Source organism: Lontra canadensis, unplaced genomic scaffold (assembly GCF_010015895.1).
Source record: "Lontra canadensis isolate GAN:19392208 unplaced genomic scaffold, GSC_riverotter_1.0 scaffold91, whole genome shotgun sequence".
NCBI classification, from domain to species: domain Eukaryota; kingdom Metazoa; phylum Chordata; class Mammalia; order Carnivora; family Mustelidae; genus Lontra; species Lontra canadensis.
Window position 1 is genome coordinate 5,410,821 of NW_022631085.1, and position 143,352 is coordinate 5,554,172.

The 143,352-nt window shown below is 47.8% G+C and overlaps 1 protein-coding gene across 3 annotated transcripts; it reads left to right on the forward strand.

Annotated features, from left to right (window-relative positions):
- The first annotated feature begins 8,134 nt into the window (after nucleotides 1-8,134).
- On the forward strand, nucleotides 8,135-108,568 carry CPPED1 (calcineurin like phosphoesterase domain containing 1). Of its 3 annotated transcripts, none has more exons than XM_032836279.1 (4): nucleotides 8,135-8,340; nucleotides 26,640-26,858; nucleotides 76,270-76,692; nucleotides 108,305-108,568. In XM_032836279.1, exons 1-4 carry the CDS (start codon nucleotides 8,271-8,273, stop codon nucleotides 108,532-108,534), a joined length of 942 nt encoding a protein of 313 aa, XP_032692170.1. In that variant the 5' UTR covers nucleotides 8,135-8,270; the 3' UTR covers nucleotides 108,535-108,568. The 3 variants fall into 3 exon arrangements, with proteins under 3 accessions (XP_032692170.1, XP_032692172.1, XP_032692171.1); XM_032836280.1 differs by having other exon boundaries at nucleotides 8,136-8,340; nucleotides 26,645-26,858; XM_032836281.1 differs by lacking the exon at nucleotides 26,640-26,858.
- The last annotated feature ends 34,784 nt before the right edge of the window (nucleotides 108,569-143,352 follow it).

A 143,352-nucleotide genomic window follows, 5' to 3' on the forward strand; every position in this document is an offset into this window, starting at 1 on the left:
TACAGAAACTCTCATCTTCTCTTCATTGCTTTGCCGTTTTGTAAAGACCATAGATCTATTAGGTAGTTGGACTTTTCCTGGGAAATTAAAGAGGGGCCTTAAATCTCACAGCTTACCATCTCCGTCTTCCATAACACTGGTCTATCCAGGGAACAGACAAAACATGTGAATAGAACAGCAGCCAAAAAGGGTCACCATAGGAGAAAAAATTCCCTCAATTTCTACTTGTTCGAAAACTAATTCATTATCTCCCCACTGCCCGCGAAATTGGCTCTCGCCTCCAACTAACCTGTTTTTGAAAGCAGAATCACTTTTTTTCCTATTTGCTCAGGCTAGAAACCCAAACCTTTGATTTCTGCCTTAGAGTCCCTGTGCTCAACCTGTCGCTGGGTTCTTTCTTTCACAGGATCTCTGTCCTACATTTTTTTTTTCCTTTTCCATTCTGCCTGCCAGAACTTTCTGCCTAGCCATTTCCAATTTATAGTGCTCTCTTCACATCCAGTTCCTTCCAACCAAAACCATAGTCTGACCGTCTGTCTTAAAGCAACTCCTCTGCCTCGTGTTCAAGGTTCTCCCCAATTTGCTTCTACCTGACCAGTCTTTCTCCAAACTGCCCTTTCCACAGATGTATCCCCTCCCTCTCCTTCCTCCCCTCCCATGGTTTGTAACCCACGCTCACCTCTAGGGGGAGCCCAAGACTCTCCCCGCTTACCTCCCTTTGATTTTGTTGCCCAAAGCCAATAAGGCCACCTTAAAGGGTGAAGCTTTAAGCTTTAGCACAAAATCAGAATTAAATTCTGATTCCTTCTCCTCTCAGAAGCATCCTGGCCAACTTGAATCACTATGAATACTGACAACATGGACAGTCATGACAGATACCATTTCTTGGAGAGCCAGTCCCATAACAGTTGGGGTGTTTTTCCTGCAGTGCCTCATTTAATCCTCCCCCAAACTCTATGAAGTATTCCATTTTCAAAATGAGGACGCTGTGGCTCCGTGGACCCTAGGGGACTTGCCTGAGGTCAGATGGCAAAAGTCAGTGATGGAGCTGAGATGCTAATCAGGCCTGTCTCCTCCTAGGCCCGAGCTCTCAACCTGCACACGGCGCTTTCCTATAGCCCCTGGGATAGATGATGGTGACTGGGCCCAGGTCTAACTTCTCTGTGTCTTTCCGACTTCTTCTGTCTTCTCATTGCCAAATGGCAGTAGTGCAAATCTGTATTCGTTTTCTAGGGCTGCCATAACAAATTACTACCAACTGGGTAGCTTAAAACAACAGAAATAGAGGGGCATCTGGGCGGCTCGGTGGTTGGGCATCTGACTCTTGATTTATTTGAGAGAGAGAGAGTGTGTGAGCATGAGCTTGGCAGCGGGGTGGGAGGTGTCAGAAGGACAAGCAGATCCCCCACGGCATTGCAGAGCCCAACATGGGGCTCGATCCCAGGACCCCAAGATCATGACTGGAGCCAAAATCAAGAGTCAGACACTTAACTGACTGAGCCACCCAGGCTTTCCCCTGCGACACTTTTAAGACCAATTCTCAGGCTTCAACCAAGACTTATCCAATCAGACACTCCAGGGCAAGTCTGGGAATGTGTGCTTAAAAAGCCCCCCAGGGCACCGACGCCATCAGATTCAGACTCCTGTATCGTCAGTGGGAAACAGAGCATTGTTACGACAGACATTAGCACACACAGGATTCCATTCACTCCAACAGTGCCCGGCAGGATAAAGGTGGAAAAACAAAATGAGAGCAAAGGATGGGACCGGTGTCGACAACATTTTCCGATGACTTTCCATTTGGTCCTGAGCCTCCAGTGGCAGAAATGTTATCCGGACAGGGCCAGGAACCACCTTGCAGTGACATTGCATGGACACATTATAAATTAAAGACAAGCAGCAGGGGGAGAGGCAGAGGTTGAAGTAGGTAGAACTGTGTTGTTGTTGTCATCACTCCCTGCCAACCAACCCAATACGAAGACACATGGATCAATAACAGAATTTGAAATCTGCCTTCAGGACTGTCAACGTTCGTAAGTTTAATTGAGAAGCAAGTTTGATTCAGTTCAACACGCATCGGTTGAAGGCTTCCTGTGTGTTCGGTCCTGTTCTGGATACTTGGTTTATCCCACTGAAGATACATACGCACCTTGGGGAGTTTACAGCTCTGTGTTCGTTCCCAATCCTCTTGCGAGCCTCCTGGGTGTAATCTGAAACTGGCAGCTGTTCTCAGAGGGCAGGGAGAGACGGGAAAATAAGGCAGGCTGGTCCAGGTTGGTATGTGGAAATTTTCATCAGCAGAGGGAACTTACATTCAAGGCTTGTTTTGAGTGGCAAGATGAGTGGGTCTCTGCACCCACTTGCCAAATTTTGAAGGTTTATAAACAAACCCTAACTGGGGTCACGTATACAGTGCAGGTGTTCTCAACACCACATCACTATCTCAAGGCTGTGCTCTCGGAGCAGCCTCTGAGAGCAGGAAAGGCAAGCAGAACCCGCATTCCAAGGACAGGGAGCAAGTGAGAAGTCTCCAAGTGCCCAGGTCTAGCTCATGGGTCAACTAGCAGTCACATTGTTTTGATGACATCTGCCAATAATTCAAGGAGATCAGATTGTATGCACACTATATCATTGAGTTGCAAGGTTTGGAGCTTTCAGGAGAACACTAATTCTTTTTTTTTTTTTTTAAGATTTTATTTATTTATTTGAGAGAGAGAGGGATTTAGATAATGAGTGGGCGGAAGGGCAGAGGGAGAAGGAGACTCCTCGCAGGGCAGGGAGCCTAATGCAAGACTCCATCCTAGGACCTTGGACCATAACGTGAGCCAAAGGCAGATGGTTAACCCACTGAACCATTCAGACACCTGGGAGAATGCTAATTCTTGTTGAGAAAGGGAAAAAAGGATCTTTCATGGCACCGAGTAATTGTGAAATATTTAAATGGTTCAGGAGGCTGAGTTCATGATAGAGTTGAATAAAATGAAGATTGGAAAGGAAGAGTAAGCCCCTACAATCAGGCCAGAAGATTATTTTCAAGGGATGTGAAGCAATGTAGGGGAGATTTAAAAAAAAAAAGGAAGAAAGAAAGAAAGATAGAAAGAAAGAAAGAAAGAAAGAAAGAAAGAAAGAAAGAAAGAAAAGAAAAGAAAAGAAAATGGAGGAACAAAAGCTTAAATGAGGAAATTAAATTCAAGCGTTCGGGTAAAAAAAAAAAAACTGGAGTAATTAGTATTAGCTGCTTCAAAGGCCAAGAATTTTATTATACTAGTTTGGGACACTTCTGGCTGTTCATGTCCTGCATGCACATCATGGCAGGTGGGCAGAAAAACACAAGGAATGGGGTAGGGTTCATCAGCTTAGAGTTCCTCCTGAAGGTTCTGAAGCAGTGCTGTCTGTTAGAAATTTCTACAATGATGGAAATGCTCCTGTGCTCTCCTAGACCTAGCCAGATATGATGCCCAGTTCAATGTAAATTCAGAGAGACAACATATGACTTTTTTCTTGTAAGGATGCTGGGACAGGGGCACCTGGGTGGCTCAGCGGGTTAAAGCCTCTGCCTTCAGCTCAGGTCATGATCTCAGGGTCCTGGGATCAAGTCCCGCATCGGGCTCTCTGCTCAGCAGGAAGCCTGCTTCCTCCTCTCTCTCTGCCTGCTTCTCTGCCTACTTGTGATCTCTGTCTGTCAAATAAATAAATAAAATCTTTAAAAAAAAAAAAAGGATGCTGGGACATACTTTATCAGAAATTCAGATTGAACAGTGTGTCTTGCTCACATGTGACTACTGAGCAATTGAAATATGCCTCGTGTACCTGCAGAACTGTCATGGAAATATTATTTAATTTTGATTAATGGATGTAGTTACGTGTGGCTAGCGGCCAGCTCAATTTGAAAAAATAGGGTACGTGAGAGGAACTTTACCAGCATGAGATTTCCCTGGGGATGGCATTTGTACTCAAATTCCTCATTCTGGGTTCTATATGTCAGGAAGTCCCATTTCTGTGTCCAAGAAGCACCCCCAAGGGTCCTGTCATGCTGGGAAATCTTGAGGAGCATGTCTGAAAGAGTAATGACCATAATAAGAACAAACTATTTATTGAGCAATTATTATGTGTCACGAGACATAGTTTAAATATGCTATGTCCCTGATTCCTACCAACAACTCTGCAGGTGAACACGATTACATTTACTGCACAGGTGAGGAACATGTATGTGGCTCAGAGAGGTTAAGTGACTTGCCTAAGATCAGAGCTGCTAGTAGAATGAGCTTACATTCAGGTTACATGACTGAATAGGGTAAAAGATTGCATCCAACAGAGACTCGTTAAACCAAACGGTAGACAGCAAGGAGGATGGGCACCAAAAGGACATGGAAATTGACCATGACTGGCAGGGAAGAGGGGTGTAGGCTTTGGTATTTTGGTAAACGGTGAGATGACACTGGGCGTGTTACATGGCTTCCTTGAAGTTACATTGTCTCATTTTTAAAATGAGGTGAAACTTTATTTTATTTGAGGGATAACAGCAGAGATTATGTGTAAAGATCTGGCAGGCACTCATAAATGATCAGTATACATGGTAACATAGATAACAGTTATATTTTCTTTCTGATAACGAAAACATGATCTACGAGCTATGTGGCTCACCCAAAAGAGTTTGATGATGTCTAAAAGGTCTCAAGGACACGATTTTATTTTTATGCTGGAGAACACAGGTACACCTGCAACATTTCAGAAATTCTCTAACACCTTGAAAATCGAGAAATTGTGCAAGTTCTGTTAATACCAAGCCTGTGACAATCGTGAGGTCAATAAATTAAAAACAACAACAACACACTGACTCTGGGGTTCTAAAGGACACGTGGTATGTTGACCAGGTCCAAGCTATTTATTCTCAGTTTTTAAAAAATGATCAGGTGTGTAAAATTGACATCCTCATGGATTACCCTGCACCTTGACCCCATTTCTTAGTCTATCACTCCTGAGTCCCGCCTGAAGAAGTTTAGGTCAGGAGTGGGTAAAGGTGAGGGGTACCTGGTGCTCACGTTGCTGAGTCATTATATTGTGTCTCACATTTCCACGTATCTCAAATGTGCTGCACTAGGATACTCTCCATCCTTCCAGAATGATGATACCAGCCTGAATTAAAGCCTCACTCTGGGACTTTAACACTTCCCAAAAAGACCTCTGACAATCTGTGTGAGTCAGGGTTCTCCAGAGGAACAGAAGCAAAAATGTGTAGATGTAGAGAAAGAGATTTATTTTAAGTCATTGGCTCACACAGTTATGGGAGCTGGCAAGTCCAAAATCTGGAAGGTGAGCCAGCAGGCTGCAGAACTAGGAAGAGCCGGTGCTACAGTTGAAACCCAAAGGCCATCCGCTGGCTGAATACCCTCATGCTTGAGGAATCACTCTTTTGTTCTATTCAGATCTTCAACTGATTTGATGAGGCCCACCCACATTGCAGAGGTTCATGGGCTCTCTTCAAAGTCCACCAATCTAAAGAATGCTCTCACAGAAACACACAGAATAATGTTTGACCAAATATCTTGACACCGGGGGCAAGCCAATTGGACATAAAACTTCACATCACACAGTCCAACCAGAAATGACTACATCAAGCCCAGGCACTTTCCTCCTAATGAGGTATTGAGCCCTTATGCCAAGCCTACTGGCTCAAATCCGTAAACCAACCTGGCTCCTAATCCCAACAACCCTTGTCATCTGGTTTCCCAAACGTGGGCAAACAAGAAACAAGAGAAGGAGGTAGAGTGAAGACTTGCCACAGGCACATTCTAGAAACAGGGAGAAGTGAAAGCACACAGCCTGACAGTGAGGAGGCAATGGAAGATCTCTAAAAAGTAGATGGAGGAACGATAAAAGCTCAGCGGCACAGGGCCTTTGAGCGTTAAGACAAATTGTTCTACTTGCTTCATGGAGTGAAGCTACAATAACAGCCTATGAGCAGCTTGATCAAACCTTACCTGAAGCTGTCAGGTTTTTAATTTATATACGCCAATGGATTCCTTTTTTGATTGAGCCAATTTGAATCGATTTTGAGTTATTTACTAGTACATAATACCTGACCGATAGAACACCTGGTCTTGAGAAAAGAGAATTTTGACTAGAAAAGAATGAGTTGAAGGGATGGTCTGACAATAATAATAGCAATATCGACTCAGAAAAAAATGTACCAGGCATCTCGTATGTTCCAGAAACTGCCCAGAACTTCACTGACTTCTCACAAAAGCAAATGAGGTTGGTGCTATGATAATCTCATTTTAAATGAAGATGTTAAAGCTCAGAAAGATTACGTGACTTGCTCAAGGTTTGCACAGAAGGGAAATGGACTGAACAGGTCCAGCAGAACACGTCCTACTGTCTAAAAATATGCTCTTCTCATACTGCCAGGCAGAGAGCTGCACGAAAGAGGGTATGAGCTGCAAGAGCACGGTCAGAGGAGAATGGAACCACCAATCTGTACAGTGAGTGATAGGGGAAGATGGGACAGGTAATGAGGCTAAGAGGCTGCTGGGACCCAGTGCAGGTCTGGTTCCTGCCATTATTATCATTCAGTGATTCCCATGTAGTTCTGAAGTTACTCATCATCATTACCAACAGAGCTATGCCCAACCACTGCCCAGGTTCAAATCAGGGTTATATTGTCAGGATAGCCATAATCCATTTATTCATGCAGCAGCCACAGGGGTGTCTCTGCCTTAAGCACACTGCCTGGTGAGCAAGACAGTCGGGAAAGACATCAGGAAATAAATAATGACACCTGAAACAAACAAGTACACCTGTAAATAATCACCATGTGTGGTGATAGCACCAACTGTGCAAAGGGCTACCTATAAGAGACAAGAACAGAGTGTTATAAAAAGAACGAGGATACCTGGTTTAAATAGGAAGAGTCTGTGCAAGTGTGGGGGGTAAAGCCTCTCCTTGGAAATGTGATTAAATAGAGGCTTTGATGTTTAAATGGGCACATGCATCCTAAGCAGAAAGAACCATTTGTGCAAAAAGGGAACTTGATTTGCATGTTTAAGGAATCAAAAGAGGACAGTTACTGGGCAGGCGGGTGTCTTGCAGGGTCTTGAGGCCCCCACTGACACTTTTAATTCTTACTTTGTCTATCCCTCTTCTCTGTTTCCTGAGAATCCTCCCCTGGCCAGATAATATGCAGGGAATAGGGATATGGTGATTAATAGTGATGATGATAATAACGCCTAATGCTCATTGAGGACTGACCATTCGTTATTAGAACTCTTGTCCAAGATTGGAGGCAGAGTCTTCTGGATGTAGGCAGCTAGTTGATAATTTCCCAAACTTGGCAGATCAAAAGAACTCCTTAAGGAGTTAAAAGCAGACCCTTCTCCTGGAGATTTGGATTAAATAGGTGCAACTCCTCCTGGAATTTGTGTTTTTAACAACTTTGACAAACACTGGCCTAAAGCAGTGTAACACAATGGCTTTATTTTTTTATTTTTATTTTCTTCCTTTATCCTGGACAGATCCCACTTGGGTTCAGTAGCAACTTCACTCCTTGGCAGTCGCCTTGCGCAAACGGCTCCACGTCTCTGAGCATCATCAGTCTCCCCTTCTGACGAATGCGGCCAATGACAGCACCATCTCCTGGCGCTGGTATGAAGATCAGGTGAGCTAAGATCCCTCGTGAACGATGACGACACTAACAGGATGATGATGAAATGCCGCGTCATCAGTTGTCCTAGATCATGGTTGGTGGCTTGGAGGACTGCCCTGAGGCAGGGCCCAGTTCTTCTGACCTCAAGCGAGGGTTGTCGGATGACATACAGGAGCCCTGTTACACTGGAATTTCAGATAACAAGGCAAAAATTTGAGTGTAAGTATCTCCCAAATATTGCATGGGCTATACTTATACTAAACAATCATTCATCAGAATCGTTCATCAGAAATTCCAACCTAACGGGGTGTCCTGTATTTTCACCTGTGGGATCTCATAAGGCCACCCTAGCCTGAGCCCCAGAGCACCCCTCCTGCGGATGCACGTGGGCTCCAGTCTAGGCGCCTCCACTGGCCAGGCGTCCCCAATCGATCCCAGAGGGGCCGCTCACGCTTCCGCCCCGCTCAGGCAGCACCAGCGGCGCCCCGAGCGGCCAAGCCCCACGCGCCGGCCCTGCCGCCCCGCCCTGAGCAGAGGGCGCCGCCCCGAGGGGGGCAGGACAGGCCCGGCGGTTGGGCTGTGTGGCGTCCAGCCGCTGCGTCCCACGGGAGGCAGAAACTCGCTCGCCATGTCGGCTGCGGAGGCGGGGGCTGTTTTCCGCCGAGCCAGGGGCAGGACCCTAGACGCGTTTCTCTCAGGTACTGCCGGCCTGTCGCTCGGGGAGGGGATGACTTCAAGGCTGCGGAACCTTCCGCAGGGGGAACCGTCGGTCTGGGGGCGCGCGCGCCTCCAGCCGGACCGCTTCGGGGGCTGCACCCGGGGCGGGGGTGGGGATGGGGAACCTGGGGACCGCAATAGCGGCCTCAGCGCCCGCGCTTAGGGCTTCGAGGGGCGCTGTTGCGAGTTGGCGGAGGGGCCTCGCTGGCCGTGACCTAACTTGTCTGAGAGAGGAGTCAGGCAGCAAACCGTGCTTCAGAGGAGCCTGGGCTGCGCAGTTAGACTTGCTTTCAGCCCTGCCTTGGGCACGTGACTCAGGAGGGCCCGGCCTCAGTTTCCCCACCTGCCCGCGGGGGACACAAACCGTGATCTTGTGTGCGGCGCTCGTCCGCGCTCGCTGCGTGTGAGATGCGGCTGTTTTTATGGCGATGGTTCCCCGGGATGTGTTTTCTACTCCTCAGGCCCGCTTACTTCCAGCGAGTGGGGTCATCCCCCGGAATGTGCCCTGTGCCCATCGGGACAGCGGGGCGGGAGGGCAGCCAGGCCCGGCTCAGAGTTCAGTGCTTGGGGTTTCGCTTTAGTCCGCCTCGTGGTAAAAGTGTTTGGGGTTTTTGTTTTGTTTTGTTTTGTTTTTTGTTTTCCTCCGGGGGAAGCGTGAACAGCTTAAAAGGATTTTTCTGACCCAGTGCCCGGCATGGGCTAAATGAAGGTTAGCCGCCGAGCCCTAAGTCAAGAGGGAGGCACGTTCCTGGTTTCTGGGTCCTCCCTGGCTTTTTGCTGCTGCCTGGAGTAAAGATTCCCTCGCAGGCACTCACCCGTTTTGTGAGCCCCCGGGGACATCACCCAGATGCCCTGCACGATCTGGCTCCTGCTCACCTTTCTTGCTTCATACCTGCCATCCTGCCCTTTGCCCTGTTTTCCTGCCGCGCGGGTTTTCTCCAAGGCCTTTCTTTTTCCTCAGCTCCCATAGCTGATCGCTGGGCTGATAGGGCCCTGCCCTGTCTCGACCTTCCAACCCTAGTTAAAGTTCGGTGGTCCCTTCCCGGGTCGTCTTTTTCCGTGGCTAGCCCAATGTAAGAAGCAGGTTCCTCCTCAAGGTCTCTGTCCTAAAACCTCCTTCTTTTTCTCTCTCTGCAGCTCTTGTGGGGAGTGGCAAGGCTCTGGAAGAGTCTGTGGGAGCCCAGAAATATAGCTGTGGCAGATTTTGGAAAATACAGTCTGCAGTTGTGCCCATTTTCTAAATATTTTAATAGGACTTCCCCCCCCCCCCCACCCCAGCATGAGGTTTTTGAGATTTAATCTGTGTCGATGTAAGTAGCTCTAGTTCTCCTGGGCGATATTCTCCTGTATACCTTCTGTTGCTGGATTTGCCGAGCAGCTTCCCCGAGGAAGGGGTGTGTTATCTGATGGTGAAGGATGAGTGTGAGGTCAGCAGGCCCTGAAGGGAGGAAAGAGCGCTGTGGACGGTGGGTGGGTGGAACAGGTGTCAAAGTCTGCAGCTGGGCGGGTTGGGAAAGGGAAGGATGGGAGGTTGGTGGGGAGAGTAATTGAGGAGTTTTGTCTCTAAAGAGTATGGAAGAGTTTTAAGGTGCATGCGTGAGGAAACCAGGACCCAGATCAGATTTCCATTTTGGAAGGAATCATCTAGCGGTGGCAGTGACCGCAAAAGCATTTCTACATCGGAGGAATTCAGGGTGCAATCCGATTGCCAGCTAGAGCCCAAGAACTTGTCTTGAAGCAACATTACCATGCCCCGCGTTGTTCACTTCGGGTGTATTTATTCATGGTAGCCAGAGGTGCGGGTGATTGTGGGAAGGGCTTCTGATGGAGATTATAGGGAGGGATACGGGGGGTGTCAAAACTTCTGAACCCCCTGGAGTTGCCACAGGTCTGCCAGGGGGTCCAGAGAAAAGGAGAGTCACTCCCCTGGACAAGAACAGGGAGGTGGGGAGAGAGACTGGGAAGATAAAAGGACTGGAGGCTTACCCTGCTGAGCTAGGAAGAGGGAAGGTGACCTTGGACTTCCCATAGCAGTGGGGCCCACACCGGGTCTCCTTTCTGGGCCGAGCGTCCCCAGCAGGAATGCGTGGTGTGGACCATTTAGCGCAGGGCAAAATTTTAGAGGCCCTGCCTTGGCGGGTCGGGTTTAGAACACCCAGTCTGGAGGGTTCATGTCCCTGGGTGCTGAAGCCCTAGTCCACTGCCAAGGTGCCTCCATTGCCCTCACCTGGTCTTCGTCGAGGGCGCGTCTCCTGTGGGCATCGCTGGCAGCTTTGAGAGCTGCTTGTAGGGGGTCCACTGCCAGGCCCGGCCCTGTGGGAAGATGAACCCGCTGGAGCTGGGAGGGAGGCTCTAGAGGCCGGGCGGGGAGAGAAAGGGAAGCCACTGGCCTTTCCTGGTCTCTCGCTAAAATACACGCTGCCTGTCGGCTTTGGTTAACTCGAGCAGCATTGCCCAGAATGACAGCCGTGATAACCCTCATACACTCGCTCCTCGAAGCCCCTTCCTGAAGTTGCGGAAGTTTGTTCCTCAAGCGAAGCCTGGCAAGTGAAGGGAAGAGCGCTGTCTTAGTCTGTTCCGGCTGCCATAACCCAGCACCACACCCCGGGTGGGTTATAGACAGACCCTTCTCACAGTTCTGGAGGCTGGACGTCCAAGGTCAAGGCGCCTGTGGAAGGCATGTGTGGTGCAGAGCTGCCTGGTTCACAGACGACCATCTGCTTGCTCTGCCCTCCCACGGTGGGAGCGGGGAGGGAGCACTCTGGGGTCTCTTTCACAAGGCATTAATTCTTCTCACCACGAAGCCCTCCTGGCTTCACCAACACCGCATATCACATTGGGGTCTAGGTTTCAACGTAAGAATTCTGGGGGCACACAGACATCCAGTGGGTGGTATGAACGCCCTAAGACCATTTCACCCCGGGGACGGATGGCAGTGGCAGGACTGCGTTGTATTTCTCCAGTATCCTTAGTCATCTGTTCCCTGTTAACACTGTCCATGAGGATCCATCTGCACATGTTTATACAGAGTAAGTTGTACTTGTCTCATTTGAGAGGGTTCACATTCCTCAGGCGTGTTCAGATATTCATTTTAATTAGGCAAATTGATAATTATATTTCCTTGACACATACCCTAATCACGACTACTTTCTCCCAGCAAATAATTGTTTTTCTAAAAAGTTGGCAACATCTGTTTCGAAGAAATTCTGAAAAAGGAGAAATATCAAGGTAAAATAGGCATCAAAAATTAACCTTTTTAAAATTTGTTTTTGGATCCTAAACTGTTCTTTTTTCTAGTTTCATTTTAGTACCAGAATATTTCCCCCCTTGAGGAATAGGGCTCTTCGGTGGTTTTCTGAAAAAGATGATTTCCCCAGATGTTTTAAATCTCTGAAGCTGTCTCAGAGATTTCGCCAAACCTGAATATTTCTCAGTCCCCTCTGGAAACCCTCTCACGTGGCAGAAAATAATTGGAGTCTCCAAAAAAACAACAACAACAACAACAAAACTTGCCCTATCTCTTCCAGGTTTCACCTAAGAACTCTTCTAGACATAGTAGACCTGGAAATGTGTATCCAGGTCTGAACGGGGTTGAAAATACTATAGTTTGAAAAATTGCAACAGATCAGTGAAGAAAATGAAAATGAAATAAATGCTATTCATTATGCTGTATATTTAGGCCAAACCAATCATCTCTGATTTGAGAAGGGCTTCTGTGACCAAAACAAGAATTTTGATTACTTATCCCCACCTCATTATCACCATCATCGTCGGTCAAAATTAGCATGTAAAACGTTCCTGTCCTAACATTTCTAAGAGACAACTTTTTATTTTTGAGTGCCCTTTTTTTTTTTTTTTGCCTTTCTCTATTTTATAACTTTATGGAGGTACCATAACATTCACTCATTTTCAGTTCACAGTTCAGTGATTTTTAATCAGTTTGCAGAGTCGTACGGTGCTGGGATTTTAGAACCTTTCTGTCTCCCCCCCCAAAAAAAGAAACCTTGTGCCCATTTGCAGTCTGTTCTGTCTCTCCTCCCTACACAGGCAACTGCTAGTTTACCTCCATGGCTTTGCCTTTTCTGGACATTTCGTATAAACGGAATCCCATAATCTGTGGTCTTTTGTGCCTGGCTTCTTTCCCAGAGCATCATCTTTTCAAGAGTCTCTCTCGTCGTAGTGGATGATCGCACTCTGTTCCTTTTTACTGAACGGTATTCCGTGGAACAGGAAACCACATCTTGTTCATCCGTTCACCCAGTGATGCACTTTTGGACTTTGGCAGACGTTCCCCAATTGGGACACTGGCTGTTAAGAATCAAGCTGTTAGGGACATCCACATGCAGATCTTTGCGCGGACATACGTATCATTTCTCTTGGGTAGACACCTGACGTTGGAGTTGCTGGGTCGTATAAGTAACTACGTTTGACATTTTGAGGAACTTCCAAACTGTTTTCCGAAGCAGCTGCACCATTTTACCACCACTCGGATACGTGGGTCCACGTTTCTCTCTGTCCCCGCCAACACTTAACCACTTATCATCTGTCTTTTTGATTATAGCCAACCATATGCGTGTGAATTGGTATCTCATTGTAGTATTGATTTGCATTTTCTTAAAGGCTAATGAAGTTGAACATCTTTTCATGTGCCCACTGGCCCTTTGTATGTCTTTAAAGAAATATCTTTTCAGGTCCTTTGCCCCATTTCTAACTGGGTCGTGTTTTTATTGAGTTGTTAAGAGTTTTTTATATATACTGGACACAGATCCCTTATCAAACCCATGGTTTGCAAATATTTTCTCCTGTTCTGTGGATTCTTCTTTCCTTTGCTTGATAATATCCTGTGCAGCACCAGAATTTTAAATTTTGATGAAGACCAGATTACCACATTTTTCTTTTATCACTTGCACTTTTAATGTCCTAAGAGACCTTTGCCTAACCTTCACAAATTGTGAAGATTGACTTCTGCGTTTCTTCGAAGAGTGTTCTAGTTTAAGCTGATAACATTTAGGTCTAGGTCCATATTGAATTAATTTTTATGTATGGTATGGGGTAAGGGTCTCATTATTAGAAAAAACATTCTTTTTTTATATTACAGTAGAAACCTGTAGTTGGTCAATGACTAGAAAAAAATCAGCCAAAGAAGGGAATTAAAAAAAAATTACACATTCTTTTCACATTTCCTTTTAATGTAAACGATAAATGTACATTCATTTACCATTCTTTTGAGGTCGGGCCAAGGGCTTGTCTTGGAGTGTTGGGTTTACAGATGGGCCTGCCATGGAGCCTTTCTTGCATAAACAACACCCATAATGAATCCTTTCCAGTTTGGGTTTTTTCCAATGGAGTAGTCAGTTAAAAATCACTTGGAAAGCACTCCCGGGTGAAGAATTTTAGGTTTATACTTGCTTTTCCCTCTAATCTTTTACGCTTGTCTCCATAACACCTAATTCAATAGTACTTTATTTTCACGAGCTTGCCTTTTATTGAGTGTTCCCGAAGCATCTGTCTTAGTTTTATCAGAAGCAGCCCTTTTTACAATTCATATTTCCCTGGTTTACATGTTCAATTGATTGATTTAAAAATAAGCGCTGGCATGAATAGGTTCGGGGACAACTTCTGATGGATGTGCAGAACAACCCCTGAGGGACCTCGGGTGACGGTGTACGCCTTTGCAGAGGGCGTGGAGAGCGTTGGTGGATCTGGAGGTTTGTTAAGAGAATGTCTCTTTCACAGAGAGGACTAACTGGTAGCTTTTTATAATTGTGAAGCATAGGATTTTTCACTTTGCCAAGCCCTCCCAATTAGTTACAGGCGATAGCACGGGGTCCTGGCAACTGGAGCCTCCGGGAGCCCGAGAACCACTCTCGGCCTCTCTCAGGACCAGGTCTGATATGTAGCCAGACAGTCAGGAGATATTTGTTGAGTGAAAGAATGCCCAAAGTCCCCTTGTACCCTTGTTTAAAAGAAAAAGGAAAAAAAAAAAACCTAGTCCCGCTAATGCTGGAGGTCCTTCCTCCTCTGTAAAATGAAGGCAGAGTGTTGGCTCGAGTTGTCTAAGGTGCAGCCGTGGTTTGACTTATTTCACTGGGCATCGTCTCCTCCAGTTCCATCCGCGTTGATGCAGATGGTGGGTTTTCATCCTTTCTGCTGGCTGAGTAATACTCCATTGTATACATGGAACGTATCTTCATCCATTCGTCTGTCAAAGGGCATCTCGGCTTTTTCCACAGTTTGGCTATCATGGACATTGCTGATACGAACATTGGGGGTGCATGTGTCCCTCCTTTTCACTACATCTGTATCTTTGGGGTAAATACAATGGACTATCACTCAGCCGTCAGGAAGGACAAATACTCAACTTTTGCATCATCACGGATGGGACTGGAGGAGATGATGCTGAGTGAAATAAGTCAAGCAGAGAGAGTCCATTATCATATGGTTTCACTTACTTGTGGAACATAAAGAATAGCACAGAGGACATTAGGAGAAAGAAGGGAAAAATGAAGCAGGAGAAATCGGAGGGGGAGACGAACCATAAGAGACTGTGGACTCCAAGAAACAAACTGAGGGTTTTAGAGGGGAGAAAGATAGGGAGATGGGTGAGCCCGGTGATGGGTATCAAGGAGGGCACGGATTACATGGAGCACTGGGTGCTATATGCAAACAGTGAATCATGGAACGCTACCTCAGAAACCAATGATGTACTACTGCAAGGCGACTAACATAATACAATAAAAAAATTACAAAAAAAAGATGCCGCCATGGTGATGATGGTGGCTTCATTTACATGAGGGCGTCTAGACAGTTGGTAACACTTGGGTGGGAGGCAAGAAGGGAGCGCAGCTCTTCTGGCTCGTGGCCATTTGGCCTTGCCACCGGAACATACTGGAATAGGACAGAACTCTTCATCTTCTTCCCAGTCTGCTCCTTTTCCTACCTTCCCCCAACTCCTGTTCAGCCAGAAGCCCGAGTCAACCCAGACCTCTCCTCCCCCCCTTCTTCCCACAGCCACCTCCTTTCAACCTCCATAGCTCACCTTGGTTTTGTCCATCTGTTCCCTTCCCAGCCCCCACCTCTCTGACCCCCCAGCCACCTGCATCTCTCACCTGGACAGTCCCAGCAGCCTTCTGCATCCACTGTTGCCACTGGTTTGTTCCCAGGACAGCATTCAGAGCCATCTCTTTGAGACAAAAGTTGCGCCCATCATTCCTTCGACGTGGCTTTTCCCTGTCTCTCTCTTTCTCTCTCTCTAGTCTCTCATTCTTCAGGGAGCATTTTCGAAGAAACCCCTGCTCATTTTCCCATTCACAATTAGGGCCCTGTTACTTACTCCCTTCACTCATTCTTTCCTTTACGACACTTACTATAGTTTATAGTTGTGTATTTATTCCTGTGACTTTTATGCCTTTTCGTGACTCCAGACTATAAATTCCTGGAGGGCAGGAAGCCCACCCCTAGGACGGTGTCTGGCAGTGGTTGTCACTCAGTGGCCATTTGTTACAGAAAGAAATGAGTAAATGGGATCACATTTCGGTATCTGCCTAACACATTGCTTACACCATGAAGCCTCTGGACAAAACAAAGCAGAAACCAAGGTATTGAATCAATCCGTAGGATCCCTTGCAAACTACCCTGGGGTTCATGCACTGCTCAGAAGTGTCTGTGAAAGGAGGTTCTTGTTACCAGGTGGGTACCCTCTCCGGGCCGCATCTGCCCTGGGAAGGGGGTGCCTTCTCCTTGCATGCAGGGCCTCTGTTAGCCCAGCCTAGTACCTGCAGGGCACCTCTGCCCAGAGACAGCACCTTCTTCCACTTCTCCCCAAAGCACCATCTGGGCCAGCAGCCATCTGCTGTCTTGGCAGGGGAGCATGGCTGATGGTGGGAAACAAGTCATAGCAAGCATCCACCCCAAAAAGGCAGACCCCAAATGGAGTTCTGCTTTAGAAAAGCAAGAGAGAGTTTCAGGAAATGTGTCCCCCACCCCACCCCCCGCTGCTGTTATCTAGAATAGCATCTGGCAAAGCTGGTGATGCTGAAAGCCGCCTGGCCAAGGAGCCCTGGCCTGTCTGCCTTGCTCCTTCTTTGAAGGGTTGCAGATAACGATTTTGGCAGGTCCTTTATCTCCGAATGGCCAGCGTGGCCGCCAAGCTATGACTCAGAACTTTTGTGCGTCTCACAAACCACCTTTGGATGCGTTTAGGCAAAGAAAAGAGAGGTTGGATGAATTCAGTTTGCTACTTAGGGAAAGCAGTATGGAGACGCTGAGGCTCTTGCTGTCGAAGTTAATTATTTGGGGGGAGGAGGGGACCCCGAAGGGCACTATTTTTTTTTTTTAAACAGTTGCACACACCATACAATTCACCCTTTTACGGGGTACAATTCAGTGGCGCTTTGTCTGTTCACAGAATTGGGCAACCGTCACCACAGTCGCTTTTAGGACATTTTCGTTACCCCAGAAAGAAGCCTGGCACCCCTTCGCTGTCATCACTGCCCTCCCCACCCCACCCCCCACCCCCACCACTCCAGCCCTGGGCAGCCGCTCAGGAATGACACTATTAAATGGGGCATAAGATCTGGCAGCTTTAGGGTCAGGACTTTTGGATGGTTGGACCAGAAAGAGTCCCAGAGTGGTGAGGATTGCTTTCCTACTGTTGTTGTTGTTTTTAACCCCTAAAATAAGATTAGTCCCCGGAGGAGATGAGGGGTAGTGCTGAAGACACTTAGATCGTGATTCACTGTGCAGATGGCTCCTGGGAGAAACCGCAAAAAATTGCATTTCGTTGGCATTTGCCCTTTAGCCGGGAAGCCTCCCAGCAGCTGAAAGTCTCCTTGTCTTTGCCGTTCTCTGTCCAAAGCAGTAGCCCCCGTATGTGAACGGAAGGGTGTCAGGACAAAAGCCTGTAATTGTGTGTTTGTGTGCGTATATCTGCATCATCCAGTATTTTCTGCACGCCCTATGAGCGGTGCAGATTAAATAAATGGGAAAGGTTTCGGGGGCTTTGTCTCTGCTCAGACAGGGGTAGAAGTTACCGTAAGTGAGAGTTCTGATCCTAGAAGCTCAGGCTTGACTGCTTACTGTGTGCTTACAGTGTGTAAATGCTTTATGTGTATGCGCTCAGTCATTGTTCACAGCAGCCCTTCTTGGGGTAGCTGTGTTCCTCTTACTTTACGGGTGAGGACACTGATACCCCGAAAGGTTAAGAATCTGGTTCTTAACCTGGTCGTGTCACGTGGTTCATAAAAGGGGGCATACATGGGATTGGAGCCTGGCATGCAAGCCTCAGAGTCGAGGCTGTCCTGGGACCAGGTGAGGGCTTTGGGAGATGGAGACTTTAAGGCTTCCTCAAGCCCACATGTGCCAGCCTGATCTCTCCTCTGCCCTCCATTCACGCTTGCCTCTGGTGGCAGGGTCCTGTCCTTGCCGTGCGCTCTGCCTGGGGTACGTCCCCACAGCTACTTTGTGCCTGGCTCTCATGTCACCTCTCGGCTCTGTCCAGTACCAGCTCCCACCCCCCTGTCACCCCGTCTGTGACGGCTGTGATTGCTACTGCGGTGGTAACGAGCATAGCGTGCGGCCAGCTTAGGGGTTGACCTGTTCATCATCCATCTCCCCACTGTTGTGTGAGTTCTTAAGGAATGGGACCTGTGGCTTTGCTCACTGTCAAATGTCCAGTGACTAGGGCGGCACCTGTCACGGGGTGGGTACTCAGAACAAGCTCGCTGAATGAGGGAAGAAGGGACCACTGCTGGAGTTTCGGTTGTTTCTGTACCCTTCTAGTCACATGGAGGCATGTGGACCCGCCAGTCCCAATTCCTGCCTGATTTTGAGTCAAGAGAAGTTAACAGGAACCCAAACACTGAACTTTTAAATAGTGTAGCGATGTGCGGTTGTAGTGATGGGGCCTGGTTCAGCAGACTGCCTGCTCCTCCGACTTCGTAACCAGTATCTTCCAGAGAGCAGATGAGATTTAGGAAATGAGACTTCGCCTTTTAAGAATTAAGCTGAGAACCATTTATCATTGTTTCGCACCTTGAACCTTTTGAGGTATCCTGTGCAGGAACCGGTTTGGCACACCAGGAGAGCACACGTCCCAGTATTGGGTGGTGATTAATGGCATGACGGACTCGCGTAGGCCTTTTCCTGGTTGCGTAATGAAAACAGGGACTCATTTGCTTGTGGGGGGTGCATTGATTATAATTAGCCATCGATTAACTGGTAATAGCGAAAGGATCGATGAAATTTCCAATTCTTGGTCTACGGTAAGAAGTCAGCTTTCATTGAGGGGGACGGATATGCTTGAAAGGTGTAAGAAAAATGAGAGAGAGGCAATGTATTGACAGAGACAGATTTCCAAAAACAGGTAGTTCCCGATGTGAACTGCAAAGAACAGTTGTCATCCGAACCTCTGTCTTTCGGGCAGGATATTAGCACGTAAACAGTCTCGCAGGAAGGATTAGTAGTAAGGCGTTGTGTGAGTTTTTAAAGGTTTTTAAGATTCTTCTCTGTGTATAGTTGCTTTGTACCCAGTAAATGCTGAAAGAAGACTCACTGGCCTTTACTGTCTGTGGTTTAATACCACCCAAATCCACTGTCTTTTTATTCCTCAGTGTTGAAAGATGGTTTCTATGACAGTCTCTCTCAGTTAGCAGAAATCTGCGAGTGACCAGATCCCCATACTCTCTATACAAGGGCTGAATCAGATTTCTTTCTTTTTTCTTTTTCTTTTTCTTTTCTTTTTTTTTTTGTTTTAAGATTTTATTTATTTATTTGACAGAGAGAGAAATCACAAGTAGGTAGAGAGGCAGACAGAGAGAGAGGGGGAAGCAGACTCCCCACGGAGCAGAGAGCTGATGCGGGGCTTGATCCCAGGACCCTGAAACCATGACCTGAGCCAAAGACAGAGGCCTAACCCACTGGTCCAACCAGGTGCCCCCTGAATCAGATTTCTTTCTTTCTTTTTTTTTTTTTTTAAGATTTTATGTATCTATTTGACAGATTACAAGGCAGAGAGAGAGGAGAAGCAGGCTCCCTGCCAAACAGGGAGCCTAATGTGGGGCTCAATCCCGGGACCCTGGGATCATCACCTGAGCTGAAGGCAGAGGTTTTAACCCGCTGAGCCACCCAGGCGCCCCCTGAATCAGATTTCCAAGGCCAATTTTTCTTCTATAAAAATATTTTAAAATTGGTTTAAATTTTTATTTTTATTTAAACAAATTTTTTAAAGATTTTATTTATTGAGAGGGAGAGAAGAGAGAGAGCACAAGCTAGCGAGTGCGAGCACAAAAGCAGGGGAAGGGAGAAGCAGACTCCCCGCTGAGCAGGGAGATGTGGGGCTCAGCAGGGCTGGAGGCTTGCATGGGGCTCCATCCCAGGACACTGGGATCATGCACTGATGCGCATCATGACCTGATGGGATCATGACTGAAGGCAGATGCTTAACTGAGCCACCCAGGGGCTCCTGATTTACATTTTTAAATTTTTAAAAGCTAAATTTTAAAATTTGATTCAGGCTATGGTACCATAATAAATTACTGTAATTTAATATATATGATAATATAATAAATAATATATATAATAAATATAGATAGACTATATATATTATAATATATATCTGACATCATTTGGACAGTCCTCGCTAGATAGGTCTTCTCTACAGTTTCACCTGTGGGACCACCTGCCCTGAGGTCAGGGCTCTGGGGAATAATAGGCCTGGTTCTGCCCTTCAGGCCTTCTTAGACCTCGAGCAGGATATTTAACCTTGACCTTGCTGAGTTTCTTCTGCACCTCTAAGCAAAATGGAAGTGCTACCATAGGTATTGCTTGTCACCACACATGTCCACAGGGTCCCATGGTGCATGGGACCAGTCGCGGACCATGGTGAATTTGAGACCACATGCCCCCTTCGAGGAGCAGCTGCTGCTCGGCACAGCCAATCAGCATACTCCAACTGGGCCTGGTTTGGCTGGATTCTTCAGGAGAATCTAGAAAACCAGGTATCTGTATGAAACTCATGAATTTAAAATGTTGGCAACAAATTCAAAATTTTTTAACTATTATGTGGGCCAAACAAAACACCCCTGCTGTCCAGACCTCTGCCAGAGGCCTGGAATGTGAAATTTCTGGAGAAGATCACTAGTTGGCATCCCATAGAAGACGGGTGTTCTGGGCTCTCGCCTGTCCCCTGAGTCAGCCCGGTGCTGTTGGCAGGGACTGGGAGCATCACAGCCTTCTGGGGAAAAGCTCTGGGCCTTGCCAGCATTATCTTTGTGTACAATCTTCTTATTTACCAAGATGTTCCATTCGAAGGACACCTTTTGGAGATAAAAATGTCTTTATGGCGGTGGACAACTTGCAGGCGGGCCTGAGGCACATTCTGTCTCCTTTATGGCTCTCTCCCCTCCAGGCCAGCCCAGCAGCATGGAGATTCTGAACAGTAGAAGCCGCTGCTCATTAACTGTGTGATCTTGAACTTGAGTATAACTAAGATCCCTAGCCAGGCCTCAGTATCCCCTTTTGGTTAAATAAGGCGGTTAGTCATTCTGCAAATCCCTCCCACACTGAAAATTTCCAGTGGTTTAGTGGGAAAAGGCTGGCTTCCATAAGGTAAGCCTTCAGCCTCCCTGGGACGGGCAGTAATAAATGGGCTCGCTCGGCTCAGTCCGGGAGGGTCAGTTGTAAGTGGTGTGGTTAAGGACGAGACGCTAAGCCTTGTTTCATAGCACCCTCCGTGGCAGACAGACTCCCAGATGGTCCCGGTGATCCCCGCCTACTAGTATCCATGGCGTGGGTGATCTGCTGCTGTTTTGAGCGTGCGTTGGCCTACCAGCACCATGTTACATGAGATGAGAACTTCAGTTTGCTAGTGGACACTCTCCCTTGCTGGCTTTGATGAAGCAGGTTCCCATGTTACGAGCTGCCCTGTTGGAGAGGCCCACATGGCAAGGAACGGAGGGTAGCTTCTGGTCCACAGCTAGCGAGGAACCTAGTCAGCAGCCCTGTTAAGTGAGCTTGGAAGCAGATCCTGCCCCCGGGGAGTTTTCCTGTGCAACCTCAGCGCTGGTGGACACTTTCCTTGGGGCTTGGGAGAGACCATGAGCAGAGAACCTGGCTGAGTCATGCTCACATCCCCAACCCTCAGACACTGAGATAGTAAACGTGTATTGTTTCAAGCTACTACATTTGTGTTCATTTGTTGTATAGTGATAGATTGCTAACACACCGTCCTGGGAATTTGTTACAAAAATTAACATAGAAAAAATTCAGTTCACTGTGGACATTCTTATTTATAGAAGACTGAAGGTGTTTTCGTGAAATACCTGCATGCTTTATGATGTATTAATGAGGTATTGACAGTATGTACTCTGTAGACATTAGGAAGTTTGTGTTAAATGTTTCAAAAGATCGCAGTCTTGTTCCATGTAGGTCAGAAATGAGGTCTTCATTTCGTCAACCTCACTTTATGCTTTAATGCATTCATTCTGCAAGTACTTGGTTTATCTCAAAATTTGACCTTGGCCTTATCATATCACCAGTTAGGGTCCCTGACTCTGTTCATTTATCAGTTTTGCAAATTACGGGGCTGGACACAGACAGGGACCTAAAAATGAAATGAACATACACAAAACAAAAATAAAACCGAACCCCCCCCCAAAAAAAAACACATCAGTAGGAACATATGCAAAACAACGAGTCCTCCAAGCCATTATTTTAATTTAGGGAAACAAGAATCACTTTGCACCTGTTTCTGATCAAACCCGTTTAAGCAGTTCCTTGATTATTTATAGGTCAGTGCTTTTCAAACTTGGATTTGCATACCGTTCACGTGGGCATCTGTTAGAATGCAGACTGTGCCCCAGTAGGTCTGGGCTGGGCTTGAGATGCTGCCTCTCGAGCGAGCTCGCAGGTGGTGATGCTGATGCTGGTGCAGAGGCCACACCTTGAGGCCTGAGGTGTAGACCTAGCCCCGTTCCTCCCAGTGCATCAGGCTTCACTGATGCCCTCCTGTCATATGCAGCTTCTTTCTCCCTCAGCCTCCGCTTCCAGCAATTCCGCTCTTTTCTGGGGGGTTATCAGGCCTTTGCCATTCAACCAAGCAATCCCATAGTTAAGTTCTTTGACTAGGAAGATAAAAACAAACAAAAAAGCTTGCTGGATGCCCAGGTGTCTTTCTGATTTTCCATAATAAAAAATGCTGTGATTGTGTATTGGGGTGCTTCAGGAGTGACCTCAGCATTCTGAACTTCTGTGACTCCAAGGGCCAGAACCATGTTCTCAGGGAGCCTAAAGAAAGCAGCTGGCTTGTGCCAGGATCAGACGCGTGCTCCGTCCTGCAGGGGAAGGCACAGCAAGGTCTCCCTGGCTCTCACAGGTGTCACCTAATGCCTGTGACCTACCCTGGCTGTGACTCTGGACTTCGGCAAAATAGTGTAAGGCAAGCATGGTTAAGCATTCGCTTTCATAATATTTTGAGGGATGGGGGAGGTGTACTTTTACAGAAGATTCCTCCCTCTGCAGCTCAGCACCAGAAGTCTCAGATACCCGTAATTCAGCCTTGATTAATACTAAGATGAGACTGACGACCATGAGCTTCTGTAGCAGAATTTTAAGAGGACCCAGGTGCTCTTGAGAAGGCTGAGCTCCAAGTCAGCAACTTGCTCTTACGACATGGATAGGGCAGGCGGAATAGTAATATGTGAGCTGGCATTTATTTCAGGTCAAATCTATTTATTTTCTACCCTGTCATCATAAAATTGAGATTCTGTCTAAGATTTTACTAAGTGAACAAATAATAAGGAAAGGTTTATTTTAATACCCCCAAGGACTATTGACTTTTTGAGACGATGACTGTTTGTTGTAGGGAGCTATATTCGTTAAAATGTTTGCCATGGAAAACGATTCATAAATTCTGTTGGTCATAGAAGATTGGTTTACGCGCCAGCCTTGGGGTGACGATCACCTCCCTGATCTGGTTCTGATTAATTTACCTGGTTTAAGCAGCTCTGCACACTGCCTCGGAAATAGGAAAGTCGCTAAAAGCCTTCAGTGTAAAAAGGTCATTATGCAAGTAAAATAAATGAATAATGCTAACAATTAAATGTAAAACACAAATTGGAATTCTGTTTTTGTTTTTGTTTTTCATGACATTGGCCTTCAACTCTTGCAGAAGTCTTGCTGACTATCTTTAATGCCCGATCTCTGAGTATCAGTTATTACTTTGTAGCAGAGTTCCCTGAAACTTGACAGCTGGAAACGGCTATCTCACAGGTTCTGTACAGATCTGAGTGCTGCCTGGCAGGATCCTTTTGCTGTAGGGTCTCCCACTGGGTTCAGGCACAGTGTCAGCTGGGGCTGTGGTCTCATCTGACGACCCAACTAAGGGAGAGCCCTTTCCCAAGCCTGCTCACGAGGTTGTTAGCAGGATTCCACTCCTTTTTGGTTGTCGTGTGGAGTATCTCTGCTCTTCACGGGCTGTTGCCTCCATTCCTTACCATGTTGGCCTCTCCAGTAGGTGAGTCACACCACGGCAGCCTTGACCTCCAGAGGGAGGGCTCAGAGAGAGAGAGAGAGAGAGCGCGCGCACAAGATGAAAGGCATGGTCTTTTTCTAGCCTAATCTCTCTATCTCTCTTTTTAACCATTTTATTAAAGCATTATTGACATGTAAAATGCTGTAATATTTAATGTGTATATCCCCGTGAGTTTGGGGATAAGTAAACACCTGTGAAACCATTACTGCCGTCAAGGTCATAAACAGACCTGTCTCTTCCCAAAGTTTTCAGCAACCCCTTGATAATAATAATAATAATAATATATTATAATGATAATTATAATAATTATAATTCGTGTGTGTGCTAAGAGCACTTAACATAGATTCTACCTTCTTAGCAAATTTCAAGTATACAGTACAGTATTGTTAGCTGTGGACGTTATGTGGACAGGAAGTCTCCAGAACTTCTCTATCTTGTAGAAATAAAACTTTGTATCCTTTGACCATCACCTCTGCCATTTCCCCCTCCTCCCAGCCCCTGGCAACCACCACTCCACCCTCTGCTTCTAGGAGTTTAAGTATTTTAGAACCCACATGGGGGTGAGACCAGCCCTTTTCTGGGGCTGGCTTCTGTGGCTCAGCCCTCTTGAGTTCACCCATGTTATTTCAAATGGCAGGTTTTCCTTCTTTTTAAGCCTGAATAATATTACATTGTCCAGATGCACCACATTGTCTTTGTCCACGCATCCATCGAAGTATGTTTTGGTTGTTTCCATGTCATGATGTGGCCTAGTCCCTGAAGGGACATCCCATCACTGTATCCTGCTTATGAGAACCAAGTCTGTAGGTACAGGCCATGCTCAAGGGGAGGGGATAGCACAAGGACATAAATACCACAATGCAGGGCTCTCTGGGGTCTTCTCAGAATCTTTCTGCCGCATGTAGCGAGGGTTCCATAATTACGAGTTCACATCTGTCATCGCGCTCGATCCCCGTCCTTAAGATGTGTCCTCCAGGACGTCATGCACTCCTGGTCCGTGTTGAGTTCAAATTAGTTGTGCCTTGAGCAGCTAACAGTCTGAGCTGCGGGCCCAGAGCAGGTGGCTTAACTTGCATTACAGTTTGTTCTGTAGAGGATGTACAGGGAGTTTGCACGCTTGCATTTTTAGGTTCTGAAAAAGGAATTGAGAAGGAAGGGAGGCCTAAAGCCAGAGAGCCCCTCTAAGATGACAGCAAGCGAGGCATGGTGGGTGGGAGGGTGGTGATGAAATGTAGAAAGGTTAGACTGGCTCCTTGCCAGTGAGATCTCAGTGTAGGTGACATGTCCCAGGGAGAGGCTTTCCCTGTGCGTCCCGTTGAAATTAGCTGTCTGTTCTCCCTTCCCCCTTCTAGAGCTGGTGCTCTGGCACCATTCCCTGCTCTTTTGTTGTTCACGGTCTCTCTCCCCCGTGAGGACTAAGCCCCAGGAGACCAGGGGCCTCGTCTGTCTAGGTCCAGCCATGTGTACCGTCAGCACCACGTATGGGCCCTGGCAGACGGTAGGCTCTTAGTAAATACTTCCCGAATCAATGAGCACACAGACGTGAAATGACTCCAAGGAGCTTTTTGGAAATCGTAATATCTTCATGACTTCCAAAGGAAATGCCGCTGATTCAGTTAACATGCAAAATATACTAATTTGTTAAAGAGAAGAAAACAGTCTCAGAATTGTGGGGTAGTTTTGTCCCTGCCACTGATGACTCGTGGCCGTCGGGCCAGTCGTGTGCCCTCTCTAGGCCTCCATTTTCTCAGTGGATACATGCAGGGGCTATAGGCTGGGTCTTCAGAGGGCTCTGTCCTCAGATCCAGCTCAGGCCAAAAGGATGCTATCCCCGGGGGTGGGGGGGCTGGGTGGTTGACACCCATAGGGCTTCCATGCCCACCAGTGGCCATTCCAGTTCTGCAAAAGCATTCCTGGTTGCAGTCCTTTTGGCTATGAGGGGTAGAGACCTGAGGCCCACAGAATTTAGGATTAGCAGAACCAATGGGAAGGTCCATAGGAAGGCTAATAATTTTGGTGCAAGTGATCTAGCGCCCTTTCCAAGAACATAAAAGATCGCCTCTCTCTTCCTTCCCTCCCGCTTCCTCCCACCCCCTTGCCTCACACCTCGCTTAAGCCCACATCATGCTGCCTTTGAAATGTTAGCATCGATTTTTTTTTTTTTTCCCCTCGTTGACTAACTCATTTCAAGATTTCATTTCTGGCACTGCCTTTCCTACCAGATAGCCAGAGCTTCCAAGCTCCAAGTTTTATAATTAAAATTCTGTCACATCCCCCGAAACGGTGCAAATTGTGCCATTACGCCTGGCATAAAAGATTTGAAAGCACTTCACCTAGTAATTTAAATATAATACTTCTGGTAGCTTTCAATTTCTGGTATTTTTAATTCTAATTAAAAACCTATCATTGAGCATTACTATCCTCCGTACAGCGTTGCTGGTGTGCCTCCGCGCTCCACTTTGGCCGGCTAGTTTTAAACAAACAGCTTGGCTGCATGGCTGCTGCGGCCCACGTGGTCTTTCCTGGCCTTTGGGAATCACCAGGTCCCAGGCATAATTAGTATAAATCACAATCCTCTAGACTATGACAGGAAAATGGTATGTTTGAAGAGCAGCTTATTAAAATGACCTACTTAATTTAAGAAAAATATTGTATCCACTTGCACAATAACCTGGATGCTTTCCCTGACAGATTTTATAATATTTCTTCCCTCTCCTTTTTTTTCCCCCCTTCCCTCTTTGTTTTTATAAGAAAAGGAAAGGGAATGGAAAGGCCCGTTCTACTTCATCCAAGGTGCAGACCCACAGTTTGGACTAATGAAGGCGTGGTCCACTGGGGACAGTGACAGTGGTGGTGACGAGTGGGGGCAGGAGATCCGTCTCACTGAGCAAGCTGTTGAGGCCATCAACAAGTTGAAGCCCAAACCCAAGTTCTTTGTTCTCTGTGGGGACCTCATCCATGCCATGCCAGGTAAGACTCATGCTGTTGATGTCACCTTCTCTCCTTCCAGTCATGACTGCATTTGGGCGGGGGGGGGCCAAAAACATTTCTCTTAAGAGATGTCTTTGTTCAGTAATGGCCCATTCCTTCTCTCCGTGGCCGCTGGAGTATCCTTGGACATCAGAAAATGCACCCTCATTTTTACATTTAGACTTTGGCGAGATTAATCACAGTAATTAGGCGCAGCTACAGTTCTGATGATATGAACTTATTCTGAAAAGTGGAACCGACTCCCACAAGTCACCTTTATTTCCAGGGAACAAACTTCAACTTCTTTCAGATACCATATCCACAAGTGTAATGTTCTCTTATTTCCTCTCATCTTATACTTCAGTATTACCTGTATTTGTGCTTTTTCACTTGCAAGTCACAGAAATCTAACTTAAACTGAATTATTATTATTATTATTATTATTATTTTAAAATTAAAGGTACATGTTCCTTTATGGGACTGTAAAATCCAGGGGCAAATGTGGGCTTCAGGTATGGCTGGATCCAGAGGCTCAGAGGTTGTTAACAGGACTTGGTCTCTCTTGCTCAGCCCAGCTTTTCTCTGGGTTGAATTCCTTCTTACACAGGCTCTCTCTAGATGGTGGTTCCTGGGAGCTCCAGGTTTACATCCCTCTCACAGAAACCACAACAGAAAGAAAGTACCTTATTCTTGGTGGTCCATTCAAAGTCCCAGACTGACAGTTATGTGGCACATGTGTCCCCTTAAAGCCAGGATGTGGGTGGGGTCTATAGCAGTGTGGTCTAAAGAGCAGGATGATTTCCCACAAGGGACATAGAATGTAAAGATAACAGATTCCTTCTAGAACTCTCTTGCATTTTTGTTTCCTCCTCTGATACATTCTCCCCCAGGCAAGAGTAACGCCCAGTGACCACGTATACACAGGTAGAACTGTGCCAGCCCATCAGAAAGGTAGAGTAGACCAGTAGACCCCCATGGCCACACTTAGTGGACCAGTGGTCTCTTCCTTTGGAGCAGTAGTGGGCCTGAAGACCATTGCCGAAAACACCACGGTGGCCATGCATGTTTTCTTTGGCTAACGCTGTCCTGTATGCCTGCGCTCTGAGTCCTGTGATTTCCAGTGCCTTTAGAAGCTGAGGCACTCTATGGTAAGCTGGGGTGCATTCATTCTTCCCCATGACTTCACTTGTCTGGCAGCCTACCTCTCCAGAAGAATCCCAAAATGAAGATGTGAGAGTGGGAAAGGGGCTGCCCAGAATCACAGTCCCCAAGGTCCTGACTGTAACGAGCAAGAGGAACCCTCAGACCTGTTCTCATTCTCTGTTTATACATATTTAATGCAAAGTCCTGAATGTGGACGTGCCCATGTCATTCATTGAGTACCACTGGAGAGAACCCATGGTGGTCATCCCTGGAGACCTTCTCCTGCTCTTGGGCTTGTGCCAAAGTGGCAAGGTGGGGAAGAAGGAAAATAAGGCAGTGGACAGAGACCTCCACACCTGCCACTGATGTGCTGGGTGAACTTGGACATACCCCTTCCCTTCTCAGAGCCTTCATTTCTGAGCCAGGAGCCCACTGATGCAGTAAGCATTCAAAACCTTGATCACAGTGAAGAAGGGTCAGACAGCCCTGTCTCTCTGTGCAGGTGGTGCACGTCTCAGCAGCTTAGTACAGAAGCACATGTCACAGCGTGGTGCTGAGTTTTGTTTTGTAGCGAGGTAAAATCTTAGCTGCCTATGAACTGGGCCATCCTTGGTGACCCTCAGCCGAGGGTTTCCTGGTGCTGGTATTGCACACTGCTAAAGGGAGCACAGAATGCCCCAGTTTCTAAAGGAGTTAGAAACCATAGGAGGACTCGGAGTCTTGGTTTACCTGGTAAAGCCAAGGTAATCTGCTAGTTGACCAGGTTAATGCTGCTTCCAAATGGTCTGATCTGCTGTTAGCTAGGTTCTTTTGGATCTTTTGGCCCAATACGCACTGTAGCATCAGCTAGATCTCTCACTCTGGACCGTCCAGTGAGCAAACTTCTGCTTTTATTGGACACTTGAAGGCCAGATTCCAGTTTCATGATTTTTATGTCCAGTGGCTTCTTTTCTTTGAAAACAGAAAGATAGGGGCACCTGGGTGGCTCAGTTGGTTTAATGTCTGCCTTCAGCACAGGTCATGTTCCCAGGGTCCTGGAATCAAGCCTCTCCTTGGGCTCCCTGCTCAGCAGGGAGCCTGCTTGTCCCTCTTCCGCTCTGCCTGCTTGTGCACTCTCTCCCTCTGTCAAATAAATAGATAAAAATCTAAAAAAAAAAAAAAAGGCAGAAATGTTATAGGACTCACTAAAATTATATAACATGTTTTTGTAGCTGTTTACCGACTCATTCTGAATTATGTTAATGTATTCAGTCATATTTCAAAAGAAGATTTAAAATGAAAGCTTTCTATGCAGTTTCATTGCTTCTTGAATAAAAGATAGTGAGCATAGTAAATGAAAAGATACGGTTTTTATGATCAGCTTTTTCCACTGGTCAGAAGACCTTGTAAATGTGAACCGGCAGTCTTTTGAACACATAATTTTATATTCAGTGTGACCCGAGCAGAATTCACATCTGTTCTGAAGAGTTGGACTGTTTGGTGGGGTTGTAACTGAGCCAGTGGAAGGACTGTAACTATTTTGAATATTGTGGTCTGAGATTAAACAGACTGTTTTAAAGCTAGTTACCATTTTTTAATATGCAATTAGTGGCTTCCTCCTCATTTAGCTCATAACGCAGGGGCAGACACTAGAAAAGTAATTATTTGCTTTGACTGCTTAGCACATTGTTAATTATCAGATGCATGTATTAATAGGCAAATAAAATCAGAAGCATACTTTTAATTCTACCATAAATAATATCCTGGGCCAAGTAGTTTTAAGTTCAAACTGGAGGAAAAAAAAAAACAACTTCATGAATAATGCTCTTTCTAATGGAAGTCATAATGGCACTTTTCCATTATACATATTTATCACAAAATTTGTTCATTTACAAATGCCTACCGTGTGCCCACTGAGTGCCAGTTAAAGCCCTAGGCGCTGTGGGTATGATGGTTGGAAATGAAAGGGCGGCCCATCCGTGGAGCTTAGAGTCTGGTAGGGAAGTGTGAAACCAGGGATGGCGAGGGGCCCTTCTGGTACCACTCCCTGCAGGGATGGTGCCAGAAATGCAGGACAAAGTCTAGTTAGTTTTGAAACAATGTGTTTTCATTCTGCAGTTGTCTTTTTGGTTACCTTTTTTTTTTTTTTCTTATTTTATAAAGCTTCTCTATGGGCTAAAACACATAAAGAGAAAATGGAGATTTGTGCAAATATCGAGCCCACCGATTTTCACTCCTTCACACTGAAGCCCAGGGTGACTGGTCGGTCGCTCTGAGGAGGCATTGACCCATTTCTGAGTCTTCAGCAGGTCACGTGAGAACTTGACAGATCAGAATGTGGTGATGCAGTCCAAGTACAAGAATTCCTTTTACACCATAGGATTTGGTTTGCTATTCATGTGCACGTCTGGCCTGTTGATGAAAAATTGCCACAAGCACACAAAACAAAGAGTGCAAAACCAATTCCTCCCTGGGTATAAAGGCTCCTTGAAGAGCTCTTTGTGTGTTGACTTCCGCTTGGGCAGAATCACGGTTACGTGATTTCGTTTCAGTTCGTGATTCAGCCTCTAGAAGTCCTCTGTTACGCTAACCGAGGCAAGCCCGCGTTAGCATTATTCCAGTGGATGCTGTATGAGTACCCCACGGCTGCTGTGACAAACGACTGTGAACCTCGTGGCTTAAAACAAACACAGATTTGTTCTCCTGCAGTCCTGGAGGTTAGAAGGCTAGAGTGGGTCTGTCCTTCTAGAAGTTCCAGCTTCTGGAGGCTGCCCATGTTCCTTGGGCCATGGCCTCTTCCTCCCATCCTTTTCTTTTTTTTTTTAAAGATTTTATTTATTTATTTATTTATTTATTTATTTGACAGAGAGGGAGACACAGCGTGAGAGGGAACACAAGCAGGGGGAACTAGAGAGGGAGAAGCAGGCTTCCCGCTGAGCAGGGAGCCCGGTGCAGGACTCCATCCCAGGATCCTGGGATCATGACTTGAGCCAAAGGCAGAGGCTTAATGACTGAGCCACCCAGGCACCCTCTTCTCCCATCTTCGAAGCCAACAGCGCAGCATCTTCTCTCTCCTCTGACCTTTGATTCATCTTCTCATATTCTATTAAACCTACCCTCCAGCTTCTCTCTTACAAACACCCTTGCGATTATTGGCCCATGCAGATAACCCAGGATAAACTCTCCATCTCAGTATCTATAATTTTATCACATCTGCACATTCCCCTTTTACTGTGTAAGATAACATGGTCACTGGTTTGGGGGTTGGGGTGAGGACATCTTTGGGGGGCATTTTCAGCCTGTCACAGATGGCATGGGGTGCGGTCAAAGGTGTGTGTCTGCCAGGACTGGTGCTCCTCTATGGGCTTCCAGCTCACCTACCCTGGAGAGTCCTTTGTTATTTCCCTTTTAACCGATGGTGTAAACTAGGTCAGAGCAGTTAAGTACTTTTCCCGGCTTGTAAGTGTTGGAGTCAGGATCTTAACATGGATCCTGCTGTTTTCACACTTCTCGTACACCTCACACCCTACTCTAAGGGTTGGCCCCAGAGCAACCGTCAAGGGCCTGTTGATCTGATGACACGGAATCAGCATTTTGATGAGATCCCCAGGTAAACTTATGGACGATCAAGTCTGAGAAGCTCTTGCTAGACAAGAATGTGCCAGGCCCTGTGTTTTTTGCATTAGGTGCACTTTTTGTATGTACACTAGTAGTTTGTGGACATTTCCTTCAACTGTTAATAACAATGGTGTTTAACAAGGAAACTATTACTACTTTAGACTTACCATGCTCAACTGTCAAAGGGAAATGTTTTTATGGCTTTTATTTTGCTTTTTTTTTTTTTTTTAAGATTTTATCTATTCATTTTAGGCAGTGGGGAGAGAGTTTGAGAGAGAGAGAGCACGAGCAGCTGGGAGAGGCAGAGGGAGAAGCAGAGTTTCCGTCAACCCGGGAGCCCGATGTGGGGCTCAGTCCCAGGACATGAAGGCCATGACCCAAGCCGGAGTTAGGCGCTTAACCATCTGAGCCACCCAGGTGCCCCTTATTTTGCTTTCCAAACAATAGTTTGAACAACGAGAGTGGAGTGACCTGTGCCACGCAGGGTCAAAACAGAACTTGTCCAGAATATTCAGGAAAACAATCACACATGCATGCTTTTATGTGGAATGGTCAAGAGAGGCAGGACAGGTTCCTTTGACTTGGGTCATGTCCATGTCCCTCCCTTATCTGCTATTCCAAAATCCAGAAAGCTCTGAAAGCTAAGAGTTTTTTCAAGTTTGAAAACTGACTCAGTTGGCAGCAGAGCTGACCTGAACAGACACGATTTATAATCTCCCTTTATTCCTACTTAGAATACTCATCTGTTTCGCTAGTGAGGTACTACTGTGTTCCAAAATGGGATGTCACCTGAGACCCAGCTCCCGGTGTCCTTTAACAGGTGCCCCATGCCCAGTACTGCTCCTTTCAAATTTGCAAACCTCCCAATTTCCAAGGAGGCCTGGCCCCTCGGATTTGGGATAAGAACATATGGATCTGCAGTACTGATACTTTAGGATTTATGGACGAAGAAGCCCTTTATCACTAGAAGCAGAAGGCTCTCTCCTCCTTCCTGTGTAACTTTCTCTCGAGATAACATGCGCACACCATTGCATAGGAACCACATTTTAGTTTCACCGTTAAAATGATCCCAGCCAGGGCGCCTGGGTGGCTCAGTGGGTTAAAGCCTCTGCTTTCGGCTCAGGTCATGATTCCAGGGTCCTGGGATCCAGCCACACATCAAGCTCTCTGCTCAGCAGGGAGCCTGCTTCCCCTCCTCTCTCTCTGCCTGCCTCTCTGCCTACTTGTGATCCCTGTCTGTCAAATAAATAAATAAAATTTAAAAAAAAATGACCCCAGCCATCTTGTATTTGAATTTTGGGCACCGTTGTTGTTGGGACCAAAGGGACTGAATATGACCGTGGACTTGAATTCAGAAATGACTCTGACAAATTGAAGGAGAGGATCTATGCACCACGACGATGTTTGCGGCAGGTAAGTGCGGCATCATCCACTAAGAAAAGTCTTAACTTGCAGCAGAAAAGGGCCGGGCGTCTGCAGATGGGGCTGGCAAGGTCTGGAAAGTAAAGGAATCAGCAGAGGGATTGGGGGATGCTAGGGGACCATAAAGTAGAATTACTAGTAAACGGGGATGGTGGCTTTTTGAAAATCATTTCATCTAGTTTGGTAGCACTTTCCCTTAAATGAGATGTTAATGGCTGGACCAGGGTCCACATAGGAGTTGCCATGACCAAATGACCATCGAGATGCCTTCCCCACTTGGAGATTTCTCATTCCAGGATGAAGGGATGGAACTGGGAAATGAAGCCGTATTGAGCAAAGTTGGAGGGTTTTGGTGCGCTGGGCTTCAGGCAAAGAATAAGCCATTTGTCCTCCCAGCGTTAATGGAATCCAGGAGGGCTGGTGTTCATTTTTCCCCAGCTGGGTAGGCACCAAACACAGGAACATAATTCTGGTACAAGACAGACTAGGATAAGCAAAGCCTCGGAGGCATTGAAAAACAAAGCCAGGATTAAGGCTCGGGCCAGGAAAACGCCTTATCTCATCCCTGCAAGCTCGACAAGTTCACCTTCCTTGGAGCTTAATTCAAGTTCCTGCCGGCAGTGGGGGCTGTGCTTGGATCCGTGCGTCTTTTTCATCCCTTGCGCGACGCCGTTGGGTAAGGTGTTCCCTGAGTGCAGGTCAGATGGGTCGCTCCCGTGTTTCCCATGATGCATAGCAAGTGGCCATGGGAGGCACCCGCACAAATTTCTGGATTCAGTGAACAACAGTCAGTTCAGTTCTTTACCAGCGCTCTACTGAGTAGCTTACTTTGTGCCAGACCATGTTCTGGGTGCTTGCTACCTCAGTGGGTAAAACAGACAAAAGTCCTTGCTTGACCTAGAAAAAAGAAGCAGGGACACATGGAAACGTGCCATTCTTTTTTGTGTATGTGTTTGTGTCATTCTGATCTTTTGTGGTAGTCAAACCTCGGGTGGGTAGGGATTGATTTTATTATTCTTATTAGATTTTTTATTTTCTTATTATTCTTACTAGATTTTCAAATTACATAATACGTCAATATGTTTCCTTTGCAAAGATTTAGAATCTACATCTAGAATAAACTGTGTGACCTTGCCCAAGTCTCCTCCCTTGGGGTCACTCCATATGTGAGCACCTGTGTCTTACGTAAATGTCATTCTGTGCACATTGTTCTGGGCCTTACTTTTTCCCCTTCCACGTACCTAGAAAATCCTTTAGTACAGGGAGGTTTCTGCCAGGCTTTTAATAAGTGCATTGCATTCCGTGGGTTAGATATCGTAATTGGTTAATCACAACCCCCTCCCCCCCAGCCAAAAGGAGGAGTAGTAATCTCCTCAGGTTGGAGCTAATGTAAACAGTGCTGTTACCAGATGTTCTTAGGTGCACCAGTCAGTTTTTCTCGAAATCAGATGCGTTGTCTGGGTTTGGGATCTGCTCCAGTCAGTTTGCTGTGTGGTTCCCCAGAGGACATCTCTCAGGGATCAACTTCCATATTACCTCTTTTGTGCCACCAGCGTCTCAGTCCCTGTCATACATGTGTAAGTGTCTGCATTGCCCACTGCACTGTAGCTACTCAGAAGGTATCCATTGAACAGAAACCCTCTTGTTCCTATCACAGTAGGGTTTGTTGTTGTTGGTTTTTTTTTTTTTTTTTTTAAAAAGCTCAGTTAACGTATGTTCATTTCCTCACCTGTGTGATTTGTTAGCCTTGAGTTTTTAGTTTTAAGTGCTTACTCCAGGCTTCAAGAAATGCCAAGATTTGAAGACGCTTTACCATACACAGCTTAACTATGAGTGTGGGAAGTGACGTGCTTGGGTGCCGGTATCACCAGGCCCTGGGGATGGGCGGGGGCTTCCAGCTGGCTGTCTGTGGCTGTGCGCGGGTCGGTGGTGACCCGTAGCAATCAGCCGGGCCCCACGGCTCCGAGATCCTTTACATCCATTAGAAGCCTATTAAGGCTTCCAGGCAATCAGCAACAATACCTTCCTTCTGCTGCGGCTGATTGAAAGTGGTTTGAACTAATTTACCTAATATTACTAATTTGGGAGCTTGGAGCATTACCTGAAAAGTTGTTTCTGATTAGGTGTGTGATCATCCCCGCCGTACACCCCCCCCCCCCGCCCAAGCCCCCCAGCACTTGCTGCGGCATGGTGTCTTGGCGGAGGGGCTGTGCTCGCTGCCGGCTGTGTCCGCTGATTGTCCCCACTCAAGGCGTCTTAACCTGTTCTGTGCCGTGTTGGCAATTGGCAGACCACCTCTGTCCGCCTCTCAATAATGTTTTTAAACACCTAAAATAAAAGACCTAGGATTTCAGAGGAAACCAAGCGTGTTGGAATACACTTATCAAAATATCTTTTCAATTATTTGATAGAGTAAAATACATACTTCTTTGTTGATGTGTTATACAACCCAGTGTCCCAACAGGGCTAATCACTACTGTAATTTCAAAGTGGTGCTGAGCTTAAACGGTTTCACGAGGGATCGCTCACAACCGTAACAGGATATGAAAAGTCCTTGTGGTTTCTGGTGGTGACACCGTCGTCACAAGAGGCTTAATAATACCTCTGTGATTTTCCGCTTAATAGTAGGAGGAAATACTCAGTGACAGAGGTGAGTGAAATTGTAGGGTTTCCCCATGTAGGCTCACAGGCTCACAGGCTCATGGGCCCCAGAGGAAGAGCCCTTTTCCGTGCACAGGTATGGATGCACTCTTGTTTGCCCTTCGGAGCTATCCCGTCGTAGTCGACATGTGGGTATTATCATTCACCAAAGAGTTTATACATTTAATTAGAGGCTAAAAGGCTGGTTAATTGTGGCTAGGAAAATGTGAATGTTTGATTATTTGGTGAAACGAAATGGCTGGAGCTGAATAACAAGAGCCAGCAAACAATTGCCTCTTTATTAAGGGGGAAAAATAAAAGAAACCAACCCTTCTGTAGTCTTTCTCCTTGGTTTCCAGTGTTTGGATCAAAAAGTAAAAATTGAGAGCCTTGTCATATTGGTTCATTTGTTCCAGAAGCGTTTGAGGAGACTTAAACAGAATCACACAATTTAAAAAAAAAAAAAAAATTAAAGTAAGAAATGACCAATCAGGACCAAAGAAAATCTAAGTTCATTGACGGAAGTAATGCCCCGAGGGAGGGGCAGAAACAAATAGGCAGGAGTCTGGGACCACTGTGGTGATAAGATGGTAGATTAGCCAGAGAAAAAAAGACAGTTGTCAGAGAAACAAAACCAAACCTATCTCTGAGAGGGGTACAGCTTTTTCTAGAATGTCTTGGATTTGAAAGAAAAATTTTTTGAGGATTTCTTTCTGGGGCGCTAAGTAATATCGTGTCCGACAGGGGTACGTCTGGACCCTAACCCTGGGAGTGAGGCCTGGGAAAAGGCTTTGTCCAGGCGGTGAGCCCCCTCAAACTGGGCGAGAGCCAGTGTGTTTGCCTGGGTGCCTTGGGGAGCAGAGTGGGGAGAAGGTCTAGTAGCTTTCATCAGATCCTTCAGAGGGCTCCGTGACTCAGGGGTAAGGAACCTAGGACTTGGCGTGCTCCTGCCTTCAGCTTCCACCTGAGGACACGTTCTCTCCTGATCCGCCGAGGTCATAGACGCCATTAGGCCAAGAACCTGTGGCGGTCTGCTCTGGGGCCCTCTTCTGCCCTCTGCCTCATGCTGGGGGCTTTCTGGGATGGTGGAGGGATGCTGCAGAAACGGGCAGAATTCCCTGGCAGACTGGTATCGTAGAGGCCAAACCAGTGTCTTTCTAGCTCGTGTTTTGCTGATTGGAATATTTATATCTTTCCTTTCATTGTTTTTTGCTCTAAACACTCATTTCTTGGAATTGGGACATTTCACCTCTCGGATGGGCCTATTTTCTGCCACTAAATGAAATACTAAAAAGGAGCATGATCCCAGAGGCGTTCAATTATCAGCTAATTGGTCAAGTGATTAGAACGTGAGATGCAGAAAAATAACGAGAGCCTGGAAACGTGGCGCGTTTAAGTGCCAGGCTGCTGAGGGGGCACCTGTTCTGTAACCCTCAGAATTTAGAAACTCACCTGCATGGTTGGAATTCTAGATTGTTGAACATTTATATTCAGCACTAGTTCCTGAATAGCTTATTGGAAAACCATGGTAAGTTCTTTTCAACACGTATTATTTGGGTTGTATAAAAAATTTACTATTCCTTCCTTCCTTTATGTGTTATTTGGGTGAAATACTGCTGCCATAATCCATAAATATTCTTGGGAAGAAATTTTGTATTGATCAGTAAGGTAGCAGCCTCAGAAATTTCACGTAGATAATATACCTTCCTTCATCTTTTTTTTTTCCTTTCCCAAAACACCGTAAGGCATATTCCATATTGTACCAAAGCTGCCAGTTACGTCAGACGTTTTATTAATTATATCCCAAGTTGGCTTATAGTACATATTCAGCAGTGAGTTGCAGTAAATGGAAGCAGCCAGTGTAATAAGCTGTAGCTGTTAGATGCAAAATTAAATGAATTTTGTCTAATAACATGTATAATTTAAAAAGCGGTAGAACCTGATTAAGCTTGATCTGTTGGCAATATAACGCTGGTTCACTACATGAGTAATGCCTAGGCTTGCAAAGTTTTAGATCAATGAATTTATGCACCTCAATTAATTAGCAAAAGATAATGGAAAGGATTCGAGATGGAAAGGATTATGTCTCTATAAATTCTCTGGCACTAGATGAAACTAAATGTTTTTAATTGAAGGAATAAATCATTTTCTTTTTCTTTTTTTTTTTAAGATTTTATTTATTTATTTGACAGACAGAGATCACAAGCAGGCAGAGAGGCAGGCAGAGAGAGAGAGAGGGAAGCAGGCTCCCTGCTGAGCAGAGAGCCTGATGCGGGGCTCGATCCCAGGACCCTGAGATCATGACCTGAGCCGAAGGCAGCTGCTTAACCCACTGAGCCACCCAGGCGCCCCGGAATAAATCATTTTCTTAAGCCCCACGCAAGGCAGCCTGTGCCACGGAGTCCCCAGTTCTGGGGCGTCCCAGAGCAGCGTCCACCTGCTCGCCTTGTCTGTTCCAGCCTTGACTGTCGGCTGTCGGAAGTCTGGTCCGACTGTAGTTCATTTACTCATCTGTCTGATCAGTCCCGGCAGCGAGCATGGAGGCCCCTGGTTGTGCACAGTTCCTTAGCAAGGAGCAGGCTCAGTGCCCGGCCTCGGGAGGCGTCCAGGCGGGTCGAGGAGAGAGGCTGCACTGGTGGTCTTAGGGAGGTTGTTCCGTCAGGGAACACGGCATGCAGCCCTGGTCTGGCGTGCTGGCTTACAGCGGCCTTCACGGAGCTGCAGTGGTCCCCGGTGACCCTCCGTGCACATGGTTTCACCAAGCAGATCCCATCCAGCAGGGTCAGAAGGTACACAGAAAAAGTCTGTCCTCCTGCCACCACAGATGGCCTTCTCCTCAGAGAACACGTCAGTAGTTTTCATGAAAATGAGAGAGCATCGTCAAGCTTATGTACGCTTTCACACATAGCATTTTGTAAAAAAGCAGAAGGGGAGCCACAAAGACACAGCGTTTATGTGTGTCATTTTTGTTGTCTTTCTTGGCAGCACATAGGAGCTCCTCCTATCCTGGTGTTTAATGCACGAGATACTAGAGTGCACACCCTTGGTCAACTGTCCCCAGCTGGGGGACATTATGTGGTGTCCCCCGTTCCGTCACGACCAGTACTTAGGGCCCGTGTGGGACCCCGCGCCTTGGTGCATGTGCGGTTAGGGATGTGGCTGTGAAGTCGGGCCGAAACGCAAGCCCCAGATCCCTCGTGCACCTGGGTTTTTTAAATGAGAGCTTTTTTTTTTTTTTTTTAAGATTTTATTTATTTATTTGACAGATCACAAGTAGGCAGAGAGGCGGGCAGAGAGAGAGGGAAGCAGACTCCCCGCAGAGCAGAGACCCCCGATGCGGGGCTCGATCCCAGGACCCTGAGATCATGACCTGAGCCGAAGGCAGAGGCTTTAACCCACTGAGCCACCCAGGCGCCCCAAAATGAGAGCTTTTTGTTGAGATGAAATCCGTATACATTCCTTCCGTGTAACTGTATTCAATCCGAGTCGTTCCATATGACTGAGCCACTAGAAGTGGACAGATCGGTGGTTTCATGACCTTCACAGAGCTGTGCAGCCATTACCACTGTCTATCTCAGAGCGTTTTTGTCACCCCCCAGAGAAGCTTTGTACCCAATAGCAGTCATTTCCTGATTCCCTCCAACCCCTCCTCGCCCCCAGCCCTGCACAGCCACCAGTGCACCTTGTGTCTCTGTGGGTTTGCATGTTCTGGACCTTTCCTCTGAATGGTGGCTGTCACTGAGCATCGTGCTTCCAAGGTTCCCTCACATCATAGCAGGTGTCCGTGCCACGTTCCTTTTCACGGCCGAGTAATATTCCACGGCGTGTCTCTACCACATTTTATTGATCTGCTTTTTGTTGTTCATCTGTGAGGTAAATTCCTAGAAGTAGATTGTTGAACCAAATGGTGATACTCAGAAGGAAATTGGGCCTTTGTCCTAATAATATGATACAAACTAGTCCATTTTGGTATTTTTTATCCTGTTACTGAATAGTAACCCTAGCGGCCCAAAAGATCAAATTTACTGTCGTCTGTGTCTGAGCCTCACCCTGCCTCCCAGAAAAGTAAAAATAAAAGAGAGGGTGTTTGTAATGTGGAAATGAAAGTCCAGGGCACTCCGTGCAAGGGAGAGCGTGGAGAGTGGCCCAACTCTATGCCTCAGGCCAGCCCTAGTTTGCCATCTGAAATGGATGAGAATCAGTCTCTTTATTATAAGACTAATTCTTCTCCACAGTTTTCTTTAAGGAAATTTTTGTCTCGACACAAAACCCAAACTTTTAGAAACTAAATAGCAAGTTCACTAAGTTGAGTTGAGTTGCTGTTGTCTGTAGCTTTCTTTTCTTGTCTTTTTTTTCTTCTAAAGTAATCAATTCAAAAGTGGTCTGTCCTGACTCATTCCATATCATTAGGTCAACTGAAGTGGCCACAGAATTTGGGAAGAGCTTGTTACCGGAAACAATTGTACTCACAGGAGTGGGGAGCCACCACGGTGACTCTGTTATTATGAGATCATGGTGGTGGTCTCCCTTCTTCCCGATGACTAAACGGTCAGGTCTGACAGCCTTCCCAGCACTGTGCAGCTGGTATGGGATACTGTGCCAACCCCCATTCTCAAACTCAGAGGGCAGGCTCCTTTCTCTGGACCCTCACTGGGCACCGACGTCCTAGAGTCAGCCCTTCTATCTGCCATCCTCCGGTGGGCCAAGGCTGCATAAAGACTCGGGGAAAAGGGTGAAGGCAGGTGGGAGACAGGTGTTCTTGACTTTGAATTTGGTAACAGCTCAGTTTTGGATCTAAACCTACAAAATACCGAACGATCTGTCTCTGTGTCCACAGAAGGGCGAGGCCATGCGGGTGTGTGCAGGCAGAAACAGGTGTGGTCTAGTTGCAATTTAGGCCATCCCGCCAGCCAGCCCCGGGCCACATTAACATTATCAGCTTTAGGTTAATAGGATGATATTGTCATGGGAATTGCTTTTCTTTGTTTAATAGACCAGAGCAGCGGTACTCAAAGATGTCACATTTTAAAATTTCACTTATCAGTAAATTAAAAATGGTCTCCAGAGTCTATAACCCAGGGACCTCCAGACCCTTGGCACAAGTTATGGGAGATGTGCAGCAATTCCGAACAGAAGACAGCTTCCTTATTATTCCCAGTGACGGGGCCAGCTGACAGCCCGCCCCGGGACCATTGAGCCCCCAGCAGCAGAAAAAAAAAAAAACGACCACATCATTAGAGCAGCCCCTAGACTCACCAAAGATGAATGCGACTGTCTTCTTCCAAATCTTAGCATCACCGTGTTAAACTCTCTTCTGAGACAGGTAAAGGTTCTTCTGCCTGTGAAGGGCAAACGTAACAATCGGTTACTTAGAAAAGACAGAACCAGATGTTTTCAGGGGTTGCTTTTGCTTGGCCTCCCAGTGCACGGGAGGGAGGCAGAAACCACCTGCTGTGACTGAAGCCGGAGGCCCAGAAGCTCTAATGCTCTTTCTAGCTTCCCTTGCAGCAAGGACTCGGGCATGTGACCCGGTGTCAGGCACTCAGTCTCACCTGAAGTGGATTTTTGAATCTTCAGCTGTAGACACAGAAGACCCAGGGTCTATCCTGGTGCGGGATTGGCAGCTACACCCACTTTCCAGGGGCAGTGCTGGGCAAGGTCCTCATGTTAGTAGCATCCAGCGTGACCGTTGGCAATGCCACCAGGCAGGCGGGGACCGGGTGCACCTAGTGTTTGTCCCTGGAAGCATTTTTGCATGTGATTTGAGCTGCTTCAACCCTCTTAGCCTTGAAACCTGGTTCTCCAGCTTTCTTTTATTCGGAGCTACCTGGTACCCTTTAGTAAATTGCCTCTTTGCTTAAAGGAGCCAGAATCACTTGTTTGTGACAAAGAGCCTGACCGGTGGAAGCTTGCACATCACCCCGTTTCTGTGCTTCCCAGTTACTCACTGGCCCCCAGGCCAGATTTCGCTCTGTGCTTCTGCCTGCATGTCTGCCTGGTTGGTGCCCTCACACCTCACTTTCACCACGGGAAAACCGAACTTGCTCTCCTTAGGGCTTCCTTTCCATTTGGTGGTATCTCATTGTTCCTTCAGTCATAAGGATGCCAAATTTTTGGATTCATTCTCGAGCCATCTTTCCTCCCCACCCAGCCCCCCACCCAGTGCAGCGCATTCTCCCTAAAGCCTTGCCTGACCTCTGTTGTATCCGCCCCAGGTGCCTATTCCAGGACTTCCGCAGCTCCCTGGTGGAATTCTCTACCAACAGTCTGACGGAGGGGTCAGCTTGCCCCTTCCGTGGGCCGCCCGGTCCACCACTGCCGGGTCACGTGCTCAGCCCGTCACCCGCGCGGTGTACCTGTTACGAATGGCCTCCATCGTGCACTGCTCCGAGCAGCCCGTCCTGCAGTGTGACTTTGCTGCTCTCCCCCTTGGGAGACGGAGTGTGTTTCTTGTGTTCCTTCACCTCTGCTGGCAGAGGGCGGTCTAATGGCACAGGCCACAGCAGCCATCCTCCCAGCCTGGGTCCCAGCCCCCGCTGCCTCATGTCGTGGCCCCGTGACCTTGGGCCTCCTCTGGAAAATGAAGCTGATAATGGTACCTGCTTCCAGGGACTTGCTGTGGGGAAGGGGCAAGGTAAAGAGCCTGGAAGGGCTGGCACGAAGCACACATTGGGCACGTGTGGCTGAGCCTCCTCCTCCCGTCTTGTTGCTGGTCTCGTTGTCCTTGCCCTTCATCGTCGTCGGCACGTCGGACCGTACAGCTCTAGTTCTGCTCCCGTTCTGGTCTTCTTGAGGACTTCTCCGGAAGTACCAGTTTCTAGTGGTTCCTTCTAACTAAACCTGGTGCTCTGCCTGTTTCACAAATGCGGTGTCGAGCCCAGCCTGTCACCGGCTGCGCTCGTCCGACCCACTGGTCTAGTTAAGACTCTGGATCTTGGAGTCGGGGGACATGACTAATTAAGCCGTGACTTTGGTCTGGTTACTTAACGTCTGTAAGCCTCAGACTCTGGACAGCTGTGGGAAATAATACAAGTGGAAAGCAAGAGCTGTATCAGGAGTGGCCGAGGTAATGCCTGGGGGACATTTTGCATGATCTCTGGCACCTGAGGAGCCCTCAGTAGGTGTCCCACCTGCTACGGTGCGGCTGCTGCTCGTAGCCCCTCCCAGCGTGGGAGCCTCTGGACAAGAGGTTCTCTGCCAGGGATCCATTTGCACCCCAGCACCCACACAGTATTGGATACACAGTAGGTGCTCAGATCATAGATGCTTTTTGGAGACAGACCGACCCTGAGTCTAAAACTTGAGTCCCTTAGGAAATGTTTGTGGACAAGTCCCTAGACCTTCCTAAGCATCTGCTTCCCTACCTGGAAGCCGAGAGTGGGGACGTCTCTGTCCTGGGGTTGTCTGGAGGATTGAACGAGGTCATAAATTACAGGGCCTGTGACGGACCTTGGTGGTGGCAGTGATGGAGTGATGTCCTTGCTGGTTTTCCCTTTGTCCTCACTTGACTCCATGCTGGACCGAGGGGACGAGCTCCTCCTCCTCCTTTCGTTGCCATATATTTTGCTCTGTTTTAGAGCAGTCCTAGCTGTCTACCAAATTTATTTGAAAACATGGTACTTTCAGCCAAATGCTCTGACATACCGCCATTTCCTATAAATAATTACAGTGTTTTCATCTGGTATCGTTTGAGAGCATGCTCAGGAGACCTTTTATCCTTTCTTGGCATGTTGCCATTGGGCTTGGGTTTGGTAGATCATCTGGAAGGAATGAAGCCCGTCATGGATACAAAGTGTTACTCGCTCACAGGACCTCTGCTTCTAAGACCCCCGTGTGGAATGTTAATGCCTCGGGCCTGGGGTTCTGTCTATAAAATATCAAATGCTCAAAGGGAGACCAGTCAAGGCATTCAGTTTTGTGGGGTTTATTTGCAAGCGTCTGAAGGCCCTTCCATACAGGTCAGGTAGGCACCCCCTTTAGGCAGCCTGTGTCTCATGGGGCCCTTCGCATCTGCTAATGTTTGTAGCTAGACTTCGGAGTTCTGTGTTACCCCAGATTAGGGCGGCCGCCCAGCCTGCTTTGCTTGGGACTGTCCTGGTTACACCACTAACACGTTTCATGTCCTGGGAAACCCCTGAGTTCTAGGCAGACTGAGATGGTTGGCTACCCTCAGCGTGCTGTCATACACTCTCTGTCCCCAGCCTGTCGTTTGTGAACATAAACACTTTTCAGGGCAGTGTAACGAAAGATCATAGACGTGAAACATGGAAAATTGTTCATATGTGCATTTCATATAAATACTTACAACCCACCAGGAACGTATCTGGGGAGAGTGCTTGTAGTCAAGGTCTACAGCTTTGGTCTCGAGGGTTAAAGTTGTACCCTGAACTTGAGCTAAGCACCCTTTCATTGCTTACTTTTGTCAGATTTATTATTTTGCTGCCTGGCTTTCCTGGTATCACTCAGGAGAACCACCTGCTGCTGCTAAATACATACATCCCTGTGACTCCTTCCCCTGGAGCAGTTTGCAGATCACCTTGTTCTGTCGCAGACCACCCCCTCACTTGCGGTGACCGCCCTTGTGACTTCCTGTCCGGGGGCTCCTGTTCAGAACCACAGCTGTCTGTGGACGCAGCTCGTCCAGTCACCTGTCCCATGGACACAGCATCGTACCCATCTCAGAGGCTCTGCTGCTGAACCAACATCCGCTTCTTTGAGACACCCTGCAGAGCCTGCAATGCAATTTAAATATGTCACTTAACCTGGATTGTATGTCACACCACCCCAAACATACCTCCCAGATTTGCTGAATGTGTCTAGCTGTCGTCCTATGACAAGGCAGCAGAGAATGAATTCATGTCGTTATACGGATAGGAGCCTTCTCGAACGTACTGATGTCTGTCGTAAGAAGGATCTAATATCTGAGCCTGTGGTTGCATGAAAAGATAGATTGAAATGCTCGCAGGAGGGTCACCCTGAGAGAGTTCCAGCGGTTAACCCACGAGGGTCACCATCGTACTTCCTTTGTCCAGAGACACCCCTCAGGAGGATCTCACCCCATTGTTTGCTGCCTCCCACCTCAGAGAGGGAAATCTGTCCCTTGCCCTGTAGCTTCGTGGGCACAGGACTCTCATCGTGAGTCTCACCCCCTCCCCTGCAGCTCCTGCTGTATGTTAACATTTGCTCTGATTCGGTCTAAGGTCCAGGAAAAGCTGGTGTTCTCCCCGTCGGCCTCTTTCCCAGCAGTAGAGAAGGTCCTGTGCAAATTCGATTTTTAAAAATAGACTGTGCGGCAGAGGTCTCTACAGTTTCTCCTTTTGTAGGGCGAGGAATCCGCGTGCGTGTGCACTCACCCCCTCGGTTTAACCAGGTACCTGCGGATTCGGTTGAGAAATTTTGTGCCCCCCCCCCGCCCCCGCAGTGTATTGAGAACAGTAGCTGTTAGTGTGGTGGGAGGAGGAACAGCCCTGGTGTGTGCGTGTGTGTGCCCATGTGCGTGCACAGTGGACCCAAAACCAACAAGCAGCTGCTTGTGAAAGTGGCCTTGAACGACAAGGTTTGGGTGAAAACGTCCCGTCAGAATGATCGAGGGACAATGCGGGTCTTAAAACCCATCTTTATTAGTTCATTTGTCCCTCCTCCAGAGACTGCGAACCTCACGTGGGTGGGTTCAGAGACCGCAGGGCCCCTGGGTGTGGCTCTTCCTTACCGAGATGCTCTCTGAGGACCAGATACCTCTCGGTCTCCCACCTGACAAACCTGCCACCCAAGGAAATAGCTAGAGCTGGGACTGACGGGCCACCAGGGGGGACAGCCGGAAAGGAACCCAGGGAGCTTGCACGTGTTGTAGGGAAACGAGCTTGATGAACTTTTCAGTGACCCAGAGCCTCGTTCGTGGCCCTGTTGGTCTGTCCTTGTCTAGCATCTCCACAGCCTGCGCGGGAGCAACAGCTGCTCTTCCTCTTTTCCTGGGTTGGACTTCCAGGAGACTAGGCTCTGCAGGAGTAGCACGGGTGGGTGGGGGGCTCCCGCTGGGAATGTGGTCCAGGGAAAAGGAAGGAAGCAGAGTTCTTGTGAAAAATCGGAAGTGTGTTCAAATCACCCCGCAGAGCAGGGGAGGGGGCTTCTGGAGGAAAGGGGGGTTTACGAGGATCTTGAAGAAAGGCAGTTCTCTTGTAAGAAACAGATCTACTCAAACTTAAGGGTGGAAAAAAAAGTATGTCGGGGGGTAGGTGGTGGTCAGGAGCATTTCAGCGAACGGGCGGGTAGGAGTGCGCTGAGAGCTGAGGAGAGGGAGACGCGTGGGCACAGAGCCGGGAAAGACAGCAGCCACTGACTTGCCCTTTCCTGGGTCCCCATGGCATTCTCCCCACCCTTCTTCCCCTGCTGAAGACCAGCTTTCTCAATCTGGGCACACATATAGGACGATCCCCACTCAGCCTTCATGTCCTCTTATAGCTCCTCTCCTCAGTGAGATGCGTAGATACTAAACGGTCTGATTTCCAAGATTTCCAACGCCCAGAAGAGAGCGTGTGATTGGCTCAGGGGGGATCGGGTGTCTCCTGAGACCATCAGCCATTGCCAGTGGCGGGGCTCACACTGTACAAACATGACTGCTGGTCTCATCCCTCTCCGTGTGTGCGAGTGGGGGCAGGAATCTTCTAGATGCATCTCTCCCAGAGGGGAATGGAGGGTCTTCTGGATGCAAGCAACAGAATTGGACTAATTGAAAGGATTAGAGGTGTTTCAGGGATTGAAGGAGAAGCTGAAAAACAGGCATCTGGAGAGGAGAGGGCCCTGAGCAGCCCCGGGGGCTGGGCAGGCAGAGCTTGCTGCCAGATCTCCCCTCAGCACCGCTGTCCAGGTGCATCCGCGGCTGCCAGGCTTCATCCTCCCGTAGCTCCACTCGAGAGTCGGTGCCGGGGTCGAGGGGGAGTCGGAGCGGCCCAGTTGATGCCCACGCCCACGCCTCTGCGAGGAAGAGCACGTCGTCCTGAATGGCCGTCCCAGCGGGGGTCTGTGAACAGCTGCTCAAGGTGGTTGTGTGAATCATGGTGCGGCGCAGTTGTCAGAAGGAGAGGTGGGATGCAGGGCAGGTGGCATCGACAGATGCCGCCATAGAGGGGCCCATTCCGAAACAAGACGCAGGCACAGGACAGCCCCGAGCTAGGGGACTCGCGAAGACCTGCTTGGCTGGGTCGGAAGGGATGGGGAGAAGGTGCACGGACATCGCCCACTTTTCCCTGGCAGTAACACACCTCTGCCTTCCGGAGCCCATTTCCCCACCACCCAGAGTGAAGGCAGGGAATCCGGCCGTGCAGGGGAGACACTGGAAGCCGTGGCTGTGTCTGGCTGGTCTACAGGTTCACTCTCCGGTAGTCCTGCTTGCTCCCTTCACAACCCCCGGCCCTCCGAGCTCACCCTGTGCCAAGCACCAGCGCTCCCGTGACTGCCAGCCCGGGGCCCGTGTGTACCGTGGGGTGGGGAGCAGCAGTCCTTCGGGTTGGACTTGGGGTCGGTGGTAAGCATCGAGGGGGTAAGAGCCCTGAACAAAACAGAAATAAAAACTGTCCTACAGAGGGAGTTTTCAGGAGGTAACTCTCACCACATGAAATGATTTCCTTTGTTGGATTCTTAACCCTAGTGGAGTTTTCGAAGGTGCTGCGTTTGTGATGTGTGTGTTCGTCTGCTCAGGCTGCCGTACCAGATGGCCCCAGACAGGCAGCTGTAACCCCACGCAGTTCCTTCTCACGGGAAGTCCGAGATCAAGGTCCCGGCAGAAGCTGGTGTCTGCTGAGGGGCCCTTCCCGGTTTGCAGGCTGCTCCTCGCGGTGTGCTCGCACGGAGGGCAGTGAGAGAGGAAGCAGCCTCGCCTGCAAATCTCAAGGGCGAGAGAGGTTGGAGTTGATAGCGCTGCCCCAGTAGAGAGAGACAGACAGACACATATATGTAATTTTTATACCATTGCATACACTTTCTCTCTGTTTATTCATTTGTTTACCTGCCAGGATAGCCCTCGAGTAACCGATTTTTAGAGTTTAATAAATGTGATTGACTTGAAACCGACCAAACGGATCCATTCCCACCCACGGGAAGACCGATGTGGTTGACCAGAAGGCAGTCAGGGAGAGTCACACGAGGGCTGTCAGGGGTGAGCAAAGCTTCGCCGTGCGTGTGGTAGAGAACCAGCAGCTGTGAGTCACCCAACACGGCAGCCCCTTCCCAGCCGAGCAGCGAGCGGCTCAGGTGCACGTCTGTGTTACAAACCAACATCAGGTAGGCCTTCCAAGACCTACAGGGAGCTTCTCACCAAAAATCCAGTTCCAACCCGTGACCTTCTGCTGGTAGGGTCTTACTTAAAGATCGAGCCTCTTCATAATAGCCCTTTGCCTCTGCTCTCCCATTGAGTTTGATTTCATGAACCAGAGCCGCTTTATTAGGAGAGACCTTTATCTCCAAGCAGAGCCGCCGAACGGGCAGTGCTTGGACCTTGGACGCTGGCGCTCCCGTCTCCAGGCTTGCGGACTCTAGGAACCCTCCTCTTTGTTTCTGACTCCAAACTCTGTGTTGAGTTGCCTCAAAAGACATTTCTCATTATCCCCGAGTCTTTAACTCTTCCCGAGGATTAGGTATTGGGTTCTACATTTTTAATGTTTTCGATGTTCTAGCCTTAAAGAAAAAACCCCACAAAAAACTGAAAAGCATAAAGAATGCCAGAAATAGTCCAAAGATGAATATAAGGCGTGTACATGCGTCTGCCAGCCAGCTTCTGAAGGAAAACGTGAGCACTGCGCTTGAAGCCGCCTGCGTGCCACTTTTGTTAGGGATTAAGGGCCCATGGCACAAAATCCCAAGTAAGCGTGGCACACTCCGTCTCCAGTGACGAGAAGTTTGGGGCTGAGCGTTCCCGGGACCCAGGCTTCTCTAGCTCCATGCTCCTCCGTCATCAGGGGACAGCCTTTGTCCCCGGCTGCATAGCTCTCCCGTCGGACATCCGGGAAGGAGGGAGGCCAGTGTGGCAGGGCTCTTCAAGAAGGGTCTCCTAACAACGTCCACATCAGAGGCTGGGCTTGCCCTGGGAATTACGGTCTTTCAGGTGCCATTAGGAAGGAAGGAGAGAAGGGTAATGAGGTGGGCAGCTGGCAGCTTCTGCCCTTGAGGGAAACACTGGCCTGAGTTAGGAGCGTTTTAAAGTGGGGTCTCTGGGGCACCTGGTGGCTCAGTGGGTTAAGCCTCTGCCTTCAGCTCAGGTCATGATCTCAGGGTCCTGGGATCGAGCCCCAGAGCCCCACATCGGGAATCTCTGCTCGGCAGGGAGCCTGCTCCCCCCCCCACCCCCCGCCTGCCTCTCTGCCTGTTTGTGATCTCTGTCTCTCAAATAAATAAATGAAAATCTTTTAAAAAATTATTTAAAAAAAACAGGGTCTCTTCATGGTTTTACCCTGTGCGTATGACATCCCCCCCCAGGAAGACCTAGGCTTATTTTCAAACTTGATGTCAATGTAGATGGGAGCATGACCTGTGTGTGACGTTGAGCCGTACGTGGGAGGCCTCTGGATTGACGGGAAGCACGCTGGCCTGTTTCTGTCCACTGTGGGCGAGCGTTCCCGTGGGTGAGCACGGCACAGCTTACTGACCCTCCCCCGCTGTGCTCTTGGTCGACAGGTAAGGGGTTTGGTTACTGCATTTGCTCTCTCCCCTTCCGTTAGCCAGAATGGCGATTTTTCTCCTCGCCGCGGGGGTTATTTTCCTCCTCCTCTGCATTTCGGGTTATTTTGAGTTGGACGTCAGACCTAGTGGATTTTACCTTGTTGGAGGCTAGATATTTCTGTCTTCCTATTAATATTTTTGAGCCATTCTGGGGCACAGCTGTTGGGAACAGTTTAGCCATTTCAGTCTTGCTCTTAAGTTGATGGGCAGGGCCCGAGCCGAGTTGGGTTTGGGGCTCATTTTTCCCCACCACTGATGCAAACCCCTTCGAGCATTTTTCCTGACGGCTCCTGAGTTACGAGGCTTGCCCCCTCCGGCTGGTGGGGATGGGAGTCGTTCCCGGCCCTGTGTGGACACTGAGGACTGTCCCCTCTGCGTGTTTTGGGTGTTTCCTTCCATGGCCTGAGACGGTTCCTCACCTGCGCCAATCTGTCCTCACTCACCGCTCCGAGGGCGACCCTGGAGTTCTCTGCCAAAGCAGCTCTGTCCTTGCTCATTCGCTGCCCTCAGACTCTCGCACCCCAGTGCCCGGACTCTGAGCCCCAAGACCGCGGCTCTCCGCCGGGTCTGCTCCGCCTGCGGCACCGCCTGGAGACTGTGCCCGCGGCATCCGGTCACTTGCTCGGACCACCCCCCCCCACCCCCACGTGCTCACCGGGGGCCGTGGCCTCCAGGTTGGTGAACTGAGCGCCAGAGCTTTGTGGGGTTTTCCAGTGTTTCACTCATTCCAGGCAGGAGGGTCATAGGCCCCCGTGTGCTCGTTAATTTCCTCTTTGTAATTGCCGGAGAGGTGAGGCGTCTTTTCGGATCACGTGGATTTCTTCCTCCCTGAATTGTCTGTTCTTGTCTGCCTGGTTTTTTCCATTGAGATATATATGTATGTATGTATATATATATATATATCTTTTTCTTAGTAACTTGGAACAGCCCTGTATGTGTTTCACAGATTAATCTTTTGTCAGCACATATCGGTCGTTGCTGTCTTTTCCTAGATTGAATTATCTTTTCATTTAAAAGATGATGCTATTTTTGATGGACCGAAGTTTTAAGCATTAGTATAGTCCAGTTTTGTCAATTTCCTGTACAGTCAGTGCATCTTTTTGTTTTAAAAAATCATCCTTTACCCTCAAGTCATTAAGATATTCTACTATATTTTCTTCTAAAAGCTTAATAGGGTCCTTATATTTTGGACTGTAATTTATTTGGAACTGAGTTTAGTATGTGGTGGGGTAGGGATCCAGTTTTATCTTATTTTTTTCTCGTTGTGACCGCCACTTGTCCCAGCCCCATGTAGTGGTTCGTCTATCTCTGCAGACAAGAGTTAGGGCCGGAGACTTGCCCACAGGAAGGCCTGGCCACATGCCTGGCTGGCATCCAGGAACCGGCATTTCAGAGGGGGGTGTTCCCAGAACTGAGCAGGTCCTCCCTGTGCCTTGACTGTATAGATCACATGGCTTACACTTCTGTTTTGTGAGGCTGGAATGCTTTATGTGCCCAGCAGAGGCTGTCTGCATGACCAGCCCCAAGAAAGGACCTGACACGGGGTCTCTAAGGTGTTTTCTTGATAGACAACATGTCACATGTGTCGTCACAGCTCACTGCCGACGGCGTTAAGCATGTCCTCTGTGCCTGCCCTGGGAGAGGTCTTTGGGAAGCTGGTGGCTGATAGCCTGTGCCCTTGGCCCTTCTGCTGCTTTGCCCTTCTGTTCCTCTGCTGTGATAAAGTCCCAGCCGTAGCATGACTGTGTGCAGAGTTCCATCCTGTGAGCCCTCCTTAGAGTCCTCAGACCTGGGAGCGGTCTTGGGGACTTCTCAGGACTAGATACTGGGCAGTGTTCTTAACCACTCTTGGACATTAGTTTCTTCATAGAAGCCCCTAAGCTCCCTTCCCTTTCAGGTGGTTCATACAATTCCTGGCACGTACACTGTGCCACTCAATAAATGGTAATTAATAACCATAAGAAAGGAGCAGGTAAAGTTTATGGTAGCTTGGAGGAAGGTGTTAAATATTCAGCAGTAAATCTTTCAGGCAGGTATATTTTATGTTTTTGCAATTAGTGACATAAATTACGACTCCTGACCATAAATAGATATGGGAAAAAAGGTTTTTTTTTATCATCTTGGAATATTTATAATTCTTCTAATATTTTCAGTTAACAATTTTCTACCTCCTTCATTCATGTCTGAGAATTTAAAATCCCAAGGTCATTTAGCATGCCTGGCATTCCCACCATCATGTCGTGCTATGGCCTGAATGTTTGCATCTCCTGCAGAATTCCTGTTTTGAAGTCATAGCCCCCGATGGGATGGTATTAGGAGGTGGGGCCTTTGGGAGGTGATTAGATCCCATTTGGGAAGTGAGTGGGATTAGTGCTTGATAAAAGGGACCCCCCAGAGTTCCCCGGCCCCTCTTACCACCACGCGAGGACACAGTGAGAAGTCGGCCAGCTGCAGCCCGGAGGAGGGCCTCACCGGAACCTGGCCATGCCAGCACCCCGATCTTGAACTTCCAGCCCCCCGAACTGTGAGAAAGAAGTTTCTGTTGTCTGTAAGTCACTCAGTCTGCGACACTGTGTTAGAGCAGCCCACACTGAGATAGGTCACCGTGTGATTTCTAACACAACACGCCAGTGCATTCATTCTTACCGTTCCTTTAGGGAGCGGTTCATTACCGGTGAATCGCTTACGTCACAGGTGATTCCATGCTTCATAATGTTTTTGAAAGACCTGTCTACGGTAATTTAAAATATTTTTTCTCCAAATATTATCATTTCTAAGAATGTCTCTATTTTGTCGTGTCTTAAGTCCTGTTGACTTAAGTTGACCTAGACCCAAGGTAAATGCACACAGGATGATTGGCCCCATGCTCTGGAGCTTGTAAGCTGCCCCACAGTTAACTGTGAATCTTCCCCTAAAACTGGAACACTTGTCCAGTTTGTCTGTTCAGTGTCTTTGTCCTTAGAAATTCATGTGTCAGACCAGCTTTTCCACGGTGGGTTTTTCTAGTGGCTTCTGTGAACAGATCAGAAGGGTCCGACTAACTTTTCTCCCCTCTTAAAGGGAAGCAGATTTCAAAGGCTGCTGTAAATTGAGCATAATTTTTTTTAAAGATTTTACTTATTTATCTGACAGACAGAGATCACAAGTAGGCAGAGAGCCCGATGCAGGACTCGATCCCAGGGCCCCGAGATCACGATCTGAGCCGAAGGCAGAGGCTTTAACCCACTGAGCCACCAGGCGCCATTGAGCAATAACGTCTTGAACCATACCCGCAGGGAGTGGAGATCCATCAGTCATGCTGATTGCCATCTCTTTCCAGCCCTTAATTCTCCGCAGCTCTCCGTAAACAGGTCTGAGAGAGACCATTCACTTACTCTACAAAAAAAGTGTCCAAAGAAGATTTGTCTTTTCTGTTCGCGTTTTCAAGTCTGATATCACACTCTCCAGAGGATCGGTGCTGCCATCCACGGTTTCCTGTCTGCTTTCGTGTCCACTTTATTATGAGTTATTGCCGCGTTTTGTCATCATCGGGTCCCGTTAATATTCCCGTGTCGGGCGGGTCTCCCGGTGTGGAAGCAGGAATGTTTCCTAGTGCACTGCTTTTTAGACTGATGAAGCAGATGACTTACCAGGCATGTTAAATGGGTGCAGACCCTTTGCCTTTTCTCTGTAGACAGCAGGTGCATCACTTGGGAGAGCGTTCAGCTACAGGCCTCCCTAGTGTCGGTGGCTTAAACAAGATTCTGCAGTCCAGCAGCTCTCCGTAAACAGGTCTCTCTCCATTCACTTACTCTACAAAAAAAGTGTCCAAAGAAGATGTCTCTTTGGCTCCCCTTTCTCACTGTAAGTCCCATCAGTCTTAGCACGCTGGCTTTCATGCTCCTGCTTGTTACCTTCTGGTCTCAGCATAGGGTTCCCCTCTTACCAGGAAAGCGAATGTGTCCCTAGGATTACACCCTCAGCACACGCCCCCACCCCACCCCCGCCAGCAGGAGGAATCCTAGGCTCCAGGGAGTCTTAGAAAACAGGGAAGAAGAAAGTGCTTGTTGGCATGGTACAGTCAGAGTCCATCACCAGGGCCCAGCACCAGTACTGCCCCAACCAAGATTAGGTCTTTGTCGGCAAGGGAGAAGGGAGAAGGGGTCCTGCGTATACCACATGCCACAGATAGGACTTTTCGGTCTCTGTCTTTCTCTCGTAATCCACGCCCCACCCCCCAAACTGGTAGATACCAGATAGCTACCAGGATTCCGTCTGAACATTCCTGCCCTTTGCCAGACTCACTCGTATACCTTCCCCTTGCTCTTATGGGTAAAACCCTACCTACTTATAAGAAATACAAGGTCCAGAGGTCTGGCCCTTCGCGCCTCCCACGGCCCAATCTTGCTCTTGCCGTCCCTGCTCTCCGCATCCTCTGCACCAGCCCACGGTCCTATTCCGTACCCTCCTCTCCTGCCACAGGGGTGTGCACCTGCCGTTCACTTTGCTGAGCATTCTCTCCTTTGTCCCCTTCACCCCTGACCTTCTCCACAGGCTCAAAACCCCGTAAGTACAAAGGACAGAATTTCAAGTACCCCCTTCTTCATAACACTAATAACATAACACTTAGAACATTAGCATTCTAAGTTTACATTTCTGTGTGAGCCCCTTTTTTGTCCTTATCATCAGTAGACAATGAGCTCCACAAGAGCAAGGACCAGACGGAGTTATACTCATGATTTGTATTCTTTACGAATGCTGTGGGTTCTGAGAAAAAGTGGCTTAAATAAAAATAGGGCTTATTTTTCTCACATAATAACAAGTCTAAAAACGTCGACACCTGCTGGTATTAACGTTGCTTAACACCGTCACGATCCGTGTCTTTGCTGTGTTCCTGTGACTCTCCTCATGACTGCAAGATGGCTGCTGTGGCCCAGCCATCCCCTCCGTGTTTAAGAGAAGGAGGCGTTACCACTGACCTGTGACCCTGTCATCAAGGAAGCAGAAGTTTCCCTGGAATCCCCCCGCCCACCGCCACCAGGCACTTTATTCTTGGGTCACCTTGTTACTTTGCCCCTTCTAGCCAGAAAGGAGCCTGGAAACCAGGTGTGTAGCTTTTTCCAGGCTCTGTACTGGAGGTGAACAAGAGAGAAAGGGAAGAAATAGGAGTTAGGCCAGCCTACCTATAGTGATCCGCCCACTCCTTTCCCCCCACATTTACCTGAACAAGTACTTTGGTATTAGTGGACAAGTAGGAGAAACTCACTTGCTTTGATTATTTGTACATTCATTCATCCCTTGTCTGGTGTGAGCCAGTCTCTATACTCGTACCCTATACACACATTTTTTTTTTAATTCTCCTAACAGCCCTAGCAAATAGACATTATTACCCTTATTTTGCAATTAGAAACGGAATCTCAGGAAGAATAAATGACTGCCTGAGGTTGTGCAGCTCAATAAGGAGGGGCAGGACCAAGCCCCGAAGCCAGACCTCCCTCCCAACAGAGCCCTCTTGCTGTCCACCGTAACACCCCGCTTGCTGGAGTCCTTCCGGCGGAGCTCCTGCGCTTGACCTTGTCCTGCTGCGGGGCACGGACTGTTGCTTGCCAGAGTTTGGCTTCTACATTAAACATGTATTGGCAGAAACAGTTGGTTAATAATATTGCAACAGTAATGTGGGGTGATTGTATCTTTGGGGTCTGATAAGGTGACTTTCATTCCCTGAGCAGGGTTGGAATTTTTAGCACGGGGCCTGGGATGGTGGCCTCCTTAATAGGCCTTTACCCGGCACTTGTCCATACTCTCGGACTCTGAATCATTTGTATCATCTTGCCGTTTAAGTAGGTGAGCTCCTTTACCAGGAGCTTTTTGCCCTTCATTATTCCTGAAAATCCCAGCGTTCTTGTTTCAGAATAAATGAAACCGTGATCATCTATATTCATGCCCTCAGCTTAGAGCGATGCATTTATGAACTCAAAAATCAGACATTTCATCCCTGCAACGTGCTTTTTAATAGCGTGTGTGGTTTTTGTGTGTGTGTGATTGTAAAAGTAATAGATGCTCAATTGAGAGAAATTAGGGGAGAAGAAGAATGAGAAAAATTACTCATAATTCTGTACCACCCGGAGGCAGTAACTGTTAACATTTTTGGCATATTTCTTTCTAATCTTTAAAAAAAATTTTTTTTTCTTTGCATAGCTGAGTTCATACATTATTTGCAGTTTTCTGCACGGTGATTTTTCACATAACGTAAATAAGCCTCTTTGTCATTACAAGCGTCATTGCGAATGGCTGGATAATGTCCCTTCATTAAGTATACGCCGTCTTTCATATTTTTTAAATGTGCACTAAAATAAAACAGAGCCCCTTAAGTAATCAATAATAAATAAAATAGAGCCCCTCGAGTAAAAATACTCTGAATATTATTTTCTGTGCCTTAGGACAAACATTTTCTTGATAGATAGGCTTCAGCATCCGTCTCTTAATTTTAAGATTTTGTAAGAGTGTTTTGTGGTGTCGCATGCCGAAGTATATTCCCCATTTCGCTGATCTCCTCTTTACTCTGGCAGTGTGTGTTCTCTTTCTGAATGCCCGGGGTCTTCCTCATTTTATGGCTCACGTGGTTGGTCTCTGTTTCCTGGGCTATTCTTACCGGGCTTGATCTCTTCCTGCCCAGCAAGCACTCGGGTGCTGGCCTCAAGTCCAGATTCACCAAGACAACAGTGTGAAAGTTTGCATTCTCTCTGGCCACCCCCATTCCTTCTTTCTCCCCAGGAGATGCGGAGTGCCAGGCTGCCATCTGGAAGTCTGAGCCACCGCAGCACGTGTTTGGGGAGGGATTTTACTGTGATTTCTTCCGTGGCCAGGTCTAATGCTTAAGTGTGTATGGAGACGGTATTTTTTGTTGTGTGTGTTTTGGTTTTGCATTTCAAGGCCTGGAGAATAATTTATTCTACTCCCTCAAGTAACGTGTGCTACAAATATAAGAACCCATCAGAACAGAAGTTTGGGTTTGGATTTTGTGTTTTAAGATTTCATTTATTTATTTGAGAGAGAAGAGCACAAGGAGGGGTAGGTGGGCAGAGGGAGAGGGAGAAGCAGGCTTCCTGCTGGCCAGGGAGCCCAAGGTGGGGCTCCGTCCCAGGACTCTGGGATCATGACCTGCGCCCAAGGCAGACGCTTAACTGACTGACCCAGGCAGGCGCCCCTAGATTTTTTAATTTTTAGAAAAATATATTTTGCGTATTTTTTTCAGAAGACATCATTTCCTCTTAAGTCAAGCACATAATTCAGGGGCGCCTGGGTGGCTCAGTGGCTTAAAGCTTCTCCCTTCAGCTCAGGTCAGGATCTCATGGTCCTGGGATCGAGCCCCGCATCGGGCTCCCTCCTCCCCTCTCTCTATGCCTGCCTCTCTGCCTACTTGGGATCTCTGTCAAATAAATAAATAAATAAAATCTTTACAAACAACAACAACAACAACCCCCCCCAAAACCCACAAATGCATAATTCAGGAGTGATTTTTTTTTTTTTTTCCCCAGCAAGGTGTCTTCCAGCTCTGTGTTGTAAGAAGAACGGAGAACTGGTACCCTGTGTTCTCCTTCTAGTTCCAAGCACTCACCTGGGACCTTTCATTTTCTTTCTCTATATGTATATGAACCTGCATGTGATTGCATTGTGATTGTCAAAAAGCCTAAAATGCTTCTGGGGTTTGCACATGGCTGTTCCCAACACAGAAATCAACCGGGACTTGAGTTTGACAATTTCTCTGCGGGTGATTTAACTGGCTTGTCTGTGCCTAGGAGGCCTGTTGGTCTTAGAACGGCGTGGTGTGTGGGAATCCAGTCTGCGGGCCCACGATGGACGAAGCCTTGGCAGGAACTTGAGGACCCCCTCCCTGTCTTGTTCTGTGTGCCTTGTGGTGTGAGGATGCACAGGCTGCTCCAGGAGGCTGGTCTCTTAGAGACTCCTGTGACTACCAACCAGCCTTGCATTCCTCTCTTGTGGGGAGGAGGAGGCTGTTGGTCTAGGGGTACAGGACAGGAGCTGCGGCCGGTGGTATGATGAGGAGCACAGTCTGAGGCTGTCCTACTGCAAGTGAGCACAGCCTTTGACTTGCACATTCCCTTATCCCTGCTTTTACCTCTACATCGGGCTCTTTCTAGAAAATTACTCGTAATGGAAGGGTAGCGTTCCATGTCCATGGCTTCGAGAACCACCTCCCACCAGTACATCCTTTATTGAAGGGTGGTGTGTGGATCACCTTGTGGACACCATGATGTGAGCCTTGGATTGCAAACACCTTCTTTTCTTTTCTTTTCTTTTTTTAAGATTTTATTTATTTATTTGATGGACAGATCACAAGCAGGCTCCCCATTGAGCAGAGAGCCCGACGCGGGGCTCGATCCCAGGACCCTGGGATCATGACCCGAGCTGAAGGCAGAGGCTTTAACCCTCTGACCCACCCAGGCGCCCCAGGATTGCTAACATTCTGTAGAGGAAGAGCCACTCGAAACCTGACCCATCTGCTAACAGGCCTTCTACCTGCATCAGAGTCCACGTTCCCCATTTATCATCGACGACCATCAGTCATTCTTACTGTCACGGTGACTTTTCCTTGGTAGAACGAGATGCCGGCAACGTTTATATTTTAAAAAATGACCAGATCCTCAGTCCTGCGGCAGGTGTCCCTTGACACTGAGAGGATGAATACCAGGAAGACAGAACATGATTTAGGTGTTCCTCCAGCCTCCCCCTTCTGCTGTTCTGTATCTGGCCACCACACCGGTAGCCTCGAGCCCCTTGGCTGTCCAGCTCCCGTGTCCCTTTTCTTCTCACCACCTGGCCAGCCGGGCAGCCTGTACAGCCCGACACGGTTCATGGAAATCTTCAGTAAGGTGGGGGAGGGGGGCTCTGCAGACTTCCCCTTTCATTCTTCATTTCATTTCTTTCTTCTCTCATTCTTCTGAAAAGTTGTGGCCAGTACAAGCCTTGCAGCCAGTGGGGTGGGTTGAAACCTCCGTCCTGACTGTGCCCATCCCTGCTCAAAACCCTTCAGGGACCCTCCATTGCTCTTAGAGTCCAGACAGGTCCCTACTGTGGGCCACAAGGCTCTGCCTGATCCTGCCCTGCCTGCCCCGTCTCCTGTCGCTTTCCTCCGAGTGGGCTTTGCCTCCTTTCTGTTATTACACATACTGTTCCTCTTCCCATTACCTCTTCTCCTTTCTTCCTATACCCGAGCTGCTGCTGACCCTCTGGATACTTGTCACCCTAGCCTCAGGCCTTAGCTTGCACGTCCCCTTTTCACAGAGATTGTCCCTGATTGTAAAATTGCCTTTCCTCCCATCCTCTCCCTAACACCCACCCTGGGGTAATTTCCCCATAACACTTAGTGCCTGGTAACATCCAACACACCGTCTGTTCTAACTGTACTGAGTCTCTCTGCGCTAGTGGGTGAGTTCCAAGAGGGCCAGCAGTGTATGTGTTCTGCATTCATCTGTGCTTTTAGTGCCCAGAGTGGGTGTCCAGGAGATGTTTGTTAAGCCAATGGGAAGAATACTGAGCCTAAGTCATTGCCCTGTTTCCTTTGTAGTTTTCTCTCCAGGTTACAGTTCACTTTCTTTTAATACAGTAGCTGGAAGTTTCCAGACACTGAGGGCCAAGATCTAGAGGTATTTAAACCTTCTCCTCGTGTGGGGAGAGTGCTAAGCAGTATTTGCTTGTGCTGCACCCAGTTTTCAGACCTTTGCTGGCATCGGGGTTGGTTCTCTGAAGGTCCAAGCCACCTTAGACTTAACAGGGACCCCCTCACCCTCCACCCCATATGCCCAGCTCACTGCAACAAAGTCAGAACGCCGGCAGCAAGCTCAGGCACACTACAAGGGCCCAGGACGTCTCTTGTCCCAGATGCCAGGTGCTCTGGTCCGTTTACACATCCCCTAAGGCCTAAACACTGCCGGCAAGGATATCCAGGCCTACGTCTCCCCCACTGCTGGGGGCAGTTTCATCTACAAGTGACTTCCTTTCCTCAGTGGGGCACCAAGGAGGGGCAGGTCCCTTTAAGTCTGTTGTAGGACCCGTTCCTCAGCACATGAGCACAGCTTCTGGACAGAGAGAGACTTCCCACTGTGCCTCTGCAAACACCATGTTCTCTTCCGTTCCTTTACTAACATCACTAATATTTATGTAGGGCTTGCTGTGTGCCAGGCATTGTTCTAAGTGCTTTGCAAAGATGAAGTCACTCCATCTTCCTAACGACGCTATAAAGCAGGCAGTATAATTATACATATTGTTTCACCCTGTGCAGTTCATCTTTGGGGAAGGGGCACCTGGGTCTTCGTACAGATTGCTGTACAGTCAGTGCCTGCTCATTCTGTCTCTTTGCCCAAGGGATGGAGGGGGAGAAATAGTATTTGTTCAGTGGAGCGTGCCAGAGGGGCAGATTTTCAGGCCCTTGAAAAGGAGGTGCTCCCCGGGTCCCCCAGACGTCCGTATACTTGCAATGGCAGCGATCGACATCTCCCCAGCTGTCCCTCCGGACGACACATCTTCCTGCCTTGCCCGGTGTCTGAAGTCTGGTGGCGGGCAGGGGAGAGCAGTTGAGCACAAGGTAGGACAGAGGAGCTGTTTCGTCTCTGGCCCTGGCTGGTCTCTGCATTGAAGCTGTCTCTCGCTTCACTGTCTTCGTGGGGTGCACACCAGGGTTTGTGATCCCCTGTGTTCAGCCCCACTACCTCATCTGCTCTGATGACGGGGCCTCGTGAGAACCCTGTAGCCACTCGGAGGGGATGAACTACGTTCTAGACATGGAAATACCTTTGGGACAGGAAAGTGATTTTCTTAATTACAAAAATTATTGTGTAATAGTTTATACGGGTTATGGAATTGCTGTTTTACAGTGACCCAAAAATAGTGCTGTGATTTAAAGTCTTGCTTCTCTGGTTCAGTTTTTCATCTTTGTCAGCATTATATAGGCATGCAGATTAGGGAGTCAGATCACTGTACACAGACTGTTATGAGAAGGGGCAGCTCATGACTCCTCACCTGGCCGTGGCTCCCTTCCCAGCAGCAGCACTCGTCAGTGATTTTGGCTAATGATGTTGAGAACCACTCTGTAGTTCTAAATAACATGCTTGTGTTACCGTTTCTGGATCTGCCCTTTGTTATTTATAATCTGCATCTTCATTAAATTTTAATTTTAGTTATATCAGTATTTGGTATTTATAATAGTTCATCTCTTCATGCATTACCTTAAACATGATTCACAATGAGCCACGTTTGTATGTCATGATGATTTTCCCTGCAGATTCTTTTTGTGTTTTTAAAACAAACTGTCTTAGGGTGCCTGGGTGGCTCAGTTGTTGGGCATCTGTCTTCGGCTCAGGTCATGATCCCAGGGTCCTGGGATTGAGCCCCGCATGGGGCTCCCTGCTCTGCAGGAAGCCTGCTTCTCCCTCTCCCACTCCCCCTGCTTGTATTCCCTCTCTTGCTGTCTCACTCTCTGTCAGATAAATAAAATCTTTAAAATAAAAAATTAACTGTCTTAATTTTTATTTTAAAGATTTTATTTTATTTTTTTAAGTAATCTCTACACCCAAGATGGGGTTCATGAGATCAAGAGTCACGTGATCTACCAACTGAGATAACCAGGTGTTCCAAGATGTCTTAATTTTTAAAAATATTTTACTTATTTATTGAGAGCGAGCAAGAGAGCATGAGTGGGGTACAGGGATAGAGGGAGAGGGAGAAGCAGACTCCCCATTGAGCAGGGAGCCTGATGCGGGGCTCAATCCCAGGACCCCAAGAGCATGACCTGAGCTGAAGGCAGACACTTAACTGGCTGAGCCACCCAGGTGCCCCTTAATTTTTTAAATGTACTACTTCAACCTCAGGTGAAAGTGCACAGATTTCCTGTCAGTAAATTTAAAAATGTTGGGCACTCTGTCCGCTTCAGCTTTTTGAGTTCTGTCTAGGACAAAGTTCTCTGTTTTGTGTCTGGTTCCTCTAAGCCTACAAACAGCTACTGTCTTGAGACTCCCGCCCTCATTCTAGAAACTGACTACCTTCACCTCTCTCATGTTGGACCCTGTTTCCTTCCTTGTTAGGTGGGTGACAGGCTCTTGGAGCTTCTGGAGAAGAATTTATATTTGAAATACCCTCATTGTAGCCTCACATTAATTGGAGATTGTGGTAGTTCAGCTGGGTATAGAATGTTAGGTAAGCAGTTGTTTTTCTCTCAGCATTTTGAAAGCTCAGCTTCCTCGCCTTTGCCCATCCAATATGGATTTTAAGAGGTTCAATTCCCCTCTGATTCTTGATCCCTTATTTGAAAGCAGATATATGTAGGATCTTCTGTTGGTATTCAGGGTTCTGGATATAACAGTGTGATATACTGTGGCGTGAATCTGCCTTATTTACTTACTTAAGGTCACGGCCTTTGGTTCTGAAATATTGTTGAATTATTTCAGTGATGATTTTCCTCCTGAGATTTTTTTTTTCTATACTCTCCGCACTTATGTTCTTTAGATTAGTTAGACTTCCTATACTGGCCCTCAAATACTGTCTCCTTCCCCTCTTCCCCCTGCCCAACTTCTTTGTTTACTCTACTTTCTTTTTTTTTTTTAAGATTTTATTTATTTATTTGACAGAGATCACAAGTAGGCAGAGAAGCAGGCAGAGAGAGAGAGAGGAGGAAGCAGGCTCCCTGCTGAGCAGAGAGTCCGATGTGGGGCTCGATCCCAGGACCCTGGGATCATGACCTGAGCCGAAGGCAGAGGCTTTAACCCCCTGAGCCACCCAGGCACCCCGCTTACTCTACTTTCTGAGGTATTTCTTCAACTTTATCTTCTAAGCCTTCTGTTGAGATTTTTATTTCCACTACCATGGTTTTAATTTTCAAGAGCTGTTTTGGTCATTACTCCTATAATTGTTTGATGGGGATACAATATCTTTTCCTTCCCTGAGAATAGTGAAGATGGTTTTTTCTTTCCTTCTCCAAGTAATATCTGTTTCCCCCGTTTTGATTATTTGGGGTGTCTTTCTTTCTTTTTTTTCTTTTTCTGTAATGACACTTTATTTTTTCTTTTCTATTTTTTTAAATTATGTTATGTTAGTCACCATACAGTACATCATTATTTTTTGGTGTAGTGTTCCACGATTCATTGTTTGCGTATAACACCCAGTGCTCCATGCAGTCTGTGCCCTCCGTAATACCCATCACTGGTTGAACCCATCCTCCCACCCCCTCCCCTCTAAAACCCTGTTTGTTTCTCAGAGTCCGCAATGTCTCATGGTTCATCTCCCCCTCCAGTTTCCCCCCTTCATTTTCCCTTCTCCTTATGTCCTCCCAGCTATTCTTTATGTTCTACAAGTAAGTGAAACCATATGATAATTGAAACCATATGATAATTGACTTATTTCACTTATCATAATCCTCTCCAGTCCCATCCATGTTGATGCAAAAGTTGGGTATTCATGCTTTCTGATGGCTGAGTAACATTCCATTGTATATATGGACCACATCTTCTTCATCCATTTGTCTGTTGAAGGGCATCTTCGCTCTTCCCACCATTTGGCTGTTGTGGACATTGCTACTATGAACACTGGGGTACATTTACCCCTTCTTTTCACTTTTCATCTGTATCTTTGGGGAAAATACCCAGTAGCGCAATTGCTGGGTCATAGGGTTGCTCTATTTTTAACTTTTTGAGGAATCTCCATACTGTTTTCCAGAGTGGCTGCACCAGCTTGCGTTCCCACCAATAGTGTAAGAGGGTTCCCCTTTCTCCACAGCCTGTCCAACTGGGGTGTCTTTCATATTGGCTGTGTATAATGATCCCGGGGCTGCCCGTGCCTGTTTGAGTACGTCACACATGCACAGCAGTGCAGCCCTGAAAAGCTGAATGGACCTTTTGGAGCTGATGTGTCCTATGATCATGTGTCCTATGATCCTTTGTGTCCTATGATCTTCACCATAGGGTGGCAAAGCACCCCCCCCGCCACCACCACTTCCCCAAAACCAGTGTCTATAGGTCTTTTCTCTTGGGCTCTCAGATGCCCTCTGGTAAATTCTTCCTGACTCTTGCTGAGGGGGCGCGGTCCCACCTGGCCACTCTCATTCTTAGGGCACATGAAGGAAAAAGGCTCTGCTCACAAAATTATGGTCAAACCTTTTATCTTAATGTTCCTGCCTTCATTACGGTACCCCTTCCCCCAGCTGTACCTGTTGGCTTTCAAAATCCTATTTACTCTTTACAAAAACTGAAGCCTCCCCACCCCCATCTACCAAAGTATGGAGGGCAGTGGTCCAGCCCTGGGGGACTTCAGGGTATCTTTCCACTCTGGATCTCTTTTACTCTCATTTCCAAGGACACCTGTTACTACACATTCTTCAGCCTTCAGAGTATCTCTAATACAAATCTGATTCTTCTCCCCTTTCATTTATTTTCCTTTACTTCTTTTTTAAAATTGAGGTACAGTGTAAAAAAAAAATGTAGTTATTCAGAGGCAAAGAGCTTGAACAGGCAAATCTAACCTTGACCACTCCTCACATCAGGGTAGAGAACATTTGCCACCTGCCAGAAAGCTCCCTCGTGCTTCTTCTCCATCAGAAACCTGTCTGTCTGTCCCAGTTGGTTTTGCCTGTTCTTGAAATTTGTAACAATGAGATCGTACAGCATGTACTCTTTTGGCTTCTTGCGCTGTGTGTAATATCTGCGATTCCTCTACCTTATGCCCTTTGTTACTGCACCACAGTATCCCGTCTAATGATTGTATCACAATATGCCCACCCATTTTGCTGCTGGTGGGTACCCGGGTCATTGCTCGTCAGGGACTCCTGTGAATAACACTGCTATGAATGCTCTTAACTCGTGTCTTCGTTAGACCGGTGCACGCCTTTCTTCAGGGACAGTCCTGGGAGTGGAATTGCTGGGTCGTCAGGAAAATGGAGGTTGAGCTTCAGTAAATCTCTCCAGAGTGTTTTCCATAGGGTTGCACCAAGCCAGTTGCTCTCTTAACTTTTCCTACTTTGAGCTGATTATTTAACTTTCTGAGTGAGCTAAGCCCCCTTGTTCACCTGCTCTCCGGGTTCCGCATTTCTGTGGCTGTTCTTCCTCTCCTCTTACTTAGTCCTAGAGTATTTACTGTCTTTGCAGTACAGTGTGTGGAAGGAACAGAGCTAAGTATGTGTTTCCAGTCCGCCATCTTTAGCTCTTAGGGCTCGAAGATGGCTTTTAGCTCTCAGTCTCACCAAACATGATCACTCTCGTGTTTTCTCTAAGTCCTTTCTGCCGAAAGGTTTGAGAAAAGCAAGGTTTCATTGTTCTCAGCCTTTCATAGCTACCCCAGACATTGTATCTGCATTCCTCATTTCCAGCAAAATGACAAGATGATTCTGATTCCATGTCCAGGCCAATCTGAATACCCTAACATTGAACCTTATAGGTTCCCAAGCCCGTCTTCCAGGTGTTTCCCACACCCCTGGCACTTGCTCAGCATTTTGGTCTAGAGACACAGTGGAACCCTGGCTTGGGAATTAGACTATGTTTCCCCCAAAGAACTAAGGATGCGTGTTGGCCCCCACCCACCCCCTGGGCTCCTTCTGGGGCCGCCTTCCAGTGCAGAGATGACAGTAGGCAGGGTGGAGATGACGGTGAGGAGTCCCACACACCTTCTTTGCGCCCAGTGGTGGTGACCGTGCCCGCAGACAGGATGGCAGCATCTCAATGCCTGAGACGCTGTTGAGCTCCCAGACTTTGAATGTCTTATCCCTTCACCACTCAGGCCCTTCTGCAGCAGACTGAACCTTTATCCTTTCCTTTCCCCCTTTACCTAACCTTCTTGCATCACAGAACCAGCAAGGCCATAGTTCACATCACTTGATGTGGTTTTACTCATTAGAAGAGCATTAGCATGAGGAGGGGCCCCAGTGTCCTGGCCAGGCAGGTCGACTGGTTACATAGTGGGGGTTTAGTACAGTAACAGGTGCATCAGGATGCAGTATTGCCCATGCTTAGCACATGGTAAGAATTCTGTGAGGGATAGCGGACATCATATTTATTATTTCTTCTCATAGAGTGAGCTTCTGAGTCACCTAGGAGAGTTATTTGCTTTACTTGGTCAAACTTGAACTTTGACCTTGGCTGACCTCACTCTTTCTTTGGGGTCCCAAGAATATATTCAGCCTAAAAACCCTTCATCTTTATTTCCTCTGCTTCTTCATCTATCACAGATGTGTTACCCCAAAACCCCACTCAATTTAGTACATTTTTCTTCTATTAATGTAACCAGTAATATCTCTAAGTACAGATAACCACATAATTATTCCTCTGCCGAACCTCTAATCAGATGCATTCAGTGTACTCATTACTTCACATCATACATTCCTCTCTTCTAGTATAATTTAAATTCCCTTGCAATCATTGTTACCTATGGCTATAAATAATGGTTAGGTTCTTGTGCTAACTGGTAGCAGCATTTTTGAAAGGAAGGAAAGACCCAGAAACTCACAACACTAACAGAAATCCCAAATATTTTGCTGGGAAGGTAAACATTGCAGGTGGGAAGGGAAACATGATTGTAACTTTTGCAGAGTTCAGTGAGTAAATTCATCTGTGTTGGGGAACTAGGTTACTGTGCGTGGCCCTGTGATCTCATTGCAACATATTATGTTATTTCTGTGGTAGATCCTAGTTGCAGTCCAAGCAGCTCGTGTACAAGCCAGCTTTTTCACACAATACATTGGCAAAGTGAAAACTGTCCTCGAAGTTTAAAAATTTTTATAAATCTAATGTCTTTCCCCTTTGAAAAAAACATACAACTGGATGCTAGTAGGGGGATAATTTATCAAGCAGCAAACCTTTGTGGGTGAATGTATCTGTATTGTAATGGTTTTTTTTTTAAAGATTTTATTTATTTATTTATTTGACAGAGAGAGAGAGAGATCACAAGTAGACGGAGAGGCAGGCAGAGAGAGAGAGAGAGAGAGAGAGAGAGAGAGAGAGAAGCAGGCTCCCCGCTGAGCAGAGAGCCCGATGTGGGACTCGATCCCAGGACCCTGAGATCATGACCTGAGCGGAAGGCAGCAGCTTAACCCACTGAGCCACCCAGGCGCCCCTGTATTGTAATGTTTTTAAGTACAGTATTGGGATGAACTCGGAAAAGTGTAGACCATCATCTTTATCGAGGAGCTGACGTCACTGTGCCCGAGTGGAAGGCTTGGATACAAGTGGTGTTGCTATCCAGTCCCCCTTCCCATTGCAGTGACCTCCCTGATGCCTTTGGCAGCTCTGATGATTTGGTCCAAGAGTCTGCTGCTGTGTCCCCCACTCTTACCACCGGCTGGAATGCCTGTCGGTGTGGTTGCCCTGGATACTTTTCAACAAGTCGAGAACTCCTCGATAACTGACACACTTTTGAATTTCCTGACTGTACCTCCTAAACCCAGGGGTCACGTTATTTGTTGTCATAAGGCTCTGAGAGTTCTTTGGTCCTTGTCATCGGTCAGTGGTTCCCTGACCAGTCCTGACGGGTCTTGATGGGTCCTGGGAGGGTGGTCCGTGGCATCGAGTGGAGGTGTCCTCCCTCTCCCGGCACCGGCAGAAGCCTTGGGTACGCATTCGAAGCTCCGTGAAGAAGGAACCCTGTGTGTCCTCTCCAGCACACTACCCCGGGTACCCGGCCCCGGACGTGGGACATCATCATTTTCGTTTTCCATTCGTTGAAAATAGAGCAAGTTTCTGCTGCTGCTTTATACCTGGACAGATTACATCAGCGCATCGTTAGGTACCAAGTGTCACGGCGACAGGACGATGGTCATGTTGCAGTCCTTACGTTGGTGCCCTGGCAGGTAGAAACTCACTCATGGTGGCAAGGGGCATGTTCGTAACTGATTGTTGCCCAAAAGAGCACAGCTGGTTGGTCAGAGAGTGAGGCTTAAGACCCCTGTGTCCCCCCTCCCCGAATCCTCACTGGGAACCCCCCCCCCCCCACAGGCCAGTTCCCAGTTCTCAGACCAGCCCTCCAGGGCAGAGCCCGGGGCTCCAATGCAGCTCGGTGCTGGGTCCCCCATTCCCTGCTCTCTTCCCTTAGACCGCAGTAAGCCCTGGTGTGCCCATCTGTAAACCGTGGTAACAGAGCAATGAACTGATGCTCTGTGAATCCAAAAGAGCATGCTACCCCCCCCCAAAAAAAAGAAAGAAAAGGAAAGGAAAGAAAGAAAAGCCTCTCTGTGCTTTAGCTTTGAAGTCATACACATCCCTTCAAATTAAACATTTGTCAGGAATCATGTCCTTTTAGAGCTGGTGATGAGTAAATGCGAAACTGTATGCTCTTGCATAGTTGGGGACACTTGAGCTAGCAGGCTGAAATCCTTCCCCGTCACACCCTGCTTCACCCTCCTCTCCTGCCCCGGCCTCAGCCGGGGAAGTGCCTGGGTTTGCCAGCAGCCGCTCAGCATGTGCTTACCAGAGCGCAACACTGATTTTGTTCTCTTCGCCACTGCCTGGTCGGACCGGGGAGTCCCCTCGAGGTCCCCCAGAGTGAGCAGCCCGTTCAGTCACCGGACTGGGCTCTGTGCCGGCCAAGGTTGCCCTGCTACTTATTTTACATTTTTCTGGGGCAGTGGAGTGTATTATCATCAGGTCTCATTTAAGTCTTTGTGCCTCCACGGACCAGAGAGCGCGGAAGTCTTGTTTTGTGTAAGCAACGTCCTTCCTGGTCGGTTTGCTACAGAGAGCCGTTGGTTTGCTTCTTGGGGGCAAAAAAAAGAAAAAAGAAAAAAGAAATCTTCTTGCTGAACCAGTAAACAGATTCATAGCACGATTGAAATCTATGCACAGCATCTGTTATTCAGAAAGCTTCCACAGAGAAGAGAAGATTTTGAGAAGGTCTCCGAGGTGGACGGTTCTAACCAGTAGTTTCTGGATGGAATTCTGCCGTCACTGCATTTTTGCTTGCCAGGATGGGGGTAGTTGAAGGGGAACAGAAACGTGGGTTTCCTGTTTGTTTCTTGTTCTTTTTTTTTTTTTTTTTTTTTCTGTAGCCGGGTTATAATCCCCAAGGTTTGGAGGCAGCTTCTGTTCTCCTTAATCCCCAAAGGGGAAAACAAAATAGGTCTGTCGTGGTGTTTTGTGCTTGGCAGGTTAAACACTCCGCTTCTGTGGTATGTGCCTGCACTTCTGGCTGAGAGACGGACTCGGAGGGAAGCCCCGTGATATTTTCCCTTCAGAGGATCGAGCCCGAATCTGTTGTTGACGTTTAGGAGTTCTCTGTATATTCTGAATATTAATGCCATACCTGATGTGGGATTTGCAAGTATTTTCTCCCACTCTGTGGTTGATACTTGCGTCTGACAATGCACAAAAATTTTTAACTGGCATGAAGTCCATTTTGTCTTTTTGTCTGCCTTTTCCTTTTGTTGCCTGTATCTCTATCAGTACAGCATGTTTTTATATTGAACCAGAATTTTCAGTTTTTACTTCTAATCTCTTTGTTCCCCAGTCTTTTCCATGTCCGCAAATGACATGACTGGCCTCCCAACTCCTGAAACATGGAGAATGATTTTCTTTCCTTTTTTTTTTTTTAAGATTTTATTTATTTATTTGACAGAGATCACAAGTAGGCAGAGAGGCAGGCAGAGAGAGAGAGGGGGGGAAGCAGGCTCCCTGCTGAGCAGAGAGTCCGATGCGGGACTCGATCCCAGGACCCTGAGATCATGACCTGAGCGGAAGGCAGAGGCTTAACCCACTGAGCCACCCAGGCGCCCTTGGAGAATGATTCTCAAGTCCTTCCTCTCTGTTTCTACCCCCTAAGTATCTTTCAAATATTTCTCCTTATACCTCCAATTCTCCATTGCTAGTCTGTAGAAATACAATCTTTATATATTGACCTTGCGTCCAGCCCCTAAGTCAGTCCCCCTTACTAGTCTAGAAACTTTTTTTAAAAAATAGATTTTGGAGAGGGGGGCGTTCCATGAAGACAGTCACGTCTTCTGAGAACAGGCCATTTTATTTTCTCTTTTCCAGTCTGTGTGCTTGTTTTCTTGCCTTAGTGCAATGGCCACAGCTTCCGCTGTGGTGCTGAATGCAAACGGTAGGGCAGACACCCTTGCTCTGTCTTCACTCCTGGGGGAAATGCATTCAATCTTTCACCACAAAGTGTGACGTTAGCTACCAGGTTTTTGTGGATGTACTTTATCTGGTGAAGCATGTTTACGTCTCTTCCAAGTTTGCTGAGAGATTTTTATCTGGCAGTGTATTTTAATGCTGTTCTCAAAACAAGAAGATGACCATCCCTGCCTTAATACATATTAATAGTGATAGGTTACGCATTCCACGGTATCCCATCTTATTCAGAATTCAAAATTAATGAATGATATAGATAAATATTTTGTAATTCTCTCGATAATGTTTGTTACCTCCTGGATTTATCTTAAACTCCTCACATTTTAAATTTTTAAAAAAATACGTACTTTGAACAGGTCACAGCTTTCCACCCTGCCCCCCTTAGTCCCATCCAGACTTCTCATCAGTCAAGAGGTGTGTGCAGACATCAGGGTCCATGTTTTCTCAGTACCCACTTCTCTGCAGATGCCCCTCTTCCACCTTGGAGACCTGCCCAGAGCAGTCCTCCTCCTCTCATCTTTTTGGTTTTTATTATTTGTAATTAACATGCAATGTTATGCTAGTTTCAGGTGAATGACCAGTTCTGTTCATTTCTCAGTGCTCAACATGGTAAGTGTGTTCATATTCCCACATTCCCTCTTCCCCACCAGCCTCCCCTCAGCAACCACCAGTTCTCTGTATTTAAGAATATGCTTTTTTACTTGTCTCTTTTTTTGTTTATACACTTATTTTCTTAAATTCCACATTTGCGTGAAATAATATGGTATATGTCTTTGATTGACTGGCTTCATTCACTTAGTATAATACCCTCTTGGCCCACCCATTTGTTGCAAAAGCCAAGATCTCATCCTTTTTTATGGCTGAGTAATATTCCTCTGTGTGTGTGTGTGTGTGTGTGTGTGTGTGTGTGTGTACTACATCTTTTTTTTTTTATCCATTCATCAGTCCGTGGACACTAGGGTTGCTTTCATATCTTGGCTATTGTAAATAATGCTATAATAAAGCTAGGGGTGCATGTATCTTTTTGAATTACTGTTTTCTTTGGATAAATTCCCAGTAGTAGAATTATTGGATTGTGTGGTATTTCTATTTTTAATTATCTGAGGAACCTCCAGACTCTTTTCCACAGAGTCTACACCAGTTGCATTCCCACCAACAGTGCAGGAGAGTTTCTTTCTCTCCATATCCTCACCAATACTTGTTATTGCTTGTCTTTTTTATTTTAGCCATTCTGACAGATGTAAAGTGGTAGTTCATTGTGGTTTTGATTTGCATTTCCCTGATGATAGTGATGCTGAGCATCTTTTCATGTGTCTGTTGGCCATCTGGAGGTCTTCTTTGGAAGAATGCCTGTTCATGTCCTCTGCCCATTTTGAATTGAATTATTTGGAGGTGGTTTTATTTATTTATTTATTTATTTGTCAGAGGGGGAGAGAGAGAGAGAGAGAGAGAGATATCATGCACAAGCAGGCAGAATGGCAGACAGAGGTGGAGAGAGAAGCAGGCTCCCTGCAGAGCAAGGAGCCTGATGCAGGACTTGATCCCAGGAACCCTAGGATCATGGCCTGAGCCAAAGGCAGCGGCTTAACCAACTGAGCCACCCAGGTGTCCCTGGAGGGGTTTTCTGGTGTTGTATAAGTTCTTTATATAATTTCGGATCTTAACCTGTTATCAGATATATCATTTGCAAGTATCTTCTCCCTTTTTGTAGATCGCCTTTTTGTTTTGCTGATGGTTTCCTTCACTGTGCAAAGGGTCTTTATTTTGATGAGGACCCAGTAGTTTAATTTTGCTTTCTGTGTCTCTTGCCTCGGGAGACATATCCAGAAAAATGTTTCTATGGCCAATGTAAAAAAAAAAAAAAAAAAATTACTGCTTGTGCTCTCTTCTAGGATTTTTTGGTTTCAGGTCTCATACTTAGGTCTTTCATCCATTTTGGGTTCATATTTGTGTTTGGTGTAAGAAACGGGTGTAGTTTCATTCTTTTGCATGTAGCTGTCCAGTTTCTCCAACACGATTTGTTGAAAAGACTGTCTTTTTCCCATTGTATATCCCTTCCTTCTTTGTCATAGATTAGCTGACCATAGAAGTATGTGTTTATTTCTGGGTTTTCTCTTCTGTCCCATTAACCTATGTGTCTGTTTTGGGGTCAGTTCCATACTGTTTTGATCACTACAGCTCTGTAATATAACTTGAAGTCCGAGATTGTGATGCCTCCAGCTTTGTTCTTATTTCTCAAAATTGCTTTGGCTCTTCAGGGTGTTTTGTAGATCCATACAAAGTTTAGGAGTATTTGTTCTAATTCTGTGACGTTCACACAAACAAATGGAAGGATATACCATGCTCATGGATTGGAAGAACCAATATTGTTAACACGTCCACACTCCTCAAAGCAATCTACAGATTTAATGAAATCCCTATCAAAATACCAACATTTTTCACAGAACTAGAACATATAATTCTAAAATTTTAATGGATTCACCTTCTCTCTTCTGAGTCGTTTTTTGCAGTTTTTCTTCCTTCACCAAAGTCTCGTCTCTTCTTTCCCTGCCTCTCTTTCTGTCTTTCCTTTAAAGTGCAGAGCCCCACTCGATCCATAAGAAACTCATGGAAACTCTCTGTCCTTGGCCAAGTTAACATTGTTTCTATTCCTGACGGAGGCAGGTTTGGCTTTGGTCTTTGCTGTAATATTATGACTTCCTTAGGAAGCTGTGCTAAGGTGTACTATGAGCTATGCTAATAATACTAAGGGATTATTGATACTCTGACCCTAAAGAAATTCTGACCTACACAAATGAAAGTGTGTTGAAAATAATGCAAATGTTTTCCTTAAACTTGGCTTTCTGCAGTTGAGAAGTTACTCCTTCACTTTTAAATTCTTACCTAAAAATTATTTATATCCCTGGGGAATGTTTTCTTTCCTTCAGAAATGATTTATTGATTGCTATGTGCGTACTATGAGTCACCGGTCAAAAAAGGGAGAATTCAGTACATTCGGGTGTGGGGGTGGAGGGAAGACAGCTAACATTTTTGCATTCCTGTTCATACCGAAGTCTGGAAATCATTATCTTGGTATGAATCCTGACAGTTGCCCTCTGAGATATGGAGCCTATCATCCTTATCGCACGCATGATGAGACCGAGGCTCAGAGGAACTAAGGTACTCACCAAGGTCACATGGCCTGTAAGGCGCAAGAGGCAAGGACCAAGTCCAGGTGTCCTAGACTCCCACCCCCACACACCATGCCTCCATGTGGGGGGGTTCAGAAAGTTCTAGAAAAGCCTCAAAAGAGAGGCTGATATTTGACTGAGGGGACCTAGCAAAGCCATGGGTTTCATTTTTTTTTTAACAGGTTAGTGGGGGATATTTGTGATTTCCTCCAAAGCAGGATCCCTCTGAAGTTTGGAAACAAACATCCTATTACTTTGTGTAATTCACAATTCCACCCTATAGCTTGCTTGTAGACAAGGTCTCCTTTCTGAGTTCTGAGTAAGCCTTTCTTTTAAGATGCTTTTTTCTAGATGGTCATTAGCTAATTGAACGTTCTTTATGTCTGCTCAGTCAGTATATGAAGCGTCATGGTAAAATGCCCTTTGAAAATCAGGAATGGGAGACGCTGGGCACTCCACTGTGTTGTAAACCCATGTCCTGTGGATCAGGACAGCTGAGAGGAGTCACCCAGGAAGCTAGGACCTTAGTTTGGGGCCAGGACACTGGAATGAGAGGCAGCAGTCTGAGCTGGAACAGTGAGTTCAAGTCCTGACGCCCCCATTGGCTGTCAGACTGATTAATATGGGTCCAGCTCTTAGAACAGTGCCACCCAGGGTAAGTGCCAGGTTAGTGTTGGCTGCTCCCAAGTAGATATGAATGGAAAGATGGGAACATTGGTGGCATCTTTGGGGTTTTTAGAACACTGGTTAAGGAAAGTAGTGATGAATTAACCTTGGTTTATGGAGTCCCTTTGAAATGGTTTATCATGCTCAAGGCCACAAAGAATTCATCCTCCCTGTTTGTTGACATGGGAAAAGACCTAGCCAGCGGAATCTTAGAGGGGATAAGATAAGTCAACACAGATGCCCACAGTCTGGGCCGTCCCAGACCAGCGAGGAGGCGGACACTGGATGTGGGCAAATGGCCAGCACCACCAGGGAAGGGGTTCCTGGTTCCTCGTGCCAGGCCAGACCTGCCCTGCCTCTCCTCTCAGAAGCTCTTCCTGAGTCAGCCGGCTAACACCTTTTCCAGATTCCACTCATCTGAGATACTGGGATCACTTGGAAATGCAGCTTCTTGACTGACCTCCCAAATCTTCTTTAAACCTTGGGAGCCTGAGGCTAAAACCCCCTTTTTAAACAAACAAACCAAAAAACAAGAAAACACTTTTAAAAATAATGGAAATAGGGATACTGGGTGGCTCAGTCGGTTAAGCCACTGCGTTCGGCTCGGGTCACGATCCCACGGTACTGGGATCGAGTTCTGCCTCGGGTTCCTTGCTCGGCAGGGACCCTGCTTCTCTCTCTGCCCCTGTCTACTTCTCTGCCTGCTTGTGCACTGTCTGTCTGTCTCTCTCTCTCTCTCTCTGACAAATAAATAAATAAATAAAATCTTTAAAAAAAAAGCAATGGAAATATTATGTAAGTTTGGGAAAAGGAAGGAAGGAACTTTCAAAATGTAGTATAAAGGGTTTTTAGCTGAACGTGGAATTCCCCCTCTCTCCTCTGTTTCCCAGATTTAACCAGAGTTATCATTCTCTTTTTGTGTTTGGAGAAGTTTTATTCACAGTATATGAATATCTGTAAGCCTTTTAAAAATCTACACATGATTTTTTTCCTCCATGTCTTACCTTTTCAACTTAGTATATTAATGATTTTTCTAGAGTATCAGTGTAGATCTACCTCTTTCTTTTCTTTTTATTTATTTTATTAGAATGAATTATAAAACTATTTCCGTGAGATAGGGAAATTCTGACCTCTTACCTAATACCACAGCAAAAAGTAAAATGCACACCAAACTTGGCATAATTACAAGGAAAAATGGATCTGTTCCCAGTTACAGTGGGGACTTAACCAAGGCTCCCTGAAACGGACCTGGGTCAGCAGGCCACGAGCAAGGACAAGTGACACAGGAGACCTGAGTTGCACCGTACAGAGGCAGGACCGAGGGGAGATGCAAGGGTACATCAGAGAATGCACATTTCTCTACAGGCTCACACGGGCCATTTCGAAGAACAGAGAGGGGCAGAGACTTGGCTATAAAGGAGATCTGGCCACTGCTGGTTTCTTCCAGTTGTAAGTTCTGAAAGAGTTTTGTCTCTCACCTGTTTCTTTCCTAAGTTGGTTCTGCCCGTTCCTGCTTCACGCCCACCTGTTTTATGACCATCTTGACTGAATGCCCGTCTGCGTTAGGTCTTCCTCCTTACTACAGTTGTTCCATAAGGACCTTTTTTGTCGTCTTTTACACTCGTGGCAGGCGCGGACTGTTAGGTATAATGTTCGTCTGCTCATGGCAAGGTTTTTCAGGTGAGTTTTCATCCTCCCAAGGGAAGCGGGGCTGCTCTCCTCTCTTGTCCTTTTCCTTGTGTCTGTGTATAACGTTAAGCATGTTCCTCGGGACTAACATGGTGCAAGAATCCTGTCGTTTCCCCACCTTGCATTTGTCAGTAATGCTCCATTAGTGTCTGATATGGACAGTGTGCTGCACGTCATTTGCTGGATTAGTCGGTTATCTGACTCCCTGGCTGGGAGGGAAGGGTCTGTGTGTCTGGCTCGCCGCTCACCCCAGTAATGAAATCAGTGCCTTAGACATAGTCAGGACCCGATAAATACTTGTTGGGTAAATTAGCACAGAGGAGCTCAAAAAGCAAAACAAAGGCCAAAAAACCAGATTTGGAATTGAAGTGGTCGTTTCAGATCCCATCCATTCAAGTTTTAATACGTTATCTCCATACTGAAGCCTGTGTGTCTGGAGTGGTGGGGAGGTGTGGGGAGACACACTTAATATTAAGACATGGAGCCCTTGCATTTTTACACACCCATTACTGGAATACAAAGTACCTCTTCCCCTGTGTGGGCCGGGGCAGGGGAGATGTGGCAAGGTGCATGTCCCAGTCAATCTGGCCCTTCGGATTCTAAGAATTTTCCCCGTAAGGGTGCTCACACGGTCTGCAAGGCCATAGGTGTGGTAAGAATAGAGGCTCCTGGGTGGCTCAGTGGGTTAAAGCCTCTGCCTTCAGCTCAGGTCATGATCCCAGGGTCCTGGGATCGAGCCCCGCATCTGGCTCTCTGCTCAGTGGTGAGCCTGCTTCCCCCCCCTCTCTCTGCCTGTCTCTCTGCCTGCTTGTGATCTCTGTCAAATAAATAAATAAAATCTTAAAAAAAAAAAAAGAATAACTATAATAGCAGTTGTTTTGGGACTGGTGTTCAAAGCCGGGTCCATACACGATAGGGGTGCCTATGATGACCCACTGAGATGGGACAGAAAAGCGGCAACTGTGTATTTATTTTCCATCTGCATAAAAGAAAGGAAGCCTCGCCAACATTCAGTGTTAGAGTAACTCTGTGTCACCACTCGGTCAGCACCGCTGGGTCAGATGGCCACTCGGACACTGAATTTCCAAGACATCCTGAGGGAAGGGGGACAGACAGAGGCTCCCACCGAAGTTACTCATTTGTTTTTAACACACAGCTGCCGTTTGCAGTTCCCACGCACGGGTTCAGTGTGTTTCTAGACTGTGCTCTCTTACCTTACGTTGGTGAGCACGCGGGTAGCCCCGGCCGTCTCAGCTGTGACCCTCCCTCTTGCAGGGACGCCCTGGCGGAAGGAGCAGACCGCGGACCTGCAGCGCGTGCTGGCGCGCGTGGACCGTGACATCCCGCTGGTGCTGGTCAGCGGCAACCACGACGTGGGCAACACCCCCACGCCCGAGACTGTGGCGGAGTTCCAGCGGACCTGGGGGGACGATTATTTCAGCTTCTGGGTGGGGGGCGTCCTGTTCCTCGTCCTCAACTCCCAGTTCTGGTACGATGCCTCCCGATGCCCCGCCCTGAAGCAGGCGCAGGACCAGTGGCTGGACCAGCAGCTGAGCGTCGCAGGCCGACGCCATTGCCAGCACGCCGTCGTCTTCCAGCACATCCCGCTCTTCCTCCGCAGCATCGACGAGGACGACGACTACTTCAACCTCACCAAGTCCGTGCGGAAGGAGGTGGCCAACAAGCTCACCAGAGCAGGTAGAGACGCGGGGCCCCAGGGGTTGGCTGGGAGGGCCGTCTGGAGGGGAGGCTTCCAGATCCTTCTTCCCCCTCCTGCAGCCTGGCGAAGGGTAGAGAAGATGGGGATTTGGACCGAACTGGGTTCTGTCCCCAGCCCCACCCTCCACGGGCAGTGTGGTCTTGGGCAAGCTGCCTAGCCCTCCCAGCCTCAGTGTACTCATCTGTAAAGTGGGAGTAGCAGTAGGAGCTCTCACATAGAGTGGTCATTAGCGTTAGAGGAGGGCGGCCTGCAGGTCATTACAGTAGCCCCTAGCCTACCAAGTAGTGAAGTTGTGGCAGCTGCTGGAAGCCGAGGACGGGGTCCTGCGGGTGTGCGGTTAACGGAGGGCGGCCGTGGACAGGGTCCTGCGGGTGTGCAGTTAACGGGGGGTAGCGGGGGTCTGACTGCTGTGCACTGGCCCCGGGAGAAGGGCTGACGCTAGGAGCATCTGCTCTCATACCTCTGGGAAGCAGGCATTTGGTCAGCGGCAGGTGATGTTTAAGAGCTGGGCTTTCCACCAGTATTGGATATAACCTTGGGAGGTCCTGGGACATGCAGGTCCTGGAGGCGCCTCCTTGGTTCTCCCGGGTTGAGGACTGAATTCTCCTCCAAAGCCAGGAGTTTAACCCACTGTCAATTATCAGCTAATCACATGTTTGACACAAGTGTGTGCATACAAACATGCACACACACACACACACACACGCACACGATGGCGTACCGGTCCGTACACCCTCCAGCTCCCTTCCTGGCCACCCCGCCATGTTGCTGTCATGAGAAATGGGTCTTTCTCGCTGACTCCGTGCATGGCCAGTGACTTGGCAGGATTCCAGTTCTGACAACCGTTGTGTCTCTTGTTTTTGTTTTAGTGCCTCCTTTCAGATCTTTCCAGAATGTACTTCCTTATACGCTTCTAACATTTAAATACATCAGTTTATTTGTCAGGAGATAGGGAGAGGGAGGTGGTGGCCGACCTGGTAGCAAGCATTCATTTAAAAAAAAAAAAAAAAGTCTTGACACTCTTCTTTTCATCTTCAAGCGTTCAATGTGTTCGCATTTACTTGTGAAATGTACAATAGGCCCTTTTGTATTTTTGAGACATTTTACAAAAAGCTTGCATAATTGGAGACATTTTCCAACTGTTCCGTGGAGATGAAGTTGGGAAACTTCTATTGAGGTCTTTGAAATTTCGTGCCATGCTTAAGCTGGTGCACAAAACCGTTTCGATGACAAGGAAATAAAGTGTCAGGATGGCGTCAGTGCCACCGTGGAGACTAGTTGTAACAGAATAATGCCAGAGAGAACATTTAATGCCAATGAAATGAGTCCTTTCATATCAAATGTTAAGTGATGCAAATGCCATCCCCGTGACTGCTCTTTGTTCTTGGCTCCTGCCGGCCACCTTCTCGAGTGGCACGTGGTTCTGGGCTTCCCCTTGTCGGAGGAGCAGATGCAGCCCACAGGCACCACCAGATACGGAGACCTGTAAACACATATAAAGAGAGAGCCCACAGCCCTAACAGGGCAGCCCCTCAGGGGACGCCCGCTGCCCGCCCACCAGGGACCTGGCCTTGTATCTGGGATGTACCAGCCCCCTCCCCGTGAGGCTCAGGACGGACTCGTCTGCACACCCAGAGCCAGCCTGTGTCTTGGGAGGTGGGCTCAGCCCACGGATGGATCTCCACCACCCAGAGGCCCAGTGATTGATTGGAGTGAGACCAGGACCCTCCCCTCAGCCCCAGGGGCAGAGTCTCTTCCCATGGGCAGAACGGTCTGGGAAGCCAAGCAGTGATTAGGAGCCCGCTTGCTCAGCGTGAGACAGAGCAGAGGAACTGGCGGTTCGTGCGGCTCTCCGTGGCACCAGGCTCCGGAACACTGGCTGAGCCATCTCCAGGAGGGCCTCCTTGCCCAGGATACTCTGATATTTCTAGTGCCTTTAGCATCTCTCGGGACTCTCTGCTTCTTGGGGCCACCTTCTGGGTCATCACGGCAGCTCCACAATGCCCCTCCCTTCTGGGGTCCTCCCCCAACCACCAGGACGAGGCCAGGCTCTCACTCTCCCCCTGGTCTCCGCCTCCTCCATTTCACCTAGTCTGGCTACTGAACTCCGGCACCTTCCGTAGGAGGGGCCTGCAGCCCCACCCGGTTCTTCCTCAGCTTCCCTTGATCCTGGCAGACTTGTTCGCGTTGACCCATCTCAGTCTCCCGCTAGGCTCGGCTCCTGGAGCATGGGGATACTGCTGTGCTCAGCTCTGCGTTCAGGACACCTGGCTCGGGCCTTAGCTCATCATCAGCCGCATCGGTGTTTGTGGAGCGAGTGAAGGACTGACATGGCCCTTTTATCGATGCAGCACCAGACCAGGTCCGTGCTCTCACGGGGCTCCCAGGCCAAGTTTTCGAAGGTGTGCTCCCAGTCCCGCAGCATCCCAGCCCCTCGTTCTCGGGTAAAGCCAGTTGTGTGCCTCTGCCCTGATCCACGTGCTGGCTGTCCAGGTTCACACAGCAGCCTGTTCTCTCTTCCCACGCGGCCCCCCCTCTATACCCCCCCATGCACCTTCACGTAGGAGAAGGCATCCTCTCGGTCTCTGGCCTCAGGATCTTCATCTGAGCTTGCTTAACCAGGCTGCAGCAGAGAGATGGGTGCCCTTCCTGCTGTCGCCTCTCAGTTTTAGTGGCTTCTCAAACCAGGCCCTTTGCTCTGTGGCCTTTCAGACCCAGAAGGGACCAAGGGCAACGTTGGGAAGAGATCAGAGACCAGATGTGGACCGGCTCGGTGGCAGGCAGAGTGACCTGCTTGCTTTGGCCGCAGGGGTAGGTGGGCTGTCGGGGATAGGCGCACCCGCGACTCAGTAACGCAGGCAGTTGCTCGGGTGACAGAATGTAATTCTCGGACTCGTTTGGGAAAGCCAAAAGTTCCAGTGACATTCTGTAAAATTCATTAGTAAAGGACCAGGATAAAACCGGGTGATGCCGCGGCTTCGTGCGGCCTCCGGCTTCTCCCCCCACAGCTCTGTTAGTCCCTGGTCCTGCTCCGGTCTCATTTATCTCCTCGTGCTAAAATGCTGGCACTCAGAAATATGTCAAAAGCTCATCAGAATATCAGGGTAGCTTTTAATTATGATAATTGTGTTGTTATAAAATATCCTTTTAAAGAGTACCTCCCTCCACAAACCACCGTGGAGGTAGAACCCAGCTTCCTTCCAGCAAGCTTCATGAATAATTCTGAATCATTGTGTGGGATGAATAAATGATTTAATAACGAGCATCAATAATCATCTCTCATTGTTGCATTAATTTTTCAAACGGGAGGAGGTAAATGAGGAGGAGGGTGTTACCGTACAAACGGGCCGCTCTGCGCATGGGGACACGTTCTATGAATCGGAGCCTGTGCACTTCCCTGGTCAGGTTTCCCTAGAAACAGACGCATTCTGTTTTCGCTTGTGAAGCTCGGTGAGAAACCGTGTTTGTGGGCTACAAAGGCATCGTCGGTCGTCAACGGACAGAAACAGTTATCAGGGCAGGACAGGCGCACAGATGCTGTACCCGTTCTTGTCGCTCTTCCTTTCCTCTGCCCGAGGATAATCAATTTCATCACATCCACAGGATGTAGAAATTGGTTTTCCCCTTAATTCACCTGATACCTAGTTGAGTTGCAAAGACAGAGAGTAGATAATGAAATCATGGCTGAACCAGGCCATTGTCTCTTGTCCCTCAAGCCTCTTTCAGCAAAAGGTTAATATGTGACCCAGTTAATACAGATTCCAATTTAAAAACTCAATCTTGAAAAACAAAAGTCTGGCTCTTTAATGGACCCCATCTCCCTTGACATCTCGATACCTTTTCCTTTTTCCATTCTCAACACAGAGATGAGAACCGTGTAGTTGGGAGCCCAGAGCGAATTTGGCAATTACGGTAACTTCCAATAAGTTGATCTTTCCTACAAAAGTTAATGAGCAATTTCACAGAAATAGCTTCATCTCCAGTATTGATGCTTAAAAACAAAAAACAACTAGAGAGAAAGAGCCCGTGGTTATGGTTTTAGAATGTCAAAGTTTAAAAGAACAAAAAGGTCAGGTTTTCAGGTCCACTTTATAGGAAAAATAAAACCTCAGGTCCTACTCTAATGTCTCACTGAGTTGTATTGAAATTATTTGTTTATATCCTGATTCCTCTAAGAGACACAGCCCCAGCTTCCTTGGCCTCTGTGAGCCCAGCCCCTTGCCAAGACTGTCGTGCAGTAGCCCCATCAATAAATAAATGTTGGTTAAGTGGGATGGAATTAAATTTGATTTACATACTTACCAGCAGAATCATTGGTAAGGTCTGGATGACCTGTGGATTGGTGATTGCCAACTGGCTTTTGGATAGGAAATGTATCACCTAGAGCGGTGGTCGGTAACCGTTTTCCGTGAAGGGTCACACAGTGAACAGGGTGGGCTGTGGGCCCCGTAGCGACCGTTGAGCTCTGCCATTGGAAGGCAGAGGCAGTTACAGACACACGTAAGCAAACCAGTATGGCTGTGTTCCAGCAAAACTCTATTTACAAAAGCAGGCGTGGACCCGCAGACCCTACTTTTCCTGCCCTTGGCTTAGAGAAGTCTTCCTGTTGCCATGCAGCGCCTGTGCCCTCCCCTGAAGCCCTGTCCACACCGTGCGTGTGTCTCCCTCCAGCGTGCTCCCGGTGACCCCATGGCGGCAGCTGCCTAACTTACTGAGGGCTCTGCCCAGAGCAAGCCTCGGGCTCCTCAGCAGAGGGTACGCCTGGGAGAGGCACGTTCCCCTGGAGGCCCATGACATGACGTGGGGATATGGGGTGGGAGGGGATAAGGGGGCGCTTAGAATCTAATACTTAAAATCTCACCCTAAGATCTATTTTCTACATGCGTTAGAAAAAAATGTAAGTAGCTCTTCAAGTTGAAGAAAAATACTCAGGAAGCGATAGCACTGGCAGCCTGTGGGCGAGGCAGAAGTCGTGGCGCAGGGGGACATGCGGACGGGCGGGAGGGCTGAGGCCCTGTCACATCACGGCGCAGCAGGCAGGCCTGGGCTTCAGGCAGACCTGGTTCAGATCCCTTGGTGCCACTCCCCCAGCCAGTGACCTCCCGGAAGCTGCTCCGCATCTCTCTGCCGTAGTTTTCTCACTTGTTCCATGGGGCATCTGGGTCCCAGCCTCATAGGGTTGGCGTGAGAAGCAGACACAGTGAGGCAGGGATGTGGGGTGTGCTCTGGGCAGGGCTGGTGGTCGTTAGATGACCCCGTTGTCAGATCACAAGCCCACGGCAGGCAGATCTGCTTTACGTGGGTCTGGCTTTCTTCTCCCCGAAGCCCTTCTCCACCCCGGGGTGCCGGCAGGAGGGGCAGCGTCTTCTCGAAAGGGGATGCGCCAGAAGTTCCAAGCAAGGGGAGGCATGTCCGCTAACGGGAGTTTGTAAGTTGAGAAAGAAAGGAGTTAGCTAACCGCAGGAAGTGAAGCCAGACAGAACATCTCTTAGCTCCTGGGATGTGCTGGGAGACAGACTGTGTCTCAAGGAGTCTGAGATTTTTCAGCGCGGATGAGGAATACACGTTATTTTTAGTTGTATCAAAAGAGGGTACTAGTTTAAAAGGGGGCGAGCGCTCAACTAGATGGAAAATTCCTGCAGAATTTGGTGACAGCGTTTGACTCCTCATTACTTTCTCTAAAGCACAGAGCACGCGAGATCATGTGTTGGGAAACACACCAGTGAGGGCATAATTGCAGTCCGGCTTTCTGAAGCTAGCCAGTGTGTCTGCGAGACAGTGGCGGTCGTCTTATGATGCCCTCTGTTTGAAGATTTTTTTTTTTATTTATTGAGAGAGTTAAGAGAGACAGAGCTCGAGCCCTTGGAGAGAGAGAGAGAATCTCAAGCAGACAGTGCTAAGTGCAGAGCTCGACGCAGGACTCGATCTCACGACTGTGAGATCATGACCTGAGCCGAAATCAGGAGTCACATGATCAACGGCTGAGCCACCCCGACGCTCCCCCGATGCCCTCTGTTTAAGATGCATTTTGAAACGCTGTCTTAGTGGTGGTTTTTCTACCAACTCTCAAGCGAGACCTCATAAGCTCTCCCTGAAGCATCTGTAGACTCTGGAGTTTCTGGGAGGCTCTCTGCTTGAGGAGTTTCACCCTCTTCAATTTCCATTTGGTCCCGAACTCATGTTCCCAGGCTGGGTCTCTTTTCCCTTTTGACCAGTCCACCGTAAAACGAGCTGCTCTCGCCGTTCGATCGATGCCTGTGCCTCCCTCCCTGCGAAGCCAGATAAGAGACCAACTGCCAAAGCTGCATCTGGCGGGAAGCGATGGATTCCGTTTCTCACTTCGGAGGTATCCTTAACAGTTGGGCTCATTAAAGTCGAAATCAAGTCCTGATTGTAAATATTTATAAACCGAGAATCTGGCGCATGTCAGTGTGCGCTGCCGGTTCCCAGAGTTAAGTCAACATTCACCCGTTGCACGCGGAGCACGGACCCTGGGCGAGGCACTGAGGGTAGGGAGGAGCGGGACAGGCAGAGGGTCCCCGCCCACCCCGCCCTGCCGGTATCGGAGACCCCACGCTCCCGCTGAAAATTACCAGTCCCGCTGGACACTCCCATTGCAACATTGCAAAAAGGAGGCCCAGCGCACGGGAAACCGTAGTGACTGTTTAAGTTTACAAAATCACAACATTACGTCTTCTCTTTTTAGGTCATGTTTTAAAAATAGCAATTGGTGTCACTTTAAAATGAGCAGTGGGATTCCTTTGTAAAATTGAAATATCCCTCGTTTAGCTAAACACTCTGACTTCCTATACTATTCAGGTATTTCTGAACTGCTTTGTTTCAGAGGCATTTGCTCCCCTATGGCCGACGATCTAAGTGAGGATCTAGAATACTGTTCTTTAAAGTAAGCTAGAAATTGCTTCAGTTTTGTAGTTTGTTGTTGTTTTTTAATTTGACTTAACAAAAATGTTTGCGTGTGGACGATTCACTGGGAAATGAAAGAATGATGCCCCTTTGGGCAAGCCTCCTAGTGCAGACGTGGGGTTCCGTGCCCCTTGGCACAACGCCGAGGAGCCCGTGACCCTGCGTGCCACCTAAGAGAGGAGACCAGCGCACAGACGCACTCTAGCTCTGGGTCCATTACAGACACGTACGAGGAGAGGAAAGAACTTTTCGCGGCTGTTTCTTTTCCACGGGGTGCTCTTTTGTGCACAGTGGGTGGTCAGGTGGGGGAGGTCCCTGCAGGAACGTTGCCCAGGTAGAAGGGGTCACGTCCAAAGGCAGGTGCGATGCTGTCTCGCCCAGGAACCTCCAGCAGGGCCACCCTGCCTGGGTCGGGCCTCGTGGTCTGTGCCTGTCTCTCCGTCGGGGCTATAACCTCCCTCCCTCCCAGATGCCACATCACAGACACCACACAGAGCAGCCTTTCTCCTGAAAAAGGGAAGAGCTGAACGAGGTTTTTGAGAGCCGTGGTTCAGGTTCAGTGTTGCTGTTACGGTCTGTCAGCGGCTGTGCTCTGAGTCAGCACAGCCTCTTGCACAGGCAGCCCGACGTGTAGCCTGGGGTCCCTTGTTGAGGTCACAGAGCTGGGGAGCAGGCATGGTAAAGTCTCTGGTGTTCGTGGGGGATCCGGCAAGATAAGGCAGTACCATGACACAGGGTCTGGTTCCTGGGGCGTGCCCAGTACGGAACAGTGCTGCTGGTGTTACCCGTCTTCCCGCCACTGTTGTTACTGTCCTAAAAACCTGGTGACGTGACATGAAAGAAGTGGGTGCATGAGGAACATACTTCCTGCTTTCTGCAAGTTCACGCCTCTGACCCACAGCTGGGTGGCTGGAGTGTCGCCCGAGTTGGGACCCTCGTCTTCCTGACCACGTTGTCTCTACTGCTCCTCTGCCCATCACGCCGGGGTCCTGTGTCCCTGAGTCACCCCCACGACATGCCACTGGCGGGTGCTAGAAGCCACAGGGTCCCCGACCTCCTCCAGTATCAGTTTTACTTCCTGAGCTGTTTAAGACGTAATTGACATAACACTCCTGTAATAACATGACTACTTACTAAATATTACAGTACAGTACTGTTGGAGTAATAAACAGGCCCGGTCCCTTGCTCTGATTTATAGACAAGAAGGAGAGATGCACATCTGGGAAGCAGCCGAGCGGGGCTCTTGCTCTAGGGCCCTGACCTCTTAGCCATGCGGCTGTGGGGGTAATGAGTAGAATGCACCTGGGGCACCGGTGTAGACCTGACGGCAAGGTGCAGACTGCCAGGCAGGGTTGGGTGGGGGTGGGTCCCACCTGCTCACCCAGCCCGTCCGCCTTGCACCTGTCCTTCTGCGCAGGCGGCCTCAGCAAGGAGCTGGTCCACCTTGCCAAGGAGGCTCAGAGCCACCGTGTCTTAGGGGTCTGTGGAGGGAGGGTACAGGAGCGCCCCCAGGGTGAGGAAAGCCCCTCAGGCCTCAGCCAGCAGCAGCCTTTCTTGCAGAGTGAGCCCCTCAGCTGGTGCTTTGATCTTGAGTGTGTGAACCACACCTTCTGCAGACGGAGATGCTGTTGGAACGCAGGGAGGGATCTGGACCCGCCCTGTAGACTCAAGTCCAAGGCAGCTCTCAGCCAAGGATCATGGGCAACAGAAAAAGCTTACTTAAAACGTGGGGACTGTAGCTCTTAGCAAAGAGGGATGAAAAGAAAGGTTGGCTTGGGGCACCTGGGTGGCTCAGTCGGTTGGGGGTGTGACTCTCGATTTCGGCTCAGGGTCGTGGGGCTGAGCCCACGCTGGGGGAGGGGAGCCTGCGCAGGATTCTCTCCCTCTGCCCCTACCCCCAGCTTGAGCGCAGGCATGCTTGTACGCTCTGTCTCTCAAATAAATAAATCTTTAAAAAAAAATAAAGGTTGGTTTGAGACATTACCTTGCAAAAAGAGAAATCGTGGCAATCTGTTTATATCAACCTGTATTTGATAAAACGTTAGTGGTTACTGCAACGTGCACCAGCTCTTAGGATGAATAAAAAATGAATCAGGTGTTAACTTGGTTTCCTTGGTCTAAACAAGTCTAGAATAATTGTTCAACAGCATTGTGCGCTCAACAGCGGCACCACCTTGGGTCATTTCTGCACGACAGAAAAATAATTGCAGGTTTCATCAGTTTTCCTAAGGGTGTCTTTCTGAATCCATCAGTAACGTGATTATCGCCCTTCTCGGGAACTCTCCTGTGTGTACATCTGTGCATTTCTTCTGCCAGAGCCTTCCATGTTGATGGCTTCCCCTTCTCCCAATCCCAGCCCTTCCCCATGTGTCCTTTCATAGGCTTTATGAAATCCCTTGTCTTTAGCATAATTTGTGGTTCAACACAAAGGGGCCTCTGCCGGGTTGTACAAGTTGGGTTTTGTTTTGTTTTTTGTTTTCCTGTCCTAGGGGCTTCGTTTATAAACAGCCTATTCATTAATGTTTCCTTGTTACTAAGGAGTTCCTTCTTTTCATACAGCTGAGATCTTATCCTCTGAGCATTTTAGAAGCAGATGATGTCATACACAGCATTATCGTGGGTTGTTAAAAATGTCCCCCAGACCACCGCTATTTCGTACGACACATAGACATACCGTGCTCATTGAACTCTTTTGCCATTACTGAACACTTAAGTCATTTCACTTTTTCTCTGTGGTAACATCTCCCATCACAAACTTCTTTGTGCACAAACACGTCCCAATCTTCACCTAAAAACGCTTGTCCATTTTTTTATTTATGAAACCAGTGCCTGAAATTGGTCTTGGTAAAACCAGATGTGACCTCCAGTTCCATTTCGCTGAAGGTGTTTAGCGTTCTGATTGGAAGAGTGACAGGAGCTCCTGACACTGGCTCGGATGCTTTGCCTGTTGTCATGGTCACCTTTACACGGAGTTTGCAACTACTGGAACACTGAACAGTAAGCATCAGTCCTACCCTCCAGAAGCTCAGTCTAGGGGGAAAAGTCAGGGAAGCTACTGGAGAATTACAGTCAACCTAGGTGACTTGGAGAGGACTTCATGGCGCATGGATGTTTGTTTCCAATATTTAAATTCCTTGCTCCATATTTCACATTTGCAGCTGTGCAAATACTCGGCTTGCCACCTGTTTGATAGGGGCGTGGTTTCCCATAAGAACGTGAGAATTGTGTCATCCCTGTTGCCGTGGATAGCCTCCATATCAGGGGCATTTCTACCCTTCTTCCGTATCCCTTTCTCTTTTTTCTTCCTTCTTTTCATTGATAACTACCTTTGCTTGATGGCTGCATCTTCATGAAATCACTCCATCAGACGTTTGCTTTGATGGGGGCCCCATTCCATCCAGTAGATGCTGGGGGCTGGCTACTCTGTGCCAAGCCCATATATGATCACAGAGATGGCTTTTAAGGGAAAGAAGTCTTTTCTGTATGATCAATCCATTAGTACACGGAAGTGCTGTGACCACTGTCCCTATTTCCTGGAGTCCCATCAAGGTGAAGGAACAGCTATCTTAGCCTTGCCAAGGTCGGTGATCCTCTGGCCAGAGGTGCCCATCCTTAAAGCTAAAGCCAGGTGCCTCTGGTGGAGCAGGTGGCGGTCAAAATCCTATAAAAAAAATCCTATAATTACAATTTTTTCATTCTTAAAAACTGTGAAAGCAGATCTTACAAGATGTTACCCGTGGGCGGTGGGAATATAAATGTTATTTTCTGTACTCATCTGAATCGTCTAAGTTTTTCCAAAAAAAAAAAAGAATAAAGAATAAAAAGAACCTCTACAATGACATCTAGGTTGGGGTTGGCAGACGGTTTCTGTAAATGGCCAGATAGTACATACTATTAGGCTTTGTGGGCAAGGAGGCAAAATTAAACGTATTACGTAGGTGCTTATGTAAACCTACCTAGAGGTGTGTAAAAAGCGAAGAAACTTTCTTACTGTATACATCTTCTGGGAGAACGGACAGTTGGCTGTAGTTTTCCAGCCCGTGGTCCAGGTGCTTGAGATCGATCACCACTGACACTTACATTTAAGGATAATAGTTACGGAGCCATCGGTTTGTTTCAAAATTACGCCATTTGGCATTTTCCACATTTAAGCTTAAATGTGCAAAGCTTGAAATCTAAGGGAGGGGAAGATTTCCCTTCTTTGTTTTTGACTGACGGCGTTTTGGGTCTTGGAATGACACACGCGCCTCCAGTGTGTGTCACCTGTTTCTCACTTCCAGATGGCTTCTTAGTCGTCAGACAGACGTGGCCCGAGGCGACCGAGCCACATTGTCCCCTCTTCTGTGCCACGCCATGGCCTTAGGTCCACACCTCAGTCTCACTGAATGCGTGATGCTTGGGAAAGCAATTTCACAAGCCAGAGAAGGGTTGTCGAGATGGTCGCTGACAAGATAGTGCTCTAATGGAGTCCTGCCCTATCAAGGAACCGTCCTGGGACCTGTTGGAAAGCAAGTGAAGAAGTCCATTATTTTGTAAGAGTTTCCACGAGCTAGTTTATGTAGCGTTTAAAAGTGGATTATTGGTCACCCCAAAAGGAGAGTTACAATTCTAAAAATGCTTAGGGTAATATTAGTTATTGTTGGCTATAACAGGAAACTCAACTTGCCCAGTGCAGAGAATAAGGAAACTTACCTCTCGTGTCCCAGAAGCTGAGGCACGGTTCAGGCTCTCAGCCAGGCCAGCTCCAGGATCAGGTTCTTGATGTGATTCCGCTCGCTGCCCCCCACCCACCACTCCAAATGGCCCTTTCCTCTGATTGGACCTTCTCACATGACTACCACAGTCCTGGATTTGATGCTCAGAATTGACAGGGTTTTTTTTTTTTTTTTTTTTTTTTTTAAAGAAATAAAACCTTGGGGTGCCTGGGTGGCTCGGTGGTTTAAAGCCTCTGCCTTCAGCTCAGGTCATGATCTCAGGGTCCTGGGATCAAGCCCTGCATCGGGCTCTTTGCTCAGCAGGGAGCCTGCTTCCCCCTCTCTCTCTGCCTGCCTCTCTGCCTACTTGTGATTTCTCTCTGTCAAATAAATAAATAACATCTTTAAAAAAAAAAAAAAAATAAATAAAACCTTTCCCAGGTCTCTAGCAGCTGTCCTCCCACAGTTCCATAGCCAGACCTGGGCCACAGACCTATTGTTCCCAGCCTATAATCCTGGTGGCCTTAAAAGGAGGATTGACACAACTGCCTCCATCCTGGCTGTGGGGATGAAGCCTGTGACCTCTCAGAGCAGGACATTTCCCAGAACAAAATTGGGGTTTTATTCAGCAAAGACAAAAAGGAAGGGCATGGCTATCAGAAGGCAGCCAGCATTGTCTCCTGTGGCCAGGAAAAAAGAACCCCATATTCACGCCTTATTTCAGAAACCGTGCCGAAAAGTGCTGTGTTCCCCTTCTGCACCGAGCCTGTGCTGGGGGGTTACACACGTCATCTCTGAAACTCACAGCAACTCTGTAAGGGATCTATTATCTGCTCCTCTTAAAATTGAGGAAACGGATGTTCAGGGAGATAGAGGAGTGTGTCATGTGGCATTTAAGTAACAGACAAGATTCAGAATCAGTGCTCATTTCTCTGTCTCCTCCACCCTCTTGTTAGCAATAACCAGGCCTTCATTGACAGGGAATGTGGTAATTCTTTTGTAGTATCAGAAAATACTGGAACTCTCCTTTGCCTTAGATAATATTGACAAAATGGGGAGATCAGTTTCTCCTCCACGGCACGTACCAGCATAGAGCTTCTGAGTTGCCTCAAGTTTCATATACTCATTCACTGTCCATCTGTCCATCTGCCTGTCCATCCATCTGTCCATCCATCTGCCAACCATCATTTATAGAGTAGCAGTTCTGTTCATTCAGAGGCTGGATATCCAGTTAAATAGATTTGCTCTCTGCCCTCACAGACCAGTCGGGGATGCCAAGGTGGGAAGCCAGGAACCCCAGGACAAAAGTAGACAAGTGTGCAAGAATCAGAGGAGGAAGGAGAACCAGCTTAGTTCAGCTGGGCCAGGGAGAGGAGGGCCAGGAGAGGAGCAGGCAGGGTTTTGAAGGATGCATTGGAGTGCACCAGGCAGATGTGGGCAGGATGGGGGGAGCATTTGAGACATGGGGCGGAGCGTGAGCCAGAGCCAGCCTTGAAAACCACTCATGAGCAGAGCCGGACTCGGGTGGTTCGATGGCGGGAAACAGGAGCCAGGTCACTGTTAAAGAAGGTGTTACAGAAGCATGGAAAGGTTTTTTCTCCATCAAGTTTTGCATTTTAGAGAGAACAACCTTGCTCAGTCTACCCAGGATGCATTTTCTCTTTCCCTACCAGGTTTTGTTCAGGAGGTCAGGCTGGAAACACTCCTTTCCAGAGCCCCTTACACCTGGTGTGGCCACTGGTCCCAACACTGGGACTTAGCAAGTGGGGCTTCCTGTAGAGCTTTTGGTTGGCCCTTTTCTCTTGTTTCTGCCTGGAACTTGGACACAGTGGCTGGAAGCCCTGCAGCCACCTTGCAGTCTTAAAGACAAAGCTACAAGCTGAGGACCGCAGAGCAGAAAGACAGAAGGAACCAACGTTCTTGGTGAAATCCTTGAGCAGATCTGTACACACCCTGACCACCGTCTGCTTTCTTTATATGGGGTGGATAAATCATAGATCGGTACGAGTGTATACTTGTTCAAGCCACTGACAGCTGACTGCTGTCCTGATGCATCGGGGGGTAGAAAGTAGGGCAGCTGGGAGGGTAGGAGGATGAGAAGAGTGGGCAGTCACAGAGACTGTCCTGAGAGCGGGGAGCTGAAAAGGCCGTGAGCGGGCTCTAATAGAAAAGCAGTGGGACGTATGGCCTCCATCCCTGAGCTGGTGACCGGTGCACTGGCCCAGGGAGGCCCACAGGAGGAGCAGACCGTGGGGGCGAAAGGAATGAGTGAGTCTGGAGGAGAGGGCTTGAAGCAGTCCGGGAACTCAGGCTGGGAAATCGCTTGGAATTGTCACAGGTGGCATGGCCAAGGTCAGGTGGAGGCAGTGGTCATCCCTCGGGAAGACAGGGGTGTGGACAGAGCCCAGGGCAGGCCACCGACTAGGGTGCTCGTGGAAAAGCACTCTATTGGGCACGTGCCATCCTGCAGTCTGCCTGATTGTCGCCTTTCTTTCTCTGGTTCCTGAGGTGGGAGCTGACTTTTCTGAGGTCATCACATTTCAGTGGCAACAGCTACCCTCCAAGACCTCCCTGGCTTGAGTCCAGGCCCGAGCCCTCTTTCCCCAGTACATTTCATCTCCGACACCCTGCAGAACATCTCCCTTCCGCAGCTCACTGCCACCTCTGTCTACCTCCCTCAAGTATTTTTGGACGGATTTCCAGTTTGATACATGAACATGCCGTCAGTCAAAACAATCTTTTTAATGAGCCACTTGTCCTGACAGCTGTGTTTAAGATAGGGCATGGAAGCTGGGTACTGGAAATCTAGAAAATTGTCCATTCTGGATTGAAACCTTAATGTGTGCCCCACGCTGCATCTCACACACAAGCCTGCCATCTTCTCTTAAAAAATAAAGAGGAAATTATGAATAGCGAAAAAGATGTTATTTGTGCAAATGAAAAAAAAAAAAGATCTTCTGATCAGATGCTTAGAGAAGGCTGAGAGGAAGGACTAATTATTGAACATGGATATATTCCTGCCACACAACCTTGGCCGTGGCTCTGAGTGACACCCTCGACCTTCACAGTGACCAGAGGGTGATTGTTACTAATCCTACCTTCCACATGGGGAAACTGAGGCTCAGGGATGTTGATGGATATGCTGCACTTACACAGCTGTAATAGCCGACTGTGGTTCAAGCCCGTACTCCCCTGACCCTTACCCCCAGCTGCCACCACTTTTTTGGCAACCATATATTACTATGAATAAAACACAGCCCTCTTCTCACATATGCCACAGAGGCTTTGGAATTTCTGCGTCATCAGGAAGGGGAAAAATTGAAACATTGAGCATACAGAGCCTCCCCTGTAGATAAATAAGAAGTGAGCCTGAATTTTGTAGGAGCACCATTAATTCTGGAGCCCAAGGCGGGAAGTGGGGCTCCACTGCAGCCGTCCCCCTCCCCGGGCTTTGGCTGTGCGGGTAGCTGGGCACCTGCAGGCCTCCGAGAGGAGCAGTTTCCCAGGAGAGCTGCTCCCTGCTCTGGATTGTGCAAGCTCAGGTGCTCTCAAAGGCAGGGGAGGCTTGTGTCCTATAGAAGGCTTAAGTGAGTCCGGTGGGCGGAAGTGGAAACATCATGTTATAAATGGGACCCAGGTCCCCCTCGACTCCGCTGGGTGTTGGCACGATGACTCTGACCGGCGGCTCTCCCTGTCTGCTCTTCTTTGGGGCTTTTGTGGCCAAACCACTTCCAACCTGATGAAGCTGAAAATGCCCAGCCTTGGTCCTCTCTGGGCCACATCTGTGCCATCGAGAATTATAGTTTCAGTTAAGAGGAACCTTGAACAGGGAACAATATAATTTTTGTTGATTATTATGGAGTGGAAGCAAGAAAAATGTAATTTCTTTTTCTTTCTTTAAGATTTTATTTATTTATTTGACAGACAGAGAGCACAAGTAGGCAGAGGCAGGCAGAGAGAGAGGAGGAAGCAGGCTCCCCACTGAGCAGAGAGCCCGATGCAGGGCTCGATCCCAGGACCCTGAGATCATGACCTGAGCCGAAGGCAGAGGCTTTAACCCACTGAGCCACCCAGGCGCCCCAAGAAAAGTGTAATTTCTTGAGGGGAGGAAATTTTTTAAAGAGAAAGAAAAATCTCTCGTGGTTATAGGGTATGAATGAATTCGCCTTGGGTGAAGGTCAGTTCACCAGCCGGGCCATTAATTCCTACCCAATCCAAAAGAAAAGAGAGAAGAAAGGAAAGAATCCCAAGAGGAGGCTGTGGATTCTCAGACAAGCCAGATGTTTCACGTCACGTGAACCAGATGTCTGGGCAGATGCCCGAGGTAACCAGATGTTTGCGAGCTCCGTAGGGCCCCCAGGAGAGGCCGAGGCACGAACCCAGGCTTCCAGCAGGGTCCCCGGCCAGGAACGCCTGTGCCCCGGTAATGAAGTCCTCACCAGCCGTCCAGGGCCGCTCACCGCCAGCAGCTGGCTGGGTCCCCGCTCCTGCCGGAGACGAGGGTGCCCTGCGCCCAGGTCAGCGGCTCCCTACACCTGGGAGTCTCTTGCTGAGCAAACAGATAGAGGTGGGCTCCTCCTGGAGTGGCTGGGCCATGAGACTCCTTCCTCCCAGGAGTGGTTTCCTCCCAGGTCCCCGGGGCTCTTTGAGAAGCTCTGCTAACTCTGAGTTTCTCCACGTACCCGAGCAGTTTGCAGAGCTGAAAGGCACGGAACCCGCCTGACCTCCCAGTGTCGAATGATCATCTGACAGCCTGGATTTTGACATACTGGAAATACAGTTTTTCCGGAGTTTATGGGGTGGTTCTGAGAGCTGTATGTTCTGAGCGGAACAATGAAAAGATAGTGTTGAGTGACTAAAAGCAGGTAGCACATCCGCAGATAGCAGACCCCATTTTCTGTGAAATTGTTTATATTTGTACATAACGTCTGTTGCTATAGACTGTATCTTAAACCCGTGTTATTAGCACAGACAATTTAAGATATCTGGACAATAACACAGAGCTAAAACGGGAAGAGAAAGTTCATCTTTTTTTTTTTTTAAACAACATCTGATCTTATTTTAGCAAGCATCCCTGCTTTTCTTTCTTCTGAAATTCAGAAATACCTTATTCAGAAATATTTCAAAGCTTATAGAAAAGTTGCAAGTAAAAAGAACACCTATATTCATTTTACCCAGATTTATCTGGTGTTTTATCCCAGATAAATATCATTTATATCATTTGTGAGCGATATTGCAAATATATATATATTTTCTGATCTATTTGAGGGTACACCGCACGCATCATGTGTGTTTGTTTTATTATCCCTTCTTACACACAAGGAGGACTACTGTGTAGGCTTTTTGCACTCCATTCACATAATTTTTCCTGGCTGTCATTCCATATCCGTTCGTGGAGCTCTGCCTGACTTTCCCTTCCCAGCTGCGCTGTGTGTACCATAGCTCATTTAGCTGCTTTCCTGAGGCCCGTTACTTTGGAAGGTAGAAGCACAATAAAGATAAAGAGTGGAGAGGAGACTTTAAAACCACGGGAAGAACAAGAAGCAGCTCTTAATAGAAAGCCTTTGTTATTTGTAAAGTGGGTGGGGCCGTGAGAGAGGGCAGCCCCCAGGAGCCCTTGGGCGGCCTTGGGACTCACAGAGTAATAGAGGTGTCCGGGTCCATATGACCTGATTAGGTCAGTGTCTGAGGGAGTCTCCCTGGAGCAGGGAAGTGAGGACACAGGACAGGGCCAGGAACAAAGCTAATAAGCAAGGGTATGTGCTCAGGATTTCAGCCCGATCCCACCGGAGCTCCACGGCACGAATCACACCACACACACCCCCAACCTTGAGGCAGAGGGGCCACATCCTCCAACCCATACATACAGTAATCTGTTAGGGGTGTGGAAAAATTAAAAGTAATGCACACAGTGAGCCTGGTTTACAGTGCCTGCCTGGCCCATCGCAGATCTTCAGAACATGGGAGCTATTACTATTAGGGTCCTCATTCCCTTTCTTTCCCTCCCCAACTGCACCATAACAGCTTTACTGACAAACCATTACCATCGACATACCATACAGTTCACTTATTCAAAGTGTACAGTTCAGCAGTTTTCAGTCTGTTCACAGAGCTGTGCATGCACTGCCACGGCCAATTTTAGAACATGTGCGTGACGCTATAAAGAAACCCTGTGCCATTCTGCAGCCACTCCCCATTCCTCCCTCCCTGCCCTAGAAATCTACTTTCTCTCGTCATAGACATGCCTATCTGTTTGGGATATTTCGTAGAATAGGAGTCCTCTGCTACACGGTCTCGGGGCTGACCTCCTGCACTCGCGTGTCATTCATTCATTGGCTGTGTGTTGGTTCAGTCATTCGGGTCGCGGGAGCAGCGAGTCTGCGAGCAGTTAGCAGCCAACCCTCCCAGCAGCAGCACCAGCTGCTGGTGCACCAGCATGGAAAGTGGCCTAGCAGGGACACCAACAGCAGCCACCAGCATAAATCGTGTGCGAGGGCTTAGTTAAGAGTAAGAGGACAGGGATTATCCAGCATGATTAAAAAACAACAACAACAACGAGAAAGGAGAGCAGTTACTCGGAATTTCTGGATAAATGTGGTGTTCTGGACAGACTGTCTCCCTTTTAACCTTTGAAAGGTTCTGCCTTATAAGATCACCAAGGAATGAGATCTCAGTGACCAAACTCTCACACCCTTGGTGGGAATTTTAGTTGCTCTCTTTCCTTAAGGATAATTTGACAGTCAGATCCAAAGTCTAAACTATGGGAATATGGAAGACTAAATTTTTCCCCTGAGATCAGGAAAAAGGAGACCTTGTCTGTTTTCACCATTCCTTTGTAACAGCATATTGGAGGTTCCAGTCATTACAAAGTGCCAAGAAAAAGCATAACCAATCAGAAAAGAAGAAATAAAACTGTCCCTATTTGCAGGTGAGGTGATTATTAACTTAGAGAATCCCAGGAATCTACAAAACAATTACTAGCATAAATGAATTTAGCAAGATCTCAGAGTATCAGGTTAATAGACACAAGTCAAGTATATTTTTATATACCACCAGTAAATACTTGTCAAATGAAATTGTAAAACTAAATGAATTTGCAGTAGCAACAAAAAACATAAAATACCAAGGAATCCCAAAGGACATGTAAGGCTTCTGCCCTAAAAACTATAAAACAATGCTGACATTAATTAAAGAAGATCTAAGTAAATGGGAAGATAGACCATGTTCATGGATTGGAAGACTGTTGTTAATGTGGCATTTTCCCCAAATTGATCTGTAGATTCAACATAATCCCCATCAAAATTCCTGTAGTTTTATTTTGGGTAGAAACTACAAGCTGATTCTAAAATTTCTGTGGAAATGTAAGTTACCTAATTGCAAAATGATTTTGAAAAAAGAAGAACAAAGTTGAAAGACCTACCCTACCTGATTTCATAACCAACTGTAAACCTCCAGTGATCAAAGCTAACATTTGGTATTAAAAGGTAAACAAATTAATGGAATAGGAAACTGAGTTTGGAAATAAACCCAAATATATATGGTTAATTACTTTTCATCGCACGTGCTGAGGCAGTTCTGGAAATAACCCCAGGGCCCATCAGCAGTCGAATGGGTAAACAAATTACAGGGTATCCATACAATGAAATATTACTTAGCAATAAAAAGGGTGAACTCTTTTTTTTTTTTAAAGATTTATTTATTTATTTATCTGACAGACCGATCACAAGTAGGCAGAGAGGCAGGCAGAGAAAGAGGAGGAAGCAGGCTCCCTGCTGAGCAGAGAGCCCGATGCGGGGCTCGATCCCAGGACCCTGGGATCATGACCTGAGCTGAAGGCAGAGGCTTTAACCCACTGAGCCACCCAGGCACCCCAAAAGGGTGAACTCTTGACACATCCAGTAATATGGAGGAATTTTTGAAAATCATGCCTTCATGATTCTTTCATGAAAAATTTCAAAATCTTTCAAAATCATGCTACATGAAAGAAGGCAGGCCAAAAAAGAGCACGTACTATATGATTCTAGTATATGAAATCCATATTAATCTATAGCAACAGAAAACAGGTCAGAGGTTGCCTGGGCCAGGATGGAGGAGGGAAGTGACTCCCAAGGAGCACAAGGAAACTTTGGGGAAAGGTAGGATGTGTTCATGATCTTGATCTTGGTGATGGTTTCCGGGTACGTACATGTGTTAAAATTGATCAAATATATGAAGTTTATGCTTCTTTAATTATACTTGATGCTGTACCAAAAAAGAGGTATTCTTTGACCCAGAAGCAGATCAGCTTCCTTGTAAAATGTGGAAAGTGTTGAACCTAGAGCTACCTTCTTTGTTTGTACATGTGGTGAGGTTATTTTTGCTCTGCAAAAGGGCCTTGTGTTTGTCATATGATATTAATAATTCAGTGCTTCTGTTAAAGAGATAACCAGTGATTTAATAATTGATATTATAATGGCTTTCATTCATTAGGAGCCTACTGTGTGCCAGGCACAGTATAGCTGTTTCCAAGAGCAGCAGCCTTGCAAGGTAGCTGTGTCTGTCTCCCATTTTACAGATAGTGAAACTAAGGCCATGCAGTTACAAAGAGCCGACGCTGGGATTGGATTTCCACATCTGCCCCACTCCAGAATGGCTCTGATCCGTGTAGTAGCCACATGTGGCTGGTACAGACTGACGTGGGCTCAAAGTATAAAATACACACTGGATTGTCCAGACTTGGTGTGAAAATAATGTAAAATTGGTAATATTTTATATATGATTATATGTTGAAATAATATTTTAAATAGTGGGTTAAAACACATAACTAAAGCTAATTTCACCTCTCACTGTTTCCTTTTTTAAAGGCAGCTACTAGGAGGTTTAAAATTACCCAAGAGGCTCACATTATGTTTCTCTTGAGCAAGACCACCTCATAGCCCTTTCCATTCACGTCGTCTCTGTAAAGGACAACTAGAGGGCGCCTGGGTGGCTCAGTGGGTTAAAGCCTCTGCCTTCGGCTCAGGTCATGATCTCAGGGTCCTGGGATCGAGCCCCACATCAGGCTCTCTGCTCAGCCGGGAGTCTGTTTCTCCCTCTCTGCCTGCCTCTCTGCCTACTCGTGATCTCTGTCTCTGTCAAATAAATTAAAAAAAAAAAAAGTAACTAGAACGTTAATTGAGCAATGTAGATTTATATTTATTGAGTGCAAACTGTATGGTGGTTGAATTTTATACTCTTATTGGTACATGTGTTAACTCTATAAGCCCATTAGACATTTAATTTTAAGCAAAAACTGTCAGCACACCGTTTTTTTTTTTTAATGTTTTAGATCAGAGTTACTTTTTTAGATGGAAGGATATGCACACTTTTAATTTCAAGTAAATACAGAACTCTCTTTCTGACCATTGGTACAAATGCTTTGAATTATTTTATAGTTGAGTAATTGTTTATGGAATAATTTTGTGTTCATCAGAGCATTGTTCTCTGTTGGGCAGATACACTTGTCTCCCCTGGTCAAAATGGCATTCATAGTTTTACAGACTACACATTACTGTTTTCTTTATTTGTGAGAAGTACAGAAAGAAACGTCTAGTTTTTGAAGAATTGAGAAACTGTGGCTGAATTTTGAGCACCCAGATGTTTTTTTTAATGACTTTTTTTTTTTTCTGCAATTACTGGGGGTGGCCCACCTCTCTTTTTTGTTAATAAAGTTTTATTGGATTGCAGCCATGCCACAGGTTTACGTAACTGTGAATGATGGCTGCCCTCATGCTACGAAGGAAGGCACAGTTGAGTAGCTCACAGAGATAGCGTGGCTTTAAAAGATTTACTTTCTGACCCCTTACAAAGAGTGTTTGTAGACCCTAGGTCAGTTAGGTTACAAGCCGTCCTTGAGAGAAGTTCCCGTGAAAATGCCTTTAAGACCCCACTTAAGTTAATGGGAATTTGGGGATGGGAAGGTTTGAATTGGTGAAAGGCTAAAACTGGCAGTGATGGGATGCTTGGAGGCCCCCACCACGAGGAGGAGGAGGATGCAGGCTTGAGCCTGACCCTTCGCTTGTCTCCATTCTGGCCAGTCGGTCTGGCCCCCCTGCCCTCCAGCTGAGTCAACTCTGATCTGGAATCCTAGTACCACCACATGCTCCCCTGGAGAACTCGCAGAAGAATTTCTCCCATGTCACATGTATGGCAAGGATCAGAAGCATGGAGAAGGACCAGGGGGTACCCGTGGGTGGTAATGGGTCAGCAGGAGCCGTCTGGTGGTGACTTTCTTCACTCATGTGGCCCGTCTCTCCTGGGCTTTCACTTTCCCTCCACTTGGCAGGGGTTTGGTTAAGAGCGCCGACTCGGGGCCAGACCCCTGGGCTCTGATCGCAGCCCTGCCAGGGAGGGGCCGAGCGGGGCAAACGCGGCATGTGTCTACGTCTGTTTTCCTCATCTGCCAAACTGGGTTAGTAACTGTGCCTTCTTCACAGGGAAATGGAAGGGCTCACACGATTTAAAAACCTGTGATGTGCTCTTCTTCAGAACAGTGTCCGATAGGAAACACTCCATAAATATCACTTGTTACCATTATTACTACCACAAGAAGACTACCCTGCTTCAGGACCCAGGGCAGATGTGAACACAGAACGGGCAGAAGTGCAGGGTGTCCCTTAGGTCAAAGCCACCCCCTCCAGGAGGCCTTCTTACTGGCCCTGCAGAGTAGTGATCCTTGACACTTTGTACCTCTAAGGTAATGGATAGAGTCCGCCTGATCCAGGTACAGATCCTTGCTGTGTGACCCCAGGCAAGTCCCTTAACCCCTCTGTGGCAACCAACTTAAAGCCCTAACCCAATAGTGAAGAACCTCTTACTTAATGGGTCACGTGGGCTGTACCCTGATTTTGGAGCTGCTGGCAGGGACCGCCATCTCAGGGCCCTGCCTCTCCGCGACCTGTCTGCGAATTTCTTTACCTGCAACACGGATTATTTGTACCTGTTTTCTCTCCGTTCACACCAGTTTTTTTTTTTTTTTTTTTAATGAGTCATGTTTTTTTTTTTCCCCTTACCACTGAAGCAGAATAAATTGAGTGACTCATGATTTACAACCAGGTTTCACTGTCACAGCTGACGATGTGAAGATGCATACCATTTTCATAAATGTATACTCAGGGTAAAAACAAAAGCGGCCCAATTCAAATTTGTGTGCACTTTCCGGGCTTAAGTAACACTAACGCATTAAGGAAGCCAGTTTTTAATATTAAAATTGCACCGGGGTCCCCTCCCGATTTCCTGATTGATTCGAAGCAAGCTTCCAGTATTAGAATATTAAATTATATGGAGATTGCATGGCCATCCTCTGATTGATTTGAAATGAATTTGAATCAAGACAGCTCAAAAATAGCTTTTATCGCATCTTTATGACTTGATGCCATGAAGGAATAAATCCGACGCTCACGCCACAGAAGCAGCCCTCTGTTGATGCGCATGGGCTGTCTTTGGCTTGGGAATTCTTCTGGGAGTAATTTAAGAAGATGCTTGTCATCTCCTTACAGCGGTTCATAATTCAGAAACAATCTATACGTAATACTCAATTAAGGAACCGTAGAGGCATGTCGGGCACAGCCAGAATGGAAATTCGGCACAACTCTTGAAAACAGTGCTAAAATCAATCCCCCGTCAGGGAAACCGTAGTTTATTAATGCATTCCGTACCTGCATTGAGTTGCGAATCAATGCGTCCCCATCAAAATGTCATAGAAAGCAGAGATGGGTCCTCGTGGCCTGTCGGCGTGAAAAGGGCAGGATTGTAACCTGGGCAGAGACTGCATCGCCGCGTCTGCCCCTGGTGTCTGTGTCCCCCTCCAGCAGTTGGCTGCGGGCAGTACCGGGAGGGAGACCCGAGGGTTGATGAGCACCTGCTGGGTGCTGGGTGCTGGGTGCTTGCTGCCCAGTTCTGTGATCTCCTCCAGACCTCTCTGCCATCCGTGAGACAGGTGTTAATGATTATTCATCTCAAAAGGGAGGAGGTGCCCACAGAGGGCAGCGGCCCGCCTGAGGCCCCCAAACGACAAGAGTCAGAGTCTGCAAGGCCGGTTCAGCCCTTGGGTGAGTTTTCCAGATGCGTAACTTTGTTCCTTCTCCCGGCCTTGGTTTTCTCATCTGTAAAACGGGGGATTCGAGTCTCCATTGGGAGGATTCAGCGGGATGATGCTTGGAAAGTCCCAAGCATCCTACCTCTGTCCTCCTTCCAAGCCATCCCCATTCCCCTCTGCCTCAATTCTGCCCTTACTTGCGGGAGGACTTGGAGGACATATGCGTGGTTCAGAACTGCTGGACTTCCCAGGAGGTGGGAGTAGAAGCTCCCACTGTCAGCCACCAGGCTGCTTCTGGCTCTGGCTCCAGCCCGGGAAGAGCTCCCACATGTCCCTCCTCAAGTCTCATCCCTTGGGTTTCGATTTTCACTGGGCCAGCCAGGAATAGCCCAGAGCCCTGAACTCTGCCTTAGAACTCCGCAGAATGGAGAGTTATTTGTACCTTCCTCCATTTGACCGTCCCTTAGTACACTTACTCCATGGCCATTCCACAGTGTCTTGCTCAGGACCCCAAGATGTAAAGTTCCTGATTGTAATGGTGGGGACGAGCGGGGCTCTCTTGCCAGAGGGGAGCCCATTCTGAACACAGTGGCCCCGCTCTCTTTCATCTTTATTGCCGGTCCTCTTAGGTATCCTTGTTAATTCCACAGTCCTCGTTTGGTCACACTTGCTGTGACTTGGGACATTAACAATAAACAGTGAGCCCTGAAGGGCTTGTGGCGGGAAGACGGATAGCAGGCACACGGCGGACCAGCGCAGCTGTCCTGGGTCCCCCGAGATCTGCTTTGAAAGTTCTGCAGGTCACTTGAACAGCCCCATTAATGCCCCTGTCTCTATGGACGCCGATAAATGTGGCGTGAAATTTGGACATAGATGAGTTTTTACAGCTAATTTCGGCTAATGCGAGCCATTTTCAAAATTGCCAAACATTCCTTCCAGAATATTAGTTTGCAACTGTGAATTAGGCATAAAGAGCCAAATTCCATGCACATAATCTAGTACACAACAAAATAATAACAATACTAAGTGGCTTCCGTCTGGCCACAAGGACGTCCCTGAGGCCCATCTAACGCACAGGCTCCCGCTGAGCCTCTGGTGGCACCAGCCGTAAAGCTCTGAAACCCCAGGAAGGCCACGGAGGAACCAGTCACTTCCACGGTCCTCTGGTCTGTGTGCTCAGGGCTGTTAAGCTCACCGGCTGTGATGAGGACCGTCTGGGCGCCCACCCCGGGGCTTCAGCTGCAAGCCGCTGACCTGCCCAGCTCGGGCCCTGGCATGGTGGCCCCGTCATTCTCTCCCTTCTCCCCGCCAACCCCCGTCCATCTGGCACATCCCCTCCACGCTGTTCACAGCACCTTGATGCTCGTGTCCGTGACCGCTGACAGCATTACACCACAGTACAAAAGAGGAGAAAGTGATGCCCCTCGCTGATCCCAGCCCCCCACGCTCCCCATGAAATCACCAGTGGGAGCAGCGGGCATGTATCCGAGTTCAGCTGGGGGGGGCTTCAAACACATGTGCACACACCTTCTTAAGCATATGCTCTTTGTTTTACAAAACCAGGATCACACAATACTTTCGTAACCTCTTGTTGGTATTTAATAATATACTTGGTGCCTTTCAAAACCAGTACACATAAATCTCCCTCTTTTTAAAAACACACCTGCTGTAATTTATCCACTCCTCCCATAAATGACCTTCACCACCAGTGGCTTGGTGAACACCATACCGTGCATTTATGCCCTCAAACGCAGCACACCTACATTTGACTCCGTCAAATGCAAACCATTCCATCGCCACGAGGATCCGTCCTGCTGGCCTCCTATAGCCCTTTCCACCCCCGACCCCCTCCACCACCATGCCTGACTCCTAGCAGCCGCATCTAGAATTTTCTCATTTCAGGAATGCTACGTAAATGGAATCCTAGGATGGAACCTTTGGGGTTTGGCTTTTTCGAATGGGTGTCATGTCCTTGAAATCTCTTCCAGTTGTCTGCATCATTCGGTCGTCGCTGCGTGGTTTTCCATGGTGTGGCAGACCACAGTGTCACTGTAGACCCCACTAAAGAACTTTACGTTGCCTCCTATTCCTGGCTGTTACATCCATGTACAGATATTTGAACCTAAGTTTTCATTTCTCTGGGATAAATGTCCAGGAGTTCTGTTCCCAGGCCATACAGTAAATGCAAGTTTAGTTTTTTGAGGAATTCCCACTGGCACTGCGGGAGCCATGCGGTTTTTCAGCCCCAGATCCAGCATTTGGTGCCAGGGCCATTTTAAAATTTCGTGTTTGATTTTTTTTGTTTGTTGTAGTCATTCTGATTCCCACCCCCTCCCCCGCTGCTTTGCTGATTGAAAGCTACATATTCCATTTCCGTTCTTTTGAAAATTATCTGTACTTTTTTAAAATTTAGAACAATTTCAAATCCACATAAAAATTACAAAGACAATACAGAGACTTCCCATATACCCTGCCCCTAGATTCCCCTGTTAATAGTGTCTTACACTAGTATGGTACATTTGCTGCAAGTAATGAACTGATACTGATACACTTTCATTAACAAAAGTGCATAATCCAGTTCCCTTGCTTCTTACCTAATGTTCTCTTTCTGCTCTGGGGTCCCCTCTAGCATAGCACACCTGACTGAGGCATCCCACCTCCTTGGTCTCTGCGCTGTGACAGTTTCTCAGAAATTTGGACTCGTGGATTTATTTTTTATACTTTGGGTTATCATTCAACACTAGTTTATTTTGGTGCTTCAGTTACTAAGGTTTGGCTGTGGGTTGATTTCTGTGTCCCTCTGACACACCCCCATCAGTGCGAGTGTTGGAGCACGTCCTCCCTTTCTGGCCCATCAGGATGCTCCAGGCTCATCTTGTATATTTCCCACCCCGGCCCCACAGTCAGCCAGGTCTCCAAGGAGCCTTTTACTGGAGAATGGTATTAGAAACCAAGATCTGGACGTTGGGGGTGCTCATGGCCTGCGTGTGCCCCTGCTTCTTGGTACTGACAGCGGACTGAGCGAGGATACGGGTCTGCATACTAACCTGTGTCTGTACACATCTGTAAATGTTTCCCTGGGTCATTCTCTGTCTTTAACTTGGTATTAAGGGAAACATGAGTTTGTGCTGATGTCTCCATCTCTGATCTCTACCACATAGGTTATTCTGACCTCCTCCCCTTCCCGTTTTTTGTTTTTTGTTTTTTTTAATTGAGCTATACCATAAAATTTGCATTCTTTTCAAATATTGATTATTTATTGAATGACTTTTCTGTAGCTTTTGGGTATTCACTATATTTTTCCACTACTTCTGTTTTCTTCTTTTTTTTATTAATTTCTTTTCAGCATAACAGAATTCATTGTTTATGCACCACACCCAGTCTCCATGCCATATGTGCCCTCCATAATACCCACCACCTGGCTCCCCCAACCTCCCACCCCCCGCCCCTTCAAAACCCTCAGATTGTTTTTCAGAGTCCATAGTCTCTCATGGTTCATCTCCCCTTCCATTTTCCCTCAACTCCCTTCTCCTCTCCATCTCCCTATGTCCTCCATGTTATTTCTTATGCTCCACAAATAAGTGAAACCATATGATTGACTCTCTCTGCTTGACTTATTTCACTCAGCATAATCTCTTCCAGTCCTGTCCATGTTGATACAAAAGTTGGGTATTCATGCTTTCTGATGGAGGCATCATACTCCATAGTGTATATGGACCATATCTTCCTTATCCATTCGTCCGTTGAAGGGCATCTTGGTTCTTTCCACAGTTTGGCGACCGTGGCCATTGCTGCCATAAACATTGGGGTACAGATGGCCCTTCTTTTCACTACATCTGTATCTTTGGGGTAAATACCCAGTAGTGCAATTGCAGGGTCATAGGGAAGTTCTGTTTTTAATTTCTTAAGGAATCTCCACACTGTTCTCCAGAGTGGCTGCGCCAACTTGCATTCCCACCAACATTGTAAGAGGGTTCCCTTTCTCCACATACTCTCCAACACGCGTTGTTTCCTGTCTTGCTAATTTTGGCCATTCTAACTGGTGTAAGGTGGTATCTCAGTGTGGTTTTAATTTGAATCTCCCTGATGGCTAGTGATGATGAATGTTGTTTCATGTGTCTGATAGCCATTTGTATGTCTTCATTGGAGAAGTGTCTGTTCACGTCTTCTGCCCATTTTTTGACATGATTATCTGTTTTGTGTGTGTTGAGTTTGAGAAGTTCTTTATAGATCCTGGATATCAGCCTTTTGTCTATACTCTCATTTGCAAATATCTTCTCCCATTCTGTGGGTTGTCTCTTTGTTTTGTTGACTATTTCCTTTGCTGTGCAGAAGCTTTTGATCTTGATGAAGTCCCAAAAGTTCATTTTCACTTTTGTTTCCTTTGCCTTTGGAGACATATCTTAAAAGAAGTTGCTGTGGCTGAGTATAAAATTCAGTGGTTTTAATATACCCATTAGCAGCCACTACTGCTTCCTTCCTAGCAAACCAGTGCTTGTCCCCTACCTCCCTCAGCCCGTGACAAGCAATAATCTTTCCGTCTCTGGATTTGCCTACTCCGGGCAGTTCCTATAAATGGAATCCTACAGTGTGAGGCCCTTTGCATCCAACTTCTCTCACTGAGCGTGAGGTTTTCGAGGTCAGTCCACGTTGGAGCACGTTGTCAGTGCTCTTCAGTCCTTTTGACAGCTGCATCGGCTTCCATCATAGGGATGTGCCCCATTTTGTTCATTCATCAGTTCAGATGGACATTTTAGGTTGTTTCTGCTCTTTTGGCTGCTATGAATAATGCTGTTGTGAACAGCCACACACAGGTTTGTATGTGGCCGTGTGTTTTCCTTCTCCTGAGTAGATGCCTAGTCGTGGAACTGCCGGGTCACCAGTTGCTGTATGTTTAGCACTTTAAGGAAACGCCAATGTGTTTTCCAGAATGACTGCCCCATTTTACATTTCCACTAGCCCTCCACACGGGTTCTAAGTCTCCAAATCCCTGTGAATGTTTGTTATTTTCCATCTTTTTGATGATAACCATCCTAGTGGAGACGAAGTGAAATCTCATTATGGTTTTGATTTTCATTGGACTGATGATTAGTGACATCGAACATTTTTTCATATTTTTCATATTCATCTCTTCATATTTTCTGGATGTTCGACCTTTATCAGATAGATGGTTTGCAGATATTCTCTCCCATTCCATGGGTTATCTTTTCATATTGTTGATGGTGTTCTTTAATGCACAAAAGTTTAAAATTTTGATGAAGTACAGTTTGCCTCTTTTTAATTTGGTTGCTTGTGCCTGAACATTTTTAAGAAGCATGTTAATTATGCATTTTTTTCTAGCAAAATATAATTATTTTCATTATTTTCATCTCCCTTTCAAACGTGACAGTAGCTTTTATGTGATTTAATTATCCATTGAACTTCCCATCTTGATGTTCTTGAGCTCTAGTTTTACATTTAAAAAGTAGAGGTTTTCAAAGATAATCAGTAGTTAATTAAATTTACCAAAATATTTTTATCAGTGTTAGCACATCACTGTTTTTTAATAGTTCACCCTCTCCTTGCTGAACCGTATCTTGTAATCATTCTTTCAGCGAAGGTTTGGAAGTAGTAAACTCTTCGTCTTCATATGCCCCAGAATATATTTCTTTTGCCCTTCAACTTGAATGATGGTTTAGCTGGGTATAAAATCGGAGGTTCACAGTCGCTTGCCCTCAGCACTGGAAGACATTACTCTTTCATTCTGTTATTGCTGGGGGGCCTGCTGTCTAATTGTCATTCCTTTATAGTATTTTTGCCGTATCTTTTTAGGGTTTTTGTTGTTGTTGTTATTGGATGCTCCACAATATCACCATGATATATATATATATAGATATATAGATATATATACAAATTGATTATTATTTATCCTACCTAGTACTTTGTATCTGAAGGCCCATATATCCCTTCATTTTGGAAAATTCCCAGGAGTTGTTTCTTCAAGTTACTCCTATTATTATTTCCTCCTTTCTCCTGTTGCACCTCCTCTGAAGCATCCATTGATACGTCTTTATCCATTCTTTGGGTTCTTTGAACCACATGTTCTTATTGCTTGTGTCTGAGTCTCCCATGTTGTCTTTTGGTTGGTTCAGTGCCTCCATTCTGTCTTTTAATTCACTGATTTCCTCTCTGATTAGTGTCCAGTTTAGAATTTATCCCATTTATTGAGAGTTGTCTTTGTGTTCTGTTTTAATGGCTGTCTTTAATGGCCACTGTTTCTCAGCTTTCATTACCAGTTATTCTCATTGAAATTGTGCCTGTTTTGTTTCATAACACCTGGTTCTTTTTTTATAGATATCAGTCTTTTATTAAGGACTTTCTGATGCCCTAAACATAGTCATTTTAAATACTTTACAGGCAATTTCATATCATTCATTTCACCTGGAGTGAATTCATATTCCTGATTGAGGAGTCTGTAGACTGTCTTAGTTAGTATGAGATTTCTTCACAAGGTGTTGGTATTTTATTATTATTATTATTATTATTATTATTTCAGATTCAGTTGAGTAAGAGGTGATTTCAGCTTTGGTTTTTCCTTCACTTTCTGTCTTGAATAATTTCTCTTTGTCTAGTGGTTTGGGTCTCCTTCACCCCAACCCCTCCCCGGGGCCAGGTCTTAGAGTAGAGCTTGAGGGCCCTTGCCCACAGTAACACGGAGAAAACATGTCTCATTTCCTAGACTTGAGCCTGTGTCTGTCCTTCATTCCTAGACCCACAGATCGCTACCAGCCCTCGCCCAGTGCTCTGCTGGAGACAGTTCCTGCCCAGTTCACGAAAACCAGTTACTAAATTTTAAGGAATGTTGTGAGCAACTTGTGAAACAGCCGTAGTAAGCATTAAATTCTACAAAATCACCATTAAATAAATTATATTAAAAAGCAACGGTAATAAATACTGAAAACTGATTATTTTCTAATTTTCTTGCTACGTGTTGCCATTACCCTGCTGGCTAGGCAGCTCGCAGCCTCTGTGTCTGTGTAGCAGAAGCACTATAGAACAGCATGCTACCATCCATCCCCTCCCTCGTCAGGGCAGTGACATCACGTCGGCAGTTTAAAATGAGCCACCCTCAGAGCGCTAATCACGGGAGATGAGCAAACATTATAAATTGGTTCTCCCTTATTTTCTGGAGGACTTGTAAGAAACCCCTGCCTACCGCGGCCCTAGCCCCAGGTACCCAGCGGCCAGGGTCTCCTGCATTCCCTTTCCACAAACACAGGTTCCCGTGCCTGCCCTCTTTCAAGCAGGGGCCGGCCTTTATTTCCTTCTGTCACAGAAACTGCTTGCAGCCTCTCTCACCCTCCAGGAGCTTCGCTCCCAGCAGCACCGTGACCCCGCTCATTACCCTGCCTTTCTGCCTTGTTTCTCATGCATGGAGCTGTTGGTTTTGATTCCGAGGCGACTTCTGTCCTTCGGTTTTCTCGTGTAGATTTTAGCCATCACTGTTCTCGAGTGTGGAGTGGAGGAGTTACGTTAAGTGCAGAGCTTGCTGTGCTGTCTTGATTAGAGCTCCACGAGCGTCGTTCTTGTAGACATTTAACTCCCATCAGAAGGCTGTTTATGCAGGCCTCAGAATATTTCCTTCCGCTTCCTGTATCTGTCCCGAAGTCAGTCCCTTTATCTTCTCTCTTCTCGTTCCCTAGCCCTTCCTTGTACCACTTACGACAAATGTGTTAGGATGTTGTATTGATGAATTATCCCTGAGAGGATTCTGGACATCACATATGGAGTCTTCTCGCTTATTATGCACTGAGTGATATTAATGCATTTGATTGCACAACATACCATATTGATCTCAGAAGGAAGGCCTTCACGGAGCCCGCAAATTCCCGAAATGGAAATCCTTGGCCCCCTAATGTCTTGTTCCCTCCCCCACAGGTGTCACAGCTGTGTTCTCAGGCCACTACCACCGGAATGCCGGAGGCACCTACCAGAACCTCGAAATGGTGGTGTCGTCGGCCATCGGATGCCAGCTGGGCCAAGACACCCACGGGCTCCGAGTCGTGGTGGTCACCGCTAAGAAGATCATTCACCGATACTACAGTTTGGATGAGCTGAGTGAGAAGGGGATAGAAGCCGATCTCATGGGCCTGATGGAGGAAAAGTGACTGCCACTGACAGTCTGTTCACAGTCCACTTCCACTCGTTTCTTACTTTGCCAGGAAGTGCGGCTGCGCACGGCCCCCTGTTGAAATATAAAAGTATTCTAGGCAGATCCGTGTCCTTTTGCATTATTCAGAGAGCTGATCCTATCATCCTACCCTAAGTTATATTCAAAATAGAGCTGCCCTCCCTTTGAAAAAGCAGGGAGTGGGGGAAGCCTGAAAACAAAGGAATAAATGGTGTCAGAATCTCGCTGTCTCGGTGTTTGAGTCAATCCTCATAATGATGTGTTTCTCAGCTCCGCTTGGGAAGTCGATTGCTTCCCAGTCGCTACTGGGAAGTGTGGTAAAAATCTACCTGTCGCCCTCCATCCCACCTTGATATCCAGGTGTGGTGTTTGATAATTCCGTGAACAAACCACGTCTGATTGTCTTAGTTTGTGTCCACGACTCCCAGAATGCCAAACAAAAACAAAGGTCATCGCCTTTCCTTCCTGATGAAACAGATCACTGTGTCCTGTTAGCAGAGCCGCGTGGGTTTCTTTGTACGAGGAGCTGAGAAGACAACACTTGCTATTAAATTTTGACCCTCCTGCTGTTGTCACGACCCCGTCGATGCTAGTCCGAGTTGAATCTGCCTTCCGGGAGACGACAAGAGCCTCCTTGGCCCACACATTGGCCGTCTCTAAAAGCCTCCTCCCAGAGACGAGAACTGAAGCCCCCCAAGAGCCGTCTCTCAGTCCATCTGAGTTGGTTCACGGTCACGTCCAGCAGCGCAGGAGGTCCACAGGTGGGCGTTCTTGTGCAGTGGAAATGGCCCTCCACTTACAGGCCTCTTCGCCATGTCCCCTCGGACAGAAAAGGGGGCATCGAGGCAGAGTTCTGAATAGAAACAGAGCAGAAACCCTGGTGGGGGCAGAAATGGTGCGTTCAGCCCCGTGACCTAAATTAGCACCGACTTTGATGATATGAACGAGGGGGTACAGTGCCCCTTGACAAAGGAGCGGGGGTGGTTTAAAGTCAGCACCGTTGTTACGGGAGCTCCCTTGCCGCCACTTCTCTGCGCCTGCAGACAGCCGTGTGAGCGCCCCTGTTACCCCACGCGGCGGGGACCCTCAAGCACTCCCTCCTGCTGGGAACATGTCAGCACCAGGCCGTGCCAGCGCCATCAGACCCAAATGACCAGCTACAAACGAACTTTCAAAGTCCATTAAATCAGAAGTCTTCCTTGTTAAAGAAGTTTTAGTCAATGTAGCAAAACTGTGAGACATGAAATAGAAGGATAATTGGATATGTAAGTTCATAAGGAACAAAATACAGGAAGTTAATTATGCGACAGGTCAGTGATGCGCCCGAGCTCATTGTGTTTGGCACAGGAAAATTTTTTTAAAATTTCAAAATTAGAACGCCCCTGTTTTAGTATTTTGCCGCAGTCTGGCTTCCCATTCATTTTTCTTGACAACAGGTGTGGATCGAAGAGGTCAGGAACAGGAGTTCAGTACAAGGTAATAAGCCACACATCTGGGGCCTGGTTTGTGCTGACTTTGAGAGTCAGACTCCAGAGTCGTCTGTGCAGGTGTGTGGGGCTGCTGGGGGCACAGGGAAGAGGAATCCCAAAGGACCAGTGGGGCCCTCTGCATTAAGTGATGTGTGCAAGGGGCTCAGCAGACTGGGGCACTTGAGTTGCGGGGAGCAGAGTGGAGAGAATTCAGAGTAATGGAAATGAAACTTCTAAGTCCCCTTCCCCACAAACCTGATACGTAAAAGAAGTGATTCAAAACACGGCAAAGATACGCGAAGAACAGGGACCATACGAAATTCTCACCATTTTTAAAGTAACCAGCGGTATTTCCTGATGTTGATTGGTTCAGAAAGAAATGATTTTGAAGGGGCACCTGGGTGGCTCAGTGGGTTAAAGCCTCTGCCTTTGGCTCAGGTCATGATCCCAGTGTCCTGGGATCGAGCCTCACATCGGGCTCTCTGCTCTGCAGGGAGCCTGCTTCCACCTCTTTCTCTATCTGTCTGCCTCTCTGCCTACTTGTGATCTCTGTCAAATAAATAAATAAAATCTTTAAAAAAAAATGATTTTGGAGATGAGCGTGTATTGTTCTGATAATAGCTATTTACCAAGGCATTCACTTATGATTGCTTTTTCTTTAAAAAAAAAAAGCACATTAAATAATAAGTGCCTTATGCTGTAGAAATCAATAAAATCCTCCATGATCCTAAGCACTGTGGTGTTGAATGTTTATTACAAGCTAAGTACTTTTTTAAGTACTTTGGCTCAGAGAGGCGGGGCTCCTTGGCTGAGATCACACCCCTTGTCAGTGGGGAAGCGAGGCAGTCCAGCCTCGAGATGCTGGCAGTCCAGACGTCCAGCCCGTGCTCCTTAATACGATCATCTCTTTCCTAGAAAACCTTTTTTCGTGGATGGGAGGTTTGGACCAGCTCAGCCTGTGGCAATATTACAGTATTCTGCACCATTGACCAACCTGACTGGCCAGCAACCCGGTGTGAGCTGGGAGCCCTGGGACTTGATCCCTGGGATTGCAAAGCCCAGACGCACCCAGTCCAGGGTGGCAAAGCCCGTCCAGATGGTTGGAGGCAGAAAATATTCCGCAGCAGAGACTGGAAGACTGAGGTGAACCGGTAATGGACCACAGGACCCGGCTCTGCCCACATCCATAAACACTTCGACCTGTGATGCCTGCTCCTTGCTTACAGTTCCCATCCCCGGGAGTAGGACCCCCGCATCTCTTTCAAGGCAAGTAGTGCCACCCAACGCTCCCCTTCCAGTTCATTATTTTATTTTATTTAAATATTTTATTTATTTATTTGACAGACAGAGATAACAAGTAGGCAGAGAGGCAGGCAGAGAGAGAGGGGGAAGCAGTCTCCCTGCTGAGCAGAGAGCCCGATGCGGGACTCGATCCCAGGATCCTGGGATCATGACCTGAGCTGAAGGCAGAGGCTTTAACCCACTGAGCCACCCAGGCCCCTCCAGTTCATCATTTTAATTAGGGGTGGAAATAGGGGGCTGCTAAAAGGAAGTTTATTTAAGGAGACCTAAAATTGAGTTGTCAAGACTCAAGTAGGTTTTCGGACAGAGGTGGGGAGATTCCTAAATGCGTTCACGTCTAACAATAAGTAAGTTTATCTCTAGAATTCAGTCATGTTTCCCCTGAGGTTGGAGAATAGGGGTAGTAAACGTTATGGAACTGATCAAACAATGTTTCATAATATCTTGTGGTTTCCAGCATTACAAGGTTATCAATCCCTGATAGAGACTTGCAAGGCAAACCCTAGTTTTAAGCCCAGATAATAATACTAGGACCATTTCCCTTACATGCTACAAAGGATACCGAGTTACATACAACTGTAGGACCTATATACACATAATACAGCTGAATATTATAGTCTGTATTCTCATTGAAATCTTTTGAGAAAAGGTACCGAAAACATCATTTGCATTTGCTTGAACTCTTAATACTTATTCCCCAAGTAGTGCCTAAAAAACAGCTCTGTGCCGTCGTGAAATTAAGCAGCAATACGGTATTGAGCTGGGGGGAAAAGGAAGATTTAGGAGTAAATTGTCAAGGCAAGTTCTATTAAAAGCTTTCTGTAATAGACACCAGGGATTTCTTGATTTCTTGTTCACGTAACCTTACAGTTTTGGTTACACATGCAAGAGATAGTACTTGACAGGCAATATTGATTTTTTTTATAACTTCATAAAATACTGTCTTATGTCATGAGAGAGTTCATAGGGATGTGTATGTGTGTGTGTGTGTGTGTGTGTGTGTGTGTGTATAAGGATTCTTGGAATAGTAATAATAATGACTTCCAACATCTTTCTAGAAAAGATTTTACTGACTAAATTCTTTCCTTCAATGGGGTTTTTTATTGCCGTTATTTCTTTACCATTAGATATTATACAGATATATACAGATTCGATTTTTTTCTTTGGATAAAACCTAAAAGACCTATGTAGGTTAAAAAAAAAAAACCTATGTAAATAAAGTTGAATGATCACAAGTCACCTTTCATTATCTGTTCTGATCCTTGTGTTTAAGAAGTCCGTTTCTTCACGAAAGAAGCTTGGCACTTCTGTGGAATAAAGTTCGGACTCCTTCCTACGACTGCCCAGGGCCCCTTCCCTCTGCCCCAGACCTCCTTTCAGCTTTGTACATCCCGCTTTGTCGAACATCCCACACCCTTCGTACCGGGTATTTCCTCTACTGGGAACTGGCTCCCATCACATTTTGATCTTAGCTCCACAATCACTCCCCACAGTGCTCTCTTCTCACCACCTTCTCTGTGGTTATCCCCTCATCCCTGGACGTGACCCTGTTTGTGCTCCTTGTAGCACACACGAAGAGATTTTCTGGCTTCACGATCCTCATGAGCATTTCCCTTCCAGCATGCAAGCTCCAGAGCCCTGTGGGCCCAGTCCGACTCGTTAGCCATCCTTCTCCCAATGCCTAAAGCCATGCCTGGGGCGTGGGGTGCCTCAGTGAATACTTGGCAGTGAATGTAGAATGAGTAAGGTGAGCAAGGATATCATCATCAATGCCAGCACTCAACAGGGGCGGAAGGAGGGAGAGGAAGCCACATTCCTAAACCTGTGGCAGTTCTGTTGGGACTGTCCTCAAAGTCAGGTTTTGTCAACAAGGCCACAAACAACTGGCAGCATCACTGTTCTCTTTGGTTCCCCACTCACAGTGAAGGAATTGGGGGTAATGATCAAGTGTCCGTGACTCTGAGTAATTCTAAGCCCGGCTCATTGAATGAATACTGTGCTAGTAACCAAAGCAAGTTAGCCCAGAGAAGGGTCTGATTCTAGATGAAAGGTTACATGGGAAAATGTGAACGAGATGGCTGGAAATACAAGTCTGGGACTCAGAAGAAGTGAAAAGTGCCTCTTGGAGATGCTGCCGGAAGAGGTTATGTTCTATGAATGACATTCCTGACCATATTTGGCCACCTTGGAGTAGACCTACTCCAAAAAAGTAGACTTTTAGGGAACATTTTGGTTTCAGCAAGAGGCAAAGATGGAACCCAGCAAGGAGTGAAGGGGAATCTTGCTGAACAGTTCAGACTGCTGCACATGGAACAAACAGGGAAAGGAATTGGCTTAACTCGCAGTTTAGTGCTTTCAGCTCCCCACAGACCAGCGCTCTTGTACACAACTACAATCTCTTAAAAAATCTACCTGGTGAGTTGGAGAGTGGAAAAAAACAGGGAACTCAAACCTTCCCCTCTTTCCTTCACCCCACACTTTTTGTCCTTTGTAGAGCAGCACATTATGGATGGATATCTTTGTTGTAAAAAAAAAAAATTCACCATCTACCGACCAGAGAAACCAGGGAGAGAATCCTGTGTTGCTGGAGAGGGAGGAATCCCAGAGGGGAAGATGGCTGATAAGGAATTCCCTAGTTCTGCGTGTGAACTTCACACATATCTCTGGCTTACCCCTAAGTGTGCATGAGCAGAACTAACAGGGCAGCAAAAGCCCAAAGAATTGAGTGTGATTTAGACAGCTGCCCTGAGCAGGCAACAGAGAACTCAGCACAGAAGTCTAATCAGGTTAACTGCCTGCTGATGTGAAAATAAAACGTCAACAATCTTCAGAGGAATATAACAGAATCCCAGTTCCCTGCAACAGAACGTGCATGATGCCCAGAAAGCAATCCAAAATCACTTGTGGAAAATAAACAAACAAAAACAAGAAGAACATGTGGGTTCCTCTCAAAGGAAAAGACAGCCAACCCCGAGATACCCCAGATGCTGGAATTGCCGCACTAGAACAGGAAGCAGCTATGCTCTTGCTCACTTGGCAGTGGAACGTATGCTTACATTTCCAAAGCAAATGGATTGAGTGTCAAGGAAGTCTATCTCTTCTGAAAAATAGATGTATAAAAATAATCAAATAGAAATTTCAGAACTGAAAAAATACAGGATCTGAAACTTTAAAATTCTCTGGATAGGCTTAGTATCAGAATGGGGATGAGCGGCCATGAAGACAGATGAATAGAAATTAACTAATGTAAAGGCAAAGAGAAATAGAGTTGGGGGAAAAAAACCTCAGGGGCCTGTGGAACAATGTCAGAAGGTCTAGTACACAGGTCATATGTGTCCCAGAGAGGTGAGAAATAATGGAGCAGGAAAATATTTGAAGAAATTAAAGCCAGCAACTTCCCTTACTTGGTAGAAGACAAAAAAGCCCGTGAACACAAAACAGGAACCGTAAGACAAAATATCACCCAACTGGATTTTATAAAGACTCCACTCTTCAAAAGACACCACTAAGAAAATGGAATGCAAGCCATGGGCTGAAAAAGACATTTGCAACACATTTATCAAATAAAAGGCTTGTATCCAGAATGTGTAAAGCGCTCACAGTTCAATTTAAAAAATAGTTAATAAAAAAAAGTGGGAAAAGTACTTGAACAGCTACTTAACGAAAGAAAATATATGAATGGCCAGTAAGCACATGACAAATGCTCAGCCTCACAGCCTCTCCCACATGGCTGTTCCTGAGTTATATCCTCTTCTAAGAAACTGGTAATCTAGTAAGTGAAATATTTCTGAGTTCTAGGAGCCATTTGAGCAAAATAACCCAAACCCACGAGCGGGTTGTTGGAACCTCTAGTTTGTAAGTGACCAGTCAGAAGCATGGGGGACAAGCTGGACTTGGAGCTGAAGTGGGAAAGGGGACAGTCTTGTGGGACTGAGAGCCCTAGGCTGTGGGATCTGAACCATCTCCAGGTACAGAGTGTCAGAATTGAGGTGATTTGTAGAACACCCAGCTGGTGTTGCAGAATTGCTTGGTCATGGGGAGCAGGAGAGGGGTGCAGAGGAACGAGGTGGGGAACCCACACGCTTCGTAAAAGAAGCTTCAGGAGTGATGAGTTCTGTGAGTGGTGAACCAAGGGAGAGCGTCTCCTACACCTGTACTCAAATACATTCTTGTTGGAAATATTAAGGGGTCCAACCGTGTTAGACCATAGTCTGGCAATTTCTTAAAAAAAAAAAAAATTCACTGGGGTGCCTGGGTGGCTCAGCCTTCGACTCAGGTCATTATTTCAGCATCCTGGGATTGAGACCCATACCGGGCTCCCTGCTCAGCAGGAAGCCTGCTTCTCCCTCTCCCACTCCCCCTGCTTGTATTCCCTCTCTCCCTGTGTCTCTCTCTGTCAAATAAATAAATAAAATCTTTAAAAAATAAAATTTCACTTCCGCCTGTGATGCAGCCATTCCACTGCTGGAGATTTGCCCAAGAAAAATGTAACATATTTCCATATAGAAACTTGAGCCTAACAGCTCACTCATAATAATAACCCCAAACTAGAAACATCCCAAATGCCCATCAGGAACTGAATGAACAAGCCAAAGGTGGCACATTCATACGATGGGATATGACAGAGCACAAAAAGGAAGGAATTACTGATGCCATCGCGTGGGCGAAACTCCCAAGTTACCACGCTGAGTAAAAGAAGTCACACTTTGTCCATACATTTAAGTCAGTTCCACTGACATCAAGTCTAGAAAATGCAGACTAACCTATGGTGACAGAAAGCAGATCAGTGGTTGCTTGGAAACGGGGTGGAGGAAGGGATGGCCGGTAAAGGTGGCCAAAGGAAAGTTTCAGGGGGATGGAAGTGTTCTGTGTCCTTTTGCGTAGTTGTTACACAGGTGGATAATCTGCCAAAACTCACTGAAGGTTTTAAATGTGTACAGCTCAGTTTATTTTACATAAACTGTTTTTCCACAAAGTTGAGGCATTTTGTCATGGGTGACGCTTGTCTCCAGAGCTCCTGTGCCTCTGAAGACAGACCGAGGTTCGAATCCAGGCTCTCGGGTTTTACTGTGGACATGGGTTCTCTCGAAAGACTCGCTATCCTCCCGATACCTCAGTTTCCTCATCAGTAAAAGCACACATTCCATTGGTTGGAACGCATCTAGCCGATGGTAACACTATCAGATCAGAAGGGGCTTGATAACTAAGGGGGTTATTTTTCTTACACAACATTGGTCCTGAGTCCTGACTTTGGTGGTTCTGGGATGTTCAAGAAGCTCAGTGGGTCAGCTCTGTGTCAACAGCTCCGTGATTCCTACCTCCCGACAAGATGGCAGCCCAGCTCCAAGCATCATGTCTTCATGGAAGTGTGTTCCAAGATGGGAAGAAAAGGCTGGTGGAGTGGGTCTCTACCTCCAGAGTCACTTTTTCTGTCAAAAGGAAATTATCTCCCAGAGGCCCCCAACAGACTGTCCCATCATAAGTCCCATAATGCCAGAACCAGAAATGCCAACAATACAAACCCACACCCACTGCAGTCACAAAAAAAGACCCTAGGATGAGGGTTCAGGCCCACCGGTAGTTGTAAAGAGCATCTCGCTGGTACACGAAAGCCACTTTACAAGCTGCTAAATGAGTAGTGAGAAAGGAACGGGAATCAGCAGAGACTCCTCTTTTCAGAGAACTCAGGAGGCGAGTAGGCTGAGAGCAAGTGGAGAAAGGTGTGTGGGTCAAGTAGTCTCAAGCGAGAACAGGGCGGATGTAGACATGGAAAAGGACATTGGAAGGGCAAAGAAACAGGCTTGGGAGCACAGCCTTGGCCATGAGAGAATGGAGAGGACGGGACGGGTGATAAGGCTGAGAGTGTGGATGGGGCCATGGGACGACCCACCAGCAGGCATATCCCGCCTCCCGCTGATGCACATCTCAGAGGGGCTCCCTGTGTGTGCTTCCCTGAGAAGTGGGTGAGACTCTTCTGGACTGATGCACCGTTCACCTTCGTCTTGTCAGGCAAGACCCACCCTCTCAGGAGGACCAGTTGCCATCCAGCCTCCAGCTGGGCCATTATGGGGTGGGTTTTAGACGTCGAAGGAGAGCATGCGCAGGGTGTGGCTTACGACTGTGCCATAGACACGTCTCTCCCTGGGTTTTGAAACTCTTCTTTCCAGCTTTCCCGAAGAAATTAGATGATTTCATCTCATGTAACATCTTTGAAGGACTCTGGATTTGCTTTTTTTAAAACAACCGAACTGGAACGCCGTGTCCCTTAAGCACCTATTTTCGCTGTCACAGATTTTGAAAATCCATTTAAATGAAATTGTACTGTAATTACCTTGTAGTCCTGTACTTTCCTGATCGCCAGTGTTTGTCAGACAAGATCACATGCTCCTGAGGACAGGAACAGTGGCCAGCGAGACACTGTGTTCTTGCCACCTGGCCCAGGACCTGGTGCCTCTTGTACGCATGTGTTTACGTACTCCACTCAGCAGCCTCCATACCACAAACCTTCCCTCCAACTATTCGTCCCTCCCGAAGACGTTTGCTAAGTAGGGACCACGCCCTGTACCAAGCACCCATAAACAGAAAGCAGCCTTCAACGTGAGCGGGACAGTTTCAATATTGATGTTCCTTGCGTCCCCGACAGCCTCTTCTGTCCTTGGAAAGCATCAGGACCAAGAGTCCAGCTCCATTATCACTTTTTGTGATGACCATCCCTACATCCACCATCTGTAAGACGAGAGGAAGGCCTGAGCCTCCAAACCGTATACTGCCCAAACCAACTGGACAGCGAAACAGTGTCCCCAAGGCAACTCAGAGCCCTTTCCAAAATCAAATTCATCTTCCTTCAGCAAACACTTTCTCTTCTATTGTTCCTTGTCTTGGCAAGTAGCAACATTCCCCAGCCATCGGCCTTGAGTCAGAAAGCAAGCCTTGACCTTTCCTTCTGCCCCAGGCCCCATGTCCACTCTCTCACAACTGCTAGTTGTGCCCCCGGGTCCTTGGCATGGTGAGTGAGAGCAGGGGCTCCTGAGGCAGACTCCGGACCCAGATCCCATCCGGGCCTCCGATGGTGGGCTGACTTCAGCGTTTTTAACCTCTGCAAGCCTCACCCCCACTCTTATCTGTAAAAGGAGGACAACCGCGGTACCTGGGTGAGGATTAAGTGAAACTGGGTGTGGAGTTATTAGCCAAAGGCCAGGCACGCCATCAGCAAATGTCATCCGTACTGCCGCAGCTGCCACTCAGGTCCCCAAATCATCGTCACGGCCTCCGGCCCGTCTCCCCGCTTCTAAAATGTCCTGCCCCTTCCAGGCTAGGGAGGAAAAGTTGTCCAATAACCCTGAGGCCTTGGGCAAGTCATGTCCTTTTTGGGGGACTCAGTTTCTTGATCTATAAAATGGGTACTAAGGAGATTAGTCCTTAATGCATTGGTAAACCGTACGTGGGTGCAGAATCTGTACACAGTAGGTGATGACAACATGCTGATCGTCGTCAAACACCACATGTTTGATTTCCCTCTGCCACCCCCACCCAGGTCCTGGCAGCGCATCACAAGGGGCCCACCGGCCCCGACCCCTCGTGTTTTGCCTCCCAGATTGTCTCCTTAAAAATAGATTTATAGGAGCTCCTGGGTGGCTCGAACACCCCTGCTCAGTGAAGCGTCTGCCTTCGGCTCAGGTCACGGTCCCAGGATCCTGGGATCGAGCCCCATGTCGGACTCCCTGCGCAGTGGGAAGCCTGCTTCTCCCTCCCCGTGCTTGTGCTTTCTCTCTCTCTCCCTCTCTCTCTCTCAAATAACGTAAATGAAATCTTAAGAAAAATAGATTTATATACCCAAATTTCTGGGGTAACAGGGTTGCCAATACTTACAACAGGTGGTGAGTCTGGCAGCGGGAGCAGGGGGAAAGGAAGGCAGGTGTGATGGGGAGCAGAGCAGCAGGCGCTGTTTTTAGGGTTCATCCTCAAAAGGAAACAAGAAACTGCCCTCTGGTCAGCTGTGCGGGTGGGGGCAGGAAGCTGAGGCAGGGGGGTTGGGGGGGACATCAGCTCCACCGCCGGCCACTCCTCGTGCATGAACTCACTGAATACTGCCGACAGCACCCATCCCCCAGCCCCCGCCCACGGTAAGTACTTTTATCCCCGTTTTATGGAGGAGGAGACTGGAGCACAGAGACATTAAGGAACTTGCCCAGGGTCACACAGCTGGAGAGTGGCAGAGTTAAGTCAAACCCCAGCCATGTGATTGGAGGCCGGTACCCCTATGCTGTACCAGCCTCAAAGGGGCCTGCCGGGTTCTGGCACGGGGCAGGCCCCAGCCCCTTGGCTGGAAGGCGTGGAAGCAACACAGGAGCCCCCATATTAGCACAGGGCCGAGCACGTTACCAACCAGGATCCCGGCCTGTCCTCCATCCAACGTGGAGCCCCCCACTTTGTTCCTCTCAGAATCACAGACTGGAAGGCAAATTCCTTCCATCCCAACACTACACCTCCTCCAACAAACAGAATGCAGTTTATCTGTGTAATTATTCGATCACGTTCTTCTGTCTCCGAGGAATTTCAGCAATCAAGTCCTTCCCTACAAGATCTCCGGAAGAGGGCTTTCCGGGCCAACCTCACCTATGGAGTCTCTAGCTTCTGGCACAGAAAAAAAGAAAGTTTCATTAGCTTTATTTACTTCTCCTGACATAATTGGCCAGCTTAGTATGGACGCTGATGTCACATCTAATTAGCGGCGGCCTCTGCCCTCCTGGTCGCGGTACCCCGTCTGGCTTGTTTGTGTGGATGGAGCAGTTTCATAGGGAGCATCTTTACGAACTAGCCCTCCCATGGAGATGTTCTAATGATCGTTCAAGGAAACAAGCTTTCTGATGTTGTGCAGACAGTTTAGCAACATCTTCCCAACAGGGCTGATAATTCTAACACCCTTTTGGTGCAAGATGGGCATTTCTGAAAGTGACAACACTACATCCTAGGGATCTGGAAATTTGGAACGCAGCTCTGCTCCCCTTTGTCCTGGACCCCTCGCAGTTCTTGGCCGCTGTTGGGTTCTTCACAGGCCCTGAGGCTGTTTGTTTGCGTTGGGATGAATTTTGCCAAGCTGCAGAAATTCTGATTGAACCGCTAGTGCAATCATCATGCCCCCAGGCACCACTTATTGTCAGGAAATCAAACCCAGCAGAAAGCGAATCGGTTCAGTACCTAAAGGATTAGAGCAGGTACAAATAATAATTGATTCTGATAAATTTCACGATGTGCTTTTGTTTCAAAAGGAGAAAGAGTAGGGGAATAATTTGATCTCCCCAGTGGCAGGATTCCACTGAGTGTTGGAGAAGTAAAGATTTTTAACAAAATTAATTACAGTCTGAAAATGTCTGTCTGGCAACAAAGCATGTTATCCAGCTCCAGGAAATCTGTAAGAGAGAAGCCATGCACCGTCAGAGGACCAAAAGGCACATTCCAAGTTTTCTTAATTGCTGTAATGTTGTTGCCTTTTTGACTCTTGTCTTTGCCCCCTGCCCCTCCGTAGCCCATCCCTGCCGTTATTTTCTGTACCTCCTCTCCCTGTCCATATTTTTTGTCGAAGCCCCTGGTGCTCCTGTTTCTCTTAAATAAATCTGCCTACATTTTCAACCACTTTTGGGGGTTCAGACCCCCCCCATCCCCTCGGCCACAGCTGACCAAGCAGGACCTGGCTTTGCCTGCAGCTCCCTCTTAGCCTACGCTGTCCCCTCCCCTCCGGTTCCAGTGGCTCCAATTTCCACAGCTGAGACCAGTGTGCCCCCAGTTACCCACTTTGCATTCCAACCCCCCTGCTCCTACATGGCCTTTCCCTCATTCATTGCACAAATTCTTGGCCACACGCTCTGTTCCAGATACTTGCCTCATGGTTCATTGTCAGTGAAATCATCTACCAATCTTCTGGCGACCCATCCCTCTTTTATGGAAAACTCTGGGACCTTATTAATAGGCTTTCTTGTCCACCCCAAGTGTGACCTTCATCCAGGGTGACTTCATGGCCCAGTGAACCACCCACCTGCCACTAGCACCTGTCTGATTTTACTTGGTGGGGTCTCCTCTCCCCTACTTTAGATTATGTTGTTCAGTTGGGGTTAGTCCCAGTCCTGAGCTTTGCCCATGGTGGAAGCAGGAGCACCACGGTTCTGGTGCCAGGGCACTAGACAAGGCCGCACGACCCAGATCAGATCACGGAGATATAATCCCAGGACTCCTGCTGGAATTACTGGGAGGAGAGGCTCTTTCCGCTGGAGGCTTCACCTGTAACAGAACCTACCAGCAATGAAACATCATAAAGGAGCCCAGAGCAGAGAAACACAGGGACGGGTAGAGAGAACAAGAAAGAAGACCGAAGAAACCAAAAATGAGCTCCTGGGTCCAGCTATGCCTGAAACCAGCTGATGCCTGGGGCCAGTCAGTGCCTGGCTGCTCAGTTAAATGAGCCAGCAGCTCCCTTCTTTGCTTAAGTCTGTTTCCTGTCATTTACAAACCAAAAGAGACCTGATTGAGATACCATCCCACAAGCAGACCTCAACTCCCTTTGCCTTCTGCATTCTAACTCTGAAGCTTATTCCCATAAACCAGAGCTGGAGGCTGAAGGCTGGGATTACAAGCATTGCAAGGGAGTAACGAATCTTGACCAGTCAGAAGGCCATGTAGACTCACAGGAGAGTTACCAGGACTTCAGGATGAACCTGTCTGGGAGGACGAGCCAGCGGTTCCTGGATGCACATTGGCGATGCTCAATTAATTCTGCGAATATTTACTGACGGCCCACGACTCTCCCAGGCCCACGTCCAGGTCCAGGCTATACCAGAGGAAAAGTAAGATGGAATCCCGGCCCTGAATGTCTGTCACGTCAAGTCCACTGGCTTGTATGTTTGACCAAAACCCTCATGTCATGCAACAGTTGCCGAAGAGCCTCCCCGTCCTACTCAAGCACTAAAAAAAGATAAAAGTCTGCAGGTCCTTTAATTACGCCACAAGGTTGCCGGTCAGGTGGCCTTTGCTCTGCCAAATACAATAGGCACTCATATTTCTCAAAATCTACGCCATTTACAGCTTTGAACCGTTGCCCTGGCTCATAAGAAGCTATTTGATAGCACAATAACATTGGGCAGGGCTGGATGGATTAGGCAGGCAGTTGAGTTTCAAGAGATGTGTAGGTACGAAAAGGAAAACCTCAGCATTGTGCTGTGGACTGAATGCCTGTATCTCCCCCACATTCACATGTTGGGAGCTCCAACATGCAAGGTGGCGGCATGCGGAGGTGGGGCCTTTGGTAGGTGATCGAGTCATCTGGGAACCAGTAAGAAGAGCGCCCTCACCAGGAGACCAACCACGCTGGCATCCTGATCTCGGACTTCCAACCTCCAGAACTCTAAGGAACTAAATTTGTTGTCTGAGTCATTGACTCCAAGGTGTTTTCTATGGCAGCCCAAGCTGACCAACATATGCTGTGATTAAAAAAAAAAAAAAATATATATATATATATATATTGATTTGAATCCAAAAACGTTATATCAAGAGAATAAGCCTTGCACAAAGGAGTATGTGTTGTGCATACACTTTATTATTCCATGGGTATGGAATTGGAGAACAGGCAAAAACGAATCTAGAAGGCAGAATAATATTGCAACAATAGTGCCTCTGGGAGTGGGGCCAGGAATTGACTGGGTTGGGGCAGGAGAGAATCTTCTGTGGATAATGATGTTCCCTGTCTTGATAGGGCTTTAGATCACACAGGTGTGTATATCTGTCAGAGCTCAGGGAATGTACAATCAAGATCTGTGCACTCGGGGCTGCCTGGGTGGCTCAGTGGGTTAAGCCTTTGCCTTCAGCTCAGGTCCTGATCTCAGGGTTCTGGGATCAAGTCCCACATCAGGCTCTCTGCTAGGCAGGGAGCCTGCCTCCTTTTCTCTCTCTCTCTCTCTCTCTCTTTCTCTACTTGTGATCTCTCTCTCTGTCAAATAAATAAAATCTTAAAAAAAAAAAAAGATCTGTGCACTCCCCTGTATGTAGATCATACACCACAAGAGGTAAAGACTGCACACAGACATTGGACTCGAGTTAATGGTAGGCATGCCGAAGTATTTAGGGGTCAAGTATATGAAGTAGGTAACGCCCGAAATTCACTTTGAAACGTAACAAAAATAAGATGTGTCAGTGGATGGGTAAAGGAATGGACGGGTGAGCAGCGGGGTGATAGGAAAGACAGCAAAACGTTAGTGGTAGAATCGAGGTGGTGGGTAGGTTTCCAACCTTTTATTATATTTGAAATTTGTCATTTAAAAATATTACGAAGGGGTGCGTGGGTGGCTCAGTCGGTTAAGCATCTGCCTTTGGCTCAGGTTATGAGACCCCGGGAAACCCCTGTTTCTCCCTGTCCCTCTGCCCCTCGCTCTCACTCATGCCCTCTCTCTCTGTCTCTCAAATAAATAAATTTTTAAAAATAAAAATATTAGGAAAAAGATAATAGAATTCAACAATCACTTTTACCCCAATTAAGAAACTTACCAGCCAGGGGCACCTGGGTGGCTCAGTGGGTTAAATCTCTGCCTTCAGCTCAGGTCATGATCTCGGGTCCTGGGATCGAGCCCCACATCAGGCTCTCTGCTCAGCAGGGAGCCTGCCTCCCTCTCTCTCTCTCTCTGCCTGCCTCTCTGCCTACTTGTGATCTCTGACTGTCAAATGAATAAATAAAATCTTAAAAAAAAAAAAGAAGAAGAAACTTACCAGCCGTCGGTAGGTACGTGTGGAGCGGCAGGCTCTGTCCTCTGAACTTGACATTCAGATCTTACTTCATTTTCCCTAGAATGCCATGCACGCATTGTTTTGTACTCTGGGTACAGGGGCAGAAACAGGCTTTCAATGAAAATGGGTCCAGAGTCTACAGATGGCATATATCAGAGCAAGTATCGAAACCGCAAAGTCCAGAGTTGTCCGCACTCTGCTCTCCCGCCGTGGACAGCTCTGGGAACTGGCTGCACTGAAATTGTACCAGCTCGCTCACTGGCTTAGCTTGAGCTGCTGGAACCATAGGCTAGGGGACTTAAACAGTGATTTATTTCTGACGTTTCCGGAGGTCAGGAAGTCCATGGTTGAGGGGCTGTCAGATCTGGTATCCAGTGAGGGTCCCCTTCCTGGTTGGCAGTCAGACGTCTGCTGGTGTCTCTCATGGCAGAGAATGGAGAGAGGAAGCAAGCTTTCTCCTGTCTCTTTATAAGGGCACTAGTCCCGTTCATGAGGGCTCCAACCTCGCGACCTCCTCACCTCCTAGTTTACACGTTGAGAAGATCACTCTGGCTCAGGTTGGAGAACGTTTTGGAGGGGAGCCCAAATGCCTATGGGGCCGCCCCTCTGGTGTGTTGGGACCACAGTCCTAACTTTGGCAGAGGATGAGGGCTTGGACTGAGGCAGTGACAGCAGCAGGTGACAGAAACATGGTGAGCCAGGTCAAGAGTTGTATGTCACCAGTTCTTGGGACGCCATCAAAAATATTTTATTTTGCAAATAGGAAACAGGTCAGGAAGTGATGGGGCTTGTTCAAGGTAATTCAATCCTAGGAAAAAGAAGAAGGCAGGAGAAGTGAGTTGTGGTCTGGGTTGTGGTCTGAATGATAAAGGAGACCAGAGAGGGCGCACCTGGTTGGCTCAGTTGGTTAAGCATCCGACTCTTGGTATCGACTCAGGTCATGATCTCGGGGTCATGAGATCGAGCCCCCCATTAGGCTCCACCTGAGAATCTGCTTGAGGTTCTCTCCCTCTCCCCCACCCCTCATTCATGCACTCTCTCTCCACCACCTTCTAAAATAAGTAAGTAAAATCTTAAAAAAAAAAAAAAAAGCCAGGGGCACCTGGGGTGGCTCAGTGAGTTGAAGCCTCTGCCTTCAGCTCAGGTCATGATCCCGGGGTCCTGGGATCGAGCCCTGCGTTGGGCTTTCTGCTCGCCAGGGAGCCTGCTTCTTCCTCTCTCTCTGCCTACTTGTGATCTCTGTCTGTCAAATAAATAAATAAAATAAAAATCTAAAAAAAAAAAAAAAAGCCAGAGAGGAAAGGGAAAGAAAATGATTAGAATATTAGGCTAAGATAAAAGTCACATCAAAAACACACAAGTGTTCAAACAAGATCAAAAGGTTACTGGTACGTTGAAGAATAGATAGTGTAATTATAAAGCTGTCTGAAATGCCAGCCAGGGTCAGACCCGTGCCCCATGCCTCCAGGCCGGGGGATGTTGGGGAGGGCTCTAGGAAAGCTGCCAGTCTTCCTGACCCTCGGCTTCTGCTCCACAGCCCCCTTCCCCCGCAGCAGAACCTGTGGATTCCTCTCCAAGACAACCACAGGCCTGTTGACAGCCTGTCCCACCTCTGCGGTCACATGGTGAAAGGTTATTTCCAGCATCCCACTCTTAGCCGCCCATTAAGCCGAAGGGGTCCTTCCCTTTTCCGTCGGTAATGAACCCTTGCCTCTGAAGAGGTGGCTTTTCGATGTTTTTCTTGAGAAAAAGAGAAGGTGACTCACATCTCAGAAGCCTGAAATCATTAATTTCAGGGCATGTAGATATGGGTGAGTACTTTCAAGTTAATCCTTCTAATCAATAGTCTCTACATTTATCGGGAAAGGAGCAGGTGGTAGGAGGTTTTAGAAGGAACACAGAGACCGGAGAGAAATATTTCCATTACATCCTGGGTTAGGCAGATCATTTAGTGGGTACTAAATTCTACTGAAGGTTTAGGGAAGAATACGTAATTCTGGAATGTTAAAGCTAGAAAGAGCCTCTAGGAAAATCAAGCGTACCCATGACCCACCATCACTGTCCTATCACACCCACACCAGACATCAGTAATCAATCACACCACTATTGCCCTCTGAACTGTCCCCGGAGACATGCCCCAGGCCCTCACTGTCCATCTTGGTTGTCACCCTAGGTCTGCATTGTCTTATGTAGCAAAATTTAAAATTAAATTAAAATACAGTTCTCATTCACATTAGCCACATGTCAGGCACTCAGTAGCAACACGTGGCCGGTGGCTACCCTATTGGACGGCACAGAATACAGCCTTTCAATCACTGCGGAAAGTTCCACCGGACAATACTCTCTAGATCACTGTTTCCCAAACGTCGGGCAATCAAGTGCCTGGGTGGCGCAGTCCGTTAAGTGACCTACTGTTGGTTTCAGCCCCGGTCATGAGATTGAGCCCCACGTCGGGCTCTCCGTTCAGCGGGGAGTCTGCATCTCCTCCCCCTCTGCCCTCCACCCCGTGCTCTCGCGCTCTCTCTCAAATACATAATAAAGAGATATTTAATATGGGAATTGTGCATTACCAACTGAAATGGAAAGCCAGCAAGGCTTACCATAAGAGAGGAGGTAACAGTAGATACAGCCACTCTGAAAGCCAAACAATGTAACTACACAGTGCATAGATACTGTTGCTTCCAGAATGTTCTGGCCCCAAAGACCAGCCTATGGCAATGACTTGCTAGTGATTGACCAGTTATCAGTGTTCACTGTGAGGCCCTCCCTCCCAGTCCTCTTGCTTGTAGGGGAGGTCCCGTGGCAGTTTGGGCCGATAGAAAGTGAAAAGCAGCAACCCATGGCATTTCTCCGTGCAGCTCTGAAGCCCTCAAGCCCTCCTCCTCCCCTCGTGCTGTCCTTCTTCCTCTGCCTGTCCGCTGCGGTAAGATACCTCTGGGGCAGGCGTGTAAGGAAGAGGCCTGGGGTTTGATGGCGCCAGTGGGCTGGACGGAGGTCGGGGGCCTGAATGACTGGGTGGAACAAAGAAGAAGCAAGAAACAAGCCCGTATTGAGTTAAGACAATAAGATTTTTTTTCTCTTCTTTCTCTTTTTTACTAAGTGTTCATTTAAATTCCAGTACCGTTAACATACAGTGTAACATTAGTGCCAGGTGTACAATACGGGACTCATCCCTTGCTGACGATCTACCCAGTCCTCATGGACAACAGGTGCACTCCCCCTTCATCCCATCACCCCTTTCCCCCATCCCCCACACCCCTCCCCTCTGGTGACCATCAGTGTGTTCTCTACACTTCAGAGTCTCTTTCGCGTATTTCTCTCCCCTTTTCCTTGGCTCATTTGTTTTGTCTCTAATATTCCACATATGAGTGAGATCATATGGTGTTTGCCTTTCTCTGACTTATTTCGCTTAGCGTTATACCCTCTAGCTCCATCCCTGTTGTTGCAAATGTCAAGATTGCATCATTTTTTATGACTAATATTCCATTGTATATATACGCCACCTCTTCTTTACCCATTCATCTAGCCATGACGCTTGGGCTGCTTCCGTGTCTTGGCTATTGTAAGCAATGCTGTTAGAAACATAGGGGCGCATGTATCCCTTTGAATGAGAGTTTTCATATTTGGGGGGGGCAAATACCCAGTAGTCTGGTTGCTAGGTCTTAAGGTAGTTCTATTATTAACATCTTGAGGCACCTCCATACTGTTCTCCAGAGTGGCTGCATCGGTCGGCATTCCCACCCACAGTGCACGAGGGCTCCCCTTTCCCCGCATCCTCGCCAACCCCTGTTGTTTCCCAAGTTGTTGGCTTTTAGCCGTTCCAATCGGTGGTTTTGACGTGCATTTCCCTGGTGATGAGTGATGCCGAGCTTCTCCTCACGTCTGGGGGCCACCCGGACGCAAGACAGGAAGATTCTGGAGTTGTTACTATCACTAGTCTTCCCGATCCTGACGACCCCACCACGTGTCCGGGGTTGACCACGTGTCCGGGGTTAGCGACGCGCCACACCCGGGTGTGAGCGGAAGAAGTGGTAAACAGTCACTTATCTCGGTAAGTGAGGTGGTTATGTCATGTCACACGTGAGTGCCACCTAAGATCATGAGATGTGGGACGAGAGAATATTTCCTGCCCCTGTGGCAGGACACGCCCCCTACCGTGGGGACAGCTGTCGTAAAGGAAACCTATTTCCACCCCTTACATAGTCCTACCCTTCTCGCTTTCCTAGAGGGACGGCTTGTGCCCGGATGGGAAGAGGTTTCCTAAAGCTTCAGCTACTTAGTTGCCAAACTGGGATTAGAGTCCGCAACTCCAGACTCCTGTTCCAGTGCTCTTCCACTGTCCCTGCTAGGCCTCGAGATCTCCCGCACCACCACACCCCTCCCCCCCAAAAAGAGAGAGAGAAACCAGTTCTTTGAATAAGATTTTAGATGTTGAGCCCTTGTAAAGAAAAGGTTATTATTTTAGCTGTCTTCCTATATAAAATGGGCTTAGTGGGAACGGAGCATTGTCTAGGTTTAAAAGAAATGTGCGTTTAGCAGACTTACTCATTTGGCTGTGTGTGTCTTATGATGCCAGTGAATTTAAGGGATTGTGTTTTTTTTTATCCGCTCTGGAAGCTGCTGATTAGGGAGCCTGTAAAAATGATTCAGTAGCTAGTCTTCAAAGATAGCTCTCGGTGACCCAGGCTGCTCAGTGTTCAGGACCCGCAGAGAGCCCCTCCCCTTGACTTTGGGGTGGCCCTGGGACTCCTTTTAACCAAGTGAATCAGGGAAGGACTGACGTCATGCTAGTTCTGAACCCAAAAGGCTTCAGAAGACCTGGCATCTTCCACTTTTATGAGTTTGGGATCCAGCTGCCATGTAAAGAAACCCAAGTCCTGTGAGGAAACTCCGTGAGGCCCCGCCTTCCTGCTGCCCCTCCAGGGCACCAGCCATAGGAGCGACGCCATCTTGATCCCAGCTGCCACCCCAGCCACCACCTGGTAGCAGCCTCATATCACCCCAAGTGAGACCAGTCAAAGAACCGCCCAGCCGAGCAGGCTCCCCACAGACATGTGAAAGATAATATATGAATGCATTTTGCTGAGGAGGAAAATAAGGCAGAGACGTTCAGCAAAGTCTTTAAAAAACCTAACCGAGGTAGGAAGGCCCATTGGTATTCACAGGGGAGACCCAGAGGGAACCATGTCATTCAAGGAGCCGGTGTGGGGACGGTGGCATCTGCCGAGGCTGGCCAGGGTGGCAGCCCCCAGATCTTGTAGAGCCTTCTAGATCACATCGGTGACTGGATTAGGCATGGGCATGGGACCCAGCTCTGGCCAGCGAGATGGGACGTCCTGTGGGATGGAACTTTCACCCCGTGGGCTCTGCGCTCGCTCTGAGGAGGGCCAGGCCTGACCTGCCCGACGCCTGGCTGCTGTGGCAGAGATCTGCCTACACACGAGAGCCATGCATCAGCTGCCCAGCCTTCCTGTTACCCCAGCCCACTGCTCTGTCCCTCTGCGCACGTTAATGGTGTCCTCTACAAAATCGGGGTCCCAGTAGCTACATCATCGGGTTAGGATAAACATTCAGGAAGGTAGTAAGGGTGGAAGCATTTTGAAAAATAACGATTAAATAACACGTGGTCCCCTTTTCCTGTTGGACTCTGAGTCACTCAAGAACAAAGATTCTTTGACCTTTGAAGACATTTTTAATCCCCGGTTCTTAGCCAAGGATTTGATATTGACTAGGGGGCTGGATGGATATTTGTGAATGAAATAAATTGCTGATATCTGGGTGAGCTCTTACTACAGACTGTCTCATTTAACACAGCCCCATGACATACATAGCTATGGTTATCAATGCCATCTCAGAGATGAGGAAGGGAAGTCTCAGAGAAGTTGAGTAAGTTTCCCAAGGCCACACAGTAAGGGGTGAATACCTCTGCTCTCTGCCCTCTGCACTGCCTCTCCCAAACACCGTATTCAACTGGCCATAGGCTGGTCTCCCAGGCCCAGAAGCCACTTCATAAGCACAGAAGGAGGAGGCCCCATAGCTGTGAGGTCAGTTGGGCCCCATGAAAGCCTGGGAAGAAACTCAGAGGCCTGGGAGCCTGTAGATTGGACTGGAGCTTCCCAGCCTGCGCATCAGGAGCCCTGCTCTGCACATGCTCGGCACGCAGACCTCCGGCTGCCTCGGGGACGGGTGACAGGTGCCTCTCAGCCCCGCCAGCCCACTGCAATGGGGAGGAGGTGTCAGGACCCAGTAGCATCTCCTGGAAATACCACGCGGGGCACAGACCACACCACGCACGCCGCTGGTCGCTGCCACCCCCTGTAGCTAACATCTCATTAATGTTTATTTACTTCTCCGTTACTCAGTTCTTTTTTTTTTTTTTTTTTTTAACGAACCAGGTAATACATCCACCAGGTAAAAATTTCAAATGGAATAAGAAAATATACAACAAAAAAACAGATCTTTTTGCCCCAGACCCCGGAGGCTCTCTCTCCACAAGTCACAACTGTTTTAAACATCTCTCTGTGTCCTTCCAAAGTGTTTCAAACATCTATAAACCTGCGAGTGGACAGTGACCTCTAGTCCTTTAAACCACACGCACACGCGGTTTTTGTCCAGTGCTGAGGCCTTTGGGCATTTGGGCCGGCCCTTAGCATCATTCGATGTGAATCTGGCACATTCCCTTCACGGCTGCCTGGCCATCCATGGAATGGCCCCCGTCTCATATTGATGGGTGCTTATGTCTTATTATTCCAAGCGATGTTGAAGCGAGCTCTTTAGATCATCCGGCTTTGCTCTCTGAGCAGGATGTCCGCAGGAACCCAAGTCCTAGTCGTGGAAATGCTGGGTCAATGCCTGCGTGTAGTTTTCATTTCAAAAGTTACCGCCTCCCATTGTAATGGCCCTGGCTCGCTCTTCCCCTCAAATGTGGGAGTCTCTGGGACAGACACCCCCTAGCCCCTGCCGTGTGCCCCCCCCCCACCAGGTAGACTCTCTCTTGGGACACAAATTATAAACCAAAATCGTGAGGCTGGCCGGCCTTTAGCAGATTTTTTAAAATCATGTGGTTTATATAACTAAGAAATGTTCATGTAAGTGATTGAAAAGACCTCCTCGTGCGAAGAGAGATGTTTATGATGTAATATTAAATGAAAAATACAGAATACAAAGATGATTCTTTTTTTAGAAAAGATTTTTTATTTATATATTTGAGGAAGAGAGAGAGAGCACAAGCAGGGGGCAGGAGCAGAGGCAGAGGGAGAAGCAGACTCCCTGCTGAGCAGGGAGCCTCACGAGAGGCTTGATCCCAGGATCCGGACCTGAGCAGAGGGCAGATGCTTAACCATCTGAGCTCCCCAGGGGTCCCCCCCACCCCCAGGATGATTCTTAAACTGCATTAACATCGATGGGAACCAGTTAAAAATACAGATGCCAAGTCAGTGCACTTGGGGGAGAGCAAGGACAAGAACTGTCTTCTGAGCAAGTTCACCGAGAGATGCCGTGTACCCCTGGGAAGTTTTATATTCACTCTAATCTCAAACATGATTGGGGTGCCTGGGTGGCTCAGTGGGTTAAGCTTCTGCCTTCGGCTCAGGTCATAATCCCAGGGTCCTGGGATCGAGCCCCGTATCGGGCTCTCTGCTCAGCGGGGAGCCTGCTTCCTCCTCTCTCTGCCTGCTTCTCTGCCTATTTGTGATCTCCGTCTGTCAAGTAAATAAATAAAATCTTTAAAAGAACAACAACAAAAAAAAACCAAACCGCGTCATTGTGGACTGAGTGTTTTCCCAGCAAAAAGCATGTTAAAACTTGAATAAGGTCTTTGGTTAAGAAGCATATCGGAGCTCTTTGTTGTAATTTGCAACTTTCCTGGAAACTGGAAACTTCAAGGCCTCATGGAACCAGCTCATCATCACCTTGGAGAGATAATAATGCTTTTCTGATGCTTGAATCCTAAGGCATCATAATATGCCTCCTAGCACCTAAAAAAAAAAAAAAAGAAAAAAGAAAAGTCGAATATCAGTTATCTCCAAACACCTTACAGGTGGAAGTCCCCACTGCCTCCTCCATTAAAAAAAAAAAAAATACTTATCAAAGTCAGCAAATTAACATTGATACGGTACTCTAATCTATATGGATCAGTTTTTCCCCAAAATGTCCTTTACATACTTTTTTTTTCCAAAAAACAAAAAACAAAAACACCTCTTTCTCAATGGTTCAGGATCCAACAAGCCAGGATTACATACTGCCTTTGGTAGTCATGTCTCTCTCATCTCCTTTCATCTAGAACGTTCCTCAGCTTCCCTTTGCCTTTCATGACCTTGACATTTTTGCAGAGTGCAGCTAATTATCGTGTAGCGTGTCCCTCAGTTTGGGTTTGCCTGAAGTTTTCTTGTTATTAGATTCAGGTGATGCCTCTCGGGCAGGAAAGTCACAGATCGATCTTGGGGTTTTCTTTGCACCTCAGACGAGGAGGCTCGGGTGCTGGCCTGTGTCATTCCCATGTCTTTAACTCCCACCACTCAATTAAGATGATACCCGCCGCGTTTCTCCACTTAAAGCGGCTATTCTTTCCTTTGTCATCAAGGAGTAATAATATGTGGGGAGTTATTTTTGAGACAAAGTGAATATTCTATTTCTCGTCAAACCTTCACACTTTAATTTTAGCTTCTACCGACACTGATGACAAGTATGACTGTTGTCAAAACTTACTGCCCGAGAAGTCCGGAAGCAAGTATGTATCAAAGGACTTTGACCTCCCAGTTATATTTCAAGGAAAATAATCTTAACGTGTCAGTTTCATCTCCACCGACCTGGAGGAGGGGGAGGAAGAAATCCCAAGGAAACAAGACAGGATGGGAACAAAGATTCAGGTGCAGAGATTTTCACAGCAACATCACTTACAAGAGCACCTACGTCAAGCAATAGGAGAAATCGATAGTGAGAAATGTGAAGCAGTCATTTAAAACAATGTTTCTGAAGGGTTCATTTTTTCAAGAGGGATGAGATTAAGTAACCAAAGATAAACTATAACGCCACATTGGCCAAATGCACTTCAGCGTCCTGAGTTGGATCCTAGAACAGAAAAGAGAGCACCGTGACAAATTCAGTGGTGAAATTCAAATGAAATCCATAGTTGAATTAATAGTAACGTACCAAAATTGAAGTCTTGGTTTTAATAAGTGTATATAGTACGTGAGATATGCACATTAGGGTGAAGTGGTCTGGGTTATACCGGAACTCTCTTTGCAGCTTCTCTGTAAATCCAGAATTGTTACAAAATAAAAAGTCCAGGGACGCCTGGGTGGCTCAGTTGGTTAAGCAGCTGCCTTCGGCTCAGGTCATGATCCCAGCGTCCTGGGATCGAGTCCCACATTGGGCTCCTTGCTTGGCGGGGAGCCTGCTTCTCCCTCTGCCTCTGCCTACCACTCTGTCTGCCTGTGCTCATGCTCTCTCTCTCTCTCTCTCTCTAACAAGTAAATAAAATCTTTAAAAAAATAAAATAAAATAAAATAAAAAGTCCACTTAAAAAATTTGACTTGGGGGGCGCCTGGGTGGTTCAGTTGGTGAAACCTCTGCCTTCAGCTCAGGTCATGATCCTGGGGTTTTGGGATTGAGCCCCACGTCGGGCTCCCTGCTCAGCAGAGAGCCTGCTTCTCCCGCTGCCCCTCACCCCGTTCGTGCTCTCTCTCTCTCTCTCTTCCAAATAAATAAAATCTTTTAAAAAAAATCTGACTTGGGAGTGATGGATCTGTTTATCGCCTTGAATGTGGTGATGTTTCACGACTGTATACGTGTCAAAACATATTAAGTTATATAAATTAAATACGTGCAGGTTACTGGATGTCATTTATGCCTTAATTAAGCTGCTTTTTTTTTTTTTTTAAAGAAAAACTAGGCGCCCCTGGGTGGCTCAGTTATGTGTTCAACTTTTGATTTCACCCAGATCGTGAATCTCGGGGTCCTGGGGTCGAGCCCCGTGTTAGGCTCTGTGCTCTGCGAGGAGTCTCCTCAGAGATTCTCTCTCTCTCCCTCTGCCCCTCCCCCCAGCTTATGTGCTCTATCGCTCTCTATCCTTAAAATACAAAAATAAATCTTTAAAAAGCACTTGAGCTCCCAATTGCGTTAAATACACGTATAGAAAAAGTGCTGGCCGCAACGTATCACGATGTCAGTGGGTATTGGTTTCTGTCACTGGTGGGATTACAGGTGATGATCACTTTGATGTTTATAATTTGCAATAAAGTTTTATGGTTTCTCAATGCCTTATAATGGCCGCGCAAGAGTTGAATAAACGGGGTGGGGGAGATGGTATTTTTAAATGGGGCGACTCGTAATCATAAAGCTTTGCTTCCGTGTCTGCAGTGTCTGGCTCAGAGTGAGAGTGGAGCGTGGTCCGGGCCTCAGCTTGTTAAGAGGATGCAGGTGCGGAAAGAGGCAGACCCACCCCCCCCGCCACAGCTGAGGCCCCTCAGATGCCCTGATCATAAGGAAGCCTTGAAAATACACACCTAGCCATCCAGATCCAGGAGCAGCGGTCCTCAGACTTGCCTTCCTGAGTGTCTGTGTGTGTCTATGTGTGTGTGTGTGTGTCTGGGTGTGAGTACACAAGGGCACCTGCTAGAGTTTGCTTGTGAAAAGCAGATCCCCAGACCCCCACCCACGTCAGCTGTGACTCGTGGTGCTGGGGTGGGGCCGCTTTGGGTGAGTCTGACCAGGTGCAGGAGATCGAGACTCCCCCCTCCGAGGTCCCGAGGGGCCCTTAGCGAGTCTGCACAAGGCTCTGCCTGGGGTCGTCAGCTGCAACCATGTTAACCCGCCTGCCTTCGAGCGCCGCTGCTCCCCACCTAGACCCTCTCTGGCCCTCCTGCAGATCCGCGAGAACGTCCCCGGGAACCAGGGAGGTGAGTGGCGTCTTTCTTCTCTCTTTAGTCGGCTTCAGACCAGCCTTGGACCAGGCCTCTGAGGCTTCGCTCAACTCTGGGGAGTCCCCTTGCTGCTGGATTTGGGGAGGGGAGGGGAGGGGGTTAGCTGAGCATGACCGGAGAAGCGTGGAGGCAGAATGGCTGGGGGGGGACGGAGGCTGGGCTCGCAGGGGGATGAGGCAGCGTGCACAGGAGCCCCTGTGAGGGCTGCAGGGACAGACAGCGTCGCTAGGTGACAGGGGAAGGACCGGCTGCTGGGTGCTGGACAAAGTTTTGTAAAAATGGCTGGTTGCACATTTGAGATCCTCTTTTTGGAGAGCGAGGACCGAGGCTTGGGTAGGAGATGCCCGTGCCAGGAGCAGCCACTGGCTCCTTGGTCATAACTCCACCCAGGAGACACAGGTGTCCATGTCCTAGCTCCAGTGGCACGAGGACCCAGGAATTGTGGTGGTCTCTCCAGTGGGTCTTGGCGAGTCTGCTTGCTGGAAGGTCCTCCTGGGAGGACCCTGAGGGGGGACTGGGTCTCTCAGCCAGCATGGAGGAGCCCAGCTGAGGGCAGGAGAGGGGCCTGGGGCAGCACGGGAGAACTTGAGTAAAGAATGGCTTTTTATGATCTGGCTGTGGGCAACTGTGAAGTAACTGACCGTTACCATATTATGGCTGGAAACAAGGCCAGGATTAGGGCTGCCCGGAGAAGGGGCCCCAAGCCCAGTTGGGAAGTCAGGGAGGGCTTCCTGGAGGGAGGCGGACAAGCAGGGCTTACACCCTTGGAGGCAGAAGTCAAGGGCAATTATGGGCTGAGGGAGCTTCTCTAGCTAAGTGAAACTGGGGAACTGGGGGCGGTAGGGGCAGGCGGAGGTAGGAAGAACGGTCTTGGACCTGTGGTTCTCACACTGATCCGGGACAAGCGGCAGCGTCACCTGGGAGGTTGTGGAAATACGCTTGCTCAGGGTCCACCCACACTGGCCTCAAACCCTAAGGGTGGGGTTCAGTCCGCTAAATTTGGGTACCACGCCTGGGGATGCTGATTCCCCGGGAGAAGTCTGAGAAACGTGGTTGTTGAGCAACTGAAATATCCGTGCCCGGGTCCCATCACCTGCCCTTTGAGACACCAGCGGGTGGGGTGGGGGGTGGCTGTGGGGCCTGACTTTGACCCAACCTGCTGGGTCTCTTGCAGAAATTACTGACCCTTAAAAAAAAAAAGTGCTACTATGGATATGAAATCGGTGACTGAGTCTTGGAAGGGGTCCTTCCAAGGGAGGGAGGTGTTCTCCCTGGTTATCTCCAGCTGGTCCTCCGTGCTGTTTGCAGAGGGACAGTGGGGGCTGGAAGCTGTAAGTGCAGGACAGTTGGTCCACGCCGGCCCTCGGACTGGCCATGGCTTTGCTCGAAGGGAGACCTTCTCCGAGGGGTGTGTAGATGGCTGGGAAGAAGCCCCCTGCTTCCGGCTTGCAGCAGGCCAAGGGTCTCCCCACTGCAGGGTCCATCTGACTTTTCAAACCCAGCTGGCCATCCCCACCCCCAGTCTTGGTCCCCTGGTCCCCCGCGCGCCGCTCAGCCCGGGAAGTAGGTGCTGTGTTCTTCCCTCTTTTTGGATGAGAACAGAGAGAGGTTCAGCAACATCAAAGCAGCAGCCCAAGCCTACAGTGAGGCCCCGGCCCAGGTGTCCTGGCAGCAGGGACCCACGATGCGCTGACTGCTTCCCACCCACACTTCCTGGCCTCGAGCTGATAAATGGCAAGGGTCTGGGCAGGGCATACACCCACTACCCGATTCTCCACCCCGCAGACGATCCCGCCGATTTCCGGGGCACCTGCCAAGGGCCGGGCACTCAGGATGCTTTCAGCTAGATGGCAGGGACTACTTTGGATTCAGAGCTGGAGGTCGGGCTGGTGGGGTCCACAGCAGCCCCCTAGCGCAGCCCTGGGGATGTCCCACCCGAGCACCGTGGCTGTTGGAACTACGAGAATTGAGTGGTATCTGGTGGCCGGAACCCAACACCCAGGGCGCGCTGTGGCTGGTGATGGTCGGTATTTAGGCAGTGATGTGATATTCCAGCAAGGGTGCAGAGGAGGCCCGGGGTCCCCTGGAGGCTCAGGGCCCCAGCACAGCTGTTAGAATCTCATTTCCTTAGGTTCTACACGCTCATCTGACTCCCAGGCTTGGGGAGCCGAGAGAGCCTCCCCTCTCCTGACATGTGCACAGCTTCCCATGGGTCTCTGTGTTTCCCCTGATGTCCCACTTTGTCCCTTCCCCCTGCGCGGCTTGGAGACCTTGAAGTGCTGGGCCCTCAAGCGGCAGCCAGCTGCACCGAAAATGAAATCTCAGCTCCCACGTGGCCACAGAACCCTTGAATCCTGTACCTCTTCCTACCTGTCCGGTGCCAGCTTCCTCCACTCCCTCGCCCCAGCCCCCCAGGTCTTCCTGCAGCTCAGCAAACACGTGCACACTCCTGCCCCCGGGCCTTTGCACCCACCATACCCCCTGCTGGCATGCCTTCATACCTGGTCTCCTGGCTGCCTGGAGGTCAGAGGTCTGCCGCTCAGAGAAGCCCCTTGGCTACCCCGGATCAAGGTCCCCATCGAATTGCAGTAAGAGGGTGTAGTGCTACCAGAAGTGACTGGTGGGTGGCTTCCCTGCCAGTTTTCTTCCCACTCAATGCTCAGCGTCAACAAGGGTAGGGATTCTTAATGCCAGTTTCGCTGGCGTGTACTAGGTGCTCAACTCCTACTTTTCATATAAAAAGCCTCCTTTGTTGCCCTGTGGCCCTTGATGTCATCCTTGACTTCTTCCTCTCATTCCAGTTCGGCAGAAATCACCTCCACGGCTCCTTCTAAGAGCATCCCAAAACCAGTTCTTGCCCCCTGCATCCAAGCCACCACTTGGTCTGAATTACTGGGTAACCTCCCCGGGCTGCTCCTGCTGTCTGCAGTCTCTGGTGCGGCAAACCCTGATTGTGCTTGGGGCTGGGTTGTCCTCTGCTGTGGGGCCGTCCTGGGCACGCTGGGACATGGAGCGGCCTTGCCGGAGTGAGGACCGGTGTCTCCAGCCATGGTCAGATGTCCCCCGGAGGACCCCCCTGCCCTTGGCTGAGAAGCCTGGCCACCAGGAAGCCTCTGGAAGCCTGAAAAGCATACCGTTCCTCCTGCGTGCAGGGCTCCCTGGAGACTTAGTAGCAGCCCGAGCCTGGATCTTGATTCACTCTCATTCTCTCTTACCCACTCTGGACTGGCCTCCCCTGGCCCCCCCAGCTGTCCCTGTGCCCGGAAGCTCCTCGATCCTCTCCAGCTTTCTTCTCTGTTAACTCTGCTCAGAGGCTTTCCTGAACATTCTGTCTCCACAAACTCCCCTTCTCCTCCCAGGGGTGAAACCGGTGAGATCGCGCTGTGCCCCACACTCTGGGGCCGACCTCCTAGGCTGCGGCCCCCTCCCAAACTTGCAGCTTTCTGGGAGCGCGGCTTTTGCTCACCCGCAGGCAAAGCTTCACGGTGCCTGGCATGTGAACAAACTTGACCTTCCCCCTCCCTCCCCGTCCAGGCCCCGCTCAGTCTTCCCGTGACCAACCCCTGCATCACTGGCAACACCAAACCCATCTGTTAAATTCTCACTGTGCCCTTGGTTCTTAGATAAGTTCCAATGGGACTTCTCTGTGTAGAACTTGATCCTTTCTCACGGGGTTCCTCAAAATGCGTTTGGCTCTTCCCCGGCAACTAACTCTTCTCCGTGGCTTTGCACCTGAAAGCCTGACCCTCCCTCTGCGTGGGGACCCTCAGCTGTTTGTCCCGGCATGGCCCCGGATCCAGGCTGGCTACACCCGCTTGGGACATGACCAGGGAGAGCAGAGTGTCCTACCTCCCCCTGGAGCGCTTCTGGGCTGTGACCAGTGACTGTGTCCCAGCCACCGAACTCTGGAGGGGCCAGGAAATTGTAGGTGAGGGGGGGTGGCACGTGGAAATGTGGGCTCCGTGGAAGACTGTCCCTCCCCATCCTGGGCCGGCTGAACACCGGGGACCGTGCACGACTTTGGTCCTACTCCTTTCCACGTCCTGTGTGCCTCATCCTGCCTGACCCCCAGGTAGGTGTCTGGTAAATGATGCTTGCCTGCAGAATTCCCCTTCAGAGGGAACCCCTGCTTATAGGACACGGTTTCATACCCCGACTCTGCCATTGACTTGCTTTGTTGTCTTAGATGCGTCTCTTGGCCTTCATACCTTTGTTTTCTACGGAACGCAGGTGCTAGGACCTGGCCTGCAAAGAGCCTTAGATGTGAAATAGGCCTGAAGGCTTAGCACAGAGCGAGCCCAGAGCCTTGGTGCACCCCCAACACGCTGGCCTTCGCGATGGCCTGTCCTGTGTAGGACACGTACAGAACCGATGAGAATGCTCTTGTCTGACACACTCTAGGTCTTCTTCAGCACTGAGACTTATTCCCCTGAGACTGTTACAACATCTCAGAGGTGGGGACTGAGTTACCGGGGGAGCCCCGTCCCCGGGAGTCTGGCCCATACAGCACCAGTCACAGGGGGAGAGCGTGGGCCACACGTTCCACAGTGCCATCCCAGCCCTCCCGTTTCCTGCTTGCCCTTGGGCAAATAGGTTTTCTGTAAAATGGTAGAAAGGACCATTCCCGTTTCACAAATTGGTGTGAGAATTGTTTGGAAAGGGTTTGGCACGGTGCCCAGCACAGAATAGGTTGTCTCGCAGTGGTTCCTTTCTTTGTGTTGGCCTAATGATCTTCTGGAAAGAAGCCATGCCCCTGAGGGGAGCCCACCATCCCCCATTCTGCCTGGAGAGTTGGGAGCCCCTACTGGTGACTGGGGGGCGGGTGTTTACACGCAGACAAGGGAAGAGCCTGGGGAGGCTTGGGGGCTGTTAGCTCTCGTCCCCACAGTGGGTAGCTTGTGACCTGCTCTGTGCCTGCTTCCCGTCTGCAAACTGGAGGTGTGCAGACTCTTGGTGGAAAACAGAAAGCAGGTCAACAGACGGAACCTACTGCTTTGTTTTATTGGCCTTCTTATTCCCGGCATTACTGACTCTAGCCTGAGAACGTAAGATGTGCCCACCACTTAGGGACGGGGCTGGGGGTCTCCTAGAAAACCCGTCTGGGCTGGCACAGATAAGGACAGTGGAACGGATCGTCCTGGGCGGGGAGTGGAAGGTACCTTTGTGGAAGGGCAGGTCTTGAAATACTTGAAGGATGGGGTTCTGAGGCCCGGTGAGCAGTTTTAGGAGGCGGAGCCAAGAGATGCCCTTCCCTGCTGCAGGGACAGGAAGCTAGTCAGGCCGACTTCTTTCCCAAAAGCCAGGACTGTGCTGCCCAGGGTGACTGCCCCCAGCCATGCCTGGCGCTCGGGCTCTTGAAACGTGACTAGTGGGACCAAGCGATGGTTTAAATTTTAATTCATCTAGAATTCTTGGAAAAGTTAAATACACTGGAGACAAAGTGGGTATGCAAAACTGCTTTTTTCAACGGAAAATCTTTGGAAATTTAAAAACCTTCCAACAAAATCTAGCATCTGGATTGAGGGATGCTGGAAGTTGAAAATACCAAATGGCAAAGAAGTACTACCTTTCCAAAAAAAAAAAAAAAATGTATCTTAATTTTATAATGAGTTAAAATAACACTTCTGATATATTGGGTTTAAAGATATTAAAATTTCACTTGCTTTTAACACATCCTGGGAAGTGTGAAATTACGTGTGTGACTGGCAGGTATCTCCCCAAATGGCATTGCTCCGGGGGGGTCTGTCCTGCTTGATTTTTGGTGGCATTAAATATTTCTGGTATTTTCATTTTGGCCAATATGGCAGCCAAAAAAGTAGCTCATTTGTTTTATTTTTTTTTTCCTTGATTTTTCATTTTTTCATTTTCCTGGGATTACTGGCTTAGAATGCTGCTGACACCTGTTTTTCTGGTAGAGAATTTCTGTTTTTCACCCCGGTTTGTGGAAGGTCCTTCTGTACCAAATGTGCTGCCATTTGCTTTTGAGGTTTGTGGCCTGCCTTATTTTCGCTTCTATTGACGTGAAGAAGTTTAAAATTTTTGTTTGATCAAATACCACGGGATGGAACCCCTTTTTGTCTAGGAATGACACTGTTTGGATTTGGGTCTTATGATTTCGTTTTGATGTGATTGGATTATTTCATCTGGGCTTTGAGAATGTGGTGTGAGGTATTGAATGGATGAGAAATTTGGCTGGGGGGGTGGGCGGGGGGAGGAAATATTTTAACCGTGTCTTAAAGTTCTCAATGGATAAGAGAGAGAGAGAGAGAGAGTGTGTGTATGTGTGTGTGTGTGTGTGTGTGTGTTGGGGAGGGAATCACTGTTGTAGATCTTTAGTTTTTTGTAGGCTTTAGAGTATTTCTGTGTATGTTTTGTCTGACTCTGTAGCATCACATGCCCTTTTTGTGTATAAAGAAATCATAAACTCTGTGATATCAAACGGTTTGCCCAAAGATCGCCAGTTTAGAAGTAGTGGGGTTGGGACCTAAACATGGAAATGCTGAATATGGAGTGACTGACCACACGCTGTGTCCCTGGGGGCCAGAAGAAATGGCACTTTCTTCGATCATGAGCTTGCAGAAGCAGAACGTTCTACTCCTGATGTTGCTTTACTGGGGTGAGGCAAGACCCCACCTTGGGCATCTCCCAGTCGGGTTCTCTGCTCCCATCCCTTGCCCATTCTCTTAGGATGCAAGTAGGTATTTCTGGAGGTCTTTGGCAAGTTCTTACATTTACTGACCAAGTGTGAGTTCTTCTCAACCCTTTTAGGCACCGACATGCTTTATCACCTAGACGTTACAAAGTTCCCTCTGACCACTAGCCGCTCTCCAGACCTCCCTCCTTTCCCTCCTCTGTCCTTGGTTAAGTGTGTCCTGTTCCAGATCTTTTTCTGCACAGGAATATCAGTCCCCTTAGAAAACCTTAGAAAAGACTGTTCCTGGTTTTCGTGTCAACAATACCATCATATATCATTCAATTATTTTTTAACCACTTGTTTTGGAGGGATACCATTACACTTACTTTCCTTCTTTCCAGCTGCTGCACAGTAGATAATGGCACAGATACCCGAGGTTTATCTAGCTGTTTGCCGAGCCCTGGGCATTTGTGTTGTCTGCTGATTTTTTTTTTTTTTATTGTGTTATGTAGGTTACCGTAAAATACATCACTAGTTTTGCCTGTTGATTTTTGTGGTTAACACCATGTTCAGGCTTTCTTGCCGACGCAGGCAAATGCTTTTCCTGGGGGCGGGGTGGGGGAGAGGACGGGGAAAGGTAGAATCTCCATCCAAGGCAGACAGGTAGATTCCTGCCGACATCGGTCTCTGGAGTAGGTTCTGGCAATTTCTGAGCAGCCATGCGCGTGAAGTACTGCATTTGAGGTCTTGGCAATTTCATAGGGAGAAATATTATTTCTTTATTTCCTTTTGCATTTCTCTGATGGCCAAGTAGGTTGAATGCCTTTGCATACGATTGCTGGGTACTTGTCCTTCCTCTCTGAATTGCACATTTATCACCACTACCCACTTTCCTTGTGGCTTATCTTTTACCACAGAAGGTTTTTGCCCCTCTCAAGTGAATCTATGTATAATGGTTCTAGATGACATGTCACATGTGTAATGTCTCCTGGCAAGTTGTTTGCCTTTGAACTTGGTTGCTTTCTTTTTTTTAACTTTGTAAGATAGTAAGATTTTTATTAGAAAGCACAAGTGGGGGGAAGGGGTGGAGGGGGAGGTACAGAGGAGCAGGAGAGGGACAAGCTGCCTCCCCGCTGAGCAGGGAGCATGATGGGGGGACTGGATCCCAGGACCCCGGGATCATCACCTGAGCCCAAGGCAGATGCTTAACTGACTGAGCCACCCAGGCGCCCCTTAAGGTTTTATTTTTTTAATGTCTATACCCAGTGTGGGGCTTGAACTCAAACCCAGGGATCCAGAGTCACACACCTGGTGGCTGAGCCAGCCAGGTGCCCCTGACCCTTTATTTTTTTATATATTTAGGGAGAGAGAGAATCTTTTGCAGGCTCCGTGCCCAGCACTGACCGGTGCTGGGGGTGGGGTGCACAGGGCCGGATTGCACAACCTTAAGATAACGAGCAAAATCCCGAGTGGCTCCGTCTCCTGATTGTGCCACGCAGCCACCCTGAACTTTGCTTTTCTTACGTGGAACCCTAATATCTTAGTATCGCTCACATTCGCCAGTCGTCTTTCATGGCTTTGAAAGCCTCTTACTTGGCGAAGCCCTTTAAAACCCCCAGGACAAACGTTTGTTCATATCTATAGTCATAATTTAATAGTTTTGATTTTTACTAAAATTGACTACATTTTACTGAAATTTT

Excerpts from the sequence above, each read along its gene's own strand:
- CPPED1 (XM_032836279.1), top strand. The coding sequence starts at position 8,271 with ATGTCGGCTGCGGAGGCGGGGGCTGTTTTCCGCCGAGCCAGGGGCAGG. Across the intron at positions 8,341-26,639 it reads CCTAGACGCGTTTCTCTCAG|AAAAGGAAAGGGAATGGAAA; the intron begins GTACTGCCGGCC and ends TGTTTTTATAAG. Across the intron at positions 76,693-108,304 it reads CAACAAGCTCACCAGAGCAG|GTGTCACAGCTGTGTTCTCA; the intron begins GTAGAGACGCGG and ends CCTCCCCCACAG.